This window comes from Salvelinus namaycush, chromosome 27 (assembly GCF_016432855.1).
Source record: "Salvelinus namaycush isolate Seneca chromosome 27, SaNama_1.0, whole genome shotgun sequence".
Lineage (NCBI taxonomy): Eukaryota > Metazoa > Chordata > Actinopteri > Salmoniformes > Salmonidae > Salvelinus > Salvelinus namaycush.
The window spans coordinates 37,049,887-37,194,065 of NC_052333.1; the positions used below are offsets into that span (position 1 = coordinate 37,049,887).

At 41.5% G+C, this 144,179-nt stretch overlaps 5 protein-coding genes and 1 pseudogene across 6 annotated transcripts; 2 read left to right on the forward strand and 4 right to left on the reverse strand.

Annotated features, from left to right (window-relative positions):
* Positions 1 to 18,886: 18,886 nt before the first annotated feature.
* On the reverse strand, positions 18,887 to 25,807 carry nrm (nurim). Its single transcript, XM_038966775.1, has 4 exons — positions 25,644 to 25,807; positions 22,139 to 22,332; positions 21,847 to 22,023; positions 18,887 to 21,476 (listed from the first exon to the last, which is right to left on the reverse strand). The coding sequence occupies exons 1-4, from the start codon at positions 25,792 to 25,794 to the stop codon at positions 21,171 to 21,173; spliced, it is 828 nt and encodes a 275-aa protein (XP_038822703.1). The 5' UTR covers positions 25,795 to 25,807; the 3' UTR covers positions 18,887 to 21,170.
* Positions 25,808 to 31,456: 5,649 nt separating this feature from the next.
* Positions 31,457 to 61,708, forward strand: cdcp1b (CUB domain containing protein 1b). The gene is made up of 12 exons (XM_038966504.1): positions 31,457 to 31,483; positions 31,625 to 31,699; positions 49,583 to 49,816; positions 50,079 to 50,435; positions 52,118 to 52,327; positions 53,253 to 53,609; positions 53,762 to 54,121; positions 54,390 to 54,587; positions 56,593 to 56,955; positions 59,258 to 59,614; positions 60,438 to 60,525; positions 60,671 to 61,708. Exons 2-12 carry the CDS (start codon positions 31,630 to 31,632, stop codon positions 61,191 to 61,193), a joined length of 3,117 nt encoding a protein of 1,038 aa, XP_038822432.1. The 5' UTR covers positions 31,457 to 31,483; positions 31,625 to 31,629; the 3' UTR covers positions 61,194 to 61,708.
* Positions 61,709 to 62,638: 930 nt separating this feature from the next.
* On the reverse strand, positions 62,639 to 64,324 carry LOC120022406 (annotated as a pseudogene).
* Positions 64,325 to 64,358: 34 nt separating this feature from the next.
* Positions 64,359 to 71,845, reverse strand: exosc7 (exosome component 7). Its single transcript, XM_038966406.1, has 8 exons — positions 71,744 to 71,845; positions 71,443 to 71,544; positions 71,219 to 71,313; positions 70,939 to 71,104; positions 67,023 to 67,093; positions 66,749 to 66,872; positions 66,417 to 66,572; positions 64,359 to 64,518 (listed from the first exon to the last, which is right to left on the reverse strand). Exons 1-8 carry the CDS (start codon positions 71,798 to 71,800, stop codon positions 64,414 to 64,416), a joined length of 876 nt encoding a protein of 291 aa, XP_038822334.1. The 5' UTR covers positions 71,801 to 71,845; the 3' UTR covers positions 64,359 to 64,413.
* Positions 71,846 to 73,124: 1,279 nt separating this feature from the next.
* LOC120022781 (palmitoyltransferase ZDHHC3-like) lies at positions 73,125 to 83,251 on the forward strand. 2 transcript variants are annotated; one of them, XM_038966776.1, is made up of 7 exons: positions 73,125 to 73,520; positions 78,316 to 78,653; positions 79,068 to 79,192; positions 79,976 to 80,072; positions 81,049 to 81,130; positions 81,587 to 81,717; positions 82,103 to 83,251. In XM_038966776.1, exons 2-7 carry the CDS (start codon positions 78,348 to 78,350, stop codon positions 82,259 to 82,261), a joined length of 900 nt encoding a protein of 299 aa, XP_038822704.1. In that variant the 5' UTR covers positions 73,125 to 73,520; positions 78,316 to 78,347; the 3' UTR covers positions 82,262 to 83,251. The 2 variants fall into 2 exon arrangements, with proteins under 2 accessions (XP_038822704.1, XP_038822705.1); XM_038966777.1 differs by having other exon boundaries at positions 78,319 to 78,653.
* Positions 83,252 to 96,586: 13,335 nt separating this feature from the next.
* LOC120022407 (transmembrane protein 42-like) lies at positions 96,587 to 98,370 on the reverse strand. The gene is made up of 3 exons (XM_038966294.1): positions 98,194 to 98,370; positions 96,866 to 97,012; positions 96,587 to 96,718 (listed from the first exon to the last, which is right to left on the reverse strand). Exons 1-3 carry the CDS (start codon positions 98,368 to 98,370, stop codon positions 96,587 to 96,589), a joined length of 456 nt encoding a protein of 151 aa, XP_038822222.1.
* Between the last annotated feature and the right edge of the window lie 45,809 nt (positions 98,371 to 144,179).

Genomic DNA, 144,179 nt, shown 5'->3' on the forward strand with positions numbered 1-144,179 from the left:
ATGTACCTCTTCAGTGTCATTCAGTCAAATGTTTTCATCCCTTGCTGCTGCTCGAATTGACTTTTTCCCTTCTCTCAATTCCATGTCTGAACTCTCAAGAACCTCAAGGAGGGGCTACACCCCTGCTTGTTTACATTTGTAAACATGGGGCATGATGATGTCTGCTCTGTCACAATAAAAATGCACTATCTTTAGTTCATATGCATGACACATGGCAAAAATACTATGCATAAAACTGGCAAAATGTAATCATCATTTGAATGGGGCTTGGTGGCCATTGGCTCAACTTACCCCAGCGTTTCCCAAACTCTGTCCTGGGGACAACACGGGTGAACGTTTTGTTTTTTTCCCCTAGCATTACACAGCTGATTCAAATAATGAACTCATCATCAAGCTTTGATTAATTGAATCAGATTTGTAGGTAGGGGTAAAACCAAAACATGAACCCCTTTGGGTCCAGAGGACGGAGTTTGGGAAACCCTGACTTACTCCATGGCCATTGGCTCAACTTATCCCAAGGCAAACATTTTGACGACTATATATTAGCCCACACAGCTAGGAGGCACTTTCATGCTAGGTTTAGGACCTCATATTGTAGCTTATAAAGACCCCAACTGATGTATAAAACAATCTTAAAACTCTAACATTTGGTTTAGATACAAGCCTCATGAAACCTACAACACAATATATTAATTTGAGTTTGTGAAAATCTTAATTTTTCATCTGGTTTCATTTTCCATGTGGTTTCTTCCTTCATAGACTCCATGAAATGATGACCTCTTCCTAAATATTTGGTCACATGATTCATCTTGTGTATGGTTTCTTAGAAACAAGGGGTGGCTCAACTAACTGCTTGGCTCAACTTACCCCACTCTCCCCTATATTTGCTATTTCTCTGTCTCTATCATTCAGAGGAAGTGAGCAGGCCTGAAAGAGGAAATGAGAGCAAATATCCAGTGAATGCATCCCAAATGTCACCCGTTTCTCTGTAAAGTGCACTAGTTTTGACCAGGGACTCAGACAGGCAGTGTCAGCTAGGGAATCACAAAGTTGTTGAGTTTCCCCTCACTACACTTCTGTTTAATCCCACCCTCCTCTTTCACTGACAAATGAGAGGCTGTTCCTCCTCAGTCGCACCAAAACTGGGCTTGATGACCCCATTTGAAAAAGTATCAATTGGAAATGAGGTTACAGTAGGACAGCATCAATAGTCAATGTTGCACAAAAACTACCCAATAAACATGGCGAGAGCTTCCTCAACTATAGTGCCATTGCTAAATGAACAAGTTAGTTCTTTTTCATTTGAGGTGTTATCATTCATTCCCATATTTGAATAAGCCTTGAAAGGATGGCATTGGCATCGCGAGACTATTCATTTCGTTCCTACCCTGCAAATGCTGCTATATGCCAATAGGTCAACGTTTGCCAAAATTCCAATGCAGCAAAACAAACTCAGCAGAAACAGGAAAATACAAAGGAAGACTTGTCGGGAAGGCGAACAACGGCGGACTCATTGAAAGACAGGATCTGGCAGAGGAAGTAACCTGCAATATAATGGTGTGACGCAGTTCGGGAACTGTGTAGCATCTTACATTATGGACAGAAAACGAAAGGAAACAAGATGCTGATAGGCAAAGTACAATAGCAACGTGCTTTATACTAAAGGTCATGCTGCCTGAGTAAAGTACAGTACATAAACCATACATGTTTAAGTATATAACAATAGGTATACTGTATATAGTAATTGCTCTAAATATGCACATTCTGGTCTAACTTACGATATAAACAGACTGTACCAGGCTCATCCCACTCTAAAGCTCTTGCTCTATTTGTGTGGGGAGACTGCCATCCTTGTCTTTAGTTCTGCCCTGATGAGCCACTTTGTTATGCGGGCGTCCTAATTACAGTACTCTAAAAGACTCTTCTGTGTCTGAAATGGTACCCGGAAGCATCCTGTCTCCAACAGGCTATGGCTCCAAAATGTTTTCAACGAAAAGGGGACGCAATGTTAAAAACAAATTTGAAAACTTTTGTGAGATAACTCGTCTTTTCTTTATGAAACAGAAAGAAGTGATGACTGATTCACAACCCACACACCTCGTCTCTGCAAAACCTCCGGTCAGACAGACCGAAAGAGATACGGGGGGAGGAGGAGGGGTGGCTCTAGTTGTCGGTGTGATTTCCTCTCTACCCCTCCTGGCCCCAAGTGTTACATGAAGGCTAATTTGAAAGTGACTGGTAATTCTATACATTACGGTTAACCCTAACAAATGATTTCTAAAGGGTTTATAATTAGTCTACTAGTAAATGAGACCACACAGCCACTGCTACTAGTAGGCTACTTTACACCTGGGAATCATGATGTCATGCTTGATAAGACTTTAACAGGCTTTGCTCAGTCGACGTGTTCTAACTCCTCAGTTCAACCAAACAGGATGCTCTAAATTCTAGCGAAAGGGGATTCTACATGATAGTGGGGGGGGGGGGGCATTCTGGGGACTGGTGATAAAAAGGTTCAAATGGAAGCAAGTAGGGAAGAGGTGACGTTTTCTGACAGTCACCGTTATGAGTGTGACAACTTATCCCATAACATACTGATAGTCTATTCAAGCCATTTTCTGCTATTTTTTAAAAATATTTTTTTTACCAATTGGGTCTTTATTAAACACAACCTTAGATGATGGGCTCCATGATCGCCACTACAAGATGCGATACCATCAATGCAATTTGTAGTGCACGGGCTGCAATATGCCAAAAGGCAGTCTACACTCACCCCTTTGGGAGATGCTTTGGAAGTCTTGACCAGGCAGGACTTGTCCAGGTTCTGATACCCACCGATCACTTCGATCTCCTCCGCGGTGGGGTACCTCTTCTTGCCTCTCTCTACTTCCTCGGTTAGGACAGGCATCTGGGACTGGGCAGACGTATTGGCCAGGGGTCCCGAGGATACTGAAACTGCTTCCACGGCTGCCCCTCCAACAGGCTTCCTGGGGGTGATGGTGATGGTGGTGCCCCTCTTGACCTGCTGGCCTCCAGAGAGGCTTCTGATGGTGAAATGGGTCGGAGAAGGGGAAGGGGAGGGAGAGATGGAGGGGGACTGGGATGGCGAAGCTGATGGGGTGGTTGGGACTCCCTGGTCTGGGTGTAATGAGTTCTCAGGAGAGGGGGTCAGGAGAGATCTGGAGTTGATGGTAATGGATTGGGCCTGTTTGGGTTGGTTGGACTGGGCCTGCTTGGGTTGAGGAGGCCTTTCAGAGTGCAGTTGCAGATTGGACTGAGATTTTCTGGGATTTAGGATTGTTTGCTGGTCCTTTTGCCTCGGATGCGTCTGCTGAGGTTCCTTATTAGGCTGGTTGTGTGATATCCTAGGGCTTTGCTGAGCTTTAGACTCTTTATCTTTCAAATGATTATTTTGTCCAAAAGACGGCCGTGCTGCGTTGTCGTCATGTAATAGTCTCTGTACTTCCTGTTGTTCTCGCAACTGAAGTTGCTCCACCTGACGCTGTGCAGTCTGAAGTCCGGACGTCTCATGGCTGGAAGAGGCTTTATTCCCAGATGCCCCACCACCACCCCACAGCTGCTTCTGTATCAGCCTCCCAACTGATCTCTCTGGACTGCATGGCTCCTGTTGTTCTGCGGATATGTGGGACTGTACCTTCGGAGTGTGTGATGGGATAGGCCTATCCACGGTCCTGTCACTCATGCACACCGCCGTCCTGGACCCCACCGTTTTCAAGTTATAGATCCGGCTCATCTCAGCAAGAGAGGGAGGGTGAAGCAGAGAGGGGGAGAGCGAGTCTAAGGGCGCGGGAGAGTGTGAAGGAGGCAGATAATGCAGCCTGTACTCTTCCTCCGAGAGTTTATCCTCTCTTTCTTCTCCTCTACCTCCTCTGCCTCCGCTGTTCTGTTTCCTCTGCCGACCCCTGTCGCACCGTAACTCTGCTAGTACATGTTTGGTTGGATCTTCCCCTCTCTCAGTCGTGTGAGAGCTGAACAAGGCTACTTCACAGGCTGCGATGGAGATCCCCCCGGTTTCTTTCTCTCCTTTGACAGCTTGCGAGAACAAGAGAGGAACAGGAAGCTGGGAGACGGCTGTCGACACGCTCACTTCCTGTGTGACGTCAAACTGAGTGGATGTTGTCTGCGGTGCAGAGCCTTCCTGTCTCTGTCTCTCTCGCTTCATTTCGTTCCCCATCTCTCCTTCCTCACACCAGTCTGAACTTGAAGCTTTTCTAGTCCTTCTAGTCCCAGCCTTTTCTGTCCCCTCAGTCGCATCTCCATCATCCCCAGTCGTTGCCACTCCCTCCATGTTCCTCAGCCTCTCCCTCTCTCTCTGTTGGATTTTCTCTCGCAAGGATTCGATGCGAGACAAGGGCTTGCCGATCCTCCAACTGTCCTTCCCCTCCACACCTTTCCCTCCCTCTCCTTCACAGCTCTGGTCGTATTCGCTTTGGAGGCTGGCATCCCCCACACCATAGAACACTGTCCTGGGTATGTGTATCTCAAGTGGCATTGGAGGGATTCCAACTGAGGCAACGCGCTTTGGAGACTTAGGACACTTAGGGGTCACTTCCTGAACGGACCTTTTGGGATAAACATGACTGTGCAAGTGTGCGCCAGGTGGATGTGTGATGTCCTTGCTTACCTCACCTGGCTCCCTATAAGCTTTGCTCCCTCTCTCAGTCTCTGTGTCCTCCCTCATCACGCCTTTGCTATCCTGCATCGAGGTTTGGGTCCCTTTGTGATTGTCACGTTCATTCACTTTCCCCCCCACTCTCTCTATCTTGTTGATAAGATCCTCTGTGTGCTGTGACAGTGCTGACTGGGTTGAATGGTGCCCCGGTGTTCCTTGACTACTATGCCAGTCTGTTCCTTTATGTGCCACAGTGCTGAGCAAGGTTGATGAGCACTCTGTAAAAGCTGACACGTGTTTGTAATGACTATCGACCGACTGAGGAGGACTGGCTCTGTCTACGGAGAGGGTGATCACACAGTTTTGCTGAGTTGTCTCAACTGAAATTGTGCAGTCCCTTACTTCTGATACCCTCGTCATGTCCCTAGAATCTAATCCTCTCCTAAAGTCTGACCCCCTTCTCTCCCGCACTTGAGGTTCTGCCTGTCTTCCACCCACCCCCTCTCTCTCTTTGCTCCTCGCCCTGTCCATCCCTCTCTCGCTTTCTTCTCTTGTTTGCCTTACCTCTCTTTCCACTGCTCTCTCTCGCCCATCATGTTTGATGGGCACTCTTCGCGCAAATGAGGCCTCTGTGTTTTTAACTGAGGCCATTGTAAACCCTACCTCCCCATACATATTCTCTGTTAGTTCCTCTGTCCCCTTGTTACTAAAATCTAACTCCACTCCTGTTACTCTCTCGAGCCAACGGTCAATCTCTTTTCCGGCGTTACTTTCCAAAGCAGGCTGTCTCTCATGCTGTCCCCCTACCGCCCTGTCTGCTTTTATGCATCCCTCTCTATGCTTCCCTGCCCGCTTTTTATCTGAAAGACAGGTCCAGCACCCCTGCTTGCCTCCTCTCTCTGACCATTCCCCCTCCACTACATCTCCCCTTCCTGCCACCCTCCTGTCTGAATATGTCCTCTCCACCACCTTCCTATCATGGTTCCCCTCATCCTGTATGCCGTTCTCCTTTGCGCATATCACACGGTCAGAGAAACTGAATGACCGCTTGGGCACACCCCTGAATCCTGCATGTTTCTCCTCCCCTCTCCTGTCTCCATCATCGTCCTCATCCAGACAAAACCTTTCTCTGTCCCTGCCAGGCCGGATGAAACACTCTGAGCTTTTAGACCGGGACGGGGGTTTTGGATGTTCTCTGAATTTCTTTGTATGCTCCCCAAATTTACTCAGCAGCTCACTCACCCTAACTCCTCTCTCGTTGTGGATACTGTCATCTGTGTCACCATATCTCCTATCCTCTTTTTCTGAAGAAGCAACTTGTGTCCGTGGTCGGTCTTTCTCCCTCAAGTTTTCCCTCTCTTTATCTTTCATCATCAACCATGCCACCTCTCTCTCCAGCTGCCGCTCACAGTCCTTCCCTCCATCTTTATTGCACTTTGCATCTCTCCCTCTTTCTCCATCTCCTTCCCTGCCTGTCCCTTTTAGACCTACACTTCTTGAGTCCTCAGTGCCAGCTAAGGGTTTAATGATCAATATTTCTGATGCTCGGATCTCTGTGACACTCCCTCCACCAGCCAGAAACTCCTTGAGGTCCATCGTTACATCTCTATTTTCCTGCTCCTCTTCCATCACCTCCCTCTCCCTCTCTGACTCTCTCCTTCTACCTCTCCTTTCATCACTTCCCTTTCTGTCCTGTTCAATAATGATGATGTTGTCTGCTCTGATGGTACGAAGGCCTGGGACTAGTGGATAGGGGTACTTGGGGGTTCCCTCCTCCCTCTCCTCCTCTTTTCTCCCCCTCGGGCAATCCATTTCCCTGTCCCTCACAGTATCCCGGCTCGCCTCTCTCCTGGCACTTCTGTCCCTTTCTCTGCCCCCACTCCGTTCCCTGTATCGCTCTATTTGTATTTCTATATCTCTTCCCTTCCCAGACTCTCCATCATGACCTTTGACGTGGCCTCTTTCTTTCTCCTTTTCCCTCTCTCTCCCTACTTCTATTTCCTCCTCATTCCCTTTCTCGTGGCCCATTTCCCCAGCCCTCTCTGCTTCTCTTCCCCTCCTCCATCCGCCATGTGTGCGAATGAATGAGTTTTGTCCAACAGGGATGATGGTCTCCTTTAACACCAGACTCTGCGGTTTAACCTCTTCATCCAGCCAAGGCCCTGTGATGTCTGGGCTGAGTGGTGGTTCACTTTCCAGCTGCACTAGTGTAGAGCTGTCCAGGTCACTCGCAGGATCAGAGGAGGACCTGCCCTCCTTGACTTGGAGGGGGCCCTCCCTCTCCTTGTCCCCAAAACTCTCCTGTTTCATTCTCCTCCTCTGGATGATCCCTCGCTTCCAGGCAGGCATGCTGGCGAGTTTGTCCCCCTCCTCTTTTTCTCTCTTCTCTCGCTCCTCCTCCTCCCTCCTCTTTCGTTCCAGCAGGAGTTGTTTCCATTCCGGTAAAGAGGAGACAGACATAACAGAGAAGAGGTCTTGCTTTTGGCAAGTTGCCTAATCTTCCTTTCTTTTAACGCTCTGGCAACAGGTCTGCCAAAAAGGACACATATATAATAAACATATGTTGTGATTTAAATTGTATAGCATATTCCCTTTCAAACTGATCATAGAGAATTGGAGAAAAATGTGTGCTTCACTTTGCTTTCAAATCAGAATAGACTTTTTATTGAAATGTTGCCTATTAATAGGCCTGCTTTGTACTTTCTATGACATCATGTGTAGAGGCTACGTAGCCTATTTACTGGATGACATTTTACACAGGCGTCATCCTCCCCTGATGGTTACTTTCTCTATTCATAAAACATCCCATCGACGGATAGTTTTGTGCTGTCGTTTAGAATAACATGCAAACTATGCCTCTGGTCTGCACGCAGCTTTTGCAAGCCAAGCGTTCACCACAATTACACACTCCTCGTTTTTAGGCGTGCACGCAAAGAATGTTCAAAAATCATTTTCCAAACTTACCAAATCCTTGGTATTCCGCAGTAATGCTTTATATCCCCCTCTGTGTTGGTTTGAGAGTAGTCATCTTCTGAATGACGGGCGATTGTGCGCCACCCGTTGTTCTTAATGCGTTCAAAGCCCCAACTGGAGGACTGGTCTCTAGCTAAAGCTTTCCGATATACTTGATTTAATCGATGTTGTCAAAAAGTCAGGATTAATAATGTTCATAAAGCTTGATTATCTAATGACGACTACACTGTGAATTAGAGCATATCAATTTAAAACATCTCCATTGGTAGTAAATGTTCACCAAATGCAGTGCTGTCCGACTACTGTAATCCACTAATTACATTTCATTCCATCAGGGGAGTTAGTGGCACACACCATAATGGCCGACCTAAGAAGAGGCGTTTAAAGAAGACTCCCGTCTGCCGGTCACTCCCTCATCCCTCCGTTCCTCTAATTGGAAGAGAGAGAGAGAGAGGAAAGAAGGAGAGAAGGGGGTCACCTCAGCCAGAACATGAGGGTTGAGATGATGCATATTATCCGAGGTGATGTGAAAAGCTTCAACTTGTCTTCCCTGGTGGAATCCCAATTCAAAAAATGTGTGATTTTTTCCAATAGAATCCTATCAGATTCTCACAATCCTATAGGATTTGTGTCACCTCCATCAGAATCCTATTGGTATCCTATTGGACAACTTTTTTCCTATTTGAAATGGAAAGTAATCACATTAGGTCCTATAGGGTTCTCGCAGTCCTATAGGATTTTGTGTCACCTGTATCATAATCCTATTGGAATTCTATTGGATTACGTGTTTTCCTATTGGGAATCAAAAGTAATCCTATTGGACCCTATATAATTTTGGCAATCCTCTAGGATTTTGTATTACCTCTATCAGAATCCTATTGGAATCCTATTGGAAATCAAAAGTAATCTGATTGGAACCAATAGGTTTTTGATAAAACTTGTAGGATTTTGTCACCCCAATCAGAATCCTATTAGAACATATTTTTCTATAACAAACCCATAAAGTTATACACTGAACAAAAATATAAATGCAACAGTAAAAGTACTGGTCCCATGTTTCATGAGCTGAAGTTAAAAGATCCCAGAAATCTTCCATATGCACAAAAGCTTATTTCTTTCAAATTTTGTGCACAAATTTGTTTACATCCCTGTTAGTGAGCATTTTATCCTTTGTCAAGATAATCCACCTGACAGGTGTGGGATATCAAGGAGCTGATTAAACAGCATGATCATTACACACCTTGTGCTGGGGACAATAAAAGGCCACTCTAAACTGCCACAGATGTCTCAAGTCTTGAGGGAGTGTGCAATTGGCATTCTGACTGCAGGAATGTCCACCAGAGCTGTTGCCAGATAATTAAATGTTAATTTCTCTACCATAAGCCGCATCCAACGTCATTTTAGAGAATTTGGCAGTATGTCCAACCTGCCTCACAACCGCAGACCACGTGTAACCATGCCAGCCCAAGACCTCCACATCCGGCTTCTTCAACTGCGGGGGTACGGAGGATAATTTTTGTCTGTAATTAAGCCCTTTTGTGTGGAAAACACATTCTGATTGGCTGGGCCTGGCTCCCCAGTGGGTCGGCCTGGCTCCCAAGTGGATGGGCCTATGCCAGTTTCCTTTAAGAGTGACTGATGATGTCACAGCAAGCACGAGCTCGTCAGTGTTAGCCTAACTCCCAAATTCAGCTTGCCAGCTGTGGCTGTGCAGAGAACCTCCGGTTTTCTAACATTATTGTTCTAACTGTTTATCCTTCACTGTGCTGTGCATAAATGCAAGAACCGTGAGTACAGTATTTGTTACCTTATGTTCCTGACGAAGTTGTCAATGTTTTAGTCATATTTTCGTCATCGTACAGCATATTATGCTTTTTATGCTAGCTAAAAAACTACTGTTAGCCATATTTTGCCTGTCAGCTGACTAGCTAGATAGCTAGCTAAGTTGTAGCCATTTGTTTGTTGTTTTTGAGTCACTGTATTGTTATAGCAGATGATAAATATTTTTTCTTGTTTGTTATTGATAAATATACAATATGTGTCTTATTACAGACAACTCAAACCCGTTTTCATGATTTCAGGTAGATCATCAAAATGAGTCACATCACATCACGTTTTTGGACTCATTCAGCAGTTTTTACCTAATAAGTAGAATACTATTGGAAATGAACGTTGAAGTTCCAATAACATTTCTAAAACATAAGTTGAAAATGATGCTGTTGCTGCTTCCTGTTGACAATAACTTTTGATAAATAGCCCAATGTCAAAACACCATTTTGAAGTGTCCAAATCAATAAACAGTTTATGATATATTGAAATCATAAACATAAAATGTACTACCTACACATACTGTACATGTGCCACAATTGAGTATTTTTTTTAAACAAGCACCTGCATATGCACCAAAACCCTGTTGACAAGTGGCAATGAATCACTCATATTGATCAGGTTGTATGCACGGTTAAAACTAACACAACTCAAAAACCACATGGAAACTGGAAATATTATTTGCATCACGTGTTAGAGGACAACCTGCTGAAGACAACCAGCTACATTTTGGAGTGATGCATTTTGATTTGGTGGTCGCCAAATGGAAAGAAAAGTGCAACACTTACAGTACCAGTCAAAAGTTTGGACACAACTACTTATTCAAGTTTTTTTTAATTTTATTTTTTTACTATTTTCCATTGTAGAATAACAGTGAAGACATCAAAACTATGAAATAACACATATGGAATCATGTAGTAACCAAGAAAAGTGTTAAACAAATCAAAATATATTTTCTATTTGAGATTCTCCAAATAGATTCTCCAATTCTCTTTGCCTTGATGACAGCTTTGCACACTCTTGGCATTCTCTCAACCAGATTCATGAGGAATGCTTTTTCAACAGTCTTGAAGGAGTTCCCATATATGCTGAACACTTGTTGGCTGCTATTCTTTCACTCAACCATCTCAACTGAGTTGAGGTCGGGTGATTGTGGAGGATAGGTCATCTGATGCAGCACTCCATCACTCTCCTTGGTCAAATAGCCCTTACACAGCCTGGAGGTGTGTTTTGGGTCATTGTCCTGTTGAAAAACAAATGATAGTCCAACTAAGCGCAAACCAGATGGGATGGCGTGTCGCTGCAAAATGCTGTGGTAGCCATGCTGGTTAAGTGTGCCTTGAATTCTAAATAAATCACTGACAGTGTCACCATCAAATCACCCCCACACCATCACACCTCCTCTGCCATGCTTCATGGTGGGAACCACACATGCGGATATCATCCGTTCACCTACTCTGCGTCTCACAAAGACATGGCGGTTGATACCAAAAATCTCAAATTTGGACTCATCAGACCAAAGGACAGATTTCCACCGGTCTAATGTCCATTGCTCGTGTTTCTTGGCCCAAGCAATTATCTTCTTATTATTGATGTCCTTTAGTAGTGGTTTCTTTGTAGCAATTTGACCATGAAGGCCTGATTCACGCAGTCTCCTTTGAACAGTTGATGTTGAGATGTGTCTGTTACTTGAACTCTATGAAGCATTTATTTGAGCTGCAATCTGAGGTGCAGTTAACTCTAATGAACTTATCCTCTGCAGCAGAGGTAACTCTGGGTCTTCCTTTCCTGTGGCGGTCCTCATGAGAGCCAGTTTCATCATAGTGTTTGATGGTTTTTGCGAATGCACTTTAAGAAACTTTCAACGTTTTTGAAATTTTCCAGTTTGACTGACCTTCATGTCTTAAAGTAATGATGGACTATCATTTCTCTTTGCATATTTGAGCTGTTCTTGCCATAATATGGACTTGGTATTTTATCAAATAGGGCTTTCTTCTGTATACCACCCCTTCCTTGTCACAACACAACACTGACTGGCTTAAGTGTATTAAAGAAATAAGTTCCACAAGGCACATCTGTTAATTGAAATGCATTGCAGGTGATTACCTCATGAAGATGGTTGAGAGAATGCCAAGAGTGTGCAAAGCTGTCATCAAGGCAAAGGGTGGCTACTTTGAAGAACCTCAAATGTAAAATATATTTAGATTTGTTTAACACTTTTTTGGTTACTACATGATTCCATATGTGTTGTAATGACACTCTCTTCTTGGTGAGGATCAAAGGTGCCAGATCAGCTTGGAAATGGCTGACAGATAGCCAGACCCCCCCCCCCCCCACACACACACACACACACAGGAGAGGAGAGGGGGGAGTTGGGCCAGTTTTATGACTTAACAGCCGGTCATAAATAGTTTGCAGAAACTCTCCCTCTGGCTCTCTAGTATGGGAAGACTGACATTTCTTTGTTACAGAGAGACTTTTGCTGGGAAACCCTTTTCCTCCAAAAGATTGGACATTGGAACATTATTTTTGATTATTTCTGTCCAAATATTTGGAAATGGTTGGTGGAGATCTAAAGAATAATCATGTCATATGGTTTATTATTTTGTGATATCATTAAGGATGGTATAACAAAGTAACTGTAACTGAAAGTGTCCTATGTATCAAGTTTACATCTAAATATATTATTAAATATGAGAATAATTATTTTGAAGATAACAATGTGATTTTAACCTTTTAAATTAGATAATTGTTTTTCAGATAAACTTGTGTCCAGTCAGTAACCACGCCCAAGTGAGCACAGACATTGTGTCGGCGTGATGGAACGCCCCTTTTTACCCGAGTATAAAATCCTTGCTAACAAAATTTACAACAGACCAAGCAGACGAACGGTGTAAGCCAGACGTCACGAATGGTTAAAACTACTAGACCAAAACATGCCGGGTTGCTGCTGGCGTGTAAAGTGATTAAGAGCTTGAACCTGAAGAATCAACCTTGAGACCACTACCAGACCAGCCGACGTACAGCGCGAGCTGAACGTTAGAAATGGTTTAATCTCTGAGAACACTACGAGACCAAAAGACGATAGACCATGGTCTACACATTGAAATGGCTAGAAACTCTGAAGCACGTGTGAAGAAGATCACCTAGGAGGACCAGAAACATTCACAGTCTGCAGCTGTGCATTTAAAAGTGGTCCTCCTAACTTTTGATTTTTTAAAATTATTTATTACAAAAAACACAAGGAAGGGGTAACATTAAAGTATTAGAACATGAAGGACAAACAATACAGCATCAAGACACTATCAAACATGTATCAGTCTTTCCGCAACAGAGCCATCCTTATATGTGAGGGTGCGTGTGCATGATAGTGATATAAAATATATGTCATAGTTTCCTTTTTCATGATCAGAATCTTGTAAAACCCGAACCCTCCAAGATCCCCCCACAGTTCGCCAATAGCTGTCCCTCAACCATTCGAGAACCTTCCCACAGTCCCCCCTCGGGAAAAAATTTATAAAAATACAATTAATTCCATTCCCCACCCCCAAGAACCCCCCAATGCACCAACAACCAACAGAATGAACTAAAGAGATAAAAGGAAAAGACAGAAGAAAACAAAGGACATCAAGGACAACTGAAATCATAACAGCAATGCCTACTTTATATGTTTGTGTACATGTCTGGTACTATTACATGTATGTGTGTGTTCTTGTATGTGTTTATTTGAATGAGAGTGTGTGTATGTGTACAAACACGGCATCAGCCTCAGGCAAACCGGCATTAGTTGTAAAAACACTGCCACTTAGTGTCATTCAAATGTACTTTTATTATGTTTTATTTCGACTTTTTTCCCCCTTTATCTTTTGACCATCATTCTCTCTCTCACACAGCAACTCCACTCCCACTTGTCTCCAATTCCACATACCAACCCTCAGCTTCCCTCAGCCCATCCCATCCATCTCTGCTGGCCACCCACTTCGTGTTTCTACGCAACACATATCTTTCAACTATGCTATGATGTTTAACGTACAATTTGAATCTATCTAATCGAATGGAATCTACAGATTGTGTGTTGAAGATAAATACTTTTACTAAGGTTATTAGTATATTAGTAATTGACTGACCCGGTCTCTCCAGATCTCCTAACAGTACTATTTCTAGGGTCAATTTTAGATCAATGCTATGCATTTCCAGCCATTCCTGAACCTGAGACCAGAAACAGGCTACCTGAGGGCAATACCAAAATAAATGGTCTATTGATTCTGTATCCTCACAACAATATAATTTACAATATAATATAATTCACAATTTACAATATAATTTAAGAACAAAATACCATTTTCAAACATCTTTCCCATAAATACAGGTATTTTATCAACCAGCACATTTGAGTTCAGCCATAATATTTCTTGTAATATTTGTTTTATCTTTTCAGGGGGATGAAATTTAAATTGTAGCCAGCTCTGCAATGCTTGTTTGAAAAAAACAGATACTTTGAAAAAAGTATAATTTTCAATTAATCGAAAATGAGACATGGCAATCTGCACAAAGGCAAAAAGGCAATTTTTAAACAATGGATGAACTTTTCTTATTAATCTACTTGAGAACCATTTAGGGTTCAAATAAAACTTTTCAATGAGTGAAGCTTTTAGAGAGAGGTTTAGTGCTTTTATATTTAATAATCTCAACCCACCCAATTCATATTCATTATATAGATAGGCTTGTTTTATTTTGTCTGGTTTAGCGTCCCAGATAAATCGAAATATTTTTTGCTCATATGATTTGAAAACGAATCATCAGGAGTATGCAGCGCCATAAGTAAGTGAGTAAACTAAGATATGACTAAGGAGTTAATCAGGGCAATTTTTCCATAAATAGACAGGTATTTACCTTTCCATGGTTGCAGGATATTGTCTATTTTTACAAGTTTTCTATTGAAATTCATTGTGGAGAGCTTATTTATATATTTTGTGATATGAATACCGAGTATGTCTACTTCACCATCAGCCCATTTTATAGGTAAGCTGCAGGGTAATGTAAAAGTTGTATTTTTTAAGGATCCAATAAGTAATATTGTACACTTATCATAATTAGGTTTTAGTCCAGAGAGAACAGAAAAGTTATCTAGATCTTTAATGAGACATTGCAGGGATCTAGCTTGCGGACTTAACATAAAACTTGAGTCATCGGCATACATGGACACCTTTGTTTTTAAGCTTTGGATTTCTAATCCTCTAATGTTGTTATTGGATCTGATTTTAATAGCTAGCATTTCGATGGCCATAACGAATAGGTATGGGAACAGCGGACACCCTTGTTTAACTCCTCTTGACAATTCAAAACACTCTGAGAAGTAGCTGTTATTTACTATTTTACACCTGGGGTTGCTATACATTATTTTTACCCATTTTATAAGAGAATTACCGAAATTGAAAAAATCCAGGCATTTATAAATAAAATCCAGTCTTACTTTATCAAATGCATTTTCAAAATCCGCTATAAATACCATTCCTGGCTTCTTATATGTTTCATGATGTTCTATTATTTCTAGTAGTTGTCGTATATTATCCCCAATTATCCCCATGTAAAAAACCTGTCTGATCAGGATGAACAATACCTGGTAAAACCCTTTTAATTCTGAGTGCTATGCATTTTGCTAGTATTTTTGCATCACAACATTGAAGTGTAAGGGGCCTCCAGTTTTTTTTTAGATAGACTGGGTCTTTATATTTGCCATCTGGGTCTTGTTTTAATAATAGAGAAGTCAGACCTTCCTGCTGAGTACCTGACAGACTACCATTTCTATAGGAGTAGTTAAAACAATCTAACAATGGAGCTTTTAGTATATCAAAAAATACTTGATATACCTCTAACGGTATGCCACCAAGCCCTGGGGTTTTTCCAGACTGAAAGGATTTAATAGCCTCAAAAAGTTATTCCTCTGTAATTTGGCCTTCACACTGATCTTTCTGTACATTTGTTAATTTTCCATTTTTTATATTATTTGGAAAGAATTCCTTACCGTAATCTTCATTCAGTGGGAGAGGATAAGACGTAAAAGAGAACATCTGCCTAAAAGAATTAACTTCCTCTTTTAAAATATCATTCGGGAATCTTAGATGACTCCGTCTTCAGTAACGAGTTTCTGCAAATTCTTTTTGTTAGCGTTCCTGTATTGGAGATTCAGGAAGAATTCTGTGCAATTTTCTCCATATTCCATCCAGTTTGCTTTATTTTTGTAATAGATTACATTAGATCGTCCTTGAATAAGTTCCTCAAGTTCTTTTTGTTTTTCTTCTAACTTATTTTGTATATCTGTAGTATCGTTTTCATTGCTATCTACCTGTACTACTAGTTCATGGATTTCCCTTGTTAGTCTTGTTTCTTTAGCCAGAAACTGCTTTTTTTATTATTTATGGATATTGAATGACCCCTGAAGGTACATTTAATGGTATCCCAAACAATAGGGGGATTTGGTGAACCTATATTATACTGGGAAAATTCAATTCTAAATTATTTTGTCTTAGTTAAAAATAAGTTGTCCTCCAGTAAACTTTGATTAAATTTCCAATATCCCCGTCCACGTGGAACATCTATAAGAGTTATGTGAATGCCAATTAGATGATGATCCGATCGCCAATTAGATGATGATCCGATCGCATTCTGTCATGTATTTATTCCAATTAAAAGTGGTTCTCGAACTTTGACTAAAGTCACAAGGTGGGAAGGAGAATCCCCACATACAACCATTGGTACATCTGAAGTAACTGTTCTAACAAGCACTTCACTACCAGAGAAGCTCTACAACTGAGATTGTGACCTCTGGTGGACAAACTAGAGCTTCACACCTATTTACATTTACATTTTAGTCATTTAGCAGACGCTCTTATCCAGAGCGACTTACAGTAGAGTGCATACATTTTATTACATTTTTTACATTTCATTACATTTTACATACTGAGACAAGGATATCCCTACCGGCCAAACCCTCCCTAACCCGGACGACGCTATGCCAATTGTGCGTCGCCCCACGGACCTCCCGGTTGCGGCCGGCTGCGACAGAGCCTGGGCGCGAACCCAGCCCAGCCTGGGCGCGAACCCAGAGACTCTGGTGGCGCAGCTAGCACTGCGATGCAGTGCCCTAGACCACTGCGCCACCCGCTACCTCCGCCTTTGTGCAAGGAGGTGCACTGCCAGCGCCCTGCAAAATGACCTCCAGCAGGCCACAAATGTGCATGTGTCAGCATATGGTCTCACAAGGGGTCTGAGGATCTCATCTCGGTACCTAATGGCAGTCAGGCTACCTCTGGCGAGCACATGGAGGGCTGTGCGGCCCCACAAAGAAATGCCACCCCACACCATGACTGACCCATCGCCAAACCGGTCATGCTGGAGGATGTTGCAGGCAGCAGAACGTTCTCCACGGCGTCTCCAGACTCTGTCACGTCTGTCACGTGCTCATGTGCTCAGTGTGAACCTGCTTTCATCTGTGAAGAGCACAGGGCGCCAGTGGCGAATTTGCCAATCTTGGTGTTCTCTGGCAAATGCCAAACGTCCTGCACGGTGTTGGGCTGTAAGCACAACCCCCACCTGTGGACATCGGGCCCTCATACCACCCTCATGGAGTCTGTTTCTGACCGTTTGAGCAGACACATGCACATTTGTGGCCTGCTGGAGGTCATTTTGCAGGGCGCTGGCAGTGCACCTCCTTGCACAAAGGCGGAGGTAGCGGTCCTGCTGCTGGGTTGTTGCCCTCCTACGGCCTCCTCCACGTCTCCTGATGTACTGGCCTGTCTCCTGGTAGCGCCTCCATGCTCTGGACACTACGCTGACAGACACAGCAAACCTTTTTGCCACAGCTCGCATTGATGTGCCATCCTGGATGAACTGCACTACCTGAGCCACTTGTGTGGGTTGTAGACTCCGTCTCATGCTACCACTAGAGTGAGAGCACCGCCAGCATTCAAAAGTGACCAAAACATCAGCCAGGAAGCATAGGAACTGAGAAGTGGTCTGTGGTCACCACCTGCAGAATCACTCCTTTTTTGGGGGTGTCTTGCTAATTGCCTATAATTTCCACCTTTTGTCTATTCCATTTGCACAACAGCATGTGAAATTTATTGTCAATCAGTGTTGCTTCCTAAGTGGACAGTTTGATTTCACAGAAGTGTGATTGACTTGGAGTTACATTGTGTTGTTTAAGTGTTCCCTTTATTTTTTTGAGCAGTGTATATTGCATTTCTTATGAGCGATGGTTCATGTGCAAAGTATTACTATTCCTTTGAGTGTAGGTTCCAAATGTAACAACGATAAGTTTAATCTTTTTGTCCCTACCTTTCTGTTTCTATTGACCCCTCCCTTTTGTAACAAGCCATCATATCTTGTCAGTCCACTAGGGACTTTTATCACATGTAAGTGTTTAAGTGTTTATGTATTCTGTGTTATTATTTAGGTAATTAGTATATAAATAATTAAGCCAAGTTGTGTATTGCTGATTCATCAACAAGGTTAGGGTTCTTGCAGATATCAAGGAGTATGTGACGTTCAGAATGAGACTGATATGAGGTAATGATTTAATAAGTGACTGTTACTGATGTAAGAGATATCTTTATAGTTTAAGTCGGGAGATAGTAACTCATTAAACAACATTTTCCCGTGGTGCCCCAAATTCCTAATGAGTTAATTGTTATATGATTCATTTAATTCAGTAACAATTAAACATAGTTAGTTGATAAAATAAATAAGTGATCAGATTAATGATAGTCAAGTCAAGACAGTGTTATTTCATAGTTTTGATGTCTTCAATATTATTCTTCAATGTAGAAAATAAGTAATAAAATAAATAAAAACCTTGAATAAGTAGGTGTGTCCAAACTTTTGACTGGTACTGTAAGTGTTGCATTTTTCTTTCCGTTTTGGCGACCAAAATGCATCACTCCAAAATGTAGCTGGTTGAAATCAATAGAATGAGAGGGGCGAGTCGGATTACACGTCCTGTTCAAACTAACCACATGGAATCTGGGAATAACAGTCCAATAGAACTGTGTCCAAAATCTGATATGATTTTTCTACTGGATTCTTGTATTGGAATCCTACAGGATAGGTTCCAAAATCTGATATGATTTTCTCTTGGATTTTTTTTTACTTTCACAGATTAGACAGTTGAGGAATCATGCATAAGAGAATAGCCTACATCCCTCAAACTCAACTCTTAACCTTGAAGTCAGTTCCACTGCTTTTTTAAAAATCGTTCCCCTCTAAACAGGGACTGATTGAGACTTGGGAACCCAGATGGGTGTAATTCACTTTCAGGTAGAACAGAAAACCAGCAGGCTCCGAACTTCGTAGGGTAGGAGTTGAATACTCCTGGCCTACATCAATGGTAAGAGCTTAAATCAAACTTAAATTAACTCTAAAAAAAGATTGACAAAAAATGACAATAGAAAAAAATGCATTATGGCTTGCATTTATTGAGATATTTTGTTTTAGTTGCTTATAATTTGTTCCAGTGTAACAAAGAACTTGTGTTGGTACCAAACTGATGAAAATATGGCATCACATGAACAGTTTGCTCTAAGGTAGTTTCACCTATATATTATCTTATAAAATTAATTCATGTAGTTAAAAAAGATACTGTAATTAGACCTATATAAAATAATGAAACAATGAATACCTTATCCTCTCGTATAATCCATGCTCACAATTGGAATTAGAAGGAATTCAGCTATTCAAGTCCTTATACATTGATTTACTGCAACACAAAGGATAAGTCAAGGACACAACGCAATAAAACAATGATGACGGAGAGAAAAGGAGAAGACAAAGACACCCTCAGAATGTGTGTGGGGAAATAGGAAAGGAACAGGACAAATACAACTAAACGAAAGACAACAGCAAAATGTAGCACTGACAATCCAATTTTTGACAATAATACAGTGTGGAACAGCAGTTGGCACATATAATTAGAATACTAGAATGGCCATGAACCTCGATGGGATACAGGTCAGCCATTTTTGTCAGGAAGTTGGTCAACCATGGTTTGCCAATGAAGTGATAGTGTAAAAAAAAATAAAAAAAATTGAAGAATTTATCTGCACGGTGTTTGTTAGCTAGCTAGCCAGCCAGCTTTAGTGTAAGGATTTTTTCCCTCAAATTAACTGCCAATATGCCAACATCCCACAGCCATACACTGGCTGACATCAGTTGATGATAGGACTTAGACAAGTTGTAAATGCGACAAGTAGCCTACTGATATTGTATCATATAATAGAACTCACAGCTTCCCAAGGAGGCATTTATGGTCTGTTTACATATATTTTTGAGGCTATTTATACAGAAAATGTGTATTACACCCTTATAAACTGAATTTATAATTATATGACAATATTTGAGGTTGACAATAATTCTAATACACAATTTCTTATGTCATATGCCTTACTTTTATTTTCCTGCATAAGTAAAATCAGGATTGTACCTCTACTGCCGTTTATTCAAGTTAGACTGGTTTGGATTTCTCCCTGACCAAAATGGCTGCCATTCCTGGAGGTTTGACAGTTTATGACATAGAGATCCTATTAAATTACTAGAAGGGCTACGAGTTAGCACTTGGTGGTGGAATGTAAAATGTAATGTTATGTTCATAGGCTATATAAAAATATACTCTTTTCGATAAAAAAAATATATATATTCTGAGTAATTACTCACTAATACATTGATGTTAAAAGCTATGCCTAAATGCTTGGTGGCATATTTACAGACGTTCTGAATCTGATCATTTTCTAAAATCAACAGTGTTACCCCTACCAAGTGAAGTTTACAAACAACTGCAGTGTGTACTTTTGTCAATTGCTGTGTGCAGCCACACAAACATCCCATCTGATCCCATTCATGTATGTGTAGTAATAAAGCTCGCCAGCTTGTAGTCCCCAAAAAACAGAAATTAGTTACCTGTGGTCTTTCAGCCATTTCTATAAGAGAAATGAATGGGGAAAGAATGGGGTTTTGGGATAAACACCAGAAAGAGTCTGAGGTGAACACAGGCTTAGGAGATCTTGCACATTTTGTTCTATGAGATAACCAGGGTTGGGGTCAATTCCATTTCAATTCAAAAAGTACAATGAAATCCTAACGCCAATTCTCTTCCAATCCTTTTCAATTCTGAACATGTTGAGTGGAAATTGGAATTGATGTGCTTGTTTTGATTACATAAATGCTTCAAATGAACAAAAATTGACATGAGCTGATGAAGATGATCTAATAGAACAAAACCTATAAGATCTCCTAAACCTGTTTTTACCACAGATCTTATTTTGGCGTTGAGTCAAAAAAAACATTCATTTTCCCATAGGCTTTGACCAACGAGCTATGGCCGAGTTAAGTGCCTTCAAAAAGATGCCATTACTATTGCTCTCTATAACCAGGTTTCCATCCAACCTTTTTATGCGAGTAAAGTCCACGCCGTATAACGCAATTTTTTGTATGAGAATACCATCGGTAGAGTTTAAAATGTGATGGAAACCCAATTAACTTTAAAAAAATGTTTAATTAAAAATATTCTGTACATCGGAATTTAAAGGCATTAAAGGAATTTAAAGGCATTTAATCCCCAACAAGTCAATTTTATGGAAACATCTTTAGTGGGAAAATGTGCATATTGTTTTAATGTGGATTTTAGAATATTCTTATGTTTTGGCAATTGGATGGAAACCTAGCTTACAACACCCATGACTTCAATTCACTCTTGCTTGTGGTTGTCATTGTTCTGAACAGTGCTATCCTGTGGCAAAGAGAAGAGCCGCAGTTTGCTATGCAGCTGGACACTGAGGTAGGCACAGTCCTGCGTATCCAGGGAGTGAGCCAGGGCCAGGTAGGCCGACAGACTCCCTGCCAGCAGCAGCCTGTCCAGGGGCAGGGCAGGGAGGAGCCACAGCACCACAGCCAGCTCCACACACACGGGGTGACGCAGGTGGGCGAAGAGACGCTGAGCCCGGGGGGACTTGAGAGCCAGAGGGTCTCCCAAACCAAGGCACTCATAATAAACCTGAGAGAGATGGAAGAGGGAGGATGGAGGGAGACCGGGAGAAAGGGATAAATGACTTATTGCAGATATTATACCAGTTATTTACATTTCATCAGAAGGATGTTCTTAATCATTCTATCGCTGACTAATTCCAGCTTTGGCGTCACATCAAAGACAGAATTTATGCAGATGATTAAAATTGTAGGCCTATTACAGTAGTATTTGTACATTTACAAGTGCGTGGGAGAGGGACAATGATCAAATGTGATACATGAAAACACTTTGGCGTAACCAGTGTCAAAGTGAACAGTATCAGTCAAACTAGTGGTCCTGTGATCGCAATCACGTGACTGCAATCTTACTCTGTTACAGCTGCATGGGTTTACTTCACCTGCTTGATGCCCAGTAGTTCAGGATAGTCAAAGATCAGCAGTATACTGCAGATGATGGACCAGCAGAGGAAGTGCAAGGTGAAACAGAGCAGGGGGAACCAGGTATTCCATGGGGCATTACGTACTGACCAGAGACAGGGTGCATCTGTCACAGGCTGCCAGTAATGCATCAATATCTATAAAACAGGGACAAGACAGTGACGTAGGACAGCAAAAGGGGTATTTAAATGTAGAATTGTCAAAAAATTTTACGACCATAAGATTTTATAAATGAAAGTGTGTGTGTGTTACCTGGAGAGCCAGAGCAGTGGTGGAGCAGTACATGGCCCGGTTCAGTACCCCCAGGACAGACTGACAGGCCTGCTTGACTGGAGCCCAGGCCAATAGGCTGTGCTGGACAATAAAAAGAGCCAGAAGCCCCAGATCCACAACCACAGACTTGAGAACAGAGCTGTCCCGCAATGCTACAGACCATGGCACAGAGTCTATATAAAGTATAGAAATATGGACAGAGGGATACGATAAGTATATGGCGTGGCAGGTTAGGTGTTGGTGATTATCAGTGCAAGACAACAACAAAGTCTTGGAGCAAAGTATAATGATGAATTCCCATTGTTGAAGTGATCTTGTTAGTCAGAGGGTACCAGTCTTGGCCCTGTTTCCCAAAAGCATTGGTTCTAACGATGAACATAGCCTTAACCTCGAAGGGATCGGTGTCGTTATACATGGACGGTTGTTGCTAACGTGCGCTAATGTGACTAGAAAGACGTTGTAAGTAACAGCAAACCTTCCAGGACATAGACATGTCTTATATGGGCAGAAAGATTAACAAGAATTTAAGCTAACTGCACTATCCAATTTACAGTATCTATTACAGTGAAAAAATACCATGCTATTGTTTGAGGAGAGTTCACAAAAACACAAAAAACGTTTATCACGGCAACTGGTTTGATACACTCACCTCTGAAGGTAAATAATGTACTTACATTCAGTAATCTTGCTCTGATTTGTCATCCTGAGGGTCCCAGAGATAAAATGTAGCATAGTTTTGTTTGATAAAATCTATTGTTATAGTCAGATGTAGGAACTGGGATCTACAGTTTGAACCCCTGCTGTCTCTGGCTCCACACCCACCCCACCCGGCCATCTAGATGTGTGAAAGCTAGAGGTCGACCGAACAATCAGAAATCAGTAATTTTGGATTTTGCCAATATTTTTTTTTGTGTTACACCTTTATTTAACTAGGCAAGTCAGTTAAGAACACATTCTTATTTTCAATGACGGCCTAGGAACGGTGGGTTAACTGCCTTGTTCAGGGGCAGAACGACAGATTTTTACCTTGTCAGCTCAGGGATTCAATCTTGCAACCTTACGGTTAACTAGTCCAACGCTCTAACCACCTGCCTCACGAGGAGCCCGCCTGTTACGCGAATGCAGTAAGAAGCCAAGGTAAGTTGCTAGCTAGCATTAAACTTATCTTATAAAAACAATCAATCAATCATAATCACTAGTTATAACTACACATGGTTGATGATATTACTAGTTTATCTAGCGTGTCCTGCGTTGCATATAATCGGTGCGCATTCGCGAAAAAGGACTGTCGTTGCTCCAACGTGTACCTAACCATAAACATCAATGCCTTTCTTAAAATCAATACACAGAAGTATATATTTTTAAACCTGCATATTTAGCTAAAAGAAATCCAGGTTAGCAGGCAATATTAACCAGGTGAAATTGTGACACTTCTCTTGCGTTCATTGCACTCAGAGTCAGGGTATATGCAACAGTTTGGGCCTCCTGGCTCATTCCGAACTAATTTGCCAGAATTTTACGTAATTATGACATAACATTGAAGGTTGTGCAATATAACAGGAATATTTAGACTGATGGATGCCACCCGTTAGATAAAATACGGAACGGTTCCGTATTTCACTGAAAGAATAAATGTTTTGTTTTCGAGATGATAGTTTCCGGATTCGTGAAAATAAAGGAGAGCACACTCTAGGAGCTCAGATGCAAAAATGTAATATCCAACGTTTCGACAGCCAAGCTGTCTTCATCAGGGTATAATCACAAACACTGCGGGATGACTCGTTTATATAGTGTCAAAAGACACACAGGTGTCGGTAATCATGGCCAAGAGTGGCCTAATATCATTGGTTAATTCTCAAATATTAAAATGGCATACAAAGAACAGCATACAAACAACAAATGGATAGCATACGATCATAGATTCATTTAAGTTTCCGGATTCGACCACATTAATGACCTAAGGCTCGTATTTCTGTGTGTTATTATGTTATAATTAAGTCTATGATTTGATAGAGCAGTCTGACTGAGCGATGGTGGGCACCAGCAGACTCGTAAGCATTCATTCAAACAGCACTGTCGTGCGTTTTGCCAGCAGCTCTGCTGTTTATGAATTCAAGCCTATCAACTCCCGAGATTAGGCTGGTGTAACCGTAGTGAAATGGCTAGCTAGTTAGCAGGGTGCGCGCTAATAGCGTTTCAAACGTCACTCGCTCTGGGACTTGGAGTAGTTGTTCCCCTTGTTCTGCATGGGTAACGCTGCTTCGAGGGTGGCTGTTGTCGATGTGTTCCTGGTTCGAGCCCAGGTAGGAGCGAGGAGAGGGACGGAAGCTATACTGTTACACTGGCAATACTAAAGTGCCTATAAGAACATCCAATAGTCAAAGGTATATGAAATACAAATCGTATAGACAGAAATAGTCCTATAATAACTACAACCTAAAACTTTTTACCTGGGAATATTGAAGACTCATGTTAAAAGGAACCACCAGCTTTCATATGTTCTCATGTTCTGAGCAAGGAACTTAAACGTTAGCTTTCTTACATGGCACATATTGCACTTTTACTTTCTTCTCCAACACTTTGTTTTTGCATTATTTAAACCAAATTGAACATGTTTCATTATTTATTTGAGGCTAAATTGATTTTGATGTATTATATTAAGTTATTATAAGTGTTCATTCAGTATTGTTGTAATTGTCTTTATTACAAATACAGTAAAAAAAAAAAGTCAGATTAATCAGTATCGGCTTTTTTTTGCCCTCCAATAATCGGTATCGGCGTTGAAAAATCATAATCGGTCGAACTCTAGTATAAGCTAATGATCTATCATGCATGACAGTCCTGGGAGTGTGTAAACTTAAATTTTGTATTTCCATATAATTTTTGTATGTTCTCTATAGTTATGTACTTGAAAATGTATCAATTGACCAATTCGGCACATTCGGGCAGACTTCATAGAAAATATTGTGCAGTATTTCAATGCTTCACTGGATCAATCTGAAACTTTGCACACACACTGCTGTCATCTAGTGGCCAAAATCTAAATTGTGCCTAGATTCTGATATTATATTATTGCATGTTTTTTTTTGCATTATCTTTTACCATATCTAAATGTTTTATATTCTCCTACATTCATTTCATTTTAGGTGAAAATTAAAAAAAAAAAAAGAGTCCGATCCTTAAGTTAAGATGCTTTGGGGAAACCGGGCCATGTTCAGCTAACATTGTTTTGCACGGGCACATTAACGTTACATCACAGCGTTCGATTTCGACTGCAGTACTTTTTTCTACGGTCTCGGTTCCAGTTCCAAAAGTATTTATTGAGATGAATGAAACATTCAAAAAAAAACATTCTAACTTGCTACTGAAACAATGTATCCGGAAGTTGCAACAGCTGTGAACCGTTTGTATAGTTTGAGACCAGAATGTGCTACTTTTCCTTATGAACACACACAACCCTTTGCCAAAAAGTCAGGAAACATACCTTGACACAGTAGCGACTCTCCAGTGATGTTATGATATATCGCTCGAAATGAGATAAAACGAACAAAGTCTGCACCGGTTATAAAAACGAAGACAAAGTTTAACAGCGCCAAGATGCAAAGGGTCATACCACGAGCAGTAACTGACGCCATTTCAATATGGACTTTTTCCTCATTAGGCAGAAAAAAAGAGAGGCGTCGCCTCTTCCTCTCTGATCAGTGCTGTGCGGGATCCTTGGGACGTAGCTTAACCGTAAACATAGCGCTTACCTATCCGTCCCAAGGATCCCAGATAGCACTGACCCTGCTGCTTTTGCAAAAATGTTCACTCCAGTCGGTAGTTTCTTGCGGGAGGTGAGCGGTGTGGACAAATATTAACACTCGATGTCGCTGTTAACCTGAGTGAGACTTGAAGAGTAAAGACCTGGGTTCGGAATCCCACGAGGATGTAAAGAACTTTCATTTGACTTACTCAATGCTGATACAGTACATAACTGTCCAATAAAGGAGACACCTTCTTACTTTGAGCTTTTTTATATATATTATTATACACATAAAAGCCTCACAAATTGGACAGAAAAATCAACACATGATTAATTTTGCACATCACAATATCAAATGTATATTAAAAGAACCCCAGCTCAGCATCTCGTGGTACACCGCTCTGATTATCACGTGTAGGTTAATCTCCCAATCAAACCTCAAATCAACATCACAGTGATAGCACTCCACATGGTAATGTCTGTCCAAGGCCACTACCTGAATGGACTCTCTTGAGCCCTAAGGGAAGACAGATATACAGACAGAGGTTCAGATCCTTCTCTGGACAGACAACTCATTATAAACACATGCACCATTTAGCCAAATAGCCTTATATCATAGCCTGTGTCCCAGTCTGTTTGGATCTGCTCAGAAACAACGGGCACCCAGGCTATTATGCCATGCTTTTAGTTAGAACCTGCTCAAACATTCAAAAGCAAGATATCATAGCTAATCTCAGATGGCAGAATTGGCTGGCCACAAGTCGCACAGCTAGGTGCCACAAGTCTGAGAAATGGACAAGATGGAAATGAAATAGAGAAATGTGATTGACTCAATTGTGGTAATAGTTTAATCATTATTGCTGTGCTGTATAAGGGTGTGTCTGTAACAGGGTGTTGATTTTGATTGAAGGGTGTGTGGTGGTCTTGCTCATTGTGTTGGAGTAGTAATGCGGTCAAACTCGCCTGTGGTAGTCTCTGGCACAGTAAACCTTTTCTTTTATTAAATATCCACAGGCATTACAGAATTCTGGAGTGCTTTCAAAGTAATTGAAAAAGAACGTGTATTTAATCAAATTCTCATAACAAGAGACAGTACTTGATTAACTAATTAAATACGTTTGAATATACTGATTGTCCTTTGCATAAAAATGAAGAAGCAGAACCACACCCTTAACTGATATCTGATTTAAAGACATTGAGATGCTTACCAGGAAGTCATCTTCACAAAATATTATTTTTGACATGTAGTAAAATGGCCTGCCTTTTAGCGTTTGACCTAAACATGAAAGAGAGTTCAAATGAGGGATAGTGAGAGAGTGTGGGGTGGGATAAAAACTATTCCAGTCTGAATAGTCACAACTATAACCAAAACACAGCTGAATTAAAACAGGGAAGGCTGTTAATGAAATTACATTTGGTTTTTTTGTGTGCATGTTTGTGTGTAGAATAGATGCATGCACTGCACTGCACTGCAGGTGAAACAGGTGTCATGGTATAGCTTTCCCATTGCCTGGCAAGCCCGGCCAATACCATATACTGCTTCACTGCATCTTACACAGCTCCCTGAAATTGTCAGACCACACACACACAATACACACAAACTACACGTTGTAACTACGTTTCTTTCAGTATCCCTCGATCAATCAGCAAGAGCTGCACGGTCAACTGAAATACTCTGACATCAGTACTGGTCTGGGAGTCCATCTCCACTTCCAGAAGCCTCTCTATGTGAGCTTCTAATTTTAGAGTCTCTGGCTGTAAGGGGAGTCCCTGTCCGGGTTTATAGGAGCTCAGAGGGACGTGGTCTGATGGTGTCCCTTGGGGGCCAGCTAGCCCACTGGCTTCTGCAGAGAGGGGTAGGACTGGCTGAGGAAGGACAGACAAGGCCAGCTGGACACTCAACAACTTGGAGTTGAGCAAAACTTTGAGATGTTTGGGACAACATAGCAGGGGGGAGAAGGAGATCAATTATGCTGTGTTCATAACCTAGTGGGAAGTGGAAATTAACCATGCACAACTGGGGAAAATCCACTTGAACGGCCCTCCAACTGGTAATTACTAGTGGGAATCTTCATATTTTGTTAACTCATACCCAAAAAGTAATTATAGGTAATATTTAATAGAAATCTGGAAACACTGGGCAGTGACTTTTATCAGTGACCATTAGTTGTGTGTTGCTGCCCTCATGTGGTCTTCCTAGGGTTCCTATCTTGTGCCCTGGGCTCCATCTCAGGAATGCTAGCCATGTGGCATAAGGCATGTGGAGGCAGGAGGATGTCTCAATACTGCATTGAGAGAAAAGCCCAAAAGTTGACATCTGCACGGGTCCACTGAAAAAAAACCTGATACATGATGACACTGTGGCAGATACGGTTGTTTATGAAGTCTTTCATCAACAAATAACACAGGTTAGCCTATATCGAAATGTGTCATAAGCATTCTGTCAAATAAAAAACTATAGCCTAAACTACACCTTCTTTATTTTTTCAAATTGTCTTTGGAAAACACAATCTCCCTTTCCTAGTGTACTAAAATATTGATGTTACAGAAAATAAATAATACATAACCTCAGAATTGGGCCTGCCCTCTGCAATATAATCAACACAACACACAATGAGGGGATGCACAATGTTTGCCCAAAGAATGCTGCACACTTATAAAACGTAGTCTTCTCACAATTAATGAAATATTCTTATTCATTGTAGGGCATCAATAAAGCCAAAACAGAGAGGGAGGGTGTCAAGGATTCAACGGCAACCTGGACTCAGGGGTAGACGTAACATAGATGCGGTAAAGGAGTCAATGGAACATCTGCAAGGAGTCAATGGAACACAGACGTTCCATTGACCAGATTGGCACTCCTTCAAAAAATCTGATCAAACAAAGTAAATATTTGTCAAATCTGTCATGATTTTTGTATTGTAACTGGCCTACAATGTGGTTACTGATTTGGATATATTTGGCTGATTTCACAGAATAAGTTGTCCCTTTTCAGTTTCAGAAGAAGTACTTTCTAAATGCTAACTCCCGTTCGTATAAACTGGTTAGCATAGCTAGCATACAGAAATCGGTGGTGGTAGTCAAATTCGTTTCCAACTGTAATGCAGTTGATTGGTAACGATGACATGAACACGTGTTGGGGTTGACATCAGTGGAGGTTCCTCAGAGGAGGAAGGGGAGGACCATCTTCCTCAGTGAATTTTATACCAATAGAAATAGTAAAACATTAAAAAAGTTATCCTTTTTCGATAAAACTATACTGAATATAATCACGTCACCAGATAATTTATTAAAACACACTATTTTGCAAAGAAGGTCTGCAGTAGCCTCAACAGCACTCTGTAGGGTAGCACCATGGTGTAGCTGGAGAACAGCTAGCTTCCGTCCTCGTCTGGGTACATTGACTTCAATACAAAACCTAGGAGGCTCATGCTTCTAACCCCCTTCCATAGAATTACACAGGAATAATGACTTACTCACAGTAACTTCCGAAGGACGTCCTCCAACCTATCAGAGCTCTTGCAGCATGAACTGAATTGTTTTCCACCCAATCAAAGGATCAGAGAATTAATCTAGTACTGAAAGCATAAGATACAGCTAGCTAGCACTGCAGCGTATAACTTGTGGTGAGTAGTTCCAAAATGAAGGAGAAGCAAGAAAAAAATAGAGATGAGATTTTGTTAAAGAAAAATCACTTTAACTTACTTAGCTAGCAAATGCAGCTAGCTAATTTAGCCATCAAAAACACCCTGCTCAAACAGAGGGATGCTATGTTAGCTAGCTGGCTATGACATTCCAACACAACACTGAAACTCTTCCAAGACAAGGTAAGCTTTTGATTTTACTAATTTATTGCCACCGGGGCCCACCGGTGTATTTGCTTCTGTACACCGTAACGTTACTGCATGATTTTAGCGGGTTTACTAACAAATTAGTTATATTAGCTATGCTGACTATGACGTTACTTTAGTTAATGTGGTGACAACGATGTAGGGTGTGTGTAGCGGTTTGGCTTGGAAAGCTTTTTCGCCTGGTCACATACAGCTGATGTGTTGTGCATTGAAGTCCACAAGCGAAGGGAAGATGTGAGAGGAGATGCGAGAAGGAATACATAGTGGCTGCTCTGAAAGAGAACTGTGTTTATGTGTGATCGGGGTGGATTCTGTTGAAAAACATTTCTTAAACGAAGCAAACAGAACAAAATGAGGATAAACATACCTGATTTTGTCCAATAGAAACTCTCGTTGGACAAATGATGGACAACTGTTGGACAAATGATTACACCTTGTATCAGCTAAATGCAGGCAGGAGTGTGCAAGGCGGTATTGAATGTGACTGTCTGTCACCTCAAATTTGTCTCTCGATCTGTGTGCACATATGTTGTAAACTTTCATTCATAGGCTAAATTGTAGCAACCTCATGATGGGTATAGGGAAAATTTGAGTATCATGTAGTAGCCAAAACCTAGCCCTGTTACATTGAACTGGGTGAATGGAATATGAATGAAAGGCATCCAAGAAAGCTAAGGTAACTGAGCTAAACGACTACCGCCCCGTAGCACTCACTTCCGTCATCATGAAGTGCTTTGAGAGACTAGTCAAGGACCATATCACCTCCACCCTACCTGGCACCCTAGACCCACTCCAATTTGCTTACCGACCCAATAGGTCCACAGACGACGCAATCGCAACCACACTGCACACTGCCCTAACCCATCTGGACAAGAGGAATACCTATGTGAGAATGCTGTTCATCGACTACAGCTCAGCATTTAACACCATAGTACCCTCCAAACTCGTCATCAAGCTCGAGACCCTGGGTCTCGACTCCGTCCTGTGCAACTGGGTCCTGGACTTCCTGACGGGCCGCCCCCAGGTGGTGAGGGTAGGTAACAACATCTCCACCGCTGATCCTCAACACTGGGGCCCCACAAGGGTGCGTTCTGAGCCCTCTCCTGTACTCCCTGTTCACCCACGACTGCGTGGCCATGCACGCCTCCAACTCAATCATCAAGTTTACGGACGACACTACAGTGGTAGGCTTGATTACCAACAACGACGAGACGGCCTACAGGGAGGAGGTGAGGGCCCTCGGAGTGTGGTGTCAGGAAAATAACCTCACACTCAACGTCAACAAAACAAAGGAGATGATTGTGGACTTCAGGAAACAGCAGAGGGAGCACCCCCCTATCCACATCGACGGGACAGTAGTGGAGAAGGTGGAAAGTTTTAAGTTCCTCGGTGTACACATCACGGACAAACTGAATTGGTTACAAATTCCAATTTGTTGTGGCTAATGTTAGCTAGGTGGCTAATGCTAAAGTTAGCTAGGTGGAAAATGTTAGCTAGGCTGGGGGTTAAGGTTAGGAGTTAGGTTAAAGGGTTATGGGAAGGGTTAGCTAACATGCTAAATATTTTTAAGTAACCATACCAAACATAACATACTAATTTGAGTGGCCCTGATTTTCGTTTACTATGTTACGTATAGTCTAAGAGACCAGACTGTCAACGGCTAAATTCTTCCGTCAAGTTTCGACAGACCGATTTACGGTAGCCTACACGTCGCCCTGAGTGAAACAGGTAATGTAAATCAGGAAGCTACTGGTTGGTCACCGCCATTGAAAATATTTTAACCTGGGATTTAAAAAGGAAAATATCGTGGTTTTGATAACAACATTTATCCAGAAGTATTTAAGGCACATCTTTTTGTCGTTTTATCAGGGGACATGCGGCCAACTACAATTTGCGCTGGAGCGCTCCAGGGATTTGTGATTTTGTTACTCCTCAACCTGTCAGGTGAGAGAACATTCAAAACAACCTTTCAAACAAAGCAAGCAGACGTTAACAATAAGTTATAAATCATGTACTGAGTGTTGCCTTTACATATTCTCAATGTTGCAGAATATTATGTCATCGATAAACGTAAGAATTATATTGTACTTCAGTGTTACAAGTTTTTAGTTTTGTATATTTGCGAGCATTAAAAAAAAGGATTATACATGATTGTGAAACTATTTAATGTAACGTTAATCTGTAACAGCGTTCTGCATATTCTTGATCCACTGCAATTGGAAATGGTTTCCAAATGGGTATGACATTTTGCCCACATGACATTTTAACGTTAGACAGGTTGGACAGACTATAAACACTGAGAAGTGAAAAGTTGAAAACGACCTCTTTATACGGAAGTTAATTTCAATAGAACACATAAGGTTGAATTTAAACTGCACTTAGGCACAATTTGTACTAAAAAAGTCAGACACCTTTCTCCAACTTGTGTCAGATATAATGTTGATTGAATTGACTGTGAAATGAGAGGCCTAACACATAACATGCAAGCAACATACCTTGCTACAGTTTACACACCAGATAATGTGATATAAATAACCAAAGATTTGTGCTGTCCATTAATGGACGTTACATGTGCGCCTATACAAAACAGCATTATATATTTTTCAACTAGCCTGGGATTGGCGATACTCTCTTTGTTCTCAATTCTGGAAATCGTATAAATTAGTGATGGGGAGATCGATACAGTTACATATCGGTATATTATTTTGGATGATACATAGTTTTGTATCGTTTTAACAGTATTGCAATATAATTGTTGCGATAGTTGACTGTACCTGCACCAAAACTCCAGTATTTTTCATTCATAGCTTCTTCTTTATCTACTTTTTAAATAGGGAGCCAATTTGTTTTCAGCACTTTTTTCTTTCCATGACTGATCAAAACTCATCCTCTCATGGCTCTCTCTTGTCCCTCTGCAGCAGACATATGCTGAGCAATATGTTTGGAACATGAAATCACAATGAAATCACAGTATCGAATCACAATACATATAGAATCGTGAGAATCGCTTATACATATTGTATCGACACCTAAATATCATGATAATATCGAATCGTAAAGTCGAGGGCAATTCCCAGACGTGTAAAAAAAATAATATATATATATAGGTTTATTTCACCATTATTTAACCAGGTAGGCCAGTTGAGAACAAGTTCTCATTTACAACTGCGACCTGGCCAAGATAAAGCAAAGCAGTGCGACAAAAACAACAACATAGAGTTACACATAAACAAACATATAGTCAATAACACAATAGAAAAATATATGTATAGTGTGTGCAAATGTAGAAGATTAGAGAGGTAAGAAAATAAATAGGCCATAGAGGCAAAATAATTACAATTTAGCAGTAACACTAGAGTGATAGATGTGCAGATAATGATGTGCAAGTAGAGATACTGGGGTGAAAAAGAGCAAGAGGGTAAGTAATAATATGGGGATGAGGTAGTTGGGTGTGCTATTTACAGATTGGCTGTGTACAGGTACAGTGATCGGTAAGCTGCTCTGACAGCTGATGCTTAAAGCTAGTGAGAGAGATATGAGTCTCCAGCTTCAGTGATTTTTGCAATTTGTTCCAGTCATTGGCAGCAGAGAACTGGAAGGAAAAACGGCCAAAGGAAGTGTTGGCTTTGGGGATGACCAGTGAAATATACCTGCTGGAGCGCGTGCTACGGGTGGGTGTTGCTATGGTGACCAGTGAGCTGAGAAGGCGGGGGTTTACCTAGCAAAGACTTATAGATGACCTGGAGCCAGTGGGTTTGGCGACTAATATATAGCGAGGGCCAGCCAACGAGAGCATACAGGTTGCAGTGGTGGGTAGTATATGGGGCTTTGGTGACAAAACTAATGTCACTGTGATAGACTACATCCAATTTGCTGAGTAGAGTGTTAGAGGCTATTTTGTAAATGACATCGCCGAAGTCAATGATCGGTAGGATAGTCAGTTTTACGAGTGTATGTTTGACAGCATGAGTGAAGGAGGCTTTGTTGCGGAATAGGAAGCCGTTTGTAGATTTAATTTTGGATTGGAGATGCTTAATGTGAGTCTGGAAGGAGAGTTCACAGTCTAACCAGACACCTAGGTATTTGTAGTTGTCCACATATTCTAAGTCAGAGCCATCCAAATAAACAAAAGGATGTAGAATAATTTGATATTGAGGGGAGCTAATCATAAAGGGTAAAAGATATAGCAGACAGGCCAGGGTTATACTGAGCTGAGGTTATGTTGTTGCTACAGTTTTTACACCAGATAATGTGATATAACCAAAGATTGTTGCTGTCTATTAGTGGACGTTACAGGTTTGCCCATACAGACTGCCACCATAGATTCTTCAACTAAGCCAGTATTGGCGATACTCTCTTCGTTCTTGATTCTGGAAAACCGTTATCTTATAAATGTCTGTGTCCAGATGCAGGTGGTTCTACAAACACCAGAGAAAATCCATGTTTTACACCACGTGAGGAGGGTCCTCGCCATCTTAGCTGCTGCATATCTAGCATTTCCTAGCATCTTTACCTGAACTAGTCATTTATATGCGACACGGGCACGGCCACGTGTAGAAGTAGATGACAAAGATCGAAACAAAGATCTACACACATGTAAGAGGCATATCTCACTTGATACCGAACATGGATTTACTGTTTACTATTAATCAAGTTTATTTTATATAGCCCTTCGTACATCAGCTAATATCTCGAAGTGCTGTACAGAAACCCAGCCTAAAACCCCAAACAGCAAGCAATGCAGGTGTAGAAGCACGGCGGCTAGGAAAAACTCCCTAGAAAGGCCAAAACCTAGGAAGAAACCTAGAGAGGAACCAGGCTATGAGGGGTGGCCAGTCCTCTTCTGGCTGTGCCGGGTGGAGATTATAACAGAACATGGCCAAGATGTTCAAATGTTCATAAATGACCAGCATGGTCAAATAATAATCAGGAGTAAATGTCAGTTGGCTTTTCATAGCCGATCATTAAGAGTATCTCTACCGCTCCTGCGGTCTCTAGAGAGTTGAAAACAGCAGGTCTGGGACAGGTAGCACGTCCGGTGGACAGGTCAGGGTTCCATAGACGCAGGCAGAACAGTTGAAACTGGAACAGCTGCAAGGCCAGGTGGACTGGGGACAGCAAGGAGTCATCATGCCCGGTAGTCCTGACGCATGGTCCTAGGGCTCAGGTCCTCCGAGAGAAAGAGAGAAGGAGAGAATTAGAGAGAGCATACTTAAATTCACACAGGACACCGGATAAGACAGGAGAAGTACTCCAGATATAACCAACTGACCCTAGCCCCCCGACACATAAACTACTGCAGCATAAATACTGGAGGCTGAGACAGGAGGGGTCAGGAGACACTGTGGCCCCATCCGATGATACCCCCGGACAGGGCCAAACAGGAAGGATATAACCCCACCCACTTTGCCAAAGCACAGCCCCCACACCACTAGAGGGATATCTTCAACCACCAACTTACCATCCTGAGACAAGGCAGAGTATAGCCCACAAAGATCTCCACCACAGCACAAACCAAGGGGGGGCGCCAACCCAGACAGGAAGATCACGTCAGTAACTCAACCCACTCAAGTGACGCACCCCTCCTAGGGACGGCATGAAAGAGCACCAGTAAGCCAGTGACTCAGCCCCTGTAATAGGGTTAGAGGCAGAGAATCCCAGTGGAGAGAGGGGAACCGGCCAGGCAGAGACAGCAAGGGCGGTTCGTTGCTCCAGAGCCTTTCCGTTCACCTTCACACTCCTGGGCCAGACTACACTCAATCATATGACCTACTTAAGTCTTCAGTAAAGACTTAAAGGTTGAGACCGAGTCTGCGTCTCTCACATGGGTAGGCAGACTATTCCATAAAAATGGAGATCTATAGGAGAAAGCCCTGCCTCCAGCTGTTTGCTTAGAAATTCTAGGGACAATTAGGAGGCCTGCGTCTTGTGACCGTAGCGTACGTGTAGGTATGTACGGCAGGACCAACTCGGAAAGATAGGTAGGAGCAAGCCCATGTAACGCTTTATAGGTTAACAGTAAAACTTTGAAATCAGCCCTTGCCTTAACAGGAAGCCAGTGTAGGGAAGCTAGCACTGGAGTAATATGATCAAATTTCTTGGTTCTAGTCAGGATTCTAGCAGCCGTATTTAGCACTAACTGAAGTTTATTTAGTGCTTTATCCGGGTAGCCGGAAAGTAGAGCATTGCAGTAGTCTAACCTAGAAGTAACAAAAGCATGGATAAATTCTTCTGCATAATTTTTGGACAGAACATTTTTGATTTTTGCAATGTTACGTAGATGGAAAAAAGCTGTCCTTGAAACAGTCTTGATATGTTCGTCAAAAGAGAGATCAGGGTCCAGAGTGACGCCGAGGTCCTTCACAGTTTTATTTGAGACGACTTTACAACCATCAAGATTAATTGTCAGATTTAACAGAATATCTCTTTGTTTCTTGGGACCTAGAACAAGCATCTCTGTTTTGTCCGAGTTTAAAAGTAGAAAGTTTTCAGCCATCCACTTCCTTATGTCTGAAACACAGGCTTCTAGCGAGGGCAATTTTGGGGCTTCACCATGTTTCATTGAAATGTACAGCTGTGTGTCATCCGCATAGCAGTGAAAGTTAACATTATGTTTTCGAATGACATCCCCAAGAGGTAAAATATATAGTGAAAACAATAGTGGTCCTAAAACGGAACTTACTATTATTTACTATTTACTACTATTTACTATCTTGTTCCTGACACACCTCTTATTTACATTCATGTTCTCACAGTCTGAGGTCATTGTGAGCTGAGCCTACACAGGACATATGGGTGATTCCTCACGAAACTACGAACAAAAAAAGCTTTCATCAAGGCAAAGGGTCGCTACTTTGAAGAATCTCAAATATAAAATATATATTTGTTAACTTTTTGGGTTTCTACTTAATTTCATATGCGTTATTTCATAGTTGTGATGTCTTCGGTATTATTGTACAATGTAGAAAATAGTAAAAATAAAGAAAAACCCTAGAATGAGTAGGTGTGTCCAAACTTTTGATTGGTACTGTATACAGTGCATTTGGAAAGTATACTTTACACTACATGGCCAAAAGTATGTGGACACCGCTTGTCGAACATCTCATTCCAAAATCATGGGCATTAATATGGAGTTAGTCCTCCCCTTTTGCTGCTACATCAGCCTCCACTCTTCTGGGAAGGCTTTCCACTATATGTTGGAACATTGCTGCGGGGACTTGCTTCCATTCAGCCACAAAGAGCATTAGTGAGGTCAGGCACTGATGTTGGACGATTAGGCCTGGCGTGCAGTCGGCATTCTAATTCATCCCCAAGGTCTTTGATGGGGTTGAGGTCAGGGCTCTGTGCAGGCCAGTTAAGTTCTTCCACACCGATCTCGACAAACCATTTCTGTATGGACCTCACTTTGTGCCCAGGGGCATTGTCATGCTGAAACAGGAAAGGCCTTCCCCAAACTGTTGCCACAAAGTTGGAAGCACAGAATCGTCTTGAATGTCATTGTATGCTGTAGCATTAAGATTTCCCTTCACTGGAACTAAGGGGCCTAGTCCGAACCATGAAAAACAGCCCCAGAACATTATTCCTCCTCCACCAAAGTTTACAGTTGGCACTATACATTCGGGCAGGTAGCATTCTCCTGGCATCCGTCAAACCCAGAGTCTTCTGTCGGACTGCCACATGGTGAACCGTGATTCATCACTCCAGAGAACGGGTTTCCACTGCTCCAGAGTCCAATGGCGGCGACCTTTACACCACTCCAGCCAACGCTTGACATTGCACATGGTGATCTTAGGCTTAACACACTTGGTTTGACCACCAGACAACCGAAAGACAAAGATAACAGATATGAAATGAATATAACAGTATGCCAGTGGAAGGGAGGACCGTAGCAGGTGATTATTTTTTGTTTTCATCATGAATAGTCGGATAAGATGAGGAAAAAAGAAGGAACCCACACACTGCTCTTGATAGTATCACTGATCTTTAATAAGCTTTACGTATCGGCCTTCGTCAGAGCTTTTGTGAGATTTTTTTTTTTTTACATCCTTATGTAGACCTAGCCCCACCCACATCCGTTCCACTCATCGAATGGGGTTGGAGGCGAAGGAAAAACAAATAAGTGCTACCAAATATAACAATATGCATTTCATAAATATTTGAATAAAGTGTGTACATAAAACGTATTAAACATGTCTGTAAAACCACAATGAGGACATCGACCTACCGAGCAAGTTTTCATAAATCATTGGGTACAGCGCAATAAAAACGTCAGAGTAATCTGAAATAGGGGCATAATTCATGTTCAAATTTACAACATAACCTACATAGGCATTTCATCATTAAGACCTTTAGGAAATAATGTCTGGACCCCATTCGATGCGTGGAACGGATGTGGGTGGGGCTAGGTCTACATAAGGGTGCTAATTTTAAAAAACCTCACAAAAACTCTGACGAAGGCCGTGAGGCCGATACGTAAAGCTTATTAAAGATCAGTGATGCTAGCAAGAACAGTGTGCGGGTTCCTTCTTTTTTCTCATCTTATCCGACTGTTCATGATAAAAACATTTTTTATTACTCTGCCATTTTTTAAAGTCTTGCCCCGCTCCGTCCTTGACTTTTCCTAAATAAGTCTATATAACACACTGCCATTGTCAGAATCTTAATATCACAAACAGAACTGGAGTTTTAACCAGTTTTAGGAGGACGTGTCATTTTTAAAAATGTTTTTTCCCCCGTTGTCCCTCGTTCTCCCAAAAGTAGGGCCTTCTTCAGACAGTTGAGAGTGCAGTGCCCATCTGATAGTGACCCTGAAAATTGCCTCGAAACTGAACCTAAACTATACCGAAACTCCACTGCACAAAAATATAAATGCAACGTAAAGTGTTGGTCCCATGTTTCATGAGCTGAAATAAAAGATCCCAGAAATGTCCATACCCACAAAAACCTTATTGCTCTAAAATGTTGTCCACAAATTTGTTTACATCCATGTTAGTGAGCATTTCTCCTTTGCCAAGTTAATCCGTCCACCTGGCAGGTGTGGCATATCAAGAAGCTGATTAAACAGCATGATCATTATACAGGACAAAAGAAGGTTACTCTAAAATGTGCTGTTTTGTCACAGAGCACAATGCCACAGATGTCTCAAGTTTAGAGGGACCCGTGCAATTGGAATGCTGACTGCATTCCACACACACACACACACACTGACCAAAAAGTTATTTTGTTGGCATTTACGTATGTCCCCATTACCAGTAAAACATCATCAAAACCTATTTCTTTCACTTACTTGCTATTCTGTTTCGTTGTTCAGTCGTTTCATTCTCAACCAGGATTTCATCATACATGCCAAGCAGTAAAGTTTCAGCTCTCTCTGTCCGTCGCCTCTTCTGTCGTGGGTCCTCTTCCTCGGTGCGCACTGTCACCCTGTCCGTTTCCATCTTGTCCACCTGTGTCTGTAACATTTCACGTAAACCCTGTTTGTCTGCATCGAAGTAGCGGTCCCTGTACTTAGCATCGAGCATGGTGGCGACCACAGTAAAGAGGCTCAGAGAGAATGCCACGAATTGCTTGTTCACAGCCTCTAGTAGAGTACTTTTGCTAGTAGAGTTTCAATGCTATGACCGAGGGTATCACGTCTGCTGCAGACGCAGTCGATGAGCTTATTTCTCGAGTCAGTTGTTTTGAATGGTGCTAGGAGTGTGTTCATGTTGCAAACATGTTCTCAAATGCCATTGACATGGCCGCAGCGGTATGAGAACCAGCACATTATTGAGCATGCAATACGGCTTTCCTCAGTACGAAATCCTCATCGACCCACTGTGCTGTCAGACTCAGCATGCTCATGGGGCTGACATCGCTGGTCCAAATGTCAGTCGTATAGCTAATAGCAGTGACACCCGTAGCAAGTATCGCATGGATGTGCGTTTCAACAATACTGTGTAACTCCGGTAGGGCAACATCTGAAAAATCAACGACAGAGAACTGTTGATTGTCAAGGGCAATGAATTCCATTATCTTAGCATTAATGGATTTCACCTTTTTGAGTTGTCTCACTGAAATGTTCTTACTCTTTCAAATGACTGCTCGACTTGAACTTGTTTAGTTGTTGGAAGCGCTTCGTTTTTTCTGCTTTTGTTCTAAGTAGGGGCTGAACGTCTGGGGATGATGCACTTTCAAATGAGTATTTAGGTTTGTGGTATTGAAATATTTCACTTTCCCCCCTCGGGAAATATTTGCAGCACAAATGTTGCATTTGGCCTTTTTGTTATCTTCCTTTGAAACTTCAAAATAGATCCACACAGCAGACATTGTGGGCTAGGTTAGGAATGCTGTGTTGCACATGTAGCGCTGTATTTTTCGTGGCGTCATTACGTCATCTACCTATGTTATATACAGTTGAAGTTGGAAGTTTACACAAGCCGCTCCTGTGTTGTCTTGGCTTTTTGCTTAGGGTTGTTGTCCTGTTGGAAGGTGATCCTTCGCCACAGTCTGAGGTCCTGAGCAATCTGGAGCAGCTTTTCATCAAGGATTTCTCTGTACTTTGCTCCATTCATCTTTCTATCGATGCTGACAAATCTCCCAGTTCCTGCCACTGAAGCACATCCCCACAGCATGATGCTGCCACCACCATGCTTCACCATAGGAAGGTTAGGGCCAGGTTTAATGCAAATGCTATTGTGTTATTTGAAATAAAATAAAAATCATATTCTAATGTTACCCAAACCCTTCATAAACACAACCAAATGATTATTTTTGCTATGGCATATATTAAATGTATTAATTACACTGTTAGAATGTTGCAGTCAGCATGACTGCTCATTAGCTTGAAGGGGGAGTTCCATCGAGGCCCAGCAGTTCTAGTGTTAATCAGCTAATAATTAAAGAACAAAATTGATATCAGTAAAATCACTATAATTAATTGGTAGATCTACCATTACTTGTTACTTCTGTGAACTTTCACTATTCTCCCTCATGATGAAGATAAATTTGAAAATATCTTAAAGATATGTGGGTTTTTGGTAACAGAATTACAAGGAAGTATTTCTTAAACTTACAGAAGGCAAATTATTTAGCCAAACTAAATATGAGTGTTATTTGTTGGCAAGGGTATTAACTTCAACATTATCATTTTTTAATGTATTTCTGATGTATTTCTAATACCATTTAAGACTTTTACTGGTAGATGTTTTGTAAGACCCGTTTCATCTATTTGACTAGAAATCAAGCCTTTTCTTATTCCTAATTGTAGGATAAAATATTGATTGTATGTAAAACTCAGCAAAAAAAAAAAGAACGTCCTCTCTGTCAACTGCGTTTATTTTCAGCAAACTTAACATGTGTAAATATTTGTATGAACATAAGATTCAACAACTGAGACATAAACGGAACAAGTTCCACAGACATGTGACTAACAGAAATGGAATAATGTGTCCCTGAACAAAGAGGGTGGGGGGGGGGGTCAAAATCAAAAGTAACAGTCTGTATCTGGTGTGGCCACCAGCTGCATTAAGTACTGCAGTGCATCTCCTCCTCATGGACTGCATGAGATTTGCCAGTTCTTGCTGTGAGATGTTACCCCACTCTTCCACCAAGGCAAGTTCCCAGACATTTCTGTGGGGAATGGCCCTAGCCCTCACCCTCCGATCCAACAGGTCCCAGACATGCTCAATGGGATTGAGATCCGGGCTCTTCGCTTGCCATGACAGAACACTGACATTCCTGTCTTGCAGGAAATCACTCATAGAACGAGCAGTATGGCTGGTGGCATTGTCATGCTGGAATGTCATGTCAGGATGAGCCTGCAGGAAGGGTACCACATGAGGGAGGAGGATGTCTTCCCTGTAACGCACAGCATTGAGATTGCCTGCAATGACAACTAGCTCAGTTCGATGATGCTGTGACACACCGCCCCAGACCATGACGGACTCTTCACCTCCAACTCGGTCCCGTCCCAGAGTTCAGGCCTCGGTGTAACGCTCATTCCTTCGACTATAAACACGAATCCGACCATCACCCAAGGTGACACAAAACCGCGACTCGTCAGTGAAGAGCACTTTTTGACAGTCCTGTCTGGTCCAGCAATGGTGGGTTTGTGCCCATAGGCAACGTTGTTACCGGTGATGGCTGGTGAGGACCTGCCTTACAACAGTCCTACAAGCCCTCAGTCCAGCCTCTCTCAGCCTATTGCGGACAGTCTGAGCACTGATGGAGGGATTGTGCGTTCCTGGTGTAACTCGGGCAGTTGTTGTTGCCATCCCGTACCTGTCCCGCAGGTGTGATGTTCGGATGTACCGATCCTGTGCAGGTGTGGTTACACGTGGTCTGCCACTGCGAGGACGATCAGATGATCAGCCGCCCGTCCTGTCTCCCTGTTGTCTTAGGCGTCTCACAGTACAGACATTGCAATTTATTGCCCTGGCCACATCTGCAGTCCTCGTGCCTCCTTGCAGCATGCCTAAGGCAAGTTCACGCAGGGACCCTGGGCATCTTTCTTTTGGTGTTTTTCAGAGTCAGTAGAAAGGCCTCTTTAGTGTCCTAAGTTTTCATAACTGTGACCTTAATTGCCTACCGTCTGTAAACTGTCAGTGTCTTAACGACGTTTCCACAGGTGCATGTTCATTAATTGTTTATGGATCATTGAACAAGCATAGGAAACAGTGTTTAAATTCTGTGAAGTTATTTGGATTTTTATGAATTATCTTTGAAAGACAGGGTCCTGAAAAAGGGACGTTTCTTTTTTTGCTGAGTTCATGTATGTATGCATGTATGTACAGTTGAAGTCGGAAGTTTACATACACCTTAGACAAATACATTTAAACTCAGTGTTTCACAATTCCTGACATTTTAATTAGAGGTCGACCGATTATGATTTTTCAATGCCGATACCGATGCCGATTATTGGAGGACCAAAAAAAGCCGATACCGATTAATCGGGCGATTTTATTTAAAATGTGTATTTATTTGTAATAATGACAATTACAACAATACTGAATGAACACTTATTTTAACTTAATATAATACATCAATAAAATCAATTTAGCCTCAAATAAATAATGAAACATGTTCAATTTGGTTTAAATAATGCAAAAACAAACTATTGGAGAAGAAAGTAAAAGTGCAATATGTGCCATGTAAGAAAGCTAACGTTCCTTGCTCAGAACATGAGAACATATGAAAGCTGGTGGTTCCTTTTAACATGAGTCTTCAATATTCCCAGGTAAGAAGTTTTAGGTTGTAGTTATTATAGGACTATTTCTCTCTATACGATTTGTATTTCATATACCTTTGACTATTGGGAGTTCTTATAGGCACTTTAGTATTGCCAGTGTAACAGTATAGCTTCCGTCTCTCTCCTCGCTCCTACCTGGGCTCGAACCAGGAACACATCGACAACAGCCACCCTCGAAGCAGCGTTACCCATGCAGAGCAAGGGGAACAACTACTCCAAGTCTCAGACCGAGTGACGTTTGAAACACTATTAGCGCGCACCCCGCTAACTAGCTAGCCATTTCACATCGGTTACACCAGCCTAATCTCGGGAGTTGATAGGCTTGAAGTCATAAACAGCGCAATTCTTGAAGCATTGCGAAGAGCCGCTGGCAAAACGCACGGAAGTGCTGTTTGAATGAATGCTTACGAGCCTGCTGGTGCCTACCATCGCTCAGTCAGACTGCTCTATCAAATCATAAACTTAATTATAACATAATAACACACAGAAATACGAGCCTTAGGTCATTAATATGGTCGAATCCGGAAACTATCATCTCGAAAACAAAACGTTTATTCTTTCAGTGAAATACAGAACCGTTCCGTATTTTATCTAATGGGTGGCATCCATAAGTCTAAATATTCCTGTTACATTGCACAACCTTCAATGTTATGTCATAATTATGTAAAATTCTGGCAAATTAGTTCGCAATGAGCCAGGAGGTGACATAATTTCACCTGGTTAATATTGCCTGCTAATCTGGATTTCTTTTAGTTAAATATGCAGGTTTAAAAATATATACTTCTGTGTATTGATTTTAAGAAAGGCATTGATGTTTATGGTTAGGTACACGTTGGAGCAGCGACAGTCCTTTTTCGCGAAAGCGCACTGCATCGATTATATTTAACGCAGGACACGCAAGAAACTAGTAATATCATCAACCATGTGTAGTTATAACTAGTGATTATGATTGATTGATTGTTTTTATAAGATAAGTTTAATGCTAGCTAGCAACTTACCTTGGCTTCTTACTGCATTTGCATAACAGGCGGGCTCCTCGAGAGGCAGGTGGTTAGAGCGTTGGACTAGCTAACCGTAAGGTTGTAAGATTGAATCCCTGAGCTGACAAGGTAAAAATCTGTCGTTCTGCCCCTGAACAAGGCAGTTAACCCACCGTTCCTAGGCCGTCAATGAAAATAAGAATGTGTTCTTAACTGACTTGCCTAGTTAAATAAAGATTAAGTAAAGGTGTAAAAAAAAAAAAAAAAAAAAAAAAAGGTAAAATCGGCATCCAAAAATACCGATTTACGATTGTTATGAAAACTTGAAATCGGCCCTAATTAATCGGCCATTCCGATTTAATTGGTCGACCTCTAATTTTAATCCTAATAAAAATTCCCAGTCTTAGGTCAGTTAGGATCCCAACTTATTTTAAGAATGTGAAATGTCAGAATAATAGTAGAGAGAATTATTTATTTCAGCTTTTATTTATTTCTTTACATTCCCAGTGGGTCAGAAGTTTACATGCACTCAATTAGTATTTGGTAGCATTGCCTTTAAATTGTTTAACTTGGGTCAAAGGTTTCGGGTAGCCTTCCACAAGCTTCCCACAATAAGTTGGGTGAATTTTGGCCCATTCCTCCTGACAGAGCTGGTGTAACTGAGTCAGGTTTGTAGGCCTCCTTGCTCGCACACGCTTTTTCAGTTCTGCCCACAAATGTTCTATAGGATTGAGGTCGAGGCTTTGTGATGGCCACTTCAATACCTTGACTTTGTTGTCCTTAAGCCATTTTGCCACAACTTTGTAAGTATGGTTGGTGCCTCTTTGCTTGACATCATGGGAAAATCAAAAGAAATCAGCTAAGACCTCAAAAAATTGTAGACCTCCACAAGCTGGGTTCATCTTTGGGAGCAATTTCCAAACGCCTGACGGTACCACGTTAATTTGTGCAAACAATAGTGAACAAGTATAAACACCATGGGACCACGCAGCCGTCATACCGCTCAGGAAGGAGACGCGTTCTTTCTCCTAGAGATGAACGTACTTTGGTGCGAAAAGTGCTAATCAATCCCAGAACAACGGCAAAGGATCTTGTGAAAATGCTGGAGGAAACCGGTCCAAAAGTATCTATATCCACAGTAAAACGAGTCCTATATCGACATAACCTGAATGGCCGCTCAGCAAGGAAGAAGCCACTGCTCCAAAACCACCATTAAAAAAAGCCAGACTATGGTTTGCAACTGCACATGGGGACAAAGATCGTACTTTTTAGAGAAATGTCCTCTGGTCTGATGAAACAAAAATAGAACTTTGACCATAATCACCAAGATTCTTCCAAGCCGAAGAACACCATCCCAACCGTGAAGCACGGAGGTGGCAGCATCATGTTGTGGGGGTGCTTTGCAGCTTCCGACTTCAACTGTACGTCTGTGTTAGCTGCATGTGTGACATAACTCCAGTCCTATTTATGATATCGTTTACAAAGATGAAACCTTTTTTAAACATTTTATCAACATTTTTCTTTTTTTTTAATCAATTTAGTATATTTGAGTTTAACCACAATTTTTGTTGTATTATTTGTTCTGTCTTTTCAGGTAGATTAAATTGAAATTGCAACCAACTTTCTAAGGCTTGTTTAAAAATATATATATATTTTGGAGATTATTGTGAGCAGTTGTAATCTGTATAAAGGGGAAAAGGCCATTCTTGAACATGGGGTGAGACATTCTTAGTAATTTACTAGAGAACCATTTCTGATTTAAGTATAACTTTTGTATGACTGATGCCTTTAGTGAGAGGTCTAATTCTTTAATATTTAATCATTTCTGCCCTCTGAATTCATATTCATTATTTAAATAGGCCCATTTCATTTTGTCTGGCTTGCCATTCCAAATAAGATGTATTTTTTTAGTTCATATAATTTAAAAAGCAGGTCACTAGGTGTAGGTAAAACCATAAGCAAATAGGTGAACTGTGATATGACTAAAGAGTTAACAAGGGTGGTTTTTCCACAAATAGACAGACAGGTAATTTCCTTCCCATGGTAGCAAGATCATATCTATTTTTGTTAACTTTTATATTAAAATTTATTGAAGTGAGAATTTCTTTCTTTCGGGATATGTATACCGAGTATGTCCACATCCCCCTCAGACCATTTTATTGGTCAACTACACGGTAATGTAAAAGTTGAATTTTTTTGTGATCCAATACATAATATAGTACACTTTATCAAAATGTGGTTTTAATCCAGAGAGGTTATAAAATGTATCTAGATCCTCTGAGACTGTGGAGGGATTCTTTGTGGTTTTAAAAGAACATGAATCATCAGCGTACAATGACACCTTTGTTTTTAAGCCATGGATTTTTAATCCCGTAATATTATTATTGGGTCTAATTTTAACAGCTAACATTTCGATGACAATGATAAATAGATATGCCGATAGAAGACAACCTTGTTTTACTCCTCTTGACAGTTATCTTTATATATACCACTTGGATCCTGTTTCAGTAGTAATGAAATCAGACCTTCTTCTTGCGTGTCCGATAATCTACAGTTTATATAGTAGTGATTAAAACATGCTAATAATGGTCTTCTGAGTATATCAAAAAAGTTTGGTATACTTCCAGTGGTATGAAATCCAGCCCTCTGTTTACTTGTATCATTGGACATCCTGCAAATCACCAGCAGAGGGCGACCATTTTGAATCCATTTTCACATTCACTCTGTTGGTGGCCTCGGCTTCCAGGCCTGCGTTCAGTATGAAAAAATTTAGTGTAACGTTCAATTAAACGAAAACGGTGCTGTAGTGAACGACCTGGGTGGGTTTGGGTTGTGGGTTCAAAATGCACCCCTGCCCTTTAAATATGCCACTCATTTTCGTCAAGCTACACTCTGGCACACCCACAGAACTGAGCAAACGTATCTCAAAGTCCGTTTTTAAGGGGCGTACAAGAACGTTTAGGGGTAACTTGACGTTCAGTACAAACCATTCCGCAATGTACAAGTGAACTGAACGCACCCCATGTCTTGCTCACCGTGTTCTATAGAGCCTGGGGAAGGTAGATATGAATGGAGTGCTGATTGCCAGTGGCTTAGAAGTAAAAATATTTACGTATGCTCATTTACAGTGCTAGCATACTATACCTTTTCAAAATTTATATTGATGAAATTGTTTTTATTTTGTATATAATTTGGTTGAAATGACACTACTCCATGTCGGTATCTATGAAAATGATTAGCTTTCAGTTAAGATTTTCTGCCTCTGTTTGAACGTGCCTATTCCAATTGTTGGGAGGGGCAAAGGTCTTAGATGCACCAAAGATGGTGGATAAATTTAAGATGAATGACTGAAGCCGTTTAACTTTGGTCGCGTTCCCCTGCTCCGACATTGCGTGCAGCGTATTTATGCATGCAACGTCTGAGGAGAGAAACGTGATCAATATCTGGCATGCTCATGTGAGAGAGGGAACAGCTTGCTCTGTCCTACTTATTGGTCGCGATCCCCTGCTCAGACGTTATCATCGACTGACAGATTGCTAAGAAATATGTGGTTAGCTGATACGTAACATGCATATCCAGGTGTTGTAAGATCTGGCAAGTGTCGGCAACGTGAGCAGAGAAACGTGCCCATTGTCCCCTGCCTGCTTGCCTTGAGCTAGTGAGATATCTCGCTCTGGCACACCACTTCCACAGGGTGGGGGCAATAAGCAAACCAGAGCGGCCCCACCCTTATCAGGAAAAAATTAGGAAGCCGGATGTCTCGCTTTCTCTTCAGTCTCTGTATACATTCCACCTTCTTTAAGCCTATTTCTGACAAGGTCTTCTACAGGCTTTCATACTGAAGTTAAGGTGAAAGCTTGGTAGAGGCTACTCTGGGAATGCTTAAATTGGATTCTAACTCCTAAAAGTAGCAGAGATCCCACTTTGATATGCTGTATATTTCAGACAGAAAACACTACTTACATTTGTTTAACCATTTATTAGAAAATACATTTCATTAGGTCTTGGGTTTAGGCTCTGCTCCTCCATTTAAGATAATAAAATAACTACAGACAGTGTGCTCAAAATGCTATATCAATCTCCCTGAATGAAACGGAAGCACAGCCAAAGAGATGTAGGCTGGGGGTGGTGGTGGGCTATCAAAATCAGACAAGCATAGCCCGTAATGCAGATTGGGGCAATAGCAAATTAGCAAGAAAACCCTGTGCATATCTTGCCCATGCCAGCCATCCTAGGATGTGTGTGCGGAAATTGTACATTTTAAATAGACCACCATGTAAAGGTAGAGCGATTAATCTAATTGGTGCAATATCGGCTGATGTCATAACCTGAGATTGCATCTGGCATCAGGTGTTCTTTCTATACTGGCTTCGCTTTATTATGTTCAACTATATACATATAACAATTTGCCAAATCTGTAAAGCTTCATATGACACCAATTTTTGCTTTGTAGAATCTATAAAACATCTTAAAGGAGGACTGGGTAAGGCCAAAATGTCAAATATTCCAACGTCAATTCATTATTTCTCAATTATGCTTTAAGATACAAATGTCAAATATATGTCAACAACCCTTCCTCCAAAGGACCCTTTTTTTTTTAGATTACATGTCATTAAAATCCCCCCCCAAATTCAAGTTTTGTGAGGAATCACCCTTTGGCAACATTTTTTACAATTCTGTGTGATGTGAATTCTGCCATTGTTCTGTGCTTGCTTCAAGTCTCTGCAAGTTTATAGGTGATGAACATTTCCTGCATGTTTTTGTAGGTGCACTACAATAGTATTTCTCTCAGAACAGCCTATGAACAGCCTATGGAAACAGCCTATGGAAAGTATTGTTAACCATACCAAACTTCCATCTTAACACCATAAGATGTACATAAGATGTAACCACTAGACTTTCCTCCAAATATTTAGGTTTTCAAATAAAGGATGAGTTTCTCAAACAATATGAGAATACCCTACTTTTTCTTCAAACACCCTTGTTAGATCACCTACATAACTGTAACAAGGGCTTTGATAAGACTTCAGTCTGAGTACTGTCTTAATTGTGGGTGCTACTTTGCAGTCGGGTACACAGTGGCCGGTGTGCTTGGTACCACGCTGTTTGCAGAAGCATCAACACTAGTCACATTTTTGGATTATGTTATTAAAGTTGAATTTTTTTATATGTTGATATGCTATTCAAAGACAAAAGAGCTTCCGCCGTGGTAGGTTTAGGCACAGACCAGTCATCTGACACTGGACTTGATACAGGCTACTTCCTGTCAATTTGAATGTCCCAGAGAACCTAAATTCATATTTTCCTCTAAAAGACAATGTAGCCGAATGTTCTGGAAGGATGTGTATTTGTGCAATAACCAGTGCAGCCTCGAGTCCAGACATGCAAATAGGTTCAAGCCTACTCCCAATGTTCAGTGAAACTGAAATGCTATGTCACTGTTTTATAACCTTTTTCTCTCATGTATTGGTTGTTACCTTCACCTCCAGAAATCTTAGCCTGTTCATTGATTCAAACAACAGTTTTACTCCTCAATACAACGATTAGTAGTAGATTGGCCTTTTCTGTTTTGGACTGCAAAATATGAAAAATAACCTTTTCTTTGTTCTGTTCCCTCAGAATGTCTGCACATGAATGTCCACCCTGACAAAGATGCCGATGTGACTGTGTCGTCCTCACTGTTCTTTCCGTTGGAACGGTGTTCCGTGTGCACAGTCCGTGGCGGTGAGAATGACACCCAGACGGCCTGTCACTCATCTCTGGCCCTGGTCCCAGATGAGGACATCACCTTGCTCTTCAACTGCACTGAACTGCCACAGAGGGCCTTTGCCATCCAGATCCACAGGAAAATCGGTGAGTCTAGAGAAACGTTGTTGTATTAGGTTTCCCTTTAGGCTGCCACCTCAATTCGATCAAACCAGTCAAAAAGACGTACACCACAGACAGCTGCTTCAGAATTTGATATGCACGCTGTGGGTGGTAGTTGTGTCAACAAGGATACCTCATCAAAACAGCTAAGGCCACCTTACAAATCTAGCACTAAGGGTGAACTGTTAAGCAGGTTTTGTTTGGGTTTCTTCTCCTCTTACCTGTTATGTAATTTTATTTTACCCAGATTGCACCAAGGACTCTTGCAGCCCTGCCACAGGTGCAGCTCAGCCTTCCCTCTTCCCAGAGTTCAATAGAACCCTCGTCTGGCACCTAAATGTGCCAGAGAAGACCGTTTTGAGTTTGGACTTCCCTGTTGACAGGCTGAAGGAGATGACTGAAGCAGAGATGTGTCAAGATGGCTACCAGTACGCTGTAACCAGGACCAGCACTGAAGGAGAGGTCAAAACTCAGACATACTGCAGGAATGGCCTTGTGGCTCACCTAGATATACTGAGCAACGCCACGGTGTCTTTGCAAGTTCAAAACGGCGGGGAGGTGAATTCCCCTATATTCACGGCCACTGCCAAACCAATGAAGAAACGTAAGCTCTTTCAACTCTTCTGTTCATGCCTCACACTATATACACACAAGTATGTGGAGACCCCTTCAAATGAGTGGATTCGGCTATGTAAGCCACACCCGTTGCTGACAGGTGTATATTCAATCTCCTTAGACAAACATTGGCAGTAGAATGGCCTTACTGAAGAGCTCAGTGACTTTCAACGTGGCACCGTCATAGGATGCCACCTTTCCAACTGGTCCACATACTTTTGGTAATGTAGTTTATGTACAATAAATTATACTTTGTAGAAAACAGAACAATAAATTATACTGAACAAAAATATAAACCCAACATGCAACAATTTCAAAGATGTTACAGTTCATATAAGGAAATTAGGCCCTAATCTATGGATTTCACATGACTCGGAATGCAGATATGCACTACAAAGTATGTGGACACCTGCACCTGCAGTCGGTGTTCCAAGTTCATCCCAAAGGTCTTTGATGGGGTTGAGGTCAGGGCTCTGTGCAGGCCAGTCAAGTTCTTCCACACTGATCTTGACAAACCGTTTCTGTATGGACCTCGCTTTGTGTCCAGGGCCCTTGTCATGCTGAAACAGGAAAGGCCTTCCCCAAACTGTTGCCACAAAGTTGGAAGCACAGAATTGTCTAGAATGTCATTGTATGCTGTAGCATTAAGATTTCCCTTCACTGGAACTAAGGGGCCTAGCCCGAACCATGATTCCTCCTCCACCAAAGTTTACAGTTGGCACTATGCATTGGGGCAGGTAGCGCTCTCCTGGTATCCGCCAAACCCTGATTTGTCTGTCAGACTGCCAGATTGTGAACCGCGATTTATCACTCTAGAGAAGTGAGTGTTGCAACCGGGGATAGACGATTTTTACGCGCTACGCGCTTCAGCACTTGCCGGTCCCGTTCTTGGAGCTTGTGAGGCCTACTACTTCACGGCTGAGCTGTTGTTGCTCCTAGACGTTTCCACTTCACAATAACAGCACAGTTGACAGGGGCAGCTCTAACAGGTCAGAATTTTGACGAACAGACTTGTTTGAAAGGTGGCATCCTATGACGGGGCCTTGTTGAAAGTCACTGAGCTCTTCAGTACAGGCCATTCTACTGCCATTGTTTGTCTTTGGAGATTGTATGGCTGTGTGCCCGATTTTATACACCCGTCAGCAATGGGTGTGGCTGAAATAGCTGAATCCACCAATTTGAAAGGGGGTCCACATACTTTTGTGTATGTAGTGTACCTTTAAGAAATGGGCCAAATTCTCAAAAACAACATCGGAGGCAGCTTATGGTAGAGAAATTAACATTCAATTCTCTGGCAACAGCTCTGGTGGACATTGTTGCAGTCAGCATGCCAATTGCACGCTCCCTCAAAATTTGAGATATCTGTGGCATTGTGTTGTGTGACAACTGCACATTTTAGTGGCCTTTTATTGTCCCCAGCACAAGGTGCACCTGTGTAATGATCATGCTGTTTAATCAGATTCTTGATATGCTGTACCTGTCAGGATTATCTTGGCAAAGAAGAAATGCTCACTAACAGGGATGTAAACAAATTTGTGACATTTGAGAGAAATTAGCTTTTTGTGCGTATGGAACATTTCTGGGATCTCCTGAAACATGAGACCAGCACTTGTTGCATTTATATTTTTGTTCAGTGTAGTTTTGAGTGCTTATGTTTCAAATCTTCCTCAGAGAGCCGGATGATGTCAGTGACCCCAGAGCCAGACACTATCGTCACCATCAGCAGAGACGCCAAAGCCAAAGAGTGCAGTGTGTGTGTTGGGGAGGGGCCTACCTGCAGCCCCAAAGAACTCGTCCTGAAAGACGCCCACAACACCTCTGTGATGTTCACCTGCCCACAGCCACAAGATGTCTTCAGTGTGCAGATCAACAGGGATATTGGTAAGACGCCTCTGACCCATTTTCCTTGCCTCAACAGGGCCCTGACCAAACCTGATTTCTAGTAGCACTTGACTGAGCTTTCCTGGCACAATGGACCCAATAGGAGAGTCTTAAAAGTGTAATCCCTTGCTCATCAGTTAGCTTCACTAACCATGATTCCATCCACATAGTCATACCCCATAAAAACGAAATCTCAAAAGCTGGGATGGAAACTACAGGAGGCTTCGTTACCATTTTATAAATGCTCACAGATCATTTGTTCATTAAACATGTTGGGATCTTTTTGCGTCTGTAAAATTAATTATGCGCAAATATTTATATAATAATCATCATCATATCGAAGTAAACTTGGAGTCAGGTTATGATACGGTGTGTGGCCCTCCCACTACGACTTGGGAAACCATGCAGGTTGTTAGGCTACAGATTGAATAGATGATGATGAACTACCACGGCATGGTACACGGTGATGAGCTTGATGCTCCTTTCCAATAAATATTGAGGGTCTTATTCTTGTGACGATCGATGCTTGACTGCCGTTTGACAGATACAAATATTCTCTCATCCATAATAATCTAATCATGTAGAGTAGCCTACCCGCACAGCCTACCCGCACTGTATCTGAGCGGTAGACTAGAGCGTATGTGCCAAGACCAGAGTAGGCACATTTGCTATTTAACAGTTTTTGTGACCAAACCTTTGGCAGAGTTGAAAATGCAATGGAGACACATTGAGCTTTTAGATTTTTATTCAGTACATTAAAATGTAGCTGAAAAAGTACATTTTGTGAGCACTACGTCATCACGCACTGAAACAAGTTAGTTTGGTGGAAACATCACTGGTGGGAAAATGCGCATATTTTCTTTATGCAGATTTTAGAATATTCGCATGAAAATCTGTCGCTAATTGGATGTTTTTCCTCCTCCAGATTGCACAGAGATCACCTGCAGCGGGAACATCGTCCAGGCGGAGTCCTCCCTCTTCCCAGACTTCAACAGAACCTTCACCTGGGACCTGAAGGTTCCACCCGGCCTGTCCTTCCAGCTGGACTTCCCATCACCGGGAATGAGACAGATCCCACCCTCTGAAACCTGTCCTGACGAGCATACCTACACCATCATCACGTACCAGCGCACCGGGCCCGCCACCATCGGCATGTTCTGCCCAGATGGCACCATCACCACGGTCCAGGTGCTGTACAAGGGCCGAGTGTCCCTGCAGGTCCCTGGGGACAGGAAGCTGGAGCCGCTGGACTTCAAGGTCACTGTTGGGCCGGAGATTAAAAGTGAGTGTCCTGGCAGCTATTGGAGGAGCCATAGAAAATGAATGCCTGTTGAGGTCACTGAGGTCATCTCTATTAGCCTATATATATTCGGTGTCCCTCTATTGACAGAATTACTCATTTCATTATACCTTATTTAACCCTCTTCCTTCCAGTGCTGGCTGTGGTAAAAGTCAACCTACCTCGTGGGGTGTCCGATACAAACTTTCTCTCAGCCAACTACCCTAGAGGTTTCTCTGACAGCGACCTGATGAGGTGGGACTTCATGGTGCCCGGCATGCATAACTACACAGTTAACTTCCTGAATTACACGGCGCCTCTCTGCCGAAAGAAGAACGTAATGGTGATTTACGACAAGGAGGGAGAGGAGGGCATCCAGAAGACCCTGGCGGACACCCAGCCAACACACAGGCAGGGCAGCTTCACCATGACCCTGTTTAACTGTGAGACCGACAAGACCAAACAGGGTCTGTCCCTCCATTTCAGGCTCTCGGTGATGAGGAGCGGCCATCCAGGTACAAAGACTATTGGCGATCATAAATTGTTATATGACACGATTGTGCTGTAAGCAATCACAAATAAGATCCAAAGATGCGTATTTATTCTGTGCATGCAATCTGTTAAACCAACCCTAGACTTTTCAAAACCAATACACCACTAATATTTCCATTATAAACTTTTGGCCTAAAATTAGCCTGATCATTCAATCAAATTAATTGAGTGGTGATCAGTAACCTATTTCTCAGGATGATTGTGCCTGTTTGTCTTGTATTCCCTGGTCAGTTCTCTGCACTGTGAATCTGTCGGAGGAGGAAGGGCCATTCCTCCACATTGAGAAGATAGGCTCTGACTCCCACTGTGAGATGAGGAAGGACTCTGTGGTCCAGGAGAAGATCACCGTTCCCTCAGGAACCAAAGCAAGTCTTTCTTTCCTGGACTGTCCAAGTGAAGACCTACGTCTGACAGCCACGAAAACCATAGGTACTGTAACAATACTTACAGTAGCATTGCATGTATTGCTTCCAAAATAGCTAGCCTTGAACATAGGAACTATAGTACTATGGACAGTATCTATACCATTCTCATTTAAGCTTGTTAGAGTATCTTCGTGACAAAGCTAGAACAAATGGTCTTTGTGTATTATCCAAATCTAAGGATGTGATGGACCAATAATATTCATCAGAAATTATTCACATCCCTAGACTTTTTCACATGTTACAGCCTGAAATTTAAAATGGATTAAACTGAGATTTTATTTTCACTGGCCTACACACAATACCCCATAATGTCAAAGTGGAATGATTGTTATTTTTGAAAATGTGTGAATTTTTACAAATTTAATAAAAAATGAATAGCTGAAATGTCATGAGACTAAGTATTCAACCCGTTTGTAAGAGTAAAGATTTGCTTAACAGGTCACATAATAAGGTGCATGAACTCACTCTGTGTGCAATAATGGTGTTTAACATGATTTTGTAATGATTACCTCATCTCTGTACCCAACACTTACACTGATCTGTAAAGGTCACTCAGTCGAGCAGGGAATTTCAAACACAGATTCAACCACAAAGGAGGTTTTCCAATGAAAAGAAGGGCATCTATTGTTAGATGTAACTGAATAACCCTTTGAGCACGGTGAAGTTATTAATTTTCAGTGGTATAAAGTACTTACTTGAAAGTACTAAAACAATACTTGAAAGTACTACTTAAGTATTTTTTGGGGTGGTATCTGTACTTTACTTGACAATTTATGCTTGACTTTTAATTCACATTCCAAAAAAAAAGAATGTACTTTTTACTCCATACATTTTCCCTGACACCCAAAAGTACATTTTGAATACTTAGCAGGACAGGAAAATGGTCTATTCTCACACACTTATCAAGAGAACATTCCTGGTCAACCCTACCGCCTCTGATCTGGCAAACTCACTAAACACATGCTTGTAAATTATGTCTGAGTGTTGGAGCGTGCCCCTGGCTATCCGTAAATTAAAAAGATAAGAACATTTTGCTGTCTGGTTTGCTTAATATAAGGAATTTGAAATTATTCATACTCTTACTTTTGATACTCAAGTATATTTTAGCAATTACGTTTTCTTTTGATACTGAAGTATATTTAAAACCAAATAATTTTAGGCTTTTACTAACCTAATTGCCAGAGTGAAAAGAAGGAAGCCTAAAATATTCAAAAAATTGCATTATGTTTGCAACAGGGCACTAAAGTAATACTGTACAAAATTTGGCCTGAATACCCTGTTATGTGTGGGGCAAATACAACACATTACTGAGTACCACTCTCTATATTTTCAAACACAGTGATGGCTGTATCATGTTATGGGTATGCTTGTAATCGTTAAGGACAGTTTTTCAGGATAAAAAATAAATGGAATGGAGCTAAGCACTGGCAAAATCCTAGAGGAAAACCTGGTTGTCTGCTTTCCACCAGACCCTGGGAGATTTTATTAACCTTTCAGCAGGACGATAACCTAAAACACAAAGCCAAATTTAGATTGGAGTTGCTTACCAAGAAGACTGAATGTCGAGAGTTTTGACTTAAATCTGCTTGAAAATCTATGGCGACCTGAAAAATGGTTGTCTAGCAATGATCAACAATGAATTTGACAGAGAATGAATTTTAAGAATAATGGGCAAATGTTGCACAATCCGGGTGTGGAAGTCTCTTAGAGACTTACTCAGAAAGAGTCACAGCTGTAATCGCTGCCAAAGGTGATTCTAACATGTATTGACTCCGGGGGTTGAATATATTAGAGTTTTTATTTTTCTTGATTGTTTTGACATGTTAGATTTTTTTTTTCTACTTTGACATTGGAGTATTTTGTGTAGATCATTGACAAAAAATGACAAATCCATTTTATTCCCCCTTTGTAACACAACAAGATGTGGAAAAAGTAAAGGGGTGTGAATACTCTGAAAACACTGTATGTAAACCATTATAACCCTTCAAGCCTTTGTGGATCTTTTCCAGGATGCCAGAGTTTGGACTCATGCTCTGTGAGCGGGACTCTTCTCACGGTCCCCAAAATTCCGACGTGCCTCCCTACGCTACTACAAAGCTTCACCTGGCACCTCAACATCCCAGTATATGGCACTGTGGATCTACTGTCCCCCACAGGAAACCTCAGGCAGTCCCTGCCAGGACAGGAGTGCAATGGGAGTGTCTCCCTTCACATAGCCGAGGGTGATGGGTCCTCCATTGGCTACTTCTGCTCCGAAGGCATCATTCGCAAAGTCCAAATGCACTCCAACGTCTCTGTCACTGCCACAGCCAAGGACCTTAGCCTGATTCAAGGGCCTTTCCTCAATGTGTCCTTCAGTGACGAAATCTCAGGTATGCTAACTAACCGGATTTGCAGTCTTTTTTTTGTCACGTTTTAAATCTTTTAAAGTAACTGTCCAGTGACAATCTCATTATTTTAACTCATACCCAAATTGACTCATCCTATATCCCCATTGGTGGCCAAAGCATAAATTCACTTCAAAAACACCGTTTAAAAAATATTTGCTATTTCCTCATAGAGTATGATGTCATACTTCTGAGGAAGAGGAGCTGGCCAATCAGCAGTATATTTATAATGAATATTTTTAATGAACGGTATACGCTCACACCATTCTGTTGTTGGGGTATGCCTAGAACTGTTACAGTGACCATATTACCGCCACAGCGGCGGTCGCGTGTCATGAAGGCAGTCAAATTCCATGTGACAGTTTAGTCACGGTAATTAGGCTTCTCCAAGCTCTGATGCTGCTGCTGGTCATTAGTAGCCTACCAAACTTGCTAACTGCCTGGTACTCAGCACTATATTGTCCATATAATCACTCTTACATCAATGCAAAAGTATTTGAAAATCTAATCAAACACTTCATGAGAGCCCACGAATTCATGTTGGTCAACATTTTTATATGCTATGCAATTGCGTGAGAAAACAGAGTGATGGCCTCTATTAAAAAGATGAGGATCCTATCAGCTTTCTATAGACTAGGCCTACTCTATTTATTTCGGAACTTTCCTAATATTAATCACATTGTTTATCTTTACAACAGGAGTATGGCTTACCTGGCTGGCATGGAAATAAACCACAGGGAAAAGCGTCCTCCATTCGCTATTTAAGTGCATAGATGTCATGTATTTTTCCCCCTGCCCCTGTTTCGATACAGGTGCATGATAATGGTTTGTTCTAAATCAGAACAAATTTCACACAGACATTATTTAGTATATGTAAATACAACATAAAATCAAGAATCGTCTGATGGGTGACAATATTAGCCTATCACTTGTGAATGATGCCCAGCATAAAAAATGTTTTTTTGTTGCTAGTGGTTGTATTCATTTGGGATCTATCACATCCCAAAACTGTTTGGAATATTTATTAGTCGCACAGAATAGAATGTCAACTTTTGTACTATGAGGGATAGTAGATTGACATAGGCTAGTGCTTTTGTTCATTTGGCCTACTCATCTTGTTCGCTGACAAAAAGTAAATGTGGACCGTTCTTCCAATATCTTCAATATGCACCTTGGAATTGGATAAGGACGTGCGCAGTTGCATCCCCAATGTCAGTCTTCACTTGTAGCCTGTGAGAAAGACCCGATCACGTGATGGAGAGCCATGTGAGTGAGAGGTGCTTCGTAGCACTCAGGGAGAGAATTATAATTATTATATTTAGCCCAAGGGCTCAACGGCCACAGGCCGCAAAAGGCATGGATTTTTTTAAAGGAGCATTACGGCCACAAAGGGGATGCCGCTGGGAAATTCAAGGCATTATCAAGTGCTTGTCAAATTGTGAGTGAGAGACATTTGAAGTGTGTACAGCCTGCGCAAAAAACAAAGTAGAGCTCATGCCTTTCAAGCGACTTTTTTCAAATCACCATTAGTCTCATGCAGCCTTACAATGTATAAAAATCCAAACATATAGCCCAACGTTGGTAGAACTAAAGATACATGATTAACTCTAAATTAAGCATATAGGAGTACTTATTTCTTTGTTAACCGCTCAACATAGAATAGCCGCATGTGCGCACTCCCTCAAATCGTTTGGAGAAAATATCCTTTATTTTATTCAGCTTTGTTCAATTGTATTCTTCATACTATAAAATAATATACAATTATGCCACGCAATTCTAAGCAAATCTTGTCTGCTTAATGAACTAGTGTAGCCCACGGCCATATGGCATAGCCAGATCAGGACCTAACATAAAGACAACTCAGAGTATGCTATTCTGTTCTTCTGAAATGGACCACATTTACTTCATATCATGTTTCGTTAGATCCGTCTAAAATAAATAATGGATTTATTGTGATGGTGTAGGCTATATTACATGGATTTATTATACTTTATAAAATGTAGATGTTCCAAATGTCTGCATCAGTGGCTTGTAAGCGATGTGTAGAAGCCAGGTCACATTTCATAGAAATCTGGAAACACTGAACAGTTACTTTAATAGCCTCTTCACTTACCTTTTTATGTTTTCTTGTGTAACATCCCCAAGAGGGCACTGAAATACAGCAATAGCAAGGGGGTTTGTTTTAAAAATTGATTCAGTAGAAAATGCCATTCTCCCTCTCTTCAACAACTGTGTTCAAACTGTATTGGAAATGATTGTTCCTCATCACTTACTTTTTCTCTATCAGAGAGCATCATATATACTGTCCAGCCCAGAATGGGTTCCCCTGCCCTCCTGGCCACCCCAAACTGGCCCAGCGGTATGAAGCCGTACTCCACCGTGTCCTGGATCGTCAATCTGCCGGGCCACCTCCAGGCCAACTTGCTGTTCACTAACATCAGCCAGCCCAAGTGTGGCCAGGGGCACACGTGCATCAAGGTGCAGACCCTGGGCTCTCCAGAGGAGCTATTGAGTCAAAGGGAGGATGAGGCGGCAGGGGACCAGCTGATGGTCCCTGAGAGCTTCTACCTCAACATGTCCAACTGTTTGCCGGAGGACAGACACTTCAGTGTGCTCAGCAAGGTCACCCTGCAGAATACTAGCAGTAAGGACCTGTTTGTAATGTTATTCTGGAGTTGTGACAAGATATCTGCATAATTCTAGCATTTTTCTCTTTAAGAGATCTTAAATTTGAGGGAAAATGAAAACAATTGTTTATATTTCTTATATGACATTAATACACGTAGGGCACTTATTAGGGATACATGATGGTCTCATAATCATCAGCACTGTATTTAGGGGTGCTGGCAGTGAAGCTTGACTCAACTCAGAATATATGTTCATCCCTCTACAAAGTATGAAAAAAGCTCAGCGATATGTCAAAAGATGGAAGAGAAAAGCGTAACTTTCTACAAAATAATATTGCTCTCTCATTCAAACCCTAATTCAACTTTTCTTCACTCTATCAACTTGAAACTGACTGATGTTCTTGAGGGTAGGAAGGTGTATGCCAAAGCAGGTGTTGATAAAAAAATAAATAAAGTATAAATAAACAGCATGCAATTCAGTTGTGAACCTTAACTCTTAGCAAGTATTACTGTCTCTAGTACGATTTGAGAAAATCTAAGCAATCCGTCAAAAGATGAGAAAATGGAATCTTTGTAAAACATTATTTACACCCTAAATGAAACCCTTATAACTCCACTTCTCTTTGCTCAATCAACTTGAAACTTGCCATAGTGTTTTGAATTGTTACATGGGAGTAACTTTGTTACAAGGGAGGATGTACAGTATAATGCTTCCATGCAACTGTCTTTCAGCCTGCTCATAAACCAGCACCCCATTTCATTGCTACAGTACATGCTGCTATATTTGTCTAATTCTTACCATATCTAATCAGGATTATCTTCTTGTGTGTGTCTCTATAGTGCTGCTCCAGGGCGGCATTCTGGGGGCTGTGGGAGCAGTGCTGCTCCTTATGCTCATTGTGCTGACAGTCGTCTGCTTGGTGATAAGGTGAGAACACCTGCCTCACCAAAACAATCTGTATAGCTTTGATGTTTAGGTCAATCCAAGGTCATTGTATGACTTGGCTGTTTCCCCCCCCCCCTGTAGTTTGTCTGACTCAAAACAATTTATATTCCTCATTCGTGCTTTTCAGGAAGAAGAAAAGAACGATGGTCAATGAGGCTTCCATCTACGTAAGGAAAGGGAATATCTTCATCCCAGGCGACGGCATGTTCCACAAAACCCGGTCGGACAATGAGTCTCACGTCTACGCCTCCATCGAAGACACCATGGTGTATGGCCACCTGCTCCGCGAGCCCAGCTACGTGGGCACCATCCAGGCCCACTTCCAAGGACAGCCGGTCGACACCTACCGGACATTCATGCCGCTCCAGGACGGAGTGCCAGAGATCACAGAGACTGCTGCAGACCATGAGCCTGAACTGTTGCCTGAGAAAGACATGTACAGACCTTTCCTGGACCCGTCGGAATCCTTCATGCCATCAAGACCTCGCACGCCCATAAACCGTCACAACAGCATGGGCTTCATGGACCGCAGGATGGTGGACAACGAGCTGTACACGTTCAAGAGCACTGGGGATATAAATACGATTCGACTGTCGGGTGCAGACCAAATCCTAGATCCAGAGATCTCGGATGGGGAGGAATCCATTTAGCATACTGTGAGATGGACTACTGTTAATCATTTCACATTGTTGCAAGTTCACTGCAGTGTAGAAATGGAGCGTAAATGTGCCTTTGCATTAGTGGTGTGTTGTCTACTGCATAAGACCATCAGACATCACTGGTACTACATTTCATTGGAGCCTCTGAGTCTACGCTTCCTCCAAGCTCCTTGAAAGCAATTTCTGAGACAGCACATGGTGCCTCTTCTGTTTCTACAAAACTGGTCGACTTGGTTTTTTGTGTATATTTCTTGATTGTATTTTATGTTTGTTTTATATGCTAGTATGTACTTAATAGAATGAATGTTGCCCTGGGCCACTGGTGTGCCATGGATTTAGGAGCAGGGTTGCTTGTTTTGTATCTAATGAGTAACCTTGGGTTACTTTTAGCTTTTTTTGCATTGTGTATGCTGTTTTGCCAAAGGTTTTTCTCTGTAAATGTATTTTTAGACATTGCCAAACTTTTTCTCTGCCAATTCTGTTAATAAATTAATTTGACATTTTGAGTGGTCTGTGAAAGTGTACAGTGTGATATTGTGAATAATACCGTTTTTTTTAGGATAGACAAGGTAATCATTCCAAAACACTAAAACTTACAAAAAAAATACAAAAGGTTTCCTTGTTATGGGGAAAAGTGACTATTTCATCCTTTGGCTAAAACCTGTGACCTTTTTAAGTCCTGTCTTGTAGCTTGTTATAACCTTGACCCGCGGAAGACCGATTGTTTGGAAGGTTTTCATTGGAATGGTTACCATTGAGTATCTGTGGAGGGACTTTTACAGGAAACAACCAAACCTTTAGCCAGAAGCCAAGGGTCATCAGATTGTGGCAATAAACTTTGGTTTAAAATCTTGTCCTCAGTACGAAGGTAAAAACAAATATATATATATTATAATCACTGTTCATTGAACATTCCCAAAAATATTTTTTGTTCAGTAAAGTGTAGTAGTTGGGTTTACATTCTAATTTAATAACTATTTAGTTTTTTATATATTTTTCAGATATCAGTCTAGCCATTGTGTGATAAAACAAACAAGTATTCAAAGGCTAGTTCTCTGAAATAATTATTGTCAATTAGATAGGAAAGTGTTGGATTAAGTACCAAAAATCTGGATAGTAAATTGAAGGATTTCATACATGTACAAAACAATATGCAAATTCACATGAAAATGTGTCATTGAGGCAGATTAATCCTAGTCCTGGATAATCCTCAATCTGTGTCCAGGAAACCACTCCATTATATTTTACAAAGAATTCTCCATGTACCAGTGTTTCACCTGTTATTTTTGTCTGGCTCTAGAAAAGTAACTCTTTCTAAAAGGTCCAAAATTCAGGGGTTTAAAGCATTCATTGTTGAAAATAAGGTATGCTTTTTTGGTAGGCAACAAAACATATAATTCAAGCAGGGGAAATGCAGATAAAATAAATGGCACTCCTCAGATGATGTTGAACTCGTAGACAGAGGCCTTCTCATTACAGTTCTTGTCCAACCATTTCCCACCAATGGACTCTGAGAGGATGGCACAGTTCTGGGAACTATTTGTCTTTGGGGATCTGGAATCAGAGTTCCAGTTCTTGTAGAGGATGCTGTTGCCTGTCTGGTCCATCCATTTGCTTTCAGTCACCATGTCACTGATGTCCAGCCAGATCAGCTCATCTGGGCCAATGTGATGGTGGATGTAGTCACTGAGATGGATGTTCTAGTCCTTGGACAAGGGGTTACTGATAACACCCCCAAGGGCAATGCAGTTGTCAAAGGCTGTGTGGTAGCTCTTCCAGGAAACACCTGCCATGAACCTTGACCCCTTTCAAACAAACTGAGGAGCCAAGAGAACATTTAAAATTCAATTCTACCAGCTGGAAACTGTACTGTCAGAGCGCCTTTAGAAGTGTTAAAACAAAAATACTGTTATGTCCAAAGGGTCCTGCACAATACCAGTCTGTGTGAATCTCACCTAACTTCAAAGCCTGTTGCTCCTTCGTAATATTTAGATCCTGAACAATGTCATTGATCTGCTTCTGTAGTTCCTCTATGGGTGCATCTTTGCCTTCATCTGGGGTCCAGCAGCACCACAGAACAGACACAGGTGGAAAACAGGATGGACTCAATTAAAGAGGACACAAAGTTTGAGCACTAGGCTCCTGCTCCAGTAAGGTGGCAATGCCAGATATTTGTATTGCAGTTAATCTTATGGAAAATGAGAGCTGTGTGTAACAAAAATGTTCTCAAATTCTAACTTATTTGACTAAAAACAATTTAAACACTGGAAATACACTATATAATTGTCAGAATATATTTAAGGCATCCACCTTTTTCTTCCTGCTGGAATGTTGAATGACTACTTCAATGTAGAGCCTGGCAATTTCTCCCCTCTCACTTCCACAAAAGGAAAATAAATGTGTAATTGACCTGTTCAACCTTAGGACCTGATACTCTCCCAGTCCGAGACATCGCATGCACTGACATCCTTGTTTTATGTCTGGGCGTCCCAGTGGTCCCCACCCTGTACTTTGAAAGAGAACAATAGTGGTTCTATGAGTCAAATGACATCTTACTCACTTAATGATCAACTAAATGATCTCTAATATGATTGCAATGTAACTTCATTTCTTGGCTTACATTTTTTTGGTCAGGTTTTTAAATGGTGAAGTAGTAAACAGACGTGTTTCTTTCGACCAGTCTCCTCTCATTTTACATTTAAGGCAGCACAGAGCAGACGCCCCAGGCCAGGGCTCTTACGAAGTGGAAATGGTCAAGTCTCACATCTGCTCTTCGGCTGTGCACTTTATGCTCCTCTGATGACACGAACACGTGGCAAGGACAATAGGACACAGCGACTTTCAGAGTTGTATCTACTCAATTACAGAAAAACATATACAGTTGAAAAGATACACAGTATAAGCACTTTTGATATGAACTACACTTAATGCTGAACATTTGTGAAATCCTGGCCAACCTGAAGACTCAAAAGGGGCTTTAGTTTTTATTGGAGCCATTTGAATGCCAAGAAGACACTGTTCAAAATACCCATACACAATTTGTATTGGTGATTCAGAATTTCCCTGCTTTGACATGTAAGGAAGACACATTGCATAAGTCTTTAAATAAAAATACCTTTCATACTTTTCTTCGAAAACAGACAAGGAAAAACAGACTGTACAAATAAAAAAAGCTTTATTAGAATAGTAAACAATTACAAAAACAGTGATGCTAACCAAGAAAGCCCACTTTCTGTCTCTTCTTTCCCAGACTCTCCTCCTCCTGCAGAAGCTCCATGAGTGGGGCGTGGAGGGCTTTCCCTACCCGTTTCCCTGTCTGTAGAGACACACAACAGAGCATCAGAATATGTTTGTGTTGGAGATATATATACACACACAGTACCAGTCAAAAGCTGACACACCTATTCTTAAGGGTTTTTCTTTATTTAAAAAAATACATTGTAGAATAATAGTTAAGACATCAAAACTATGAAATTACACACATGTAGTAACCAAAAGAAATGTTCAACGATTCAAAATATATTTTGAATTTGAGATTCTTCAATGTAGCCACCCTTTGCCTTGATGACAACTTTGCACACTCTTGGTATTCTCTCAACCAGCTTCATGAGGTAGTCACCTGGAATGCATTTCAATTAACATGTGTTCCTTGTTAAAAACTGCGGAATTTCTTTCCTTAATACGTTTGAGCCAATCAGTTGTCTTGTGACAAGGTAGGGGGGTATACGGAAGATGGTCTTTTACCAAATAGGGCTAAGTCCATATTATGGCAAGAATAACTCAAATAAGCAAAGAGAAATGACAGTCCATCATTACTTTCAGACATATTTTCACGTCTCTCCAGAGATGTTCGATCGGGTTCAAGTCCTGGCTCTGGCTGGGCCACTCAAGGACATTCAGAGACATGTCCGGAAGCCACTCCTGCATTGTCTTGGCTGTGTGCTTATGGTCGTTGTCCTGTTGGAAGGTGAACCGTCACCCCAGGCTGAGGTCCTGAGTGCTCTGGAGCAGGTTTTCATCAAAGATCTCTCTGTACTTTGCTCCTTTCATCTTTCCCTCAATCCTGACTAGTCTCAGAGTCCCTGCCGCTGAAAAACATCCCCACAGCATGATGCTGCACCATAGGGATGGTGCGAGGTTTCCTTCAGATGTGACGCTTGGCATTCAGGCCAAAGAGTTCAATCTTGGTTTCATCAGACCAGATAATCTTGTTTCTCATGGTCTGAGAGTATGTGCCATTTGGCAAACTCCAAGAAGGCTGTTATGTGCCTTTTACTGAGGAGAGGTTCCATCTGGCCACTCTAACATAAAAGCCTGATTGATGGAGTGCTGCAGAAATGGTTGTCCTTCTGGAAGGTTCTCCCATCTCCACAAAGGAACTCTGGAGCTCTGTCAGAGTGACCATCGGGTTCTTGCTCCCCTCCCTGACCAAGGCCCTTCTGCCCCGATTGATCAGTTTGGCCAGGTGCCCACGTCTAGGAAGAGTCTTGGTGGTTCCAAACTTCTTCCATTTAAGAATGATGGAGGCCACTGTGTTCTTGGCGACCTTCAATGCTGCAGAAATGTTTTGGTACCCTTCCCCAGATCTGTGCCTCGACACAATCCTGTCTCGGAGCTCTACTGACAATTCCTTCGACATCATGGCTTGGTTTTTGCTCTGACATGCAAGCCAACTGTGGGACCTTATATAGACAGGTGTGTGCCTTTCCAAATCATGTCCAATCAAGTTGTAGAAACATCACAAGGATGATCAATGGAAACAGGATGCACCTGAGCTCAATTTCGGTGCTCAAAGCAAAGGATCTCAATAATTATGTGAATAAGCAAGGGGCTGAATACTTGTGCGTCTTATTTTTAACACATTTGCAAGAACGTCTAAAAAACAGTTTTCTCTTTGTCATTATGGAGTATTGTGCGTAGATTGGTGATTTTTGAAAATCCATTTTAGAATAAGGCTATAACGTAACAAAATGGGGAAAAAGGGAAGGGGTCTGAATACTTTCTGAATGCACTGTACATTGCAATGCATTCACATAAATAAAATAAACTGTACATTCACACACTTCATGAATTTCCTCTACACAAAAGGTGTAATTGAGTAACCAACTTTGTGTTGTGCTGATAAGGTTAAAATTTGATACAACTGAACATTCTATGCTAATAAGTTTGCCTGGGTGAAGACAGATGGTATGAAAAAGAGGCATCCTATTTCACCTCTGTCATCTCAAAGATGCTCTCTGGGTCCAGGCTTCCTCCCCCCACCTTCCTGACACAGGTGACCGTCCCCTTGTGTGTGACAGAGATGATCAGGCTGGCCACTGAACACGCCTTCTCCTGCAGCGTGGCGTCCACCACGTGCCTATGGCCCACCTGGAGTGAGACGAGGACACACACAAATAATGTGTGACTAACCATAATTTGTGGACAAAACCATCCAGCTTACTATATTTGTCTAAACTAAACTTATGTACTCATGTAAATGATGTGATTTGTTACACTAATAATACCATCTCAGCAGGTGTTGCCATGTCAATGACCGAACCCACCTTGCACAAGGTCACGATGCAGGGAACGTTCTCCACATTGAGTCGCATGCAGTCATAGGGGTCGTCTGACAGCTCTATTTCCTTCCCTCCTTCCTCATCCTCAGAGATGTGCACTTTGGGAATTCTGTCGGGAAGAGAGGGAAAGTCAAGAAAGCGTTTGACTCAGGACTAGATGTTCTATTGCTGGAGCTCTGTAGGACAGACTTTATGAAATCACAGCATCTATTTCTTGCAATTTAATGAGCAAAGTGGTAACTGAAGCTTAGCGCCTTACTTTGTATTGAAGAGAGCTGCTTTAATGGCAACAGAGATGGCATCAAAAAGATTTCCATCACATTGCAGGAGCTGAGAAACAAAACAAAAAGTGATGACTACACACACACACACACACACAAATAAATAAACGAGACCAATTACACTTTGAAAGGGGAACTGTCCCTCCCTACCTTCAGGCTACCCTACATCCCAACCCGAGCACTCCTGCCACCTCTGGTCTCTTGGCCCTCCCAGCCCTACGGAGGGCAGCTCCCGCTCAGCTCAGTCAACGCTCTTCTCTTTCCTCCCCCCCCCCCACCCCGATGGTGATATGTTGTCTCACTCACCTAACATGAATGCACTAATTCTAAGTCTAAGTCGACTGGACTAAATCGTTTTTGGTATCTTTTAGTTGTCACTGTATTAGACTAAGCAGAGGTGATTTGATGGATGTTGAAATGGTGCTGGAATAGTGGAGGCAGCTCCTGTTTTCTTTGCGACTTACGGTAACTCTCCGTGGTTCTAAATCAATAGTTGTTTAGCAGGTCATGTAACCATTTGTGACATGCAATATGCTTTGTGGACTTCACTAGACAGAGGTCGCTCTCCAGGTTTTGTGATGAAACAAAAAGGTGTGGTTGAATGTATTCTGCCACTGTCTTTTTAGGCCTATATATCACGGGTGCAAGGTACAGTATATGAACTAACAGGTTACAGAGCAAACAACGCAATTATCCATAACACATATTGTAATATGCCTTTACATTTTCTGTCTCAACTTCCCCAGTGATTTTACCCACGCACCCCTACTGAAGGCCTGTTGTAAAATAAATATCACTAGCCTATTGCTGTCATTTGTAGGCCTACAGTGGGAACTCACCTTTGTTGGTAATTGCTGCAATATAGGCCTAGCCTGTTCAAAACTTTTGTGAAGGTTTAAACCAGTTCTTTAAATATGCAATAAGTGTTTTTATTTCATTCTGAGACATTTTCTTTGGCCTAATTAAGTTCCAACTGTAATGCTCTATTTGTAGCAATGAAATAGAATTACTGGTAGGCCTGCTATAGGGGCAACTCGCACTCAAACCATGAATAGGAAAAACCTTTTGTCTAACACTTTTGTGGTCACTACATGATTCCATGTGTTATTTCGTAGTTAATGTCTTCACTATTATTCTACAATGTAGAAAATAGTAAAAATAAAGAAAAACCCTTGAACGAGTAGGTGTCCAAACTTTTGACTGGTACTGTACATATAATAATTTATCCGCTTGAGGTCCCCCATGCTCCGAGACAATAAATAACCAAAACAATCACACTCAAAAGCTGTCTGTTAAAGCTAGAGTTAAAAAATATATATAATAATTTAAACATGGGCTGCACTTCAATCCACCACATCTGCTGATGTCGTCATTCCACATCTGCAGTGGAAGGTGGCAGAACTACAGCTGTGTTTGTCAGACCAGGCGACATCTCGAAATTCAGTCTTGTCACGAAAACGTCTGCAGTGTCCGAACGGTTTGGTCTACTTAAGCAATAAGGCCTGAGGGGCTATGGTATATGGCCAATATACCACGGCTAAGGGCTGTACTTAAGCACAACGCAGAGTGCCTGGATACAGCCCTTAGTCGTGGTATATTGGCCATATACCACAAACCCCCGAGGTGCCTTACTGCTATTATAAACTGGTTACCAACGTAATTAGAGCAGTATAAATACATGTTTTGTCATTAACGTGATATACTACAGCTCTCAGCCAATCAGCATTCAGGGCTCGAACCACCCAGTTTATAAAAATAATAATATGACACCTCTACGGAAAGATGAGACTCCCCCCGTTTTGCTCTAAAACCCCCACAAGTGCCACAGGACTAGTCTGAAGGTAACCCGGTACAGGGACGAAAAATGTATGGAAGGGAATAGGGTATCTCCACGTCACAGCTAAAACCACGGTTAAAAACATTTTTTTCCAAATCTCTCTCAGATACAGGACAGACACTTCAAAACATTCTTCCTTTTGTCCTAAAATTCTACATCAGATAGCCAACGTATCCGTGGTACGAACATCTTAAAACAATTCCATATTTTAGCTTAGTAGAAGCGTCGCAATACCTCCAAAATCACATCGCTGTCACGCCTCCCTTCGGAGGTCTGTAGAATTGCAAAAACCGTTTGAATGGTCCGTTGGCTCCCAGCAGCAAGATTTTGATTGGATGTTACATTTTAAGAACCCTCCCCCCACATGCCTGTTGGTGCTACGTGTTAGGTTCGTCACCGTTTTCAGACCGGGAGGGACATTTTGCAGAGAGTTGTTCCGTACGCTAGTTTGCAACCGCAGAAAATGAAAGAACACCCGGAGGAAAAATATAAATCTGTCTTGTCAGAACTGTGCTCTATACACAAAATGGACATACGCCAACATTTGCTGAGGTTTTAAATCAGCGATTTCCCACCATACTGTAAAAAGAATCTGCGCAAACTGTTGCACCTACGACACTAATCTAGTGAGCACTATTGGCGCTCCGCCCAAGCAAGGCATTTGATTGGTTTGACATGTAGCGCGGGGTCACTGATTTACACCGCGTAAACCCTTTTTAGCAATTTTTTGGCCATAAACCTCCCCAGGCTTACCCGTATTAAGGAAGCCTGGTTGTCAAAGAGGCTAGCTTAGGAGAAACCCAGCGCCGGGCCCTTAGACTCTAAGGGTATACAATACGCGTTTCTTTAGTAAAAAGACAGGTGCTGCTGATAATACTGCCATCATCGTCAAGGCAAATGATATGCATGTGTAGCCCATGTATCGATGCTGTCTGGCCAAAAAGAGTATAGCATGTAATACAATTTTTGGGGGCCAGACATGGCCATCAGATACATGCGCTACATGTAGTAAAACCTAGAGAGGGGCGCCGTTTCGCTCGCTCGGATGCTCTCTCCGGTGAGATACAGTAGTTTCAGCCACTTGCGATTTGAAGAAAAGCTGGCAGGTGCACAGTGCACTGTTTGGATGCTGGAATTATTTTGGATGTAAAAGGTGACCTACTTTTTGAAGTGATTTGTTGGACAATCAGACTGGCCCTCGCCTGGGGCCTCCAAATCACTAAGTCCGCCCCTAGCACCAGAGCTTCAATTGACACCTGCTGTTGAACTTGCAGTGAGGAAGAATGTTTTAGGCCTACCAGAGTTTCACCTTTATTCATTGAACAATGTAATGCTCATCTTTATAAAAAAACAACAACATAATAATCTGGTTGAAAATTAACGAATTTGCCTCCTTCTGTACACCTTTATCTGTACAGCGGTAATAGCCTATCTGACAAGGATAAAGAATGCATAGTGGTTTGGGAACACGGAGCCGGCATCTCTCTATCTTTCTAGCGGTTTCTTTAAGGCCTAAGCTTTTCTTCTTTCATATATATATATATTTTTAAATATCAATATCCTACAGTGGACTATAGGCCTAAATGCAAGCAATGACCTAAAGCATTTAGCGCTCAAATCTCCAACATCTAAACCATGAGGTCAACAATTATTGTTTTAGGAAAGTAAAAACCAATAAAACAATAGGCTATGAAGTTTTGAATATGCTACACAACGAAGCAAATAGTTTTTTGGTAATTTGTTATAGGCAGTTAAGGACATGCAACTGTGGATCATTTGGCCAATATCGTTCTTTTGAGGGTGCTGGTAGCACCAGGTCGGAGGTTTCTCTCTCTCTTTCTACTCAGATCTGAACGGGTCTCTCGGGTCCGAAACGGCACGGGTCGGTTTTGCCACAGGCCTTTTCGGAACGGGTCTGACTGTCCTTGGGTCCATTCGGAACGTTTTTTAAAAATAATTAATTGATGCATATCGCGTCGGGTGGGAAAGCCACAGATCCATTTTGGAACCTGTTAAGACCTCTACTTTGAGGCCCCGTTGCCATGTCAGTCACTCACCAGCACGTCCACATAGAGCACCCAGCAGTGTTCCCCTGGGCTGATGCAGAGGCTTTTCAGGTCCACACTGTATCTGTTGTTGAACACTTTGTAGAGGGTGTTGCTCAACTCCATGCCCAGCTCATCACCACCCCGACCCTCAAATTCTGGTGTGGCATTGGCAGAGCTAGGAGGGGTACAAGAAGAGAGTGATTCATCAGATGACTTGTTACAACACTACCACCAGTGTCCCTCATATTAGATTTATACTGTACTCCAACCAAAACAACAATGCACTCACCAATCAACAAAAAACTCCAGGTAGCCTTCATCTGGGACCATGGGCCTTGGCTTTCCCATTTCAGCTTTGACTCCCACTAGCACGTCTGTATGCCCCTGCAAGGGACAAGACACATATATTGAATGCAGGGATATGATACATGTATCTCACTGTCTGACATGTCAGATTCCACTGTGTTAGTTTTTTGATGTGCAACATTGTTTCGCAAGGAGCATTGAAATTACCAGTGTCACTTTGGCTGAGCCATCTGTATTTGACACCATTTCTGTCTCAATCTCCATGTGTCTGTAGTCCTCGCATCCTCGACCATCAACCCGTAAGTCATCCTGGTGAAAAAAATGACAATAGAACATAAGAACAATATCTTGTCACATTCTGGCATTAACGTTAGCTTGTTAGCTAGCTATGTCAAAAGGATGCCTTTCGCTGTGGTAAAGAAAGACAGCTAGCCATAAAACAATGAATTCACGCAAAAAGGTAAACTGAACAAGAGCATGTAGCAATATCTTTCAGAATACCACCTACCCGTACACCATGCAAAATATACACCTTTTCAGCCTCACTGACTTGTACAGTAGCCATGATGCGTTGCACTAAAATACCTCATGTGTTCTTCCGCTGTGTACGTCATCAAAGAGCGGCAAAAAGGCACAGATAAAACTAAGCTTCTTATTGTACCTCAGTGGCAGAAACTATCCAGATTGATGCTGGATCAGTGTACAAATCAACACAGTTCTACCATTCGATTCAAATGCCCGGAATTGTGTATGTTTTTGGACTGTTTGAATTTGTACTTCATAGCCTTTGAGATAACATGTCAATGATTTGGCTTGTTATGCATTCAAACTCAGACAATTTTAAGATCGATATTTCTTTGATTACTGCTATGTTTTAACTTGGATATTTTTATGAACCAAATAGCTATAGTTATTACATAAAAGTAGGCGAGGGATGATATTTTGCAAAAGACTACTTTATAGTGCAGTTGGAGTTTAAATTGAGTTAGATGCATAGCCCAAAGGACGGCAGATGGCGATATTGAGTCGTTTCATCTTACCATCCAAAGGGAGTCCATGCAGCAGGCTACACTTGTATCCCCCGTGGACCGGTTCAAACATAAAACATTCTCCATTCAGGCTGCAAAGGCGCCGATTTCCTCCTCAACTCGATTTAATGGTGAGAAGAAAACAGGGGAAATTGGCGTAATTTCCTTAGGAAACACCACTTTCCATAACCATGCTAGAGCAGCTAATGCCTATGAATGCTAGTCCTGGGGTGTAATCATTATGCTGATTCTGTTGCAAACCGTTTACTCCAAACAGAAAACGCAAACGCGAGTTTCTATTGGACAAATTCAGGTAGATACCTCCCCGTTTCGTTCCGTTTTCTCTGTTTGGTTCTTAAATGGTAAATGTTTCTGTCATGAATACAGCGCTGGGTGTATGGTGTTCAGCCAATCAAGTAGCAGCAGTCTGTTGTTTACCCCTGGCTGAAAGCGTGGCACATCATCAGGAAGTACCATTAGCCACTCTTACATGGTGGTGGAAAATGTGTTTCATAAAGAAAGTACCCATATTTTCCGCATTCTCATCATTAAAACATTCTAAATTCAGACTCGATGTATGTACAAACTGGTCCATGGAGGATATACGTGTTATACACTAAATAGCCAGCTGCATGCATTCGCTTTGGACGGTACACTTAAACGACTCAATATCACCATCTGCCGCCCTTTGGGCCATTAGCTACACTAATATCCTACATCGGTTTTTAGATGCAGTTCTTTGGGATTGGGTAGGCAAATCTGTTGATAGATCTGCTTGCAGAGGCAAAACATATACTGATAACGAAGGGGGAACGCCAGATAACCTTTGGAGCGCACAGAAGTCTTGCGCATGGAAGGCAGGGCACTTCCTGTTTTTTCCTCTGATTTTTTTCTTGCTTGCCAGAGAGCGCTTTCTATATTGAGTAATGGGGAAACAGGCATCCATCCACCTAACTAGTAACGTTAGGTCTGCACTTATGGACATTTCCAAATGAATCACAGGAAATATTGAAACTAAGTGGTTTTGTAGTTTAACGATGGACTCGATACGTCAAGCGTGAATAGTGAGACACAACAAGGTGTACTGCTAACTACTTCCACACTAGCTATTGAACGTAAGCTAGCTAACTTGGTACAATCAGCTACGATTTACTGTTGTGAATGGTGTAACGTTACCTAGCTAACGTTTGCGTGCCAGACAGTCAAACAGAGTAACGTTTCTCTTCTCTGAAAAGTATTTCCTCAACCAGGAAAGAGGTGAGTTGAAATCATCATGGTTGTTTCTACCGTTGCCTAGCTAAACTAACCAAATTAGCTAACTAAGTAAGTAAAGCCATAAAACCTGTGAAACCATGCTAATCATTGGCGCTACCAAGCTAGCTCGCATTATATTCTGAATCTGACAGCAGAATCGAGATTTGTTGCATTAGCTAATGAACCATATTATTCTAGCTCAATAACAGTGATTGTGACTTAACATAGAAGATCAAAAGACCGGTTTTATTCAATTTGTCATCTTACTATTACACTCAGTGTAAGGTGTTTGTTAGGAAATTTCAAAATAAATAGATAGGGTTAGTACTATCAATACCAGATCAATATCGCCATCTGCCGGCCTTTTGGCTAGGTTTAGCAGTATCTTTTCAGCTGCCAGCAGTATCTTATGTCACAGTCAGCGACTGCCAGCAGGAAGTCTCATCAGCCTGTTAACTGCTATTTCGTCCTATTGAGACACATCTCTCCTCCACTCCCATCCTCCCGTGGTCTCTTCCTCGGTGTCTGCCATCATTCCTCGGTTATATTAATTACTGTTTGGAGGCATCCAAGCAGCAGGTCGTCCTGCATCCCTATAAATCATGTATTAAACTGATGTCTCATTCAGCGGTATAGCACTCATACAGTGTAGTGCTCACACTCCAGTCTTCTGTAAATGGTCCATTGAAGTCATCTGTTAGACATTATATGCCGTTATGTTTATTAATGGTTGAGTATCAGTTGAATTCTGAAACTTAGGCTAAATGTGATTGGGAGTTCCATAGGGCGGCGAACAATTGGCCCAGCGTCGTTAGGGTTTAGCCGGGGTAGGTCCTCATTGTAAATAAGAATTTGTTCTTATTAACTGACTTGCCTAGTTAAAAAAATAAAATAAAAACTATTGCTGTCTCGAACGGCAGAATGGAATGGCAGTTTTGTAAAAGGACTTTCTGCTGTAAGACAAAGATGATAATAAAATCAGTTCATTCAGAATAACAGCAGCATGTCATTCAGTGAAGGAGTAGTTTATACACTCCCCCTTCCAGTCAACCACAAAAGAGCATTGATTTAGCAGATAATAGCTCATCGACGCTTGCTTGGAAGTGTTTTTCTTGACAGTGCTTTGGCTTATGTGTACAAATGCCATAGCAGCTATAGTGACTTCATTATGTAGCATCGTCCTTGGTAACAGATTGTGTCACTGGATTTATGAAGCATTAAGAGGTGATATAGTGCAAAGTTCCTGACTTATTGGGTTTCTATGAAACAGTATTTATGATGTTGTACGAGATACTGTTAGCTTTGGTCACTCTATGGGAGTGACGCTCAGTCATCTCTCAACATTGATTCACCTATGGGTTGTTCCACCTCAAAAAGCACAAGAAAGAGGATTTCAACACCCACCGGGTGATTCTCAGAAACCAGTTAAGCATAGCAGTAGCAAATTGAATTAGAAAACCATTATGCATCTGCAACAATCAGCTATCATTCTGAATACTAAGATGCCTAGTTTATGGCACAGTGTCTCATTTTAAATACATTTGAAAGACTTGAGAAATTACTTAAAAAAAAAAAAAAAAAGTCCACTTTTGACGTTTGATAATACATGCACATAATTACAGTAATTATGCTAAAATAAGGGGTATTTTAGTCAATTGCATTAAGATCAGATGTTGTTTTATGCAAATAATTTGGGATTAACAAGTGACAGTTTGATGATTTATTGGGTTACTGAATCTCTAATAGAGCTCAGTACAGTTTGATGGCGTATTGGGTTACTGAATCTCTGATAGAGCTCAGTACAGTTTGATGATGTATTGGGTTACTGAATCTCTGATAGAGCTCAGTACAGTTTGATGATGTATTGGGTTACTGAATCTCTGATGGAGCTCAGTACAGTTTGATGATGTATTGGGTTACTGAATCTCTGATAGAGCTCAGTACAGTTTGATGACGTGTTGGGTTACTGAATCTCTAATAGAGCTCAGTACAGTTTGATGACGTGTTGGGTTACTGAATCTCTGATAGAGCTCAGTACAGTTTGATGACGTGTTGGGTTACTGAATCTCTGATAGAGCTCAGTACAGTTTGATGACGTGTTGGGTTACTGAATCTCTAATAGAGCTCAGTACAGTTTGATTATGTATTGGGTTACTGAATCTCTGATAGAGCTCAGTACAGTTTGATGATGTATTGGGTTACTGAATCTCTGATAGAGCTCAGTACAGTTTGATGACGTGTTGGGTTACTGAATCTCTAATAGAGCTCAGTACAGTTTGATGACGTGTTGGGTTACTGAATCTCTGATAGAGCTCAGTACAGTTTGATGACGTGTTGGGTTACTGAATCTCTGATAGAGCTCAGTACAGTTTGATGACGTGTTGGGTTACTGAATCTCTGATAGAGCTCAGTACAGTTTGATAATGTATTGGGTTACTGAATCTCTGATAGAGCTCAGTACAGTTTGATGATGTATTGGGTTACTGAATCTCTAATAGAGCTCAGTACAGTTTGATGATGTATTGGGTTACTGAATCTCTGATAGAGCTCAGTACAGTTTGATGATTACCAAAACTTGCTTATCATTACCATAATGCATCAATTTTTAGGAAATACTCATTTCCCCCCAGTTCAGAGAAATTAGTCATTAAAGTTGTTAGGTTTATGTCCCATCCTGCGTCCTGATATTACCCAGCTCTGACCACTAGATGGTGCTCTTCCATCTAGTAGTCAGAACCTGGTAATATCAGGATGTAGGGTGGGACATAAATCTAACAACTTCAATGACTCATTTGTCTGTACAGTGGGGGGGAAAAACATTGCCAAATTCATTGAGAATGCATTACATAGGGAGAAGAAACAATACTCCAAGCTGCAACTCCATACTACTCCATACAGACATAGAGAACTGATACTGTATACTCGTTGTTGGGGTGGGGATTGGGGTGGGGGGTGGCTTTTGACTTTACTTGGATTCCTCATGTCTTACTCATTGTTAGAAAATGTTTTGGTCTAAATCAGATGTTAGGTACTATATTTATTGAATGTTATATGAATCCTATAAGTTAAAATGGCCAATTTGGGGGCAATCAATCTACTTAATTTCTCAGGTCATTATATTTCAGTAAAATAATGTTGCAGGAATGCTAATCTTACACGTTTCTAACTACAGAAACGACTTCAGAACAATCTGAGATGGTGGGTGTCATGGCTTGCTGGAATGACATGGAACGACCCCTACGAGATATTAGCATTCCACTTCCTTTGTCTGAAGCAAGTTTTACCAGAAATGACTCAAACTGAATGCATTTGATGGATAACAGCAAAGGCCTTTCAATTGTTGGCTGTTTGACCAAACAAATGATATGCATCATGGTTTTATGATGAACTAGGCTAACGCAAACGTTCCACACCTGCGCTTATCGAATCCATAGAGGGATCCTTTCATTCTGGCTATTAGCTACGCCCAATTTGCAGGATGGGAGTGTTGTAGTTTGTGTGCGTGTGTGTGTGTGTGTGTGTGTGTGAGAGAGAGAGTGACACACTGACCCAGTGAATTAGCGAGATGCCGTTACTGCTATGCTAACACATTCAGGTCAGGCTATCAGCAGCAGATGGTAATGTCTAGGCTGAGTGGGGAAAGTGATAGCCATGGCCAGGCCCACTAACACAGCAGGTGGGCTCTAAGCCTGTTGTGTATAGGCAGACTGTCCAGAGTCTGAAGTGTATGTTGGAGACAACCAGAGGATGGGGGAGGGCACTGTGTAGTCTTGTGCATAGTAATGTGTTTATCTCAGGTTGATTGTCACTATGATGCTACTTACTCACTGGCCTATATCCCTGGCTGTTAGGGATGCTTGAATAGTGGGCTTTTACAAACAGGATATGAAAACAGTTCTGGCAGGAATGTCATTTGGACCAGGGTTCCCCTCAAAGCCGACAGGCTAAAGCTCAATTAAGCTCGTATGGCTAATCATAAAAGTGAGATTGAGTTGGCCACATCAGTGGATGTAATTCTGACCTCTTGTAGGCCAGATTTCAGAGGGGGAAGTTTTTCCTAGCCACTGTGCTTCTACATCTGCACTGCTGGCTCTTTGGGGTTTTATGTTGTGTATCTGTATAAGCACCTTGTAGCAACTGCTTTTGTAAAAAATGGCTTTATAAAATACATTTGATTGATAAATACATTTGAAAAGGCAGTGAATAACTCAGCTTTTGTGAACTAGTTTTTTTCTTCATATTGTTCGACGTATATGGCTACATTTAGTAGCCTGACATTCTGTTTCTACTGAACATGGGCCAAAACGGACCACAGAGACATTTTGACCAGGTTAATTGACTTGCTCAGACTAAGAGGAACTTCACTCTCATGCGCCGTCTCCTCTCCTCTCACTCCCTTTGTCCGTTACGGTCTGTTTGCACAGATGATTGAATAGCATGTCAACGGTGCTACGTCGCCACAGTTCAGATAGGTTTAGATGATGCAACACACCGGTCTCTAGCCTTTTGATTCAAACGTTTGTTTTCAGTCTACAACACCACGTTCCAACAAATAACAGAAACGAGACCACATTCCAACAATAGTGTCTGTACAGTCAATGCAACATTGACACTTCACTTCCTTGTCACTTCTGTATACACCTGTAGTTTCTCATTTACCACCTCTATATATTTACACTACGACAACCTCGCATTCCAACACCATTAGAAAATGCATTGTGACATTGGCACATCAGACATCACTTCGTTGACACCTACATCTGTAGCCTATTCCTAACCGTCCAAATCCTTCTCCCAGCAGCATGCGGCGAGATCTGCATCCGTTCTAGAATGAAGAAGAGCCCGGCGCACCGTTGCAGGGACATCGAGAGGCAAGCCGGTTACCTGCAGCCGGAGCACTGCGCCCCTCCCCCGACCCGCCCCCGCTCCGACGCCATGTGGTTCATCCGCGACTGCTGCGGCATCGTGTGCGGCGTCATCACCTGGTGCCTGGTGTTCTACGCCGAGTTCGTGGTGCTCTTCGTCATGCTGCTGCCCGCCAAGAACCTGCTCTATAGTCTAATCAACGGGGCACTGTTCAGTACCCTCGCCTTCCTCGCCCTGGCTTCGCACGCCCGGGCCATGTGCACAGACCCGGTTAGTCTGGCTGGCTTTGTCTGTCTGTCTCAGTGATTCTGTGGCTTTGTTCCAATCCTCCCCCCAAAGTATGCACTTGTTCACTTTCCTTCACTGATTTGAAAGGGAATGACTGGAATAAAAAAATATGATGGATATTCTTACTAGCCCATGCCTCCACCAATCCAATGCTTTTAGATTTGTGGGCAGTGGTGAACGAGTACACACTTCAGGAGAAAGGAGATATTATTGTTACGCACCCAGTGAGTCAGTGAATGGACTCTCAGGCTAAACTGTCAAATGCAGTGCTTTCAGTCTAGAAATAAGTTATCTTCACTAGAAAACCTGTTTGTAGAGAACTCGTTCAAAACTGTGTGTATTGTTTTCAGATCTGAATGAATACCCCTGTCCTAACCCCCCGTGCCTCTCTCCCAGGGTGCGGTGCCTAAAGGGAACGCAACCAAGGAGTTTATCGAGAGCCTGCAGCTCAAGCCCGGTCAGGTGGTCTACAAATGTCCCAAGTGCTGCAGTATAAAGCCCGACAGAGCTCACCACTGCAGGTACAGTACAGCACTGCTGAAGTCTAGTCTGTCCCGTTCCACTTATTTTCTTCCAATGTTCTCTCCTGCCAATGTCGTTTAGCCTCAGCCTTGCTGCATTACTTATACCCACCGGTACTTACTGGATGGCTAAGGAGTTGTTCCCCGGACTTTGAAGTGCTTGAACCTAGTTTTAAGGGGACGAAAATGGCTAAAACAAAAAAGGGATTAGTTGAAGTAGGAATTGGGGAAAAAAGTACATAGCAACAAAAAATGTGAATTGATGTGACCATATAGTATAAATGTCATGACACCATACTGTAACACTTGTTCCACCTTCAGAGAATACCATGGTATCAGAACACCTCTATTAAAGCATATTGCGGCTCCATTATGGCAGATAATTGATGATGTGTCAGGGCCTAGTTGAGTGACTCCCCTGTGTGATGGGAGAGTACAGTTCCGCAGGTTATTCCCATCTCTCACCTCCACCAGTGTCAACATGTTGTTTGTCCCAAATGTAACCCTATATAGTGCACCATTATAGGGAATAGAGTGCCATTTGGGGCGCAGGCAGTGTGCACCGTGCAGCTACAGGAGGCTAGAAGGAGTGGAGGACCTCTCCACTCACTCTGCTGTGTCGGTGTGTTTTAATTGCCGGATTTAATTAGCGAGGCGTTGTGGCTGGTCTTCATGCCTCCAGAAGGAGCAGCTTGTGTAGGTCACGGGTTTGGCTCATATTTCCAGGCCTCTTCTCTATGTGGCTGTACCGTGCTGTCATGTCCTTGTGTGTGCCCCTCGCAGTGTGTGTAAACGCTGTATCAAGAAGATGGACCACCATTGCCCATGGGTAAACAACTGCATAGGAGAGAAGAACCAGAAATTCTTTGTGCTTTTCACAGTGAGTGTTTTTGGCCTCGAGCTACTCCGCTATTACTCAAGCATACATTCGCCACAAGCTGTTGTCGACTCCCTCACGTGAGATGTTGCTACTCGTCTCAGCAATCATACCTGACAGTTAATGCTGACTAATGTCCTCCTACAGACCTGCAAACTCAAGCCCACATTCATCAATACAACACATTCCATTCTGGATGTTACGAACCCCTTTGGCCCTGCAGACTAGGGGGGATGGAAACGAGACCCGTAACATATCTCATACAAATCATAAGTGAAAAGGAACAGTGAGAACTAAAAACAGACAACCTAAATCTACCGTCAAACACTTGTGGTTTAAACACACGGTAAAGGGGGGGGGGGGGAAGGGGGCTGAGCTGGACCCAAGGAAATAAATAATAAATATCCCAAAAAAAACTAAGCTAGTCTTACCTGCCTCAAGCACAGCTAGCTAACTAACCAATAAAATACAGTGGGTGGTCCGCCCAGTTCTAACTAGGGTTCTTAGACAATGTTTTCCTACGGGTAATGTATGCCCATGGGAGACTTGTCTTGGTATCCCCTTTTCCCACCAACAAACAAACAGTCATACACCATTACAATACATACTCCCATAATAACGGACAAATGTGACATGTAGGTGCGAAAACAGAAGAGAGAACTCAATCCGGAGGGAGAGAGAGAGAGAGTGTTTGGGAAAACAACTGACTGGGGGTTTTTAAACCAAGGGAAAGGGGATGTGATTGGGTAAGGGAAAAGGAGCAGGTGTGTCTTCTGATTGGCGACTGATGAGTGACACCTGTGACTAGGGCAGAAGGAGAGAAAACAAATACACACAGGATACCTGTATCCGTAACAATGTACAAAATCTTGACAGAATTATGATAAATACTTTTTCAAAATAAGAGCACTGCATGGTTAACTGATATAATGTTACTACTGTGTTAGCTGATGCGATGTAATATTTGTCTCCCTTTCAGATGTACATTTCACTGATATCCCTCCATGCCCTGGTCATGGTTGCCTTCCATTTTATCTTCTGCTTTGAGTCCGACTGGACGAGTGAGTACCATGCTGTTCAGCTATGTTAGCATTCTCTGTCAAATCCACCATACTGTTTTTAACTTTGCGTGGTTATTCCGCAACAGAGAAACACATTTCATGGATTTGGTGTCGTGGTTTCCATTTGCAATGATTTATTTCCACTACTTCATAAGTATCATGTTGTTTTCCTTCCCAGTACCCTGATTGTTCTCCTTTCACATCCTTTGACTCTCTCTTTGTTAAAGCATGACTTAATTGGTCAATGACACATACAGGATATCAACCTTTGTCTCTCCTTTCCTGCCCCCTAAGATAATACTTACCTGATGAGAAGGAATCCAGCACCCCTCTCCTCAGCTTCCAGACTATCAGTGCCCTCCAGTTTAAACCTCTTATCTCCTCTCCCCTCCCTTCTCCTCTCCCCTCCCTTCTCCTCTCCCCTCCCTTCTCCTCTCTTCCCTCGGCCCTCCCCAGAGTGCAGTACATTCTCTCCTCCTGCGACCGTCATCCTCCTCATCTTCCTCTGCTTTGAGGGACTCCTCTTCCTCATTTTCACCTCAGTGATGTTTGGGTCCCAGGTCCATTCCATCTGTACCGATGAGACGGTAAGTGAACTGAACACGCCACCAAGCATCCCTTTGCTCCCATTTACTCCCCCACTCAATGCTCCTCTCTTCCTTCTTAACCATCGCTGCTCAGCAGGTTTTTGGGGTTGATTCCGTTTGAACATTTAGGAAGTCAACTGGAATTCCAATTCCATTTTTTTTTGTCGTAGAAAAGCGGTGAGGACAATTGGAATTAGAATTCCAGTTTGCTTCCTGAATTGAAATGGAATTGGCCCCAACCATGCTGCTCAGTTACTAGATCCAGATTGCACATAGCTTTATTCAGGTTCTTGATGGAACCGTCCCCAAGATGTATAAGTAGCCAGGATTATTTTGAGACACATGGTCTCCTGCTGATGTTTTGCCTGTCGGATCTTATTTACAGGGCATAGAGCAGTTGAAAAAGGAGGAGAGAAGATGGGTTAGAAGGACAAAGTGGATGAACATGAGGGTGGTATTTGGCCATCCGTTCTCCATAGCCTGGCTAAGTCCCTTTGCAACCCCTGACCACGGGAAGGCAGACTATTACCAGTACGTTGTCTGAGAAGAAGAAGCCAAGCTCCAGCACCCATGCTACCAGCCTGTCTTTCAGGGTGCGGACTGACGATGTGCACAGGCGATACTGTTCCCGTGGCCTGACTTCACTGAGCATTACCTCTTGACACTTCTTTTCCTTTTCTGTTTTTGATCATTTTTAAATTTCAGGGTCTTCTTTGTGAAAAAAATCTTTATCTGCCTGTTTTTAATACTTGGCACTTATTTTGGTTTCTTTCTTTGCCTGGTGCTGATCTTGATATCTGTATGAAGAATACGTTATTTTCCCTTCTGTTCACAATCACAGCCAAGCCCTGCAAAACCATCAACTGTAAAATGAGTCTCTGCTTTTCTCACGTTTACCATTTTAAAGAAAGCCTTTACTGATGTAACCTAGCCAGAGACCGAATCGGACGTGGCTATAAACTGGGCTTTACCTTTGGGATAGAAAGGGTAGACGCTCTTAAACCCCCGACGTACAGTATTTCCTGTATTTGGTCATGTCCTGTTTGAGGACTAGGCCTAAACAAAGCAAACGCACGAGCTGAATCCAGATTGTTTTCGTCCACTGAAAAACCAATCAGTTCCAATAGGCCTATTTTCTCTTCCGACGTTGCAGTACCTCAGCCTTTCCGTAATGTATCCTTTATGGTATAAGCGATAGCCTTGTTGCCAGTGACACGCTGTTGATGTACTACCGACCCACAAGGCATTACATTTTGCTGTTTAGAACAGCCAAATCTGTTGCTGCAAGCTGCAGATTCTTTGCCTTTATAGGCGATGCGCCCTCTAAGCTGCACGCATGCCCGCAGGACTGCCGCGCAGAAGAATTGCCATGCCGCACAGACTCGAGAGATTGAACTTCACTGAGTTCACCCCATTAGTTTGCACTACGTAGATCAACGATTTTTTCTGTGATCGAATCAACATTATAAACTGAGATGTTGGAGCCCTGAATGCTGATTAGCTGACAGCTATATCAGACTGTATACCACGGGTATGGCAAAACATGTATTTTTACTGCTCTAATTAAGTTGGTAAACAGTTTATAATAGCGGTAAGGCACCGCTGGGGTTTGTGGTATATGGCCAATATATTATAAACTGGGATGTTGGAGCCCTGAATGCTGATTAGCTGACAGCTATATCAGACTGTATACCACGGGTATGGCAAAACATGTATTTTTACTGCTCTAATTAAGTTGGTAAACAGTTTATAATAGCGGTAAGGCACCGCTGGGGTTTGTGGTATATGGCCAATATACCACAGCTAAGGGCTGTATCCAGGCACTATGCGTCGTGCAGAAGAACAGCCCTTAGCCGTGGTATATTGGCCATATAGCACACCTCGGGTCTTATTGCTTAATTATATCAGCCCCTTTAAGCTGTTTTTTAAAAACTAGTCGGGTAAAAAGTGTGTGTGTCTTAATTAAAGGGGCAGTGTTCTATTTTGAGACAGGCTTGAATATGGAAATGAGCCAGTAGGCAGAAGGGTTGCCTATGCTGTCTAATTCTCTGAATGGTAATAATAATTAATTATTTGTAAAGTGGTTTCTTGCATCATACAATGCAATGTACATATTTGGCCCATGGTGTTACAGACCAAGTAAAAAGTCATTACTTAATGTCAAGCCCTTCATAATGTTTAAAGGTATCATGCAATGTAGGCCTGCATTGAACACCACATACAGACTACTGTAGGCTATATCATAGAAATCAAAAGCTATTTCTATCTGAAAATGTTATGGGATTTGCTCCATTGGTTTTGTTGGTAGGACTACATTATGCTCAAATAGCCACAATAGCCTATTGGCTACTGTCTAAAACTGTAAGGGTTCCACCTCAGTATTCACTGTAATCGCGTGCTGGAACTTGCATAAAATTCTCACAATGTTCAAGTTTCCGCTCACAACACCTAAAATTTGCTCAGTCCCCCGCCCAAAATGTTTGCTTATAGGACAGTACACCATGGACAATGGCAGTTGGGTAAAGATATTTTTGTAGCTCTGTAACTTTAAGTTTCAGTTGAATAGGGTATCTGCTTCCTCTCACAGGCTGTCAGTCATGTGCAGGATGGGTCCCCTCCAAAGGTCATGACAGGATGAGATTGGGAACAACAATGGATTGAAAGTCCAACTGCGGTAGCGGCTGGGGACAGTGGTTGATGGTTGTCTGTTGTAGCATGATGTCTTACTGGCTGGTGTATGTGACAACTGTTTCTATAGAAAAAGTACTGTGATGCCCTCTGAGATTTTCATTTGATCACTGAATAACTACGAAACTGGTAAATCAAATGTACATATTATTTCACTTTTTTGGAACAGAAGCATGCAGCTAAGTGTAATTCGTATCAAAACCAGGCTATCGGCTTGACATTGTGGTTATGAATCTGGCACAGCTGAGCTCTGCGGGACAAACATTGGTGATGACATTTAGGCCAGTGAAACGTGCACTGAAACTTGAAAGAACATTGTGGACAATGCTAACTAGTTCACACACTATGAAAAGCCACAGACCGGTCTGGATTGGCTCAAGGCAATTGGGCACCAGTTGCAAACAAACAAGCTTCATTCAAAGCAGATACTTCAGTGAAAATGCCTTTTGTCTGTGAGAAAATGATCACACAATCAATCTGTGTGTTCAGAAGCCTTACTATAGAAAGAGTATGGGCTGTTGGTGATGAACAGAATGGCTATGGCTACATCCCAAATGGGGCTCTATTCCCACAGGGCTCTAGTCAAAAGTAGTGTACTGTGTAGGGAATAGAGTGCCATTTGGGCCATAGACTAACTCATGTAGAATATTTTTGGTGCCATAGGAATCTCTGAACTCTTTCACCCTCCCTGCATATCATTTGGTACAGCTGATGGTGGAATGTACCATTGAGGCCACAGGGGAACTTTCAGAGACATTTGACCTTTTATGAAAATGCATTTTACCGACTGTCAAAGCCATGCTGAATGAACACCATGGTTATGTATTCATCAAACAAAAATGTTTCTCTCTTAATTGAGAATGCAGAGTGCATTTGCACGGCATGGGTGTCATTTGAAATGTGTATGGACCGCATTTTATAGATTTTTAAAAATGTATTATGAAGAATAAAATCAACTTTGAAGTCACTAAAGCAGCATGACACTATCATGACAGTCACCTTTCCTGTTTGTTTTTATTTTTACCCCTTTTTCTCCCCAATTGGTAGGTAGTCTTGTCCCATCGCTGCAACTCCCGTACTGACTCGGGAGAGGAGAAGGTAGAGAGCGATGTGTCCTCTGAAACACGACCCTGCCAAGCAGCACTGCTTCTTGACACACTGCACGCTTAACTCGGAAGCCGGCCGCACCAATGTGTCGGAGGAAACACCATACAACTGGCGACCGTGTCAGCGTGCATGCGCCCGGCCCGCCACAGGAGTCGCTGGAGCGCGATGGGACAAGGAAATTCTGGCCAGCCAAACCCTCCCCTAACCCAGACGACGCTGGGCCAATTGTGCGCCGCCTCATGGGTCTCCCGGACGGCTGTGTCACAGCCCGGGATCGAACCCGGATCTGTAGAGATGCCTCAAGCACTGCGATGCTCCACTCGAGAGGCCGGACAGTCACTTTTTCTAAGCAGTTAATTTTTTTATGAATAGGTGACTTTAAAGTTAAAGATGCTTCAATCAAATCTACTACCATATCTTTCTGATTTGGTGCACCTTTTTTTATATTAAAGCAGAACATTCAACTACCTAAATCTCAATACTGCTATCTCCTACTTGAACTGATGGACCCTTATAAGCTCTGTAGTGACTCACATATAACTGGGTCATTCTATGAAAATGGTGGCTTTTTGAACAGCAAACTTTTACAAATGTTCATTCTTTTTTTTAAAATCAAAACGTATAGTCAGATAAGTTAACCCCTTAACGTTATAAATCAACATAAATGACAGCTTAACATATTTTTATATTTTTACTACTTTACATAAACAAAAATGCTTGTGCTGCCTTTTTGTCACTGGTGTTACCTGTATTTTAGATGACAATTCAGGCTTTCTAGAATGTAATTTCAGTCTTTAATTATGTGATTGCAATATTGAAACAGTAATAAAATACTAATAAGTATTTTTTTTAAATATAATTGTTGAGGGTTTTGTAAAACATTACGTTGAGAAAAAAGTTTGTGGTGTTATTGATTGTCATTGGGGTTACCAGCAAGAACAGTAACACCAGTGACGATAACACCAGTGACAAATCTACAGACAAGATGGCATATCTAAGACGGCGGCCACTGTAGCTCAAACCACACTTCTTAAATTGTAAATAAATCACTTAATCGTGCAATTTTATAAATCATTTTAATCCAATTTCCTTTCCCCTTACTATAAACTGTGTGACACATCTTAAGTCCTCGCATGAAATTACCAAGTTAATCATCAAATTGTTAACATATGAAGAGAGAGTGCACACTCACCATGTGCTTTTCAAAACAATCCCGTCTCCAATGAACCTTTGACCCAGGAAGAAGTTGGCAAGGATGTTGCATTCTTTTTCAAAGTGGTGGTTTTTATACATTTTAGCACCAGTGACATGAAATTGAGGAACAGCTATTACTTGTAAATTATTTGTAATATTTATTTGATATTTTAGTTTTTAAGTAGTCCACTAAATAACTATAATACTTGTCTTTGTATTATGGCATTTAAAGAGGGAGATAAACTCAAAATATGTCACTAAACCATGACTCCTGAAACAATATTGTTTTGTGTCATTATCTCACACTTTTAACTTTTTTCCTGGTGAATAACGCCGGGACAGGAAACCCACCATTTTCGTAGAATGACCCAACTATCAAATACTGTGACTAAAGTTGACTATCATATCAGACTAAATGCTCTCCAAAAATACATTCTTTAGTTTATCTTTAAAAGGTGCTTCCTTTTCCAGCTCATTCCAGTTTGACCTTTTAACCAAATAACTTCCAACTAATTATCTGCTCATCATGTACACGCCTCACAGGCATGTATTAATTCTTTGTAGATTTGTAGATTAATTCTTTGTAGAAGTTCCTGAATCTGATTCATGTCGGTCTGTGCCAGAGTCACTTTGAGGAGAGACATCAGTGCCTTCAGAAAGTATTCATACCCCTTGACTTTTTCCACATTTTGTTGTGTCCATTCAAAATGGATTCAATATAGATTTTTTTTTTTATCACTGGCCTTCACACAATACCACAGAAAATTAAAGTGGAAAATGTTTACAAATTAATTCAAAATGAAAAGCTGAAATGTCTAAAGTCAATAAGTATTCAACCTCTTTTTGTTATGGCAAGCCTACATACGTTCAGGAGTAAAAGTGTGCTTAACGAGTCAGATAATAAGTTGCATGGACTCACTCTGTGTGCAATGATTTTTGAATGACTACCTTATCTCTGTACACCACACATACAATTATCTGTAAGGGCCCTCAGTTGACCAGTGAATTTCAACCACAAAGACCAGGGAGGTTTTCCAATGCCTCGCATAGAAGGGCACCTATTGGTAAATGGATAAAATAAAATAAAAAGCAGACATTGAGTATCCCTTTGAGCATGGTGAAGCTATTAATTACACTATGGATGGTGTATCAATACACCCAGTCACTACAAAAATACAGTACAGGCATCCTTCCTAACTCAGTTGCAATGAGGCCATTGGTGACTTTAAAACAGAGTGTAATGGCTGTGATAGGAGAAAATTGAGAATGGATCAACAACATTCTAGTTACTCCACATTTCTAACTTAAGTGAAAAGAAGGAAGCCTGTACAGTATAAAAAATATTCCAAAACGTGCATCCTGTTTACAAGGCACAAACAATACTGCAAAAACAGTTTGGCAAAGCAATTCACTTTTTGTCCTGAATACAAAGTGTTATGTTTGGGGCAAATTCAATACAACACATTACTGAGTACCACTCCATATTTTCAAGCATAGTGGTGGCTGCATCATGTTAGTTAAATAAAGGTTAAATAAATAAAAATACCCCATAATGACAAAGAAAAAAAATGTTTTTTAGATTTTTTTGCAAATGTATTAAAAATAAAAAAACAGAATACCTTATTTACATACACTACCAGTCAAAAGTTTGGACACACCTACTCATTCAAGGGTTTTCCTTTATTTTTTACTATTTTGTTATGAAATAACACATATGGAATCATGCAGTAACCAAAAAAGTATTAAACAAATCAAAATATTTGTTATATTTTAGATTCTTCAAAGTAGCCACCCTTTGCCTTGATGACAGCTTTGCACACTCTTGGTATTCTCTCAACCAGCTTCACCCGGAATGCTTTTCCAACAGTCTTGAAGGAGTTCCCACATATGCTGAGCACTTGTTGGCTGCTTTTCCTTCACTCTGCAGTCCAACTCATCCCAAACCATCTCAATTGGGTTGAGGTCGGGTGATTGTGGAGGCCAGGTCATCTGATGTAGCACTCCATCTCTCCTTCTTGGTCAAATAGCCCTTACACAGCCTGGAGGTGTGTTGGGTCATTGTCGAGTTGAAAAACAAATGATAGTCCCACTAAGCGCAAACCAGATGGGATGGCGTATCGCTGCAGAATAGCCATGCTGGTTCAGTGTGCCTTGAATTCTAAATAAATCACAGACCGTGTCAACAGCAAAGCACCCCCACACTATCATACCTCCTCCTCCATGCTTCACTGTAGGAACCACACATGCGGAGGACATCCGTTCACCTACTCTGTGTCTCACAAAGACATGGCGGTTGGAACCAAAAATATCAAATTTGGACTCATCAGACCAAAGAACAGATTTCTACCTATCTAACGTCCATTGCTCGTGTTTCTTGGCCCAAGCAAGTCTCTTCTTATTATTGGTGTCCTTTAGTAGTGGTTTCTTTGCAGCAATTTGACCATGAAGGCCTGATTCACGCAGTCTCCTCTGAACAGTTGATGTTGCGATGTGTCTGTTACTTGAACTCTGTGAAGCATTTATTTGGGCTGCAATTTCTGAGGCTGGTAACTCTAAGGAACTTATCCTCTGCAGCAGTGGTAACTCTGGGTCTTCCTTTCCTGTGGCGGTCCTCATGAGAGCCAGTTTCATCATAACACTTGATGGTTTTTGCGACTGCACTTGAAGAAACTTTCAAAGTTCTTGAAATGTTCTGCATTGACTGAACTTCATGATGGACTGTCGTTTCTGTTTGCTTATTTGAGCTGTTCTTGCCATAATATGGACTTGGACTTTTATCAAATAGTGCTATCTTCTGTATACCACCCCTACCTTGTCACAACACAGCTGATTGGCTAAAACAAATTAAGAAGGAAAGGAATTCCACAAATTAACTTTTAACAAGGCACACTTCTTAATTAAAATGTGTTTCAGGTGACTACCTCATAAAGCTGGTTGAGAGAATGCCAAGAGTGTGCAAAGCTGTCGTCAAGGCAAAGTGTGGCTACTTTGAAGAATCTCACATTTCTTTAACACTTTTTTAGTTACTACATGATTCCATATGTGTTATTACATAGTGTTGATGTCTTCACTATTATTCTACAATGTAGAAAATAGTCCAAATAAAGACAAACCCTTGAATGAGTAGGTGTGTCTAAACTTTTGACTGGTACTGTAAGTATTCAGACCCTTTGCTATGAGAATCAAAATTGAGCACAGGTGCATCCTGTTTCAATTGATCATCCTTGAGAAGTTTCTCCAACTTGATTGGAGTTCACCTGTGGTAAATTCAATTGATTGGACATGATTTGGAAAGGCACACACCTTTCTATATGAGGTTCCACAGTTGACAGTGCATGTCAGAGAAAATAACAAGCCATGAGGTCATAGGATTTGAACGTAGAGCTCCGAGACAGGATTGTGTCGAGGCACAGATCTGAGGAATGGTACCAAAACATGTCTGCAGCATTGAAGGTCCACAAGAACACAGTGGCCTCCATCATTCTTAAATGGGAGAAGTTTGGAACCACCAAGACTCTTCCTAGAGCTGGCTGCCCACCAAACTGAGCAATCGGGGGAGAAGGGCCTTAGTCAGGGAGGTGACCAAGAATCAGATGGTCACTCTGACAGAGTTCCAGAGTTCATCTGTGGAGATGGGAGAGCCTTCCAGAAGGACAACCATCTCTGCAGTTCTCCATCAATCAGGCCTTTATGGTAGAATGGCCAGACGGAAGCCACTCCTCTGTAAAAGCTACATGACAGCCCGCTAGGAGTTTGCCAAAAGGCACCTAAAAGACTCTCTCTTTGGCTTGAATGCCAAGCGTCACATCTGGAGGAAACCTGGCAACCATCCCTACGGTGAAGCATGGTGGTGGCAGCATCATGCTGTGGGATGTTTTTCAGCGGCAGAGAGTTGGAGACTAAGTCAGGATCGAAGGAAAGATGAAAGGAGCAAAGTACAGAGAGATCCTTGATGAAAACCTGCTCCAGAGCGCACAGGACCTCAGACTGGGGTGAAAGTTCACCTTCCAAAGTACAGAGAGATCCTTGATGAAAACCTGCTCAGGACCTCAGACTGGGGTAAAAGTTCACCTTCCAACAGGACAACGACCCTAAGCACACAGCCAAAATAACGCAAGAGTGGCTTCGGGACAAGTCTCTGAATGTCCTTGAGTGGCCCAGCCAGAGCCTGGACTTGAACCCGATCAAACATCTCTGGAGAGACCTGAAAATAGCTGTGCAGCGATGCTCACTATCCAACCTGACAGAGCTTGAGAGGATCTGCAGAGAAGAATGGGAGAAACTCCCCAAATACAGGTGTGCCAAGCTTGTAGCATCATGCCCAATTAGACTTGAGGCTGTAATTGTTGCCAAAGGCGCTTCAACAAAGTACTAAGTTAAAGGGTCTGAATACTTATGTTAATGTGATATTTCTGGAGGTTTTTGCACCAAAAAAACAACAACCTGTTTTTGCTTTGTCATTATGCGGTATTGTGTGTAAATTCATTAATCTTTTTTTTTTTTTTTTTTTTTTTTAGAATAAGGCTGTAACATTACAAAATGTGTAAAAAAAGTCAAGGGGTCTGAATACTTTCCAAATGCACTGTATATGCAAACGGATGTGGACACCCCTTCAAATTTGTGGATTTGGTTATTTCGGCCACACCCATTGCTGACAGGTGTATAAAATCGAGCACACTGCCATGCAATCTCCATAGTCAGTTAGCTTCCAACAAGTCAGTTAGTCAAATTTTTGTCCTGATAGAGCTGCCCCGGTCAACTGTACTTGCTCATATGGTGAAGTGAAAACGTCTAAGAGCAACAACGGCTCAGCTGTGAAGTGGTAGGCCACACAAACTCACAGAACGGGACCACCGAGTGCTAAAGCACGGAACGTGTGAAACTTGTCTGTCCTCAGTTGCAACACTCAGTACTGAGTTCCAAACTACCTCTGGAAGCAACGTCAGCACAAGAACTGTTCGTCTGAAGCTTCATGAAATTAGTTTCCATGGCCTAGCAGCCGCACACAAGCCTAAGATCACCATACGCAATGCCAAGCATTGACTGGAGTGGTGTAAAGCACGCCAACATTAGACTCTGGAGCAGTGGAAACGCGTTCTCTGGAGTGATGAATCACGCTTCACCATCTGGCAGTCTGACGGACAAATGTAGTTTAAGCGAAAGTTGTCAGTGATGGAAAAAGTACCCAATAGTCATACTTGAGTAAAAGTAAAGATACCTTAATAGAAAATGACTCAAGTAAAAGTTAAAGTCACCCAGTAAAATACTACTTGAGTAAAAGTCTGAAAGTATTTTAATTTAAATATAATTAAGTAGGTATCAAAAGTAAATGTAATTGCTAAAATATACTTAAGTGTCAAAAGTATAAATCATTTCAAATTCATTATATTAAGCAAACCAGACGCCACCGTTTTCTTGTTTTTGAAATTTACGGATAGCCAGGAGCACACTCCAACACTCAGACGTAATTTACAAATGAAGCATGTATGTTTAGTGGGTTGGCCAGATCAGAGGCAGTAGGGATGACCATGGATGTTCTCTTTATGTGTATGAATTAGACCATTTTCCTGACCTGCTAAGCATTCAAAATGTAACGAGTACTTATGGGTCTCAGGGAAAATGTATGGAGTAAAAAGTTGTTGTTTTTTCTTGAAGAATGCAGTGAATTTAAAGTAAAATAGTAAAGTACAGATACCCCAAATAACTACTTAAGTACTACATTCAAGCATTTTTACTTACGTTTTTTATGCCACTGGACAAAGGAACTAGTATTCTTTCATATCTGTCTCTTTATACATTTTTTCAAACACACCGCTATAAATAAATATTTCACAAAGTGCTTCTCTTTCAATGTTTATCTGAATGCAAAAGTTTAAGTTACTGGAGTTATATGGAAATTAATGACAATAAATGTATTGTTTTTTTAAAATGGTCGTCCGTCTGTCAAACATTTTTGTCTTATTAAAGGGATTGTTAACTCAAAAACGTATTTAAATAGATAGTTAGTTTTTCAGTAAACTATCCCTTTAAGACTATTTCCAGGTAGACAATATACTGTACCTGTGGAATAGTTAATGTAGTGGTGCATTGTGAATGACCTTCATGTTTTCATGTACAGTTTCAATTGATCGTATGCCTTACTTGTTATGCTAACACACCAAGACAGTCGTGAAGAGGGCACGACAACACCTTTTCCCCCTCAGGAGGCTGAAAAGATTTGGCATGGGTCTCGAGATCCTCAAAAAGTTCTACAGCTGCACCATCGAGGACATCCTGACCAGTTGCATCAATGCCTGGTATGGAAAAATACTCGGCCCCCGACCGTAAGGAGCTATAAAGGGTAGTGCGTATGGCCCAGTACATGACTGGGGGCAAGCTTCCTGCCATCCAGGACCTATATAGTAGGCGGTGTCAGAGGAAGGCCCCAAAATTGTCAAAGACTCCAGTCACCCAAGTCATAGACGGTTCTCTCTGCTACCGCACGGCAAGCAGTACCAGATCGCCAAGTCTAGGTCCAAAAGGCTCCTTAACAGCTTCTACCCCCAAGCCATAACACTGCTGAACAATTAATAAAATGGCCACCCGAACTATTTACATTGACCCCCCCTTTGTTTTTACACTGCTGCTACTCGCTGTTTATTATCTATGCATAGTCACATAGTCACTACCCCTACCTACATGTACAAATTACCTAGACTAACCTGTACCCCCACACATTGACTCGGTACCGGTACCCTCTGTATATAGCATCGTTAATGTTATTTTATTGTGTTACTTTTTTTCCTTTTCCTTTAGTTTATTTAGTAAATATTTTCTTGACTCTATTTCTTGAACTGCATTGTCGGTTAAGGGCTTGTAAGTAAGCATTTCACGGTAAGGTCTACACCTGTGGTATTCGGCACATGTGACAAATACAATTTGATTTGACAATCAATTTATTAGGTCATCTGAGAAATTGACTGGACTCTTAACCTTATAAATTCGGCCTGTATGTGCATCTCTTTCCATTGACGGTAGTTAATTAGTCTCTTGGGAGTTTTAGATGAGTCATTTAGAATAATGAATGTGTCACACCCTGTTCTGTTTCACCTGTCTTTGTGATTGTCTCCACCCCCTCCAGGTGTCACCCATCTTCCCCATTATCCCGTTTATTTATACTTGTGTTCTCTGTTTGTCTGTTGCCAGTTCGTTTTGTTTGTTCAAACATACCAGCGCCTGTCTTTGCTATAGTCCCTGTTTTCTAGTTTCCCGGTTTTGACAATTCCTGCCTTCCCTGAGCCTGCCTGTCGTCCAGTACCTTTGCCCCACTACTCTGGATTACCGACCTCTGCCTGACCTGACCATGAGCCCGCCTGCTGTTCCGGTGCCTTACACCCTCTCTGGATTTTTGACCCCTGCCTGCCTTGACCTGTCGTTTGACTGCCCGTTTTAAAGAATAAACATTTGTTCCTTCTACACTGTCTGCACCTGGGTCATACCTTAACGGGATAGAATGAACAAATAACAGTTCACTTTCCTAGATGTGGTTTATTTCACATTGTGCACCATCTCATATTTGGATGAGTGGTTACACGTGTCCATAATATTTTCTGTAAATAGAAGATATTTACACTTACAAATGTTAGTTTAATATAAGTTATATTAGACTAGATATGAATGGTTCATATTTCTTACCAGTGCAGACAAAGAGTTTGCAGTCTACCCAAACACCTGTTTTCCTCTCCCTCTGTTGTCCAAGAAGTGATGACTAACAGTTTGTCACACACAGACACAGCATCAGTGTGTGCAATCAGATTCTATTGGCTAACAGACATTTTCTGAGACTTCCTCCCTTATCATACACCATTTACTAAGAGCCAATCAACATATTCAAAGGATGGGGAGGTGGCTTGTCCAAGTAAGGACTCTTTTAATAATGCATTTTTGTTCATAATACATTGCCTTTCCTTATCCCCCTAGTAGGGCCCCAGTGCTGCACTAATCTGGAACACACACCTTAACAGGTCAGTCCTCCCAAACTAATATCTACAGTTTATAACATGATATCCATATCTACAGTATAATGGTTACAACAAACATTTCCCATTCAGGGGCTGGCGATAAAACATTTCATGAAACCACTACTCGAATGCACTGATTTATCTTGCCCTTAGTGACAGTGGCTTCACAGGTAAATGTTTATCCTCAGTTTAGACTGACTGAAGAACACAGGAGAAATGTCAGCACCAATGTCTCCCGTCCTGATTCAACAGCATAGATAGTCACATTGCCAGGGAAGTAGATTACATTACATACAAAACCTGCAGTCTGTAATGTACTGCAACTGGACGGAGAACCGATTCCATAGTGTGCGTTCTTCTGCATTTACACAGACATATCATTGTCTAATAGATACAGTCAGAATACAGGTAGCTACCGTTGGTTGTTGCATGCATATGATACGTATAAAAAACAACAGCAAAGTGGGATCGTATAGTACAGTTGTCAAGTCAAACTCCAGTCTATGGTAGCGTTGTCAGTATTACGCAAAAAGCCCATTTCCACAACAGCACATCACAGTGTTAAGGAATATCAGGGAAGTACACCGTTGGAGGACAAGCATGCTAGTAATACACACTACTTTCAGTAGTTGGGTTAGAAACCCCACAGCAACATTTGACCTTTTGGAAGTCTTGGAAAATGCAGAGGGAGGAACTGTGCTACCGGATGCCTCCCTTACCCCAAGGATAACCTCAAACTGATTTTAATTGCATTGGAAAACTAGGATAGACATTGTTGATGATACAGGCCTACAGCTGGAAGACAAACAGCTGGTGACACTCAATTAAAAAGGCCAGACATTGGAGTAACTGTTGTTTAGACACCCCATTAGGTCAGAAAGAAATAATGAGTCTCTTCTGCCAAAGGGAATAAGGGATAGTTCACTCCAAAATTTTAGTTGAGGTCAGACGTGGGCTAATGTCAAGAGGTCCAAGCTGTCTGCTGTGTAGATACAGCTCTGTGCCTCAACTCCAAATGAATTGGAAAGACAGGCACCATCTAAAAAAGATTAAATTAGACTGTGCCTATCCTTTGTCTCATCTCGACATTAGGCCACTTTTGAGGTTTGAATATGTCTGACAAACTTTGATTTTTGAGTGAACTGGACATTATCACTTTACAGGCAGCTGAGGTCACTACGATTTCTTGGGGCCACTTAGCAGTTTGACTTCACAATGCATTGACAGAGCCACTGCTGTGGTTACAGTGGGTAAAAGGCAGGATCAACATATTTGGGTACTTTGGTTTGACTTAATTGGGTTTAGACCTTGTTAGGAACTTTCTATTAGACATTTGCTATAAAGGCAGGCAAGGCCAAACCTCCTCAGAATCCACAAAACATGTCAAAACTCTGTAAGGGTCAAGTCCTCAAGATACGAGGCTATAAACATGATACAACTGAGAAGTTGATGTGTATTCTCTGAGCCACATCATGTATTATACAGTAATAAGCAATGAGAATATCAATGTGTTTGCTGTATTTGCGTATATCTAGCAGTAGCAGCATTTTTGAGACCACTTCCATTCACACATCACCTTGAACATGCAATGTTGGTGTGGAAGTTTACAGTGAGTGTCATCTTAGGATATGTGAGCAAAACAGCTTTTGTGTTCTCAAGTATTGATGTCATGCACACATTGCTGATGATGTCAAAGTGTTTAAAACACACAAAAAAAAATCACTGTATATTTCTTACATGGTATGTTTTGACAGTGCTTTACCTTGAAAAGTTGCCATTCACCCGAGAAATGCTATTGTTTGTCACAGATAGTAGGCTATACGTTGCATTACTGGTTTCTTTCTATATCAGTTAATTAGTTGTGCCTTCCGACAGGTTTGTCATTCGTCCTTCCTGGCTCGGTCGTTGGGGGCCGCCCTCTGAAGCACCAGGAGGCCAGAGAACGTGAGGGAGATTCCCACCCACCACAACGCAATCTGGGTCTCCCCGAAGATAAGCTGCCCCAAAAAGGCCTGTGGCAAAATACAGGTATTTACATTTAGTGCACCAGTCATTACACTTATTTCTCTCTATTATTGACAGCACTTAAAAAACGGAAAATCTGTGTATACATTATTTATAAATAATTGTGTCTTTTCCACAGGGAAACGTGTACTTACGGAAGATATGAAGTTGGAAGCGGTGGTGGTCACAGTGGTTCGGATGGAGGAGGAAGAGTGCCTGAGAGCCTTAGCAAGGAATGTCCACATCACAGCATTACAGGTGAAGAGCAGCCCCCCACAAAGAAGCCTCAGGGGGATGTGTAGCTGAAACAAACACACAAACACAATAGACCCCTTTCTGTGTTTGCAAACATCGCTGCACTAGGGCGATGTACACAAGTTGGTGGCAGAACAAGGGGGAGTTCTTATAGAATGCCAGCAAAAAAAGCCTCTATTTACATGTTGCTTATAAGTGCATTGCACACTACTTTTGGATTAGAATCATACTTTAAGGATATTATAAATGTCCTGCTTAATATAATGTTTGTGTCATCATCGCAAATCAAGTGCATTATACTTTTTAAAAAACAGCCTATTAGCCTATGAGCGTTAGAATTCTAGCTAACAACGGCTGAATCCAAAAGAGTTATTTTACAAAGATAACAACCAAATATAATCTTTGTGACTATTCAAGCAAGAGTCTTAACATCATTGTAAGCATAGGAGAACCGCAAAAAGTGACTTTGTTTATAAGTAATAAAAACGTAAATCTAGGTTATGTTGAACGGGCATAGATGGTGATGGCTTTTTACTGCTGCCAATAGTAGCACGCATTTGTGCGTGACGTCAGTGTGTCGTGTCCTGGAATGTGGTCTATATGAATGAAAACAATGTTATGTTGCAATTGAGTCACATCAAATAGTTGAGCTCCATTTCAGGGATTTGGAGCCTATTTTAGTTGTGTGTCTTGATATGTAAATGTATGTCAAATAAATATCTGACGGCTATATAAATAAATAATATAGATGATAACTCAAACGTAAAATCATGACACCAGATTATGGAGGTCGTTTCAAGCAGCCCAATTACAATATGGTATTTACATTGAATGGACAATTGCCCATATGTTAAACTAGGATCACATTCGGCCACTAGAATAAAATGATACTCAACATAAGCAAATATATTGCTTTAACACAAAAATAAACGATGTAATACTGCACTACTGTAGGTCGCACGAGCTGCAATGTCGTTCAAGCACGCGGGTACGACACGAGATCGATACACAGCATCGCCTGTCCAGCTGAGCGAGCCGCCGATGGTGCTGGTGCTGATGCTGAGCGCACGAGCTGGAATCGGGAGCCTTAAACTCGTCACTGGAAAACCCCAACTTCCCTTCTCGCGGACGTATTGCTATGCTAACACATTGACATTTACATTATTCAAAGCCACCCGAATCCCATCGCGTTAATAATTCAGGCACTTAAACGGCGGCGATTCCTCACCCAGTCACAAGCGGTAGTTTCGTCCGGTTGTCTAAATTTCCGCTGCTCTCCCCATGTTCGTAGCCCCGTTTCACATACACCTTTAAGGTAATCGGCTCCAAGTGACAGCTTTGCAGATGAAGATGCGACAGCCCCGAGAAACCCCGCCAGGAGCGCATAGAAAACGCCGGGGAACATGTTGACAACCAAGGCACATATTTTTCTAATCCATCACATTCCTACGGCGGTATTGAGTTGAATGTGTGGGTCAAATTTTATCTACAGGCTACTTCCTAACAATAACCGCCAGGAGATAGCCACACCAATCAAAATACTTGCTCAGCGGGGAAGGTGCACAAAGTGGTTGGACACAGAACTCCACGGCTGTGTAGCATTGTGGGATGAGTAGTTTCTTCAACGGCATCACGTGTTCAGGAATTCTGTGGATATTGGATAAGAATTTATTTCAGGAATCAATAGGTTTAAGAGTGAGTTCTAGTCTCTCAAAGGCAAGACCCAATTAATGAATCATGATAGGCCTTTAATTAGTCTCATTCATATTTATAATATTAAATTTAAAGCCAGACGTTCTATTTTAATCACAAAAAATAATCAAACATTAGGCAATAGGCTAGGTTAGCCATATAGCCTACTACTTTGTTAATCTGCTCTATATTAAAGTTGCAATATGCAACTTTTTGAGAAACCTGACCAAATTCACATAGAAATGTGAGTTATAGATCTGTCATTCTCATTGAAAGCAAGTCTAAGAAGCAGTAGATGTGTTCTATGTGCTTTCAGTCTATGCTTACTGGTCTTGCGTCATTTACTTTCGTTTTTTTACACGAGCTTCAAACAGCTGAAAATACAACATTTTTGGTTATGGAAAATATATTTCACAGTGGTTTAGATGGTACAAGGATTATCTACACAAATGCCTCTGTATTGATGTGTAATATTGTTATTATTGTTGCAATTTAAAAAAATTAAAAATCTCTGATTCTCTACTGGGCGGGCACTATAAAGTGGGCCTAATAGGTTATTTAGTGTGGTTTCAATCAAATTATCCATAAACTATAGGCTATAGGCTGTTGAGTGCATGCTCTGAGAAGCAAAGAGCATATATATTTCTAAGATAGCTGCTGGGATGGTGTAAATAAAACTAGGCTGCATTGCACAGAGTCCCGGCCTGATCTGCTCTTGCTGATCAAAAACTGGTCTTCGATGGACTCTGGCTGGACTGAAGTCGATCCAAAGTTAGAACAATTTCAACTGTATAAAGGGTCCGTCTCGCAACGGAGCCTTCAACCGCAAGGGGACGTTGCATTTCCACTCCATTGTGGATGTCCTCATTGAAATACATTACATCTGGCACAACGTAACGGAGTGCTTATGGGTTATGGGAACGAGGTTGATGCCTCGATCACACCTACAGTGTTTTGTGTTTTGGTACACCAGAAGTACATTCATTTCCAATTGAACGCTGCGTTTGCCTTGCAGCATTGCGTTGCAGACGCAGTTGCAGCGCGTTCTGCGTGCTGAATATTTTGGAGAAATCGAACGTATTGTATGCGTAGATGGCTTGGCAGAAATGATAGCAGAAGGTGATTGTTGAACTTCTGTTGCACACATATCCAGATGATGCTGCGTACCATTTTGCAGGACCACTGTAGGTGTGTTCGAGGCGTGAGGCTCTCTCTGGTCTGTCCAAGAAGTGAGGGTAAACGGTAGGCATGTTCTCTGCCATCCACTTTTAATTATTATTTTGGCTATAGGGGAGAGTCATTTTTTTTTTTTTTTCAAGCTCTAAGGGAGGGTTTAGATAAAATATATTTTGCAGAAGGGAGGGCCATCCATTTTCATTTCAGAGGTCCGATTTTCTCCATGTAACCCTTACTTTAAATAACCTTCACTCCCTAAAAAGAAACCTTGAACGCACAGAAAAGGTGATACTGTGAGATTTGAAAACTATTAAAACCACGACGAGAAAGACTCAACGAAAACAGCAGAGAGCTGCTGTTTTTCTGAGTCAGTTCATGTTTAAATTGTTATTCAGCACCGTCAACACTGTTCAACACTTTTATAAGTCATAAAATGTGCGTTTTCCCTACTTCCACTCACGCCACAACCAGCACTGCTGTTGCAATGAATGAGTATAGCAAATTGTTCCGATAAGCTTGCGTTGTTTTTAGGCTATTAGCGGTGTCTTTTTTTCTATCAAGGAATATTTCACTTTCTCTGGTCATACAGTAGGAGTAACAACATGAATTGGTGCATGAGGAAGACTCCTCTGGTCATAGGAGTAACAACATGAATTGGTGCATGAGGAAGAAATAATGCAGTGCGACTTGAGTTTCACCATCAGCTGGAACACTGTGTCCCCTTTTCTCAGCAGAGGGAGGGAGAGCAGAGGGAGGGAGGGACAGTGTCGGTGAGTCGGGCGAGAGGTAGCCTCACCGCTGCTCTCTTGCTTAGTGATGGGTTTATCCAGGGCGATGTGGATGGTGGATGGGCATAAGCATCTGCGTCCAAAAGTTGTAAGTTCGAATCCAGCGATAGCAAGTCGTTTTTTTATATTTTGTTTTAAGCCTATCCCAAACCTTAACCATTCAGAGTTAATGCCTAATCTTAAGATTTCTGAACTAATGCCTACATTTAACCTTAAACACTTGACGTTTGTAAGAACTTCGAAATTTGATGTTTGAGAGACATGAATGAACGTCTAATTCTGTCGGAGACCGTGAGAGCTACTTACGTTCGCTAACAGACCTATTTTATTTGAACGGATCGTTGGGAACCATAACGCATGGCTTCCTGATTTGGATACTTGGATTTGGATACTGATACTCCTGCTTTTTGAGCTCAAAAAGAAAATGCAGGAGCAAAAAGCACAAAACGTTTGCATTTCTAGACATCTTTGAAAAGTGAGTCAGGTAAAGAGATTTTTTTTGTCTTAAAGGGGCAGTGTTGTATTTTGAGACAGGATTGAATAAGCTAAGTAGCCAAGAGACAGAGGGTAGCATCATTTGTCTGATTCTCTGTAATAATGGCATGGGAATAATGATGCATTTTATTTTGTAAAGGGGTTTCTTGCAACAAACAACAAAACAACATTTTCAGTCACCTCCTTGTCCGAAGGACAAGTGGATAAACAGGTTAATGTCAAGCCCTGAATGTTTTTTTCAAGCGTCTCTGTAGGTTGAACGATAGAACCGCTATTTCCATGTTAAAATGTCATGGAGTGCATTTTCTTCATTTTTTTTGAGGTAAGCCACTTTGGTAGGCCTATATTATGATCAAATAGCCACAGTAGCCTACTTGACCACTGTTAAAACTAACTTCAAGCGGGTACAGTCTCAATGTTCACAGTAAAATCGTGCCGAAAGTTGCACAGATTTGAACAACTTTCATGTTTGTGCTTAGCAGGCCTGAAATTTTCTCAGTGATGACATTTTTTGGGGGAACATTGATCATGAAGTTGCTACAACCTAGCCTATGAATGAGAGTTTACAACATACATGCACAGGTCGAGAGAACATTTTGAGTAATCAAGGTGACAGACAGTGACAAATTCAACATCGCCTTGCACACTCTTGCCTGCATCTAGCTGATCAAGAGTGTAATCCTTAGTCCAACAGTTGCAAACAAGAGTTTTTATAGGACAAAGTGCACAACACATCAGCTCTGTGACCAGGCAAAAAAAACTTTCCAAACCAAACCTTCATATCATGACTGCTACACACAGACTATATCGTTGTCACCATATTAGCTAACATCATAGTCAACATAGCTACTATAACTAACGCGTTAGTAAACCCTCTACAATCATGCAGTGCAGCGTACAGTCAGCAAGCAGTTTAGCAGTTACAGTGGTTCCTCCTTTAAAAGTTGCAAGCTTACGCCGTGGGACTTAGAGATACCCAGCTTCACTGCTTCATTGCTCCAGACCACCACAAGGGGGAGTTAGAGCACTCATTATGCATTTGGGTCCCAAGGTTTTTATATGACCAATCATATCGAGTGGTTCCAATGACGAATTTGACACGAGCCACCCGTCCCAGGTGACTTTCTTCAGCAAAGATGGCTGACAAAACATTACGGTCGAAGCAAATGTAAGTAGTTATAACGTCATAACGAGTCAAACAAAACATGTACAATTGAGAGGAATATGTTTATGTAGAGACAAACATTTGTCCATATTTTTTTGTCATAAAGTTCATTTCTGAAAATCGCTATATAGCAAGTTAGCTGACTAGCTAACATTAGCCAGCTAGCTAGCTAGTGTTATGACATGAGTAGTAATTTGTAATTCATGTTGTTTAATGTTTTAGGGACTCCTGAGAAAACCAGCAAACCAGGCTGTCGTCTTGTGAAACAGTGGATGTAAAGAATCTAGCTAGCTAAAGCATTTACTGCAAATTGAATGTACAATTGTGTTAGCTTGCCTTGCTTATAATTGCCATGCAATACAGCTGAACTAACATAGCTAGCTAAATTTGTATTTGCTTATTGTGTAGTGGAGGATAAAAATAACTGTATGCTTAATCGATGTGTAGCTAGCTACAGTATGTAGCCGATCTGTGTATGGACCCTAAAACTTTTGGTATGAATATTAGTTCAGAACCTATCTATGAACCTCAGCAATCATAATTGTTGTACCGACTTCAAGTCTGAACGGCATAAATGAAGCCTATGGATTGAGTAGAATATAATAACTTTATTGTGCCAAGGATGCAAGTCCTATATACATTTACTGTAGTTATTACCACACATGAGATCCCCACATTGTAGCCTGTACATTGAATATACAGTTGAAGTCAGAAGTTCACATACACTTAGGTTTTAGTCATTAAAACTCGTTTTTCAACCACTTCACAAATTTCTTGTTAACAAACTATAGTTTTGGCAAGTCGGTTAGGACATCTACTTTGTGCATGACACAAGTCATTTTTCCAACAATTGTTTACAGACAGATTATTTCACTTATAATTCACTGTATCACAATTTCAGTCAATTGGAGGTGTACCTGTTGATGTATTTCTGTATCACAATTCCAGTGGGTCAGAAGTTTACATACACTAAGTTGACTGTGCCTTTAAACAGCTTGGACAATTCCAGAAAATGATGGCACAGCTTTAGAAGCTTCTGATAGGCTAATTTACATCATTTGAATCAATTGGAGGTCTACCTGTTGATGTATTTCAAGGCCTACCTTCAAACTCAGTGCTTCTTTGCTTGACATCATGGGAAAATCAAAAGAAATCAGCCAAGACCTCAGAAAAAAAATTGTAAATCTCCACAAGTCTGGTTCATCCTTGGGAGTAATTTCCAAACGCCTGAAGGTACCACGTTCATCTGTACAAACAATAGTACGCAAGTATAAACACCATGGGACCACACAACCGTCATACCGCTCAGGAAGCAGACGTGTTCTGTCTCCTAGAGATGAACGTACTTTGGTGCGAAAAGTGCTAATCAATCCCAGAACAACAGCAAAGGACCTTGTGAAGATGCTGGAGGAAACAGGTCCAAAAAATGGCCAAAATGGAGGGTGGTTGATTGCGAAATTAAATTGGAGTTTTGTTTCAAATACATTTTTTGTTCTCTAAATGTTTTTGGGGAATAAAAGGAATAACGTTTTGTGCTCTATTACACAATATTTGATTGCAAATCTTTTTTTAAACTTTGAAATCTTGTTTGCTTTCAGGACAATTATTTTTGATTGAAAATAAAAAAGTTTTGCTCTCTACAAAAATACATCAATTTTTTGTTGTTGTTTATTTCACCTTTATTTAACCAGGTAGGCCAGTTGAGAACAAGTTCTCATTTACAATTGCGACCTGGCCAAGATAAAGCAAAGCAGTGCGACAAACACAACAACACGGCGTTACACATGGGATAAGCAAACGTACAGTCAATAACACAATATAAAAATCTGTATACAGTGTGTGCAAATGAAGTAAGGAGGTAAGGCAATAAATAGGCCAATAGTGGAGAAGTAATTACAATTTAGCAATTTACACTGGAGTGATATATGTGCAGATGAGGATGTGCAAGTAGAAATACTGGTGTGCAAAAGAGCAGAAAAACAAAAACAAAGATGGGGATGAGGTAGGTAGTTGGTTGGATGGTCTGTTGCAAGTTGGGGAGGGGGGCTAATAGCTGAACAGTAGACTATTCAACCTTTACTAAAGAATAGTCTAATAGCCTAGCTAGGTGTGAAAACCCCCCATCCTATCAGACAGATTTGCCCTTACGACCAAGGGGGAGTTAGAGCACTGATTATGCTTTTGGGTCTCAATGCACTACTCTGTCTCTAACTAACAATGAATGGGCAATATAAACTAAAGACAATAGTTGAACAGTTTTGAACAAATTAGTTTCTTCAAAAATGAAGGAAACAAAAGAGATAGAGGGAGAGAAGTACACTTCATTGTGTTTTAAACTAGCTAGCTGCATTCACCAGCTAAGTAAGTGAAAATTTAAAAAATACAATGAAGAATAACTATCTCCCTCTCTCTTCTGTTTCTCCTTCATTTTTGAATAAATTAATTTGTTCAAAACTGTTGAAGAATTGTCTTTCTCTCTCCTTGAGTCATCTACTCACCACATTTTATGCACTGCAGTGCTAGCTAGCTGTAGCGTATGCTACTAGATTCATTCTCTGATCCTTTGATTGGGTGGACAACATGTCAGTTCATGCTGCAAGAGGTCTGATACGTTGAAGGACGTCCTCCGTAGTTGTCATAATTACTGTGTAAGTCTATGGAAGGGGGTGAGAACCATGAGCCTCCTAGGTTTTGTATTGAAGTCAATGTAGCCAGAGGAGGATTGAAGCCAGCTGTCCTCCAGCGACACCATGGTGCTACCCTACAGAGTGCTGTTGAAGCTACTGTAGACCTTCATTGCAAAACATTGTGTTTTAATCAATTATTTGGTGACATTAATATATTTATTATAGTTTTACCTAAACAGCATACATTTTTAATGTTTCATTCTTTTCTTTTTTTCTGAAATTCACTGAGGAGGATTGTCCTCTGAGGAGCCTCCACTGCTACCCGACTTCCCATCAGATGCAGGCCATCAGTCCATAATAATAAAAAAAGCTAATTATTATGCTCACTCAGCTGTGCCTCACAAGTAATACAACAAATGATCTATTGCCAGTGTGATCATATACCTACATTTTTTAAATATAATTTCTAAATGGTCTGAGAAGAACAACATTGGCAGGGCAATTCAAGCATAGCCAATATGTAGTGATAATATTGGGCCTATAGTCTACTGCACAAACCTCATTGCTACAGAACTGTTTTTAATTGGTTTATGTTGCATAGGTTTAAGTCATGTTTTGAAAACAATCGGAGTGGTAGATCTTGACTTGCATTTTGACTTCGAAAGTGATCTTGAATCAGAAAAGGCTGGGGACCACTGGACTAGGGCATCTCTTCTCTATCAGTTGAAGTAGCAGACTCAAATGAATGTTGAAAAACAACCAAGCTTGTGAACAAAGCAATGTAAACAACAGTGGGATATAGGATTCGTATTTCTTTGTTCAATTAGCAGCTATGAAACAAAACAGCAGAAATACTTTGAAAACAGCTACTGATGTATTTTTCTAACCCAAACTCGCACTGTAGAGCCCTGCAAACGGATCACCCGCCAACGTGGCGGGTGAAATAGACATTCTTACCTGCCAATACCTAAATCTACCAGCATTTGGTGGGTGGCGGGTGTTAATTTTATGTCCTGGATGCTAATGTAATGTCTTTGAGTGGGGCAAGGCAGGACTACTCTCACACTAGCCCCAATCCTGATCCAGACAGTGGGTCCCTCAGATTGGGGCCCGGGGCCCTCAGAATAAATGTCCCCTTCACCATACTGATGAGCTGGATCATATAGGTTCATTACCTAAAAACAAATGGCACCCTCTTGAATATATAGTGCACTTTTTTTTACCAGATCCTTATAGGCTCTGGTCAAAATAAGTGCACTACATAGGGAATAATGTGCCGTTTGGGATGTATCCCCCGTCTCCTCAACAAGTGGAGGGGAGAAAATGGTACCTTAGTTCAGCCTTATCTCTGTCCTTCAGAGACAAGACTTGAAATCCTCATTATTTGCACACAGAGAGGAAATAAAGCGAGGGAAATTGTCTGTTACTATTGGATTCTCCCTAAAAAAAGAGAACACTGTATAAAAAACTATCTATTTCTCCTCTTCTCGATTATCAAAGAAGAATATTATCTGTATTACAGATTTGAGACTGTAAGATATCGATCTAAGATACCCCCTCTAAAACATTAACCTAACATTACTATGAATGAGCCAATCTTTAAGTTATGGCTCCAGGCACCATGAGAATAACACTGGGCCACTGTTTTCCTCAGCTGTGGCAAGTAGTTTACTTTTGTATGTGTTTTACGGATTTTTGCACAATACCTATTCAATGAATAATTCAAGGTCATAAAATGTTACAGGCCCAAGCTGAAACAAACATTATCCGTCCATTCCCATTATTCAACAGATCTAAATTTTGGCCAGTAGATGTCTCTAATGTTCTTCAAGCAACAGCATATCTACAGAAATCAAACAGTTTTTAGTTTTGAATGCAGACAATTTCCTAAAATGTACACAAGTAATCATGTAAACCTAGAATCTGTGATGCACTTCAGAAATTACTGCTTGGATGAACTGAAAAACATGCAGAAAATACTTCTGGAATCATTTTAAATTGGATTATTGTTATTATCAGTCATGTATCATAAAAAATATTACCTAAAATAAATGTGATAATAAATTACTGGTGGTTTGATTACTTCAGGTCATTTACCTAAAAGAATTGACCTATTTTACCTGTAATATCTATTATCTCATCATTATGATATTTGTGACCAGTCACGTCAAGCCCTCCTCTCGTTAGGCCATTAGGCTACTGTTCAGTCTCCATCATCATGTCTCGCCATCCAGTCATTAGCAAGTCATCATCGTCACCCTCAGAAAATAATAACTTTCATATTAAGGGGCCAATTAAATGTAATCTTCACATTTGACGGTGCATGCTTGTGGAAGTATATAACTGCGTCCCAAATGGCACCTTGTTCCCTATATACAATATGGGCCCTGGTCAAATGTAGTGCACTATATAGGGAATAGGGTGCCATTTGGGACACAACTTATGACTCACTAAGGTGTTGAGATAAATCTCTAATTGGGGTCCTGTTCGTGTTCATTGGGTGATAAGAGTCCACAGAGAACAAACGAACACTCACAACTGAGCACCTGTCATGGAGCTTCCCATCTGTATCCGTTGGCTGAAAAGGCAGCCACGTTTTCCATTTACAATCCTAACTTTACAGGACGGGCCAACTAGACTGACCTCCAGATGAAGGGACCAAGATCATTAGCTACTACAACTTTGACCTTTGTCTCAGTATATCGGGCCATCTTAAATGACATCTTAAATGGGGCGATCTCGGCCGATAAAATCATTTGACTAGGTGAAAAAGAGGCAGACCTAAAATGAATAGAAATTCAGAAAAAACGCCCTCTACATCTTTTACGTGTATCCTAATTTTCTCCAAATGTGTGTTATCTCTGCCAAAGAGACCATAAAAAGATAGAGCAAAGAGCCCACAGACTCCATCTATGATATCTCGTAGATATTCACTTACTGACAGTTGTGGCCACTTCGTATGATGTATTGTTGTCTCTACCTTCTTGCCCTTTGTGCTGTTGTCTGTGTCCAACAATGTTTGTACCATGTTTTGTGCTGCTGCCATGCTGTGTAGCTACCATGTTGTCATGTTATGTTGCTACCATGCTGTGTTTTCATGTGTTGCTGCCATGCTATGTTGTTGTCTTAGGTCTCTCTTCGTGTAGTGTTGTGGTGTCTTTATTGTCAATCAATCAATCAAATGTATTTATATAGCCCTTCTTACATCAGCTGATATCACAAAGTACTGTACAGAAACCCAGCCTAAAACCCCAAACAGCAAGCAATGCAGGTGTAGAAGCACGGTGGCTAGGAAAAACTCCCTTGAAAGGCCAGAACCTAGGAAGAAACCTAGAGAGGAACCAGGCTATGAGGGGTGGCCAGTCCTCTTCTGGCTGTGCCGGGTGGAGATTACAACAGAACATGGCCAAGATGTTCAAATGTTTATAGATGACCAGCAGGGTCAAATAATAATAATAATCACAGTGGTTGTAGAAGGTGCAACATTTCAGCACCTCAGGAGTAAATGTCAGTTGGCTTTTCATAGCCGATCATTCTGAGTATCTCTACCGCTCCTGCTGTCTCTAGAGAGTTAGAGAGCAGGTCTGGGATATGTGGCACGTCCGGTGAACAGGTCAGGGTTCCATAGCCGCAGGCAGAACAGTTGAAACTGGAGCAGCAGCACGACCAGGTGGACTGGGGACAGCAAGAAGTCATCATGCCAGGGAGTCCTGAGGCATGGTCCTAGGGCTCAGGTGCTCCCGAGAGAGAGAAAGAGAGAATTAGAGAGAGCACACTTAAATTCACATAGCACACCGGATAAGACAGGAGAAATACTCCAGATATAACACACTGACCCTAGCCCCCGACACATAAACTACTGCAGCATAAATACTGGATGCTGCGACAGGAGGGGTCGGGAGACACTGTGGCCCCGTCCGACAATACCCCCGGACAGGGCCAAACAGGCAGGATATAACCCCACCCACTTTGCCAAAGCACAGCCCCCACACCACTAGAGGGATATCTTCAACCACCAACTTACCATCCTGAGACAAGGCCGAGTATAGCCCACAAAGATCTCCCCCACGGCACAACCCAAGGGGGGCTGCCAACCCGGACAGGAAGATCACGTCAGTGACTCAACCCACTCAAGTGACGCACCCCTCCTAGGGACGGCATGGAAGAGCACCAGTAAGCCAATGACTCAGCCCTTATAATAGGGTTTGAGGCAGAGAATCTCAGTGGAGAGATAGCAAAGGGCGGTTCGTTGCTCCGGTGCCTTTCCGTTCACCTTCACACTCCTGGGCCAGACTACACTCAACCATACGACCTACTGAAGAGATGAGTCTTCAATAAAGACTTAAAGGTTGAGACCGAGTCTGCGTCTCTCACATGGATAAGCAGACCATTCAATAAAAATGAAGCTCTATAGGTGAAAGTCCTGCCTCCAACTGTTTGCTTAGAAATTCTAGGGACAGTAAGGAGGCCTGCGTCTTGTGACCGTAGCGTACGTGTAGGTATGTACGGCAGGACCAAATCGTAAAGATAGGTAGGAGCAAGCCCATGTAATGCTTTGTAGGTTAGCAGTAAAACCTTGAAATCAGCCCTTGCCTTAACAGGAAGCCAGTGTAGAGAGGCTAACACTGGAGTAATATGATCAAATGTTTTGGTTCCAGTCAAGATTCTAGCAGCCGTGTTTAGCACTAACTGAAGTTTATTTTGTGCTTTATCCGGGTAGCCGGAAAGTAGAGCATTGCAGTAGTCTAACCTAGAAGTGACAAAAGCATGGATTAATTTTTCTGCATCATTTTTGGACAGAAAGTTTCTGATTTTTGCAATGTTACGTAGATGGAAAAAAGCTGTCCTTGAAACAGTCTTGATATGTTCATCAAAAGAGAGATCAGGGTCCAGAGTAACGCCGAGGTCCTTCACAGTTTTATTTTAGACGACTGTACAACCATCAAGATTAATTGTCAGATTCAACAGAAGATCTCTTTGTTTCTTGGGACCTAGAACAAGCATCTCTGTTTTGTCCGAGTTTAAAAGTAGAACATTTGCCGCCATGTTTTTTTGTCCTATATTTTTATTTTGTTTTTTATTTTTAATCCCAGCCCCTGTCGCCGCAAGAGGCAATTAGCCTTCTGGTAGAGCTTCATTGTAAATAAGAATTTGTTCTTAACTGACTTGCCTAGTTAAATGAAGGTTAAATAATTTTTCTAAATTATTCAGTAAGTGGTGAAGGCCTATTGTTGATTTACAGGGTATACATATCCATGCTGTGTTTCAAATGGCACCCTATTATCACATTTCAGGGAAGACCCAGATACAGACAGTGTTGAAGTAACAAAAGTTTATTACTAGAACAGGGGGCAGGAAAAATGACAGGTCAAGAGCAGGCAGAGGTCAGTAATCCAGATCAGAGTCCATAAGGTACAGAATGGCAGGCAGTCTCGGGGTCAGGGCAGGCAGAGGTCAATAATCCAGGGTGATGTAACAAGGTGCAGAACGGCAGGCAGGCTAAGGGCAAGCAGAATGGTCAAAACCGGGAAAACTAGAAAACAGGAACTAGAAACAGACAGGAGCAAAGGGAAAAACGCCGGTAGGCTTGACGAACAAAACGAACTGGCAACAGACAAACAGAGAACACAGGTATAAATACACTGGGGAAAATGGGGAAGATGGGCGACACCTGGAGGGGGGTGGAGACAAGTACAAAGACAGGGGAAACAGATCAGGGTGTGACACCTATTCCCTATATAGTGCACTACTTTTGACAACAGTCCCTATATAGGGAATAGGGTGCCATTTGGGATACGGGTCCAGTCTCCCTGTGGAAGATGCAGTGGCATGCTGGCCTTCAGACCTTTGATTTACCATGGGTTCCTGACACTAGAGGACTGGGTACATGAATTGCTCTGTCTCCCTGTCCATACCCTGCATTCATGAAACCCTTCATTCCTCTTCTAGCAGTTGTAATCTATATACATGGTTCCATCCTTCACCCGTATAAGCATGCATACATGGAGGCAGGAAGCACACACACATCAGGCACACACACATATTGTCGTGGAAATTCTAATCAATAATGAGAAGAGACAAGTTCAATCACCAATCAGGATATTACTTTATTCAAAATGTATTAATAACATCGATTAATTATTGCAATAATGAAGCTGGTCGATGACCCACCCGTAGGTGATTCTTTGAGAGCCCAACGAGGGATTTGAGCCACAGAATTCTATAGCAAAGTACATCCCCCTGAATGTTCATGACAAACAACAGATGTATGGAATGGGTCACAAGGTTAGGATTTGTATGAAAGATACTAATAATTCACAGCAGACAGTATCTGCTGTAAAGACTGTTCTCATTGTGTAGAAACCAGGGTCTGGCCCCCAAAACAAAGTTCCGCTCATCATTATCCATACCGGAGCCATCTCCACCCTGGTACCTCTCAGTACACTAATACCAACTCATTCTATGGAACGCGGTCTCCGAGAGAGGACAAGACCATCATAAATCAGTTGCTAGAGTTCAATCTCAGAAGCTCCTCTCAGTTCACACAGACACAGTAGAGTTCCCAGAACCCTATTCTGTTACATAAAACAACCACTTGATGCAATAACAGTATTATTAACATAATCGTATAATTTCTCCACGATAATATGCACACTCATGCACACAATACACATGCACCTTGTCAGTATGCACGATCAATAGCCCCCTCCAGTCTATTGAGTGCAAACATCCATAAGCTCTGGCAGGCCTCCGATGACCAGATGTCATGTCTTTCTGTGAGCTGCAAGACCCAGAGAATAACAAATGAACAACCATGCTTCCATTTGCCACATTAAAATGAAAATGATTATCAATGATTAAATCACAATATTACGGTAACTGTGGTCTGGATTTCATGTTCTATTTAGCCAAAAAATTGGGAATATTGAGGAACCTCTTACCCTGCTTAGGAAAAGTCATTATACAAATTAGACATTTTTGCAGCAAAACAGACAGATAAACCCCCCCCCCCCCAAAAAAAAACCTGTAGATTATCTCTGACATCATTGCCAAAAGCAATTAGATCAGGTGACATGCTAATCTGATCCTACTGTTCTCTGCAAATGCAATGTCATAGGCACCGAGCAGAGGACAAGGTAGGTTGTCTTTTTGTTTAATGAACTGGCACTGTGTTCCGACCATCTGTCTGTTCCCACTAGTCAGAGAGAGATAGAGAGAGCAAGAGAGGGAGAGAGAGGGAGAGGGACAGAGATGGAGACAGAGGGAGAGAGAGAGAGAGAGTGAGAGAGAGAGAGCAAGAGAGCAAGAGAGCGAGAGAGCGAGAGAGCGAGAGAGAGAGAGAGAGAGAGCAAGAGAGAGAGAGAGAGATTTCTCAAGCAGCGAACATATCTATCAGACAGACAAGGACAGGGACAGCATCAGAAAAGGTGTCTGAAATGTGATCACATTGACTGGGATTCTGTTAAATGACTTTCACAGGAGTTCATCTAACTTCATCAAGCTACATTCCTGGATATGTGCGGAACTCTTGCTGAGCCTTATGTTATCCTTGTTCCTTTTCTATTTGGCTGTTGTATACAGAAAATATATTGGTGTTGTTAAGAAATGGCAATACAAAGAAGGGTACTTACATGGCACTTTTGCAGGTTTCCAAACCAGCAGAGAACTTGAGGTTGTCTCAGTTGCTGCCAGTGTCAGGGCACCATATAACTCCTTTATGAGAACGGACCTTGCCAACAAACAAGAGAACTTCCAGTCACTGAAATGGAATGGTCAGACAGTAGATGCCACTCTAGAATGGCCCATATATTCCATGGCCAGAGGGCCAAATTTAACATATTTGTCCACTTTGGGGTGGAAAAGTCTATTATGATTTTAATTAAGGTCCATGTCTGTGGGTTATATTTAGGTATGATAACCACTTATCGGCGGTAGCTAAATGTGGCAATCTCTGGCATTAATGTTATGACCCCTATATTATAACCCCTATTGTTCCTATCAGGGAACAATTTTCTAAAACTAATGAAATGTATTAAGGTACACAAATTAAGGTATGAACCAATAGGAATGGTAATGACATCTCTATGGGCCCATCTTGGGGGGTCAAAGGTCATACATGCATGCATTTTGGGGTATATCAAGCCAGAATGGGCAGAATTGGGATGTGCTCTATTATCACATGGTACACTAGATGATAACTACACCAAATTTCACACAGAACAAGGAGATCCATTGGGAAAGTTTTTTTGTTGCTATATAGTCATCATAGATTTTGTCTATAATCAGTCCCAGCAGCCTGGCCGCCATCCATCTCAATGGGGAGGATCTGCATTGATTTTCATAGCTGTCACGCCTTGATCTGTTTCACCTGTCCTTGTGATTGTCTCCACCAGGTGTCGCTTATTTCCCCCAGTGTATTTATCCCTGTGTTTCCTGTCTCTCTGTGCAAGTTCATCTTGTATGTTTCTAAATCAACCAGCAGTTTTCCCGGTCTCCTGCTTTTTGCATTCTCCTTTTTCTAGTCCTCCCGGTTTGGACCCTTGCCTGTTTCTGGACTTTGTACCCGCCTGCCTGACCTTTCTGCCTGCCTTGACCACGAGTCTGTCTGCCACTCTGTACCTCCTGGACTCTGATCTGGTTTTAACCTTTTTGCCTGTCCACGACCATTCTTTTGCCTGCCCCTTTGGATTATTAAACATTGTAAGACTCCAACCATCTGCCTCCTGTGTCTGCATTTGGTTCTCGCCTTGTGCCTTGATAATAACTCAATAAATACTTTGTGTAATAAGACCAATTATGGCTTAAAATGTGTGTTACAATCAGGAAAACACAAAATTATGGCCCAAGTATGTCAGTTATATGTATTTAGCCAAACATGCAGTCCGAATTGCTGAGTTTTGTAGCCGTTTCAAATATATTACATTAAAACACTTAGAAAATGTCTGAGAAGCATTCACTGATGTCTATTGATTAAAATGATATGCAATATGATTCTATACATTTTGTTAACATTAAGAAATGTGACGTGAAACCTGTCCCGTACATTGCACCCTATATGAAATCCCATAGGAATGATTACGTCCAACAAAGGGGTAACATACCCATTATCGCAAAATGCCATCGTAATGCAAAAAGATATGGAAAGTCTAAACAATGATGCCTAGCTATTAATGATTTCAACATTTTCCAGTATGGACGCCAACCAGCTCCATTGGTTTAAAATTGGATTGGTCTGACATGGCCACAACTCTTTCAATAGTAGGTGGAATATGCCTAATGATAACTCAAAATTGATTATAGTTATGGAGATATCACAACCAATTTAGCCCGGTTTGCAAAATATATAATCTTTCTAAAATATTAGCATAATTGTTTTTTTACCAAAAACTTCATTTCATATAATTGTTTATGTTCAGTAGGCTATTTGTTTCTCTAATTGCAAAATTTAAAAGATATAAGATTTACCTAGGGCCTCGCGAGTGTGGACAGCAGTCTAAGGCACTGCATCGCAGTGTTGAAGCGTCACTACAGCCTGGGGTTCGATCCCGGGCTGTGTCACAACTGGCCGTGACCGGGAGTCCCATAGGGCGGCGCTCAATTGGACCAGTGCCGTCCGGGTTAGGGGAGGGTTTGGCCCGGGGTGCTTTCCTTGGCTCATCGTGCTCTAGCGACTCCTTGTGGCGGGCAGGGCGCCTGCAAGCTGACCTCAATCATCAGTTGAATGATGTTTCCTCTGACACATTGGTGCGGCTGGCTTCCGGGTTAAACGAGCGGGTGTTAAGCAGCACGGCTTGGCGGGTCATGACCTTCGCCTCTCCCGAGCACGCTGGGGAGTTGCAATTGGATCGCAATTGGATATCACAAAATTGGGGAGAAAAAGGGGTAAAATTACAAAAAATAAATAAACAAATTACCTATAATATTCCTAAAGGGATTGTTCACTGGTTTATAGTGATTATAATGACACACAATATTATGCCATATTGTTAAATATAAAATTAACCTGGAATCAGGGTTTTGAATCAACCTGGAATCAGGGTTAGACCTAACATAGTAAATGTAAATCCAGGACACTCCAATTAGTATGATACATTTCATATGGAATGTATTAATTTGTGGATGTACATCATCCATTTCGTATCCTATGTTACGAATTACAATTCGTATGATATGTTACAAATTGCAATTCGTACAATATGTTAGGGTCAGCTAACATGGGTCAGCTAACATGCTAGTATTGGAAAGTAGCTAAAAAGGAGTAAGTAGCTGCAAAGTAGCTAATTAGCTAAAATGCTAAAGTTTTCCTGTGATGAGATTCGTACACGCAACCTTTGTGTTGCTAGATGTTCGCTTATATGCCTACCAATCCACCCCGACCAACCACCTTACTTTTGTTATTGCCTTATTATGTAACCTTCTGTTGTATGTAAACCATAACAAACGTATCATATCATACTAATTTTAGTGTTCTGGTTTTACATGTATTATGTTACGGCTTGTCATGAGACCAGGCTGATTGAATCCTGTCAACACTTCATTCCAACATAACATTCAAACAAACCGCCTGATGATGATGAGGGCATCAATGTACATAGCTGGTGAAGTATTAAAGCATTAGGTTTACAGCCTTTATAGGTGGTGTCTAGTTAACACTAGTTATGGAAAAATAGTATATTGAAGTATATGGCCTACTGAACAATACATTGGTTGATGGCTGTTGAGGGTTTTCAGCACTGGTCCAATTGCTAAAAGGCTGGATTTTTTCTAATCACCCATTACATAATTTGTAAACCAGACACTGAACTAATCGCTACAAAATGATAAGGTAACATATTTAATTAAATAAATTGTAAGGTTGAAGGTTAGAGATCATCATTTTATGATCATGTTGTTCAGAGACAGAAGACCTTTTAAATCACCAATGTTCCTTTTTAGAGATCATTTGTGTTTACCTCAGTATTCGTAACTCAACTAATGGCAGATCACTCCTTTCATCTTTGCATGTTGAGTATTGCTACACAATAGACAATATTACAGGTGGCAACTATAAATGCAATATACTACCAGATTTGGATCTCTTGGACTTTATTTCCCAGTATGACTAATTTCCATAAAACAAATATGCATACTTAGCAAAAAAGCTTATTTATCTCAAATTTTGTGCACAAATTTGTTTACATTCATGTTAGTGAGTATTTCTCCTTTGCCAAGATAACCCATCCACCTGACAGGTGTGGCATATCAAGAAGCTGATTAAACAGCATGATCATTACACAGGTGCACCTTGTTCTGGGGACAATAAAAGGCCACAAAAATGTGCAGTTTTGTCACACAACACAATGCCACAGATGTCTCAAGTTTTGCAGGAGCATGCAATTTGCATGCTGACTGCAGAAATGTCCACCAGAGCTGTTGCCAGAGAATTGAATGTTAATTTCTCTACTATAAGCCGCCTCCAACGTCATCTTAGAGAATTTGGCAGTACGTCCAACCGGCATTACAAGCTCAGACCACGTGTAGCCACGCCAGCCCAGGACCTCCACTTCCGGCTTCTTCACCTGCTGAATCGTCTGAGACCAGCCATCGGGCAGCTGATGAAACTGTGGGTTTGTACAACCGAAGAATTTCTGCACAAACTGTCAGAAACCGTCTCAGAGAAGCTCATCTGCGTGCTCGTCATCCTCACCTGGGTCTTGACCTGACTGCAGTTTGGCGTCGTAACTGACTTAAGTTGGCAAATGCTCACCTTCGATGGCCACTGGCACACTGGAGAAGTGTGCTTTTCACAGATGACAGTGTGGCAGACAGCTTGTATGGAGTTGTGTGGGCGAGTGGTTTGCTGATGTCAATGTTGTAAACAGAGTGCCCCATGGTGGCAGCGGGGTTATGGTATGGGCAGGCAGAAGCTATGGACATCAAACACGGTTGCATTTTTTTATGGCAATTTGAATGCACAGAGATACCTGGAAGAGATCCTGAGGCCCATTGTTGTGCCATTCATCCGCCGACATTACCTCATGTTTCAGCATGATAATGCACGGCCTACTGTCGCAAGGATCTGTACACAATTCTTGGAAGCTGAAAATGTCCCCATTCCTCAAAGGCTTGCATACTCACCAGACATGTCACCCATTAAGCATGTTTGGGATGCTCTGGATCGATGTGTACCCCAACGTGTTCCAGTTTGTGCCAATATCCAGCAACTTCGCACAGCCATTGAAGAGGAGTGAGACAACATTCCACAGGCCACAATCAACAGCCTGATCAACTCTATGCGAAGGAGATGTGTCACACTGCATGAGGCAAATGGTGGTCTCACCAGATACTGACTGGATTTCTGATCCACGCCTCTACTTTTTTTTTTAAAGGTATCTGTGACCAGATGCATGTCTGTATTCCAAGTCATGCGAAATCCATAGACTAGGGCCTAAGGAATGTATTTCAATTGACTGGTTTACTTATATGAACTGTAACTAAGTAAAACCTTTGAAATGATTGCATGTTGCATTTATATATTTTTCAGTGTAGTTCTGCTATTTGTAACATTGTTGTTTCACTGATGAGTCAGTCTAGGTAAATCATTTGATCTGATGGCAAAAATGTACCAAATATCATGTTTTTTAAGATGAGATCCACCCAATAGAATGTTCCATTGTTTGATACAATCATTTTCAATGAGAATATGAACATTTCAACTTGTCATAACATTCCATGCTACTCCCATACAGCAAGACATTTAAAAGGTATGAAAAAAGTAGAAAGCACATATTTTGGAGACATTTTATCAGGGGCTTGTGGGGAACAATTGAATACCATCAAACCTTTGCCACCCCAAAGTGGACACATTTTCCTGCTGGCCTATGGACTAATACAGTGAGCTCCAAAAGTATTGAGACAGTGATACATTTCTCTTTTGGCTGTACTCCAGCACTTTGGATTTGAAATGATACAATGACTGTGAGGTTAAAGTCAGCTTTAATTTGAGGCTGTTTTCATCCGTATCGGGTGAACCGTTGAGAAATTACAGCACTTTCTGTACATTTTAGAGGACCAAATGTATTGGGCCAAATTCACTTATACTGTATGTGTATTAAAGTAGTAAAAAGTGTTTTTGGTAGTAAAAAGTATTTGGTCCCATATTCATCAAGCTTGTGACTGCAAATTTGTTGGATGCATTTGCTGTTTGTTATTGTAATGGTGAGATGTTAGCATTTCTTGAGGGTATGATATTATGATATTTGTGCGTCTGTAACTTTCATACTCATTATTATTCACGATTCATTCAGGACTATCCGTAATCATGGTAGAATCCACATTAAGTGTTTAAAAACATATTCTATTCTTATTCACAATAAAAGTGATTCCAATATGACACAATACATTATTTACCATTAATTTCCATTGGACACAAAATAATCTGAAACACAACCAAAACAAACAGCAAATGCATCAAACAAGTTTGTAGCGTCACAAGCTTGATGTAATCATTATGTGCTAGGAATATGGGACCGAATACTAAACTTTTGACTACTTTAATACACATAAGTGAATTTGTCTCAATAATTTTTGTCTCGTAAAATGGGGGGACTATGTACAAAAAGTGCTGTAATTTCTTAACGGTTCACCCAATATGGATAATACCCTTAAAATAAAGCTGACAGTCTGCAGGTTAAACTCATTGTATCAGTTCAAATCCAAAGTGCTGGACTATAGGGCCGAAACAAACAAACAAAATTCCCTGTCCCAATACTTTTGGAGCTTACTGTAGGTGTTTATTGATACTCTGAGAGGAGTAGACAGTAGAAGACAGGGTTCTGATGAATGTTCTCTAGACAGACTCTCTCTCTCTCTTGCAGCTATCCACCTCTGTGATCGATGGCCAATTTCTCTGAGAGAACTTCAGATGTACTGCCTCCAAAATGTCATATCGGAAGTAGCATATTAGACTTTGCATATCAAATTATGTTTTTCATATACAGTTTACATGAGGAAGTAGGGATTCACTATATGTATCATTCGGTAAATGCTTAGTTGGCCATTAGAGCTATGAATAAATCATTCACATGTAAAATGGGTTGCTAAGGAAGGTCTTCAGATCTCTTTTTCTTCCATGAAGAGACTAGGGCCTTTCCTCAATTAGATTTGCTCAACTCCTGCGTCCTCCCTACTCCATCTTTTCTCGCCTCCTTTTGAAAAAGGTCAAAGTTAATCGAGGAGAGGTGGCAAGGAGCGTGAACGAACATGCTCTTGTATGAAATCATCGTACCAATAATTGCTTCTAATACACCAGATGTATGTCCTTGAGACGATTATTTTTTTAAATCGCACACAGAAGAAGTTATAAGGATCACTTAGATGCTAATGGTACCACGGTCGGCCTTCAAGTTGAGTTACTCAATAAGAGGGGGAAGCACTGAGCTAGTGATTCCCCACTTCCTGAGTAGCTTTGATAATGCTGATTGAGGAAAATGTGCTTACTATGCCTGTGATATGTGGTTGTCACACCTAGCTATCTTAAGATGAACGCACTAACTGGAAGTCGCTCTGGATAAGAGCGTCTGCTAAATGACTAAAATGTAAAATGTTAAATGCACTGTATAGGTTGTATCTGATAATGTGACTTGCTGCCAAATCCTTGCTTCCTCGGTCCTAAGGATCTAAGGAGGGACCTTAGATCCCTTCCTCCAAAGTGCTTTGACAGGTATTGAAGAAACTAGGATGGAGGAAGCAAGGATTTGAACAGCTAGTGATATTTTCAGACTAGCTTAGGGCATAAACAGCAGGCTTTCAGGAGGATATTTAGGAGAGCCCAGCCCCTGCCCTCATTACTTGTGATACATCTGCACAGACCGATGTACTGTGGCCTCTGACAGTAAGTGTATAGCGTTGGGCTGCAATACATCTGAACCGACACTGGGCTTAATCGAATGGATTTGCATTATGTTAGTGGGGAAAGAGTATTGCCTGAGGGAAACATGTAGCACAAGAGCATGTGAAGATCCTGGAATCTACTGGCTCAAGGGAATGTGTATGACCTTTAAAGTTTTACATGGTGGACACATTAGTCACATTGTATATTGCTGGGATGCGTCATAGAGCCACGTGCTACTTTGGTAGTGACTGGGAATGATGATTGCGACGACATGCCTTTAGACAGAGAAGACCAGTCACCAGCAGGCTATGAAAACATACAGTGCCTTCAGAAAGTATTCATACCCCTTAACTTATTCCACATTTTGTTGTGTTACAGCCTGAATTCAAAATGGATAAAAAAATTATAACAATCTCACCTACTGTATCTACTCATAATACCCTATAATAACAGTGAAAACATGTTAAGACATTTTAGAAAATATATTGAAAATGAAACACATAAATATATCCTTTTTAACAGAAGTATTCACACCCCTGGGTCAATACATGTTATAATCACCTTTGGCAGTGATTACAGCTGTGAGTCTGTCTGGGTAAGTCCCTAAGAGCTTTGCGCACCTGGATTGTACAATATTTGCACATTCTTAAAAAGACAGCCATTGTCAAGTCTTACCATAGATTTTCAAGCCGTTTTAAGTCAAAACTGTAACTAGGCCACTCAGGAACATTCAATGTCGTCTTCATAAGCAACTCCAGTGTATATTTGTCCTTGTGTTTTCGGTTATTGTCCTAGTGAAAGGAGAATTTCTCTCCCAAAATCTGTTGGAAAGCAGACTAAACCAGGTTTTCCTCCAGGATTTTGCTTTAATAAATACATTTGCTCTATTCCGTTAGTTTTTATCCTAAAAAACTCCCTAGTCCTTGCCGATGACAAGCATACCCATAACATGATGCAGCTCCCACCATGCTTGACAATATGAAGTGTGGTACTTAGTAATGTGTTGTGTTGGATTTGGCCCAAACATAGTGCTTTGTATTCAGGACATAAAGTTAATTTCTTTGCCACATTTTTATCAGTTTTACTTTAGTGTCTTATTGCAAACAGGATGTGTCACGACTTCCGCCGAAGTCGGTCCCTCTCCTTGTTCGGTCGGCGTTCGGCGGTCGACGTCACCGGTCTTCTAGCCATCGCCGCTCCACCTTTCATTTTCCATTTGTTTTGTCTTGGTTTTCCGCACACCTGGTTCACATTCCCTCATCTGACTAAATGTATACATCCCTCTGTTCCCCCATGTCTGTGTGTGGAATTGTTTGTTTGTTACGTGTGGTTCGCATCAGGCTGGTTTGCGCCGGGTATGTGTTTGACCCATGTGTTTTGTTTATTGTACCGTTTGTGTACTTTGGGCGTTATCGCTGTTTTCCTTGGGCATGAATAAAGTGCGCCTGTTATCACCCATCTCTGCTCTCCTGCACCTGACTTACCTTCAACCAATTGCGCACATCATGACAGGATGCATGTTTTGGAAAATATTTATTCTGTACAGACTTCCTTCTTTTCACTCTGTCATTTAGATTAGTATTGTGGCATAACTACAATATTGTTGATACATCCTCAGTTTTCTCCTATCACAGCCATTAAACTCTGTAACTATTTTAAAGGCACCATTGGCCTCATGGTTAAATCCCTGAGCAGTTTAGTGACTGGGTGTATTGATACACCATCCAAAGTGTAATTAATAACTTCACCACGCTCAAAGGGATATTCAATGTCTGTTTTTTTATCCATCTATCAATCGCGCAATATCTGTACTACCATGTTTTTCTATAATCCTAGAAAAATGTGTGTATACGAGAATGTTGAAACATTTAAATCAACACTGTATTCTATATGAACACCAATATGGTTTTCGTAAAAACTACTCCACAGCTCTTTTGCAACTTGTGGATAAAATCTTTACAGCCCTGAACAACAATGAATATGCTCTTGGCATCTTTTTAGATTGATCCAAATCGTTTGACATGGTTAATCATGAAATATTACTTTCTAAATTGTAGCACAGACTGTATTGCTTGTGATGGCCCCGGAGGGTAGGGCTGCCATCTTATCGGCTCTCAACCAATCATGCTATTTTGTTTGTTTTTTCGCATTGTTCGTAACTTGTTTTGTACATAAAGTTGCTGCTACCGTCTCTTATGATCGAAAAGAGCTTCTGGACATCAGAACTGGGATTACTCACCTCAAATTGGACGAGGAGTTCTTCTTCAATGAGTCGGACGCGAGGGATATACTACAGACACCCGACCAGGCCCTGATCCCCATGATTTGCTGGAGAAGGAAACGGAGATTTCGAGGCAAAAGATCCGGGTGCCTTGCGAGATCAGGCGACGAGAGGCTAATCTGCCCTTGCCTTCCATTCTGCTAGCTAACGTTCAATCGTTGGAAAATAAATGGGACGAACTGAAAGCACGTATATCATATCAACGGAACATTAAACACTGTAATATCTTAAGTTTCACGAGTCGTGGCTGAACGATGACATTAAGAACATACAGTTGGCGGGTTATACACTCTATCGGCAAGACAGAACAGCAGCCTCTGGTAAGACACGGGACGGGGCCTATGCATTTATGTAAACAACAGCTAGTGCACGATATCTAAGGAAGTCTCAAAGTTTTGCTCGCCTGAGGTAGAGTATCTCATGATAAGCTATAGACCATACTATCTACATAGAGAGTTTTCATCTGTATTTTTCATAGCTGTCTACATACCACTACAGAGGGAAGTTGGCACTAAAACCACACTCAATGTGCTCTATTCCGCCATAAGCAAACAGGAAAATGCTCATCCAGAGGCGGCGCTCCTGGTGGCCGGTGACTTTAATGCAGGGAAACTTAAATCAGTTCTACCGAATTTCTATCAACATGTTAAATGTGCAACCAGAGGGGAAAAAAATTACTCCACACACAGAGACGCGTACAAAGCTCTCCCTCACCCTCCATTTGGAAAATCTGACCATAACTCTATCGTGATTCCTGATTCCTGCTTACAAGCAAAAAATTAAAAGCAGGAAGCACCAGTGACTCGGTCTACAAAAAAGTGGTCAGATGAAAAATGCTAAACTACAGGACTGTTTTTCTAGCACAGACTGGAATATGTTCCGGGACTCTTCCAATGGCATTGAGGAGTACAGTCACTGGCTTTATCAACAAGTGCAGTGAGGTCGTCGTCCCCACAGTGACTGTATGTACATACCCCAACCAGAAGCCACGGATTACAGGCAACATTCGCACCGAGCTAAAGGGCAGAGCTGCCTCTTTCAACGAGCGGGACTCTAACCCAGAAGCTTATAGGAAATTCCTCTATGCCCTCCGACGAACCATCAAACAGGCAAATCATCAATACAGGACTAAGATCGAATCGTACTACACCAGTTCCGACACTCGTCGGATGTGGCAGGGCTTGCAAACTATTACAGACTACAAAGGGAAGCACAACCGAGAGCTGCCCAGTGACACGAGCCTATCAGAAGAGCTAAATAACTTATATTCTCACGTCGAGGCAAGTAGCACTGAAACATGCATGAGAGCATCAGCTGGTCCGGATGACTGTGTGATCACACTCTCCGCAGCCGATGTGAGTAAGACCTTTAAACAGGTCAACATTCACAAGGCCGCGGGGCCAGACGGATTACCAGGACGTGTACTCCGAGCATGCACTGACCAACTGGCAAGTGTCTTCACTGACATTTTCAACCTCTCCCTGTCTGAGTCTGTAATACACCAACAACATGGCTGCTTGTTAAAGAAGAGATGGAGAGGGAGAGAGAGAGGGACAGAGACACGTAACATTGGTACATTCAGAAACTACTTTCACCTACAGTAACCATATACTTTGTGGTCCCGTGTGGCTCAGTTGGTAGAGCATGGCGCTTGCAATGCCAGGGTTGTGGGTTCAATTCCCACGGGGGGACCAGGGTTCAATTCCCACGGGGGGACCAGGATGAATATATATGAACTTTCCAATTTGTAAGTCGCTCTGGATAAGAGCGTCTGCTAAATGACGTAAATGTACTTTGCACACGAATCGCCACCCGCTTTGAGTAAGAAATCATTAATGTATTTACGTGAAATGCATTGGTTTTCTGGGGATTCCATGGTGAACAGGGCAGCCTTGGAAAGGGTGTTGGGCCTTTTCACAGCACACTTGTAAGGCTCTGATTGTCCGGAATTGTTGTACTTCTTTGTTGTTGTCCGGTATCCGGTGACTTGTAGTGTAATCCTGAGCAGAATTACAGAGTTGATTTTTCTTCCGTTTGCTCTTGAAAATTCTTCATTGAAGATAGGCTACCCAGCCGTATCAATGGTTTCCCAGTGGGGTTATGAGAGTTGCGTAATACGATGGTTTGAACAGAGTACCAGGATGGTCCTACTTAAATTAGCTTTCAAAGATACTTTACTTAGGACAGCTAATCAACCATACCAGTGATTGTCCGGGAGGTGAGTTTATCTTCTCCACCTCGTTTTGACATTGAAGTTCAAACCATCTTAAAAACTTCTTAAGGATAGGGGGCAGTATTCGGAAGTTCGGATGACTGACATGCACAAAGTAAACTGCCTGTTACTGAGGTGCAGAAGCTAGGATATGCATATAATTGGTAGTACTGAATAGAAAACACTGAAGTTTCTACAACTGTTAAAATAATGTCTGTGAGTATAACAGAACTGATATGGCAGGCGAAAACCCGAGGAGAATCCACCCGGAAAGTTTTATTTTTGAGGTGACCACCCATTGAAATGCCTGTCAATTGGGAAAATCAAAGGAAATCCTCCCAGATTGCAGTTCCTCTGGCTTCCACTAGATGTCAACAGTCTTTAGAAAGGGTTTCAGGCTTGTTTTTTGAGAAATGAGCTAGAATTTGTAGTTTTTCAAGGTGGCTCTTATTTTGACTGTAGTGTTGTGGCGCGCACTTCGTTATTTATCTCCGGTATTGAACACACTATCTTAAATTTTATTGTTTATTTACATATTAGGGTACCTAAGGATTGATTAGAAACGTTGTTTGACTTGTTTGGACAAAGTTTATTGGTAACTTTTGGGATTCCTTTGTATGCATTTTGACCGAGTGGATTACTGAATCAAGCGCGCCAACTAAACTGACCTTTTTGGGATATAAAGAAGGACTTTATTGAACAAAACACCCATTTGTTATGTAGCTGAGACCCTTGGGATTGCAAACAGAGGAAGATCTTCAAAGGTAAGTGATTTATTTTATCGCCGTTTCTGACTTTTGTCTGCTGGTTTGGAAAATGTTTTTAATGCTTTTGTAAGCGGGGCACTGTCCTCAGATAATCACATGGTATGCTTTCGCCATAAAGCCTTTTTGAAATCTGACAAAGCGGCTGGATTAACAAGAAGTTAAGCTTTTAAATGATGTATGACACTTGTATTTTCATGAATGTCTAATATTACGATTTTTGTATTTTTGCGCTCTGCAATTTCACCGGATATTGTCGAGGTGGGTCACTAGCGCCCCACCTAGCCCAAAGAGGTTTTAAATGTGCAGCTGCAGCTTTATGATTTTCTGGTCTAATGTTTTTTTCTTAACCCATCATTTATACGTTTTGCTCGAAAGAGGCAGTTCCGGCAGGCTGACACGCTCTCTGACCTCACTTCGGGGCGGTGACTACTCATGGTGCAAAATTATGGAAATGTCCTGGTGTGGATTGTTGTGACAGTCCCCCTTTGGTGGTTCATCCTGATAGGATTTCTGCAAGCTGCAGACCACCACAAGTATGGCCATGGGATATCCTGGTTGTGGATCATCGTTCCGGACTCGTCGTCCAGTTGTGGAGGTAGGCAGTAACCTAGGCAGATGTTAATAATGCACAATACTCTTGCAATACATCATACATTTCTTCACCAAATGAGCAGTGTTGTGGCACTAATTGGTGGTTGTATGGGGAACTTGTTTGTGGCAGTAAGTGCCAAAGAAAATGAAAATAAGAATAAAAACACATACAAAAAGATATACAAAATATAGTTACCACACGTTAATCATCAAATTGGACTCTAATCTATATACGTCTACAGTCTTGGCTAAATGACTCCCTCATGGCATTTTGTCTAATGTCATTTCTAGGGCGATCCAACTTGGTGTTGTGTTGCTTAGGGCCCTATCCTAAGTGAAGGTATATGATTGGGGAATGGGGATACATTTTTATGATGGGAAATTATAATACACACCCAAATACACACACGCACACAACTCACTTGTTTGTACTCATGTTATAGCCAACACTTGACTTTTGCATGAATTATTTTTATAAAATATTTGTATCTAGTTGTCATGTATTCATCATCTTTAACCGGTTAAATGTTTGTAGTTCTGGCATGTTTCAATACTGATTAACATGGCTAAATAGTCGTAAATAGTGGCATAGGAAAGTCTGAAATTAATGAAATACCCTAACCCTAAGCTATGTTCAATGTCATTCGGCTATGGGTTTCACAGCCCTATAATAATAATGATACAAGTTATATCACCTTATAAAGGGGTTTATTTACAACTTCTGGGGTATCTCATGTTGGGCAAAGTGGTATAGGAGAGTCTAACATATAAACCCTGACTTGAGTTCAGTCTTCGTCAATGAGAACCAAGAGGGGCCCATCTTCATCAGGGATGACTGGGAAAGGCCTTGATTCTAGGAAGTAGAAAATCCTACATCCATCTCATTAGATCCGAACAGGACGGATCAACAGTGATTCATATTGCTGGTTTGCGTCCTAAAAAAAAAGGATAGTTGTGTTTTTCTGCATAACACACATCATTTGTCTACCCATATGATGTGGATCATTGTCAGGTTATTAGATATATAAGCTTCAGTAACAAAATAACACCATGGTTGTAATAAGACTTTAAACACGTAGTTTGTAAATGTGTAGAATGTGTTTGTTTTGGGTCCACACTGATAAGTTCACTTATGTAAATTAGACAGTCACAGAGGATTTTCTTCTGAATAACTGGTCAGAGCATAGCACTTTCCATTCAGCTTCAGGCAACTTTGATGTAAGGCTTGATCACACCTGTAGTGACGACTTCTATCCGTCACGCCCATTGTTGCTTACCCATCGTCCACTATCAATGTAATTACACCCAACACAAAAACAGAATGATTCCCACCACTAGATCACATAACTAGACGTGAGCTGGACGTGATCCCAACGCTGCCACCAATGTAGTGGAAGAAAGTGAAAGCTGCAACAGGAACTCTAACCGGGGCTCATACGCGGCGAAGCGAGCTCTAACAGCCGTTGTCATGAAAGCCTAGTAGGCCTCTGTGCAGAGGCAGTAGGCCTAAAACGCTGGCATATGTCTTGTTACAATAGCCTAAGTATATTACATGATTGACACGACCGTAATAATCATCATGAAGCAGCCTTGGAAGTGCCATAAGTGTAAGCCAACTAAAATCATTATTATTATTATTATTTATTTTTTTACCCCTTTTTCTCCCCAATTTCATGGTATACAATTTGTAGTTTTGTAATTTGTTACAGTCTTGTCTCATTGCTGCAACTCCCGTACGGACTCAGGAGAGGCAAAGGTCAAGAGCCGTGCGTCCTCCGAAACACAACCCAACCAAGCCGCACAGCTTCTTGACACAATGCCCACTTAACCCGGAAGCAAGCCGCACGAATGTGTCGGAGGAAACACATGCACCTGGTGACCGTGCACTGCGCCCAGCCCGCCACAGGATTCGTTAGGGCGCAATGTGGCAAGGACATCCCTGCCAGCCAAACCCTCGAACCCAGAATCTCTAGTGGTAGAGCTAGCACTGTGCTGCAGTGCCTTAGATCACTGCGCCACTCCGGAGGCCGTAATTCATTATTTTACATGAACCTGTTCAACTGCATTGATATGGCTTAATTCATCATGGTCCAGACGCATTATAGTTGCAAATACCATGCAGTTGTCATGTTCGTTTAGAGATGGATTGGACCAAGGTGCAGCGTGGTAAGCGTACATCTTACTTTATTAAAAATGAACACCGAAACCCCCAACAAATTCAAGTTCTGGGCTGCTCACAGGCAGCCACACAAAAACAAGATCCCACAAACTAAAGGTGGAAAAAAGGCTGCCTAAGTATGATCCCCAATCAGAGACAACGATAGACAGCTGCCTCTGATTGGGAACCATACCCGGCCAACAAAGAAATAGAAAAACTAGAATGCCCACCCAAATCACACCCCGACCTAACCAAATAGAGAAATAAAAAGTCTCTCTAAGGTCAGGGCGTGACAGCAGTTGCACCAGGGGAATTTAAACCAAACAGATTGTTTTTGCAGGTCTTCTGTTTCCCCACATTTATTGATGAATTAATTTCCCATCATGAAAATGTATCCCATTCCCCAATCAAATACCTTCATCAATACCACAAAAAAAGACAAATACAGATTTTTACTCCAATCTGGCAACCCTCATAACATCCGACATAGCACCAGTACGCAAAAGTATAAAGCGAAAACAAGCATAGAAAACAGCACTGGCATTAATACAAATAAAAAAATTATGTAAGGCTACTATTATGAGTATTTCAGTGACAACCTGGTAGATTGACAATATTGGGTTGCTTGTTTTTTTGTATAAATAAATGTGGGACACAAAAAAAGGCAGTGTAGAACACCATTGCCCAAAATGCAATGCTCCAATAACTTTCAACATATTGTTCAGAAGTTTTTTGCTACGAATGAAGTCGCACAAAAATGTTTGTATTTTCACACAAATTAAGCCGCACAGAATCTGCTGAAATACGTTTTGTACATATTTGCACAAATTTAGTGTGAGATTGTGTTGGTTTACGTGAATGATAAGACTAAACTAGACCAATGATAATTCAATAATCAATATTGTGTTGCACCTTTAACCAATAGCCTAACAAATGAACAACTTTTACAAATAAAATGCAAAGACATAACTTTTGATTGTCTTTATTAAGACATCCTCTATAAAATTTCAGCCAGACCGCCCAGCCAGCCCGAACCGCCTACACGCCAGACCCCCACCAGTCTAGTTAATAACTCAACTCTCTCCCCAACACAATTTCCTTCCTATCTTTTTTTTATGTCTCAAGGGAAAAATTTGAAAACAAAGTTGAATAAAAACACACACACACCTACGTATAAACACACAGAAACAGTACAGCGTCCATATAGGAATAGTGGCAGGTAGCCTAGTGGCTAGAGTGTAGGGCCAGTAACCGAAAGGTTGCTGGATCGAATCCCTGAGCTGACAAGGTAAAAATCAGTTGTTCTGCCCGAGCAAGGCGGTTAACCCACTCTTCCCCGGGTGCCAAAGATGTGGATGTCAATTAAGGCAACCCCCCGCACCTCTCTGATTCAGAGGGGTTGGGTTAAATGTGGAAGACACATTTCAGTTGAAGGCATTCAGTTGTACAACTGACTAGGTATCCCCATAATTCATAGGCGCAATAGTACTGTAGAGCTCTTTTTACTCTCACACAATGTAGCTGGGTCACCCCGCCCTGCAGCGCCCCAACACACCCCGTCAGCTTTAGGATCTTGGTGCCCAGCAGCTAGGGATTGCCTAAATAGGTATCTCCCCTGACGTGGAGATGTTTTCAATACAGACTCCTTTTGTTGTACAGTATTCCATATAAGGCATCCAGACCTTATGAAAGTTGCACAGTATACCCTTAATCTTGTAATAAATTAAATCTAGTGATACATAACTTGACATTATTCCATCCACTGTGGGAAGATAACCAACCTTCCAATTAATGGAACTCTATTTCTTAGCCGCTAAAAATGCTAGGTTACAGATTCTTCAGATAAGTCTCCAGAATCAACATTTCCAAGCAAACAGAAACAGGAAGAAGGGAGAATCTGTAGACACGCTGAGATAAAAGAACATAGTCTTTGCCAGAATTCAGCCAGCAGAAGAATTACATTTCTGAGTGCATGACATTCAGTTTCACTGGCATATAGTATGTTCTATGGATGGTCTTAAACTGCAGTAATTTATATCTGAGATGATATGAACATGACTGGGCATTCTAACATCTGTATCCATTCATCATCATCATCATCAATAGCATCTCCCAGGTCATCCTTATATTTTTGTTCTTATATGTTGTGTGTCATCAGGAAAAGCCTCTATCAACCCTTGATACAGTTTGGAAATCAACTTGAGGTTGTCAGACTGCCTTAAAATAGTTTCAATCTTTGAAGCTTCTTACTTGTCCAGTATTTGCTGCACAGAGAGAATAAAGTGTTGTATCTGCAAAAGTTCACCTCTGCGCTGTCACAGACCTTCACTGGCTGCCTGACCCTGCTGAGACCCAGGTCCCCATCTGATACTGCTCAGATGAGGCATGACAAAGAATTACCTTCACGTACGTATACATTATATTATCCAAGAACAGAGTCAATGGTTCAATAATTGAAATGACCGTTATTCCCAGATCCCAGACTGTAGACTACCCATCAACTCAAGATGGAACTTTGTATCCATTCACTGACTGTTATAGCTAATATACTGCAAAATTCACCTGAGCTCCGTAGACTGGCCTTCCCTGCCTGTCTGACGCTGCAGTGACACCTGTCACCAAATCAAATCATCACAATTTTATTTGTCACATACACATTGTTAGCAGATGTTAATGCGAGTGTAGCGAAATGCTTGTGCTTCTAGTTCCGACAATGCAGTAATAACCAACAAGTAATCTAACCTAACAATTCCACAACTACTACCTTATACACACAAGTGTAAAGGGATAAAGAATATGTACATAAAGATATATGAATGAGTGATGGTACAGAACGGCATAGGCAAGATGCAGTAGATGGTATAGAGTACAGTATATACATATGAGATGAGTAATGTAGGGTATGTAAACATTATATTAAGTGGCATTGTTTAAAGTGGCTAGTGGTACATTTTTACATAATTTCCATCAATTCCCATTCCCATCTGATCCTGCTAAGACATGATTAGAATAATCTGACTGCGCACCATGAGAGTGAAGCCTGTAGAGCTGTTTATACCGTGTCAGTGGAAAAAGTAGGGAATTAGCTAGGGAAACTGACAGATCAATAACGTTACATTGCTATACTGACTAATAAAAACTCACATTGCACCGAAAAAGCATCAAAATATCAGTCTTCAATCGTTTGTGTCACGATCGTTGAAAAGAGTAGACCAAGGCGCAGCGTGCTTAGAGTTCCACAGAATTTTAATAAACTGAAACTCACTGAACAAAAAACCAACCGAACGGCTATACAACTAGCGCCGACAGGCAACTAAACATAGACAAGATCCCACAAACACAAATGAGGAAATGGCTACCTAAATATGATCCCCAATCAGAGACAACGATAAACAGCTGCCTCTGATTGGGAACCATATCAGGCCACCATAGAAATACAAAAACACCTAGATGACCCACCCAAGTCACTATCACGCCCCAACCAACACAGAGAAAAAACAGCTTAATATGGTCAGGGCGTGACAGTTTGGCCACTGGTTTATAATTTGAATCAGGTATAGTGTGATTGAGGAAAAAATAATAGCCAAAGTTAGTTAGCTAGCTAGCTAGCTAACGTTAGTCAACTTTTGGCTAACTCTAGCTAATGGTACATCATCAAATGTACTTAATTAACAAAGGCTACAAAACATTTCCATACCAACAACAGCTGTTAGATACTGCTACCTGACAGATAGCTAGCTGGAGGCTAGCTAGAGCTGAACTGGCTTTGGTAGCTACTAGCTAGCCAACTAGCTGCTAGTAGTTTATTCACTTCAGTCGAGAGGGGATGAAACATTAGCTAACGTTACATGTCAGTTACACTACTAGCTCAGCACTGGGAATAAATGGCTACACTACTTCAGTAGCTAGTTTCTGCCCTGCTTGCCTTTACAACTTGCGCAACACACCCAGACAGCATCTCTCCCATGCTGGTCCTATACGCTAGCCTTTCAGCAGCTTTGCCTTCACACAGCCTGTCCGCACACTCAGTGGTGTCTATGCAGGTCCTAAATCCAGCCAACTGAAACCGAAAAACAGCCTACCCAACCGCTCTGAGGTGTACGCATGGTCCTAAAGCACACCATTGCCGTGTATTACAGTGCAATGATAAAACTGGGGGGGACAAAAATTATATTTCAGAACGTGGGGGGGGTGTCTCGTCCGTCCCCAGCGAAAATTGCGCCCCTGGCTAAATTCAATTCGATCTGTCTTTTTAATTGTGTGATTCATATTTTGTTTAATAAGATACATTATAAGTAGGCCTATTTCTGTCATTTGTTGGGTAGGACAGGCACCTGCCTTTGTTGATAATTGCTGCAATATAGCCTGCTCAGAACTTTTGTGAAGGTTTAAACCATATTTCATTCTGTTGAGCCATTTTCTTTGGCCAAATTAAGTTCCAACTGCAATATAATAGCCTGCTCCTATATTCCCTGTGGTTTGACTTACTTTTGATATCACCCTAATCAAGTTTGGAAACTTTTGTGAAGGTTTGGTGTGGCTATTATTAAGCTTTAGCTATTGCAAGCCCATGATATAAAGGCAGTGCGCACCAGCACTCCAACTGACTCCAACAGTTGATCTTTTTCTATTGTGTTATTGACAGTACGTTTGTTTATCCCATGTGTAACTCTGGGTTGTTGTTTTTGGTCGCACTGCTTTGCTTTATCTTGGCCAGGTCACAGTTGTAAATGAGAACTTGTTCTCAACTGGCCTACCTGGTTAAATAAAGGTGAAATAAATAAATCAAAAACATTGAGTGGCAAACCTGTAAAGTCACAAATGAATTTGATTGACTTTGAAAGTTACAGAAATCCAAATATGCAATCGATAAACAAAACACACTAATTATTGACATCAACTATACCAATCAAAAGACCCCATCTTACTGATAAAAATGATATGTTTAGATAAATGAAAAATATTTCACAGGTCAATAATACAACTAAAAGGCATGTAGAGACACTAACAAATCATTAGCACATAGAATAACAGCTTTCTAAGTGGTTTCTAATTTGAGTAATTTTGGCTGTTACAACTCACCATGTGTAACTTTGTGCTCTGGTCTCCCATATCACTCTTGCAGCAAAAAGTTTGACATTCAACATTTGTTGGTAATTTACCCCCCTCATCAATTCCCACAACACATTTCTGAATGCACATCATAGTGCTTTTCACTGATGCTGCATACTAAATATTGAAAAGGAAATGGACCCCCATTGACACTCCCAATCCCATGGAGATGTCCTCAGGCTCTTCAGTGAGTAGCTCCTCTCCATCAAGGAAGACTTTGACGCAAAAGAGATTCACATCTATTCTTATTGTAGGTGATGGGAACTTTACACATTGTAAGAAGTAAAACTATTTAATAAGATTAAGGTTACTCAAGTCATATTTCAAACAGTAAGTTAACAACTGAGCACACCTTACACAGTAGTACTTCTAACTTTGCATGTATTTATTTGTCTGCTTGGAAACACATACCATGTCTGTGACGTACAGTCCATTTGGATCTTCTTGAAGGAGGTAGAGGAGGAGCAAAATGGTTGCATTGCCCTCGAGATCTTCAATTTAAGGGTGTGCAATAAAAAGGCTGGATTAGAATCAATAGAATTTGAACAGCGGCATACCGTACAGGGTACATTAGAAATGTCATGACGGATTATTGGGACAGAGGTCAGAGGAGCAGACTTAGTCAAATGCATAACTAGCGATCGTCTCGTTATGGTGCTGGAAATGTGATGGAATAAACCACGTGAGAAGAAAATATCCAAGCCAGCACACTATGGTCTGGGTAGGCACAATGTGGTGTAAAAGGGTTTTTAGTGTGTGAATGAATGTGAGTAGGGAAATTGAAGAATTCTTACATATCTCTGCGTGGTCTCTCAACGAGGAGTACTTCTGAATGAGCCCCTGTGCACACATCCATGTAGTGTTGTGTAGTGGGGTACGTAAAAGCAAAAGAGAAACATACAACAATACATTTAGACGAACAATTCTGTTTGTAATACAAATGACATCGATTGATGCCGTTGATTATCATCAAGCAAACGTTGAGTATGTGCTATGCTATCAGTTGCAGTGATTATGACAAGAGAGTATTGAGAGGGAGAGTATGGAGGACAGAGACAGGAGTAACAGAACACACAATAATTACACTGTAAATACATTCATTCACCATTCAGTTAGTATTGGAGAAGACAAAGAAATAACACAGAACACACTATAATCACACTGCAAATACATTCAAATACTTTACAGAGATGAACCTGTTTGTAGATCCATAGTGAACTTTAACTGCACTATACAGTGCATTTGGAAAGTATTCAGACCCCTTGACTTTTTGCGTTACAGCCTTATTCTAAAATTGATTAAATGAAACAAAATCCTCAGTGATCTACACATAATACCCAATAATGGCAAAGCAAACACATGTTTTTCGAATTTTTGCTAATTTATTACAAATAAAAAACAGAAATACCTTATTTACATAAATATTCAGACCCTTTGCTATGAGAATTGAAATTGAGCTCGGGTGCATCCTGTTTCCATTGATCATCCCTGATATGTTTCTACAACTTGACTGGAGTCCACCTGTGGTAAAATTCAATTGAATGGACATGAATTGGCATGGCACACACCTGTCTATATAAGGTCCCAGAGTTGAAAGTGCATGTCAGAGCAAAAACCAAGCCATGTGGTTGAAGGAATTTTCCGGCTCAGCGCTCCTGGTCTCCAGTACGCCTCCTCGGTCCAATATATCCTGCGCCGGCTCTACGCACTGTGTCGCCAGTGCGCCTTCACAGCCCAGTGCGTCCTGTGCCAGCACCCCGCACTTGCCGGGCTAAAGTGAGCATCCAGCCAGGACGCGTTGTGCCAGCTCTACGCTCCAGACCTCCAGTGCGCCTCCACGGCCCAGTAAATCCTGCGCCGGCCATATGTACTGTGTCTCCAGTGCGCCTCCACAGTCCAGTACGTCCTTTGCCTCCTCCCCGCACTCGCCCTGAGGTGCGTGTCATCAGCCCGGCGCCACCTGTACCGGTCCCACGCATCAGGCCTCCAGTGCGCCTCCACAGTCCAGAGCTTCCGGCGACAGTTCCCAGTCCAGAGCTTCCGGTGACAGTTCCCAGTCCAGAGCTTCCGGCGACAGTTCCCAGTCCAGAGTTTCCGGCGACAGTTCCCAGTCCAGAGTTTCCGGCGACAGTTCCCAGTCCAGAGCTTCCGCCGACAGTTCCCAGTCCAGAGCTTCCGCCGACAGTTCCCAGTCCAGAGCTTCCGGCGACAGTTTCCAGTCCAGAGCTTCCGGCGACGGCCCACAGTCCGGAACCTCCAATGACGGCCCACAGTCCGGAACCTCCTGAGACGGTCCGCAGTCCGGGTTCCTTCGGCCACGATCTACGGTCCGGTTCCTCCGGCAACGATCTACAGTCCGGGTTCCTCCAGCGAGGATCTACGGTCCGGAGCCTCCGGCGACGATCCACGGTCCGGTTCCACGGAAGTGGAGGGATCAGCAAGCGGAGCGGGTTCTACGCCCTAAACCGGAGCTGCCACCGAGGCTAGATGCCCACCCGGACCCTCCCTCATAGTCAGGTTTTGCGGCCGGAGTCCGCACCTTTGGGGGGGGGGGGGGGGGGGGGGGGGGTACTGTCACGCCCTGACCTTAGAGCCTTTTTATTTCTCTATTTGGTTAGGTCAGGGTGTGATTTGGGTGGGCATTCTAGTTTTCTATTTCTTTGTTGGCCGGGTATGGTTCCCAATCAGAAGCAGCTGTCTATCGTTGTCTCTGAGTGGGAATCATACTTAAGCAGCCTGTTTTTTACTCTAGTTTGTGGGATCTTGTCTTTGTATAGTTGCTGTTTAGCGCTACAGAGCTCTACATTCGTTTCGTGTTTTGTTGTTTTTTGGTGTCATTTGAAAATAAAGAAAAATGTACGCCTACCACGCTGCACCTTGGTCTTCATCTATCAATGAGCGTAGAATCCAAGTTGTCAGACCCCGGTGGCTTGTCATTGTTGATAGACAACAATCTTTTTTTCACCTCTCCCACTCTCACTTTACAGAATTCAAAATAACAATTCTTGTCTTTCATAATTTGGTCAGATATACTTGGATGTATAGTGTCAGCATTTGTTGCTGGCAGGTCATGCCTAAGTTTGCTAATTTTGCCAATGAAAAAAATTATTAAAGTACTTGGCAATATCAGTCGGTTTTGTGATGAATGAGCCATCTGACTCAATGAATGATGGAGTTTTTTCCCAAAATGTCATTGAAGGTGCTCTAAAGCTTTTTACTATCATTCTTTATCTAATTTATCTTTGTTTCATAGTGTAGTTTTATCTTCTTTTTATTCAGTTTAGCCACATGATTTCTCAATTTGCAGTACATTTGCCAATCGGTTGTGAAGCCAGACTTATTTGCCATTCCTTTGCCACATCCCTCTCAACTATACAATTTTTCAATTCCTCATCAATCCACTGGGATTTAACAGTTTTTACAGTAATTTTCTTAATGGGTGATGCTTATTAGTAACTGAGATATGTAATTTCATAAATGTGTCAAGTGCAACGTCTGTTTGCTCCTCATTACACACCACGGACCAACACATATTCTTTACATCATCATAGGAATCACTACAAATCTATTGTGTGACCTCTTATACACTATATTAGGCCCGCCCTTTGGAACTTTGCTTTTCCTAGATATGGCTACAGCATTAGTAAAGATGTGATCAATACATGTTGATGATTTCATTCCTGTGCTGTTTGTAACTACCCTGGTAGGTTGACTGATAACCTGAACAGGTTGCAGGCAGTGGTTACATTTGAAAGATTTTTCTTGAGAGGGCAGCTTGATGAAAACCAGTCAATATTTAAATCACCCAGAAAATATACCTCTGTTATCACATACATTATCAAGCATTTCATACATGTTATCCAGATACTGACTGTTAGCACTTGGTGATCTATAGCAGCTTCCCACAAGAATGGGCTTTAGGTGAGGCAGATGAACTTGTAGCCATATTACTTCAACAGTAGTTTACATGAGATCCTCTCTAATCTTTACAGGAATGTGATTCTGAATATAAACAACAGCTCCACCACTGGTATTTCTGTAATTTCTGTAAATGTTATAAACTTGTATTGCTACCACTGAATCAAAGGTATTGGCTAAGTGAGTTTCAGAGATAGTCAGAATATGAATTTAATTTGTTACTAGCAAGTTATTAATTTCATGAACCTTGTTTCTTAAGCTACATATGTTAATGTGTGCTACTTTGAGCACTTTTCTGTGATGCTTGCTTGTTTCCATTGCTTTATTGGGAAGCTTAGTAGAACTAGATATTATCATGTTATTTATGTTAGTGCCTGGTGAGATGTAAACAGTGGACTTCCTAATAGGGCACACCGCCTCAGTGCTAACAGCATAAATCTGGTTCATAGGCACATGATTGCTGCATACAATAGCTGTAGGATCAGCAGAGGCATTCAGGGCAGTTAGAGGGACATAAATTAGGTGACTTACATTGTGTCTACTAATGCCCCTGCTATAATGTACATTTGCTAAAACATTATGATGACTCAGTGACACAATGGTAGGGATTAACTGAGCTGGACTTGGGTCATTGATAAGTCATTGTTTCAACGCAGCCTTATAATGCAGTGACAGGATCCAGGAACCCAAATTATTTGAGTGGATCCCATCCTCCTTATAAAACATGTTTTGTTTCGAAAATGTATCAAAATTGTCAACAAACGTTACACCCATTGAGCTGCAATTATCACGTAGCCAGTTGTGAAGAGAAAGAATCCTGCTAAAGCATTCAATGCCACGATTCAGAGAGAGCACAGGGCCAGATATGATGGTTATTTTTATTAGTGTCTAGCAGAGAGTCAATAAGCACTTTGAAATCCAGTTTCAACTGTTCAGACCTGCCCTTCATACTGTCTTTAAGATCCACATCGACTACGATAGACTACCATGGACTACGATAGACTACCATGTCCTGGCATAGTACATTCGGGAGCAGTTTAGTAATGTAATTTACTCGAGCTCCGGGATAGGACATTGTTTTTGCACCAGGAACAGTCACATTTCTTACTATGGAGCTGACCAAAATCACGGCTGGCGAGAAGGACGAGGAAATCCGCCCCTTCTCACGCATCACAGGATTCAGAGAACCCTTTAAGGACAGGCGAAAGGCAGGATAACTTGAGCCCGTAGCTCCTGGCACCTTGTGCAGGCCTCCGACAGATGGAGAAGCCCACTCGATCCAGAGCAGGGTCGGAAAGTTGCCAACGTCGACTTCGAAATCGTAGGGGAAGGAGTAGGCACAGCGGCCGCAGACACAGGTACCCCCAGCTACGAAGGTGCAGGAAGATCAGGCTCCAGGGCGGCGAAACGATTCGTTTTTTGTACCGCTCGTTGGGAGTGTAGACTGATTAGTGGGAAGCCACTGTCTTCGACTTCCACGGCTCGTGACATGCACCATCGTTGATTGCCATGCTCCTCTTGCTGTGCTCCTTGGACTCCGCTATCAGATGGGGGAGCAGAGGCAGGAGATGGCTCCCCTGGCGAACGAACACCGGGCAACACGGCCAGTCAGATAACGGCAAACGATAAGGCGGAGATGCATCCAACAAGCACGAACGCCGTCCAGCCACCGGTGTAGAAAAGGTCAAAAGAATATACCGCTCCCACGTCTAGCTAGGACTACCCCTCCCCCGAAGGTCCAACTTTCTGTCTTTATCCTATCACTAACACACTTGCCACAGTACAATGAATGGGCAAGAGGGGGAGCCAAAAACAAAGGTACAATAATAACAAAGGGATATATCTCAATCAGGTAAGTATAAATCATAACGGTAGGTACCTAATATTTCATTGTATACGGGTGATTCTCACGAAATCTTGGTTTCAAAGATTTTAAACATGAAATCTTTAAAGACTTGCATCAACAAATGTCCTTTTTAGGCATTAATAACATTTACTGACAATTGAACACCTTTTCCAACATATTTTCCAAAACATGTCCTAAAAAATCTCATTACCGTCTGAAAACGTCAAGACCATTAGGAAAGCTAATACATTTTCACATTTTTAAAAATTGATTATTAACAGTCATGCACACTTACTTGAAACTCTGACATAATAAATATTTTTAAACTAACATTTTTATTTGATTTTGACTGATTTCTCTCATTACCGCAACACCTTCCGCAATCTACAACCTAATATTTTTGATATTTCATTGAAACCTGACATGTTTTCAAAATTATATGGCAAGCCTGAAAGTGGCAAACCTGAATTTGGCAAGCCTGCATTTAAAAGCAAACTACTATTTTTCCTTTCATTAAATTAACATACAATGAACACCTGTTGCGGTAATGATACACAGGTTTCGGAAATGAGGTTGATGATTTCGGTAATGATAATACGTCTACTAAGACTGAGGTATGGTTAAAAACATAACATTTAATGTAGAAAATAAATGAGATAATATTGGCACAATCATGGATTCAAGTTCAATCAATTTAATTTTGCAGTGCTTCAAAAGTACAGTTGAAGTCATAAGTTTACATACACTTAGGTTGGAGTCATTAAAACATTTTTCAACCACTCCACAAATTTCTTGTAAACAAACTATTGTTTTGGCAAGTCGGTTAGGACAACTACTTTGTGCATGACACAAGTAATTTTTCCAACAATTGTTTACAGACAGATTTTCACTTATAATTCACTGTATCACAATTCCAGTGGGTCAGAAGTTTACATACATCAAGTTGACTGTGCCTTTAAACAGCTTGAAAAATTCCAGAAAATGAAGTCATGGCTTTAGATGCTTCTGATAGGCTAATGGACACCATTTGAGTCAATTGGAGGTGTACCTGTGGATGTATTTCAAGGCCTACCTTCAAACTCAGTGCATCTTTGATTGGCATCATGGGAAAATCAAAATAAATCAGCCAAGACCTCAGAAAACAAATTGTAGACTTCCACAAGTCTGGTTCACCTGAAGGTACCACGTTCATCTGTACAAACAATAGTACGCAAGTATAAACACCATGGGACCACGCAGCTGTCATACCGCTCAGGAAGGAGACACGTTCTGTCTCCTAGAGATGAACGTACTTTGGTGCGAAAAGTGCTAATCAATCCCAGAACAACAGCAAAGGACCTTGTGAAGATGCTGGAGGAAACAGGTACAAAAGTATATATATCTACAGTAAAATGAGTCCTATATCGACATAACCTGAAAGGCCGCTCAGCAAGGAAGAAGCCACTGCTCCAAAACCGCCATAAAAAAGACAGACTACGGTTTGCAACTGCACATGGGGACAAAGATCGTACTTTTGGAGAAATGTCCTCTGGTCTGATGAAACAAAAATAGAACTGTTTGGCCATAATGACCATTGTTATGTTTGGAGGAAAAAGGGGGAGGCTTGCAAGCCGAAGAACACCATCCCAACCGTGAAGCACGGGGGTGGCAGCATCATGTTGTGGGGGTGCTTTGCTGCAGGAGGGACTGGTGCACTTCTCAAAATAGATGGCATCATGAGGGCGGAAATTGTGTGGTTGTATTGAAGCAACATCTCAAGACATCTGTCAGGAAGTTAAAGCTTGGTCGCAAATGGGTCTTCCAAATGGACAATGACCCCAAGCATACTTCCAAAGTTGTGGCAAAATGGCTTAAGGAAAACAAAGTCAAGGTATTGGAGCGGCCATCACAAAGCCCTGACCTCAATCCTATCGAAAATTTGTGGGCAGAACGGAAAAAAGCGTGTGCGAGCAAGGGGGCCTACAAACCTGGCTCAGTTACACCAGCTCTGTCAGGAGGAATGGGCCAAAATTCACCCAACTTATTGTGCGAATTTAAACAATTTGAAGGCAATGCTACCAAATACTAATTGAGTGTATGTAAACTTCTGACCCACTGGGAATGTGATGAAAGAAATAAAAGCTGAAATAAATCATTCTCTCTACTATTATTCTGACATTTCACATTCTTAAATTAAAGTGGTGATCCTAACTGACCTAAAACAGGGAATTTGTACTAGGATTAAATGTCAGGAACTGTGAAAAACTGAGTTTAAATGTATTTGGCTAAGGTGTATGTAAACTTCCGACTTCAACTGTACATAACATACATAGGCTAAAAACAGAGAACTCATAAAAACAACACATACAGAAACATTAGAACAGCACATGTCATCGTCACTACACACACTGGCCTGTACAGTGTCCCTTGAGGATGATGTTTCTATGACCCCAAGCTGGTGCAGCTTCATTATCTTTGCTGGCCAATCCAAAATGGCTTAAATTTAAAGAATTGAGCCTTGGACAGGTTGTGCCTTGGATTCTCAGACAGAAAACTTCAATGAAGATTTGCTATAGTGTCTGTTAAGGCTCTCTTACGGAATATCTGGCCCTTTTTACAAATTTCTCTGGGTTTCTTATTTATTAGTGGTGACTTCATCTTGATGAAGGAAGCGGCTAACAAGTTTGCGCATTAGTCTTCTCTGGCTGTTATTGGGTAATGTTCTCTGATTACCTTTCTTTGTAGTTTTCTTCTGGAACTCTCTGCCTTGTTGACAATTACCTGCTTCCTCTTGGCCATCATCTCAAGTCTTTTCAGTCTTTTCTTTAGGTTGACCATCTCTTTGGTCCTCTCCAGCAGCTTCTCTTCTGTGTAGCGCAACTTTGACCTCCATTTTGATAGTGTTTTCTTTCTTCTGTTCCTCTTTTTGGGTGATTCCTTTAGGGTAGATGTCTTCATTGGTCCTGGTGTCTGTAGAGATGTCTCTCTTCTTTTAGGAGTTGACTTGATGGCAGGGACATTTACCTGCTGAGGTGAGAATGGCTGTTCTCTTGGGGAGGCTGTGTCTTCTTGAAGATTTTGAATAACTCAAAATGTTTTGAGTGTCTCAAAACATGGGAAAAGTCTTACTGTTATGGACACGTCATCCTATAGTAGATACTGAAGGGCTTACTGACTGTGTGCGTGTGTACCCTATAGAAGGGACTGAATGGCTTACAGACTGTGTGTGTGTGTGTACACATCCTATAGTAGAGACTGAATAGCTTACACGTACAGACTGTGTGTGGACATCCTACAGTATAAACTAAATGGCTTACTGATTGTGTGTGTGTGGTGGATGTGTGCGCGCGCATGTGTATACTTCCTAACACTGTAGGGTATTGACTTCCTATAGACACTGTATGAGGGCATAGGCTTCCTATAAACTATATACAGTGGGGCAAAAAAGTATTTAGTCAGCCACCCATTGTGCAAGTTCTCCCACTTAAAAAGATGAGAGAGGCCTGTAATTTTCATCATAGGTAAACTTCAACTATGACAGACAAAATGAGGAAAAAAATTCCAGAAAATCATATTGTAGGATTTTTAATGAATTTATTTGCAAATTATGGTGGAAAATAAGTATTTGGTCAATAACAAAAGTTTATCTCAATACTTTGTTATATACCCTTTGTTGGCAATTACAGAGGTCAAACGTTTTCTGTAAGTCTTCACAAGGTTTTCACACAGTGTTGCTGGTATTTTGGCCCATTCCTCCATGCAGATCTCCTCTAGAGCAGTGATGTTTTGGGGCTGTTGCTGGGCAACACGGATTTTCAACTCCCTCCAAAGATTTTCTATGGGGTTGAGATCTGGAGACTGGCTAGGCCACTCCAGGACCTTGAAATGCTTCTTACGAAGCCACTCCTTCGTTGCCCGGGCGGTGTGTTTGGGATCATTGTCATGCTGAAAGACCCAGCCACGTTTCATCTTCAATGCCCTTGCTGATGGAAGGAGGTTTTCACTCAAAATCTCACGATACATGGCCCCATTCATTCTTTCCTTTACACGGATCAGTCGTCCTGGTCCCTTAGCAGAAAAACAGCCCCAAAGCATGATGTTTCCACCCCCATGCTTCACAGTAGGTATGGTGTTCTTTGGATGCAACTCAGCATTCTTTGTCCTCCAAACACGACGAGTTGAGTTTTTACCAAAAAGTTATATTTTGGTTTCATCTGACCATATGACATTCTCCCAATCTTCTTCTGGATCATCCAAATGCTCTCTAGCAAACTTCAGACGGGCCTGGACATGTACTGGCTTAAGCAAGGGGACACGTCTGGCACTGCAGGATTTGAGTCCCTGGCGGCGTAGTGTATTACTGATGGTAGGCTTTGTTACTTTGGTCCCAGCTCTCTGCAGGTCATTCACTAGGTCCCCCCGTGTGGTTCTGGGATTTTTGCTCAATGTTCTTGTGATCATTTTGACCCCACGGGGTGAGATCTTGCGTGGAGCCCCAGATCGAGGGAGATTATCAGTGGTCTTGTATGTCTTCCATTTCCTAATAATTGCGCCCACTGTTGATTTCTTCAAACCAAGCTGCTTACCTATTGCAGATTCAGTCTTCCCAGCCTAGTGCAGGTCTACAATTTTGTTTCTGGTGTCCTTTGACAGCTCTTTGGTCTTGGCCATAGTGGAGTTTGGAGTGTGACTGTTTGAGGTTGTGGACAGGTGTCTTTTATACTGATAACAAGTTCAAACAGGTGCCATTAATACAGGTAACGAGTGGAGGACAGAGGAGCCTCTTAAAGAAGAAGTTACAGGTCTGTGAGAGCCAGAAATCTTGCTTGTTTGTAGGTGACCAAATACTTATTTTCCACCATATTTTGCAAATAAATTCATTAAAAATCCTACAATGTGATTTTCTGTATTTTTTTCCCTCATTTTGTCTGTCATAGTTGAAGTGTACCTATGATGAAAATTACAGGCCTCTCTCATCTTTTTAAGTGGGAGAACTTGCACAATGGGTGGCTGACTAAATACTTTTTTGCCCCACTGTATATGCTAATTACGATTACTGTAACCTCTCCAACCCCTAACCTCTCTCTGTCCTTCCTTCTGTACTCTAACAGCAGTTCTGGGTTGGTGTAAACTTTTTCTCCGAATTTTGTCAGCCTTCGCTAAAGCTTTTTTTTTGTCACTTGTCTGCAATTAAACAGGACATAAAGCAAAATATCAACAGTTAGTAAATAATATTGAAATGAATAGTTCATTCTATTTAAAAATATAGTCTGTATGATTAAATTCTCATTACCGAAATAGAAGTTCTCTCTACCTCAACTGGCCTTAAGTGAGAACGGTAAGTGAGAATAGCATGTTTTGCTAACAATAGAGAAGACATGATGACTAAGCAAATATTTACTCAACGTACATAATTAGACATTAATGAAGTATATTTTCATAGAAAATTTTAAATCTAACGTGGGAAACTACTGTATCGGTAATGATAATAAATACTGTCGTGTACGCAGTCTGACAAGAGAATGTTTAACTTTT

Excerpts from the sequence above, each read along its gene's own strand:
- exosc7 (XM_038966406.1), bottom strand. The coding sequence starts at position 71,800 with ATGGCTACTGTACAAGTCAGTGAGGCTGAAAAGGTGTATATTTTGCAT. Across the intron at positions 71,105-71,218 it reads CTGGAGTTTTTTGTTGATTG|CTCTGCCAATGCCACACCAG; the intron begins GTGAGTGCATTG and ends TACCCCTCCTAG. Across the intron at positions 66,573-66,748 it reads GCATCGTGACCTTGTGCAAG|GTGGGCCATAGGCACGTGGT; the intron begins GTGGGTTCGGTC and ends GTCTCACTCCAG.
- cdcp1b (XM_038966504.1), top strand. The coding sequence starts at position 31,630 with ATGCGGCCAACTACAATTTGCGCTGGAGCGCTCCAGGGATTTGTGATT. Across the intron at positions 54,122-54,389 it reads GATGAGGAGCGGCCATCCAG|TTCTCTGCACTGTGAATCTG; the intron begins GTACAAAGACTA and ends TTCCCTGGTCAG. Across the intron at positions 60,526-60,670 it reads GTCGTCTGCTTGGTGATAAG|GAAGAAGAAAAGAACGATGG; the intron begins GTGAGAACACCT and ends CGTGCTTTTCAG.
- LOC120022781 (XM_038966776.1), top strand. The coding sequence starts at position 78,348 with ATGAAGAAGAGCCCGGCGCACCGTTGCAGGGACATCGAGAGGCAAGCC. Across the intron at positions 78,654-79,067 it reads GGGCCATGTGCACAGACCCG|GGTGCGGTGCCTAAAGGGAA; the intron begins GTTAGTCTGGCT and ends CCTCTCTCCCAG. Across the intron at positions 79,193-79,975 it reads GACAGAGCTCACCACTGCAG|TGTGTGTAAACGCTGTATCA; the intron begins GTACAGTACAGC and ends TGCCCCTCGCAG.
- LOC120022407 (XM_038966294.1), bottom strand. The coding sequence starts at position 98,370 with ATGTTCCCCGGCGTTTTCTATGCGCTCCTGGCGGGGTTTCTCGGGGCT. Across the intron at positions 97,013-98,193 it reads AAACTACCGCTTGTGACTGG|CTACACATCCCCCTGAGGCT; the intron begins GTGAGGAATCGC and ends TGTTTGTTTCAG. Across the intron at positions 96,719-96,865 it reads CTTCCAACTTCATATCTTCC|GCCTTTTTGGGGCAGCTTAT; the intron begins GTAAGTACACGT and ends ATTTTGCCACAG.
- nrm (XM_038966775.1), bottom strand. The coding sequence starts at position 25,794 with ATGGCGTCAGTTACTGCTCGTGGTATGACCCTTTGCATCTTGGCGCTG. Across the intron at positions 22,024-22,138 it reads CCACTGCTCTGGCTCTCCAG|ATATTGATGCATTACTGGCA; the intron begins GTAACACACACA and ends CCTGTTTTATAG. Across the intron at positions 21,477-21,846 it reads AACTACTGGGCATCAAGCAG|GTTTATTATGAGTGCCTTGG; the intron begins GTGAAGTAAACC and ends CATCTCTCTCAG.